The 116,419-nt window shown below is 35.6% G+C and overlaps 4 protein-coding genes across 10 annotated transcripts; all 4 read left to right on the forward strand.

Annotated features, from left to right (window-relative positions):
• The first annotated feature begins 14,115 nt into the window (after positions 1–14,115).
• On the forward strand, positions 14,116–15,658 carry LOC131166125 (uncharacterized). The gene has a single exon (XM_058124430.1). It carries the CDS (start codon positions 14,239–14,241, stop codon positions 15,373–15,375), a length of 1,137 nt encoding a protein of 378 aa, XP_057980413.1. The 5' UTR covers positions 14,116–14,238; the 3' UTR covers positions 15,376–15,658.
• A 9,996-nt stretch (positions 15,659–25,654) lies between these two features.
• LOC131165978 (uncharacterized) lies at positions 25,655–55,861 on the forward strand. 4 transcript variants are annotated; one of them, XM_058124175.1, is made up of 10 exons: positions 25,655–25,880; positions 26,052–26,199; positions 26,918–26,978; positions 27,126–27,258; positions 27,394–27,517; positions 28,220–28,276; positions 28,390–28,486; positions 39,513–39,717; positions 55,183–55,243; positions 55,453–55,861. In XM_058124175.1, the coding sequence occupies exons 1-10, from the start codon at positions 25,792–25,794 to the stop codon at positions 55,519–55,521; spliced, it is 1,044 nt and encodes a 347-aa protein (XP_057980158.1). In that variant the 5' UTR covers positions 25,655–25,791; the 3' UTR covers positions 55,522–55,861. The 4 variants fall into 4 exon arrangements, with proteins under 4 accessions (XP_057980158.1, XP_057980155.1, XP_057980156.1 ...); XM_058124172.1 differs by having other exon boundaries at positions 25,723–25,957; XM_058124173.1 differs by having other exon boundaries at positions 25,723–25,957; positions 39,591–39,717.
• A 4,718-nt stretch (positions 55,862–60,579) lies between these two features.
• On the forward strand, positions 60,580–63,446 carry LOC131165979 (cytochrome P450 76T24-like). Of its 2 annotated transcripts, XM_058124177.1 has the most exons (3): positions 60,580–60,878; positions 60,989–62,015; positions 62,684–63,446. In XM_058124177.1, the coding sequence occupies exons 2-3, from the start codon at positions 60,999–61,001 to the stop codon at positions 63,287–63,289; spliced, it is 1,623 nt and encodes a 540-aa protein (XP_057980160.1). In that variant the 5' UTR covers positions 60,580–60,878; positions 60,989–60,998; the 3' UTR covers positions 63,290–63,446. The 2 variants fall into 2 exon arrangements, with proteins under 2 accessions (XP_057980160.1, XP_057980161.1); XM_058124178.1 differs by having other exon boundaries at positions 60,585–62,015.
• Positions 63,447–85,569: 22,123 nt separating this feature from the next.
• Positions 85,570–88,069, forward strand: LOC131165455 (uncharacterized). Of its 3 annotated transcripts, none has more exons than XM_058123300.1 (2): positions 85,570–86,078; positions 86,758–88,069. In XM_058123300.1, the coding sequence occupies exon 2, from the start codon at positions 86,901–86,903 to the stop codon at positions 87,666–87,668; it is 768 nt and encodes a 255-aa protein (XP_057979283.1). In that variant the 5' UTR covers positions 85,570–86,078; positions 86,758–86,900; the 3' UTR covers positions 87,669–88,069. The 3 variants fall into 3 exon arrangements, with proteins under 3 accessions (XP_057979283.1, XP_057979284.1, XP_057979285.1); XM_058123301.1 differs by having other exon boundaries at positions 85,570–86,067; XM_058123302.1 differs by having other exon boundaries at positions 85,589–86,326.
• Positions 88,070–116,419: the final 28,350 nt, after the last annotated feature.

Consider the following 116,419-nt stretch of genomic DNA (forward strand, 5'->3'; position numbering starts at 1 on the left):
GGTCTTATGGGTCTCGCATAGTATACTCATATTATTATTATTATTATTATGTTAGTCAAAATATTATTTTATATTTATGTACTTATTTATATGTACAAACAGTGTCTATTTGTTTATCTTATGAAATTTCATTTTGACCAAACTGACATTTAGGGAGTGACTGAATCGCAATGGTCTTTGAACACTCACTAAGATAAGACTTTTTTTAGGTATCAAACATGAAATCGGTGATCCTAACAGAGAAACACTTTCGTATTGATATTAACTTAATGAGCATTTTTATTTTTTTATTGTTATTATGCTTTAGTCATATATACATTTTTGGAGTCATTACATTCTCATCTTGATAACTTTTACTTCTTGGATATTTTATTTTTTATCGTCCAACATTCTGATACATATGGTATGACTATCCTAAACTCCCTTTTTAATTTTAATGATATTTTAGTATCACAAAGCACACTTGAAGCATTATTTTATTTTACTTAATCTGTTTTAATTCGATGCATTACATCATCTTCAATTTCTCTTCAACGTGCATAATAGATCTAAGGTATCAAAATTTACAAATGTTATTTATTTTTTCATCATCAAGTTAAACTTTATCTTCAATATTCCTCATACTATTATTGCAATTATACTTCATATATTTTGTCTTATTTCTACTTATCCTAAAGTCTCTTGATTTCAAAGTTTCTCTCCATAATTCTAATTTAGCCTCTACTCCACTCCTAGTTTCAGCAATTAACACAATATCATCTACAAACAACATACATCAACCTTATTTTGAATGTTTTTAATCAATTGGTCTATCACTAAAGTAAAATGATAAGGGCTCAAAGCAATTCATTGATGTATACCTATGGTGATTAGAAATCTCTAGTTTCTCCATTTATAATCCTTACACTAGCCATTACACTATCAAATATATCTTTAATAATATCAATATACCAACTACATACACTCTTCTTTTCTAAAACCCACCATAAAACTTCATTAGGTGTCATATCATATACTTTTTGTAAATTAATAAATATCATATACAATTTCTTTCTCTTTCCCTAAATTTTTCCATTAATTTTCTTAAAAGATATATAACTTTTGTGGTAGATATCTTATGCATAAGACCAAATTAATTTTTTGAAACCTTCATCTCTAACCTTAATCTTTATTCAACTACCATTTCCCACAGTTTCATCATATGACTCATAATTTTAATTCCATGATAGTTAGTACAATTTTAAATATCTCATTTATTTTTGTATATAAGTATTCAAGTATTTTTTCTCAATTCATTTTGTTAATTTAGGTGTAATCCCAAAAGGGGGTGAATTGGGTATTTAAAACAAAAACTTTAAGTTTATTTACCACTTAATTCCTATTTCTATATTTAAAAAATTAATTGTAGGGGTTTGAAACTGATTCAAATTATTATTTCAACAAATTCTATTTTACCCAATTAATTATCAAATTCGTATGGGGTTATTCAACATACACACATGCAAGATAAGTAATGAAATGTGTTGCGAAAATTAAAAAAAGTAAAGGGAAAAAAAAAAAGGTAAACACAGTTTTTACGAGGTTTAGCCAAACCGGCCTACATCCTCGCCTTGAGCAACCCACAAGGATTCCACCAAATCCCTACTCCTTTAACCGGGACGGAACTTCCCTTACATTCGCTGCTTACAAGAAGCATAGCTTCCTCCTCACTCGGTTCACAATCTGAACCGTGATTACAATATAGAATTTAAAATCTGCAAAATAACTCAATATTGCTTCTAACAAAGCTAGTGAGTACAATGGAAAACCTAACACATATCCATATAATGAAACTTGAAATTCAGTATGTATGTAACGATATAATCGTTATATGAATGATATGCTCCACCAAATTTCTCTTTTATTAAATCTCCCAAAATGATTATATAAGTAAATGTTTTGGAGAACTTAGGGTTCTAGTTCAACTTTTCGGATGCACGAATACCAAATGTGATCTTATTAAAAAATTTGTCTTTAATTTATAAAGATCTAGATCAATCAGCTCTATTCCAAATATCCAAAACACAATATGATCTTTGTATATGAATATATATATATGATATTTGTTCCAAAGATCAAAACCTAATATAATATTTTTTCAGAAAATGTCCCACAATAATATATATAGTTATGAGCTATAAGGATATTTAATCAAGTGATTTTGTAATATCGAAAATATCGAGTCTTTAAATGAATACACACTTGAATAAAAAATATTTAATCAATGGCAAAAACTTTTTCAAGTAGTGATCTTGTAAAAAACAATCTATATGTATATAAGTACTCTCAAGATCAATTTCTTAAATAATATGCAATAATAAATTTTGAGATGAAAAACTCTTTGAGAATAAGTAGAGGTGAGCATAATTCGGTGAAAACCGAATTAACCGAATTAACCGGCCGAAATTGACCGGTTCGGTTCGGGTAAAAATCCCGGTTCGGTCGATTCGGTTATAATTATACAAAATTTCGGTTAATCAGTTTCGGTTCGGTTAAGGTAAAAAAAATTTCGGTTAACCGATTAACCGAATTACTAATTAATTAGATTTTAAATATAATTTATGAATATAAATTTTGCTTATGCAAGTGCATTAAGGAGTTTAATTAACCTATTTGGATTCTTTGTTCTATGGTAAAATATTATTTTCATTAATAAAATTAATAAATAAGGTATTTAATTAAGTTGGATTTGGTTTTAAAAAAATTTATAATTGTATTATATTCTAGCAATTAATTTTAAATGATTTCGGTTAAAATCGGTTAACCGAATTACCCGAATGGGCAATTTGGTCTGGGTCGATTTGGTGTCCTTCATCAATTCGGTCGGTTCGGTTAATGGTATTATTTAACCGAATTTTTCGGTTAATTCGGTTAATTACCCGAATTTAACCGAACCGACCATTTGCTCACCCCTAAGAATAAATATTGACAAACAAATCGATTTACCAAACCTCAATACCAAGTTGAATGCACACCAATCACAAGAGTGCCTTTTGAAGATCAATGTAGCCTTAGCTTAGATTTGATGTATAAGCTTTGAAATTCCAAGCAAGAATTCAGCAGTGTGTTCAATGTTCTCCCAAGTTGTGCTAAAACATTCAATACACTTAGTTGTATGCTAAAGGGTTGGGCACTAAGATTTAGATATTGATTATATAGCTAGGCTTGCCCTTAGGATGAGTCCTAACCGTTGGATCAACTTGATTAAAAAAAAGCTCGCGTGTTCTCTCATTAAAAATTAAATTTTTAATCTTTCCGCAGGTTCAGACGGCTGAGGAGTAGAGCTCAGACGACTAAAGTTCTTTAGAGCTTCAAAAAATTAACTTGAATACAGGGTCAGACGTCTAAAGTTTGGGTTCATATTTCTGAAGTTACAAGTTCAGACAACTGAAGTCAGGGTTCAGTCTTCTGGTGTGCTTATGCCTGATTATGTGTTTCTCCAATAATTCTTTAGATGACTTAACTTAATCTTCGATCTTCTCAAGAAATTCTTCTAACAACTAAGCTTAAACTTTGATCTTCTGAAGTTGAATCTTTAGACGACTGAGCGTACATTTCAGTCTTCTGAAGTTGACACTCCAAACTTCTAGGTAGGGAGTTCGGTCTTCTAAACAGAACATTTTTTGGATTTTTCTTTTTAATTTCAAAAATCTGTTTTTGCTCTCTTTCTTTGCTCTTTTATAAAATATTTTACGAGATTTTAAAACATCTCTATGTCCATAAATATCTCCTAAAGATATTCATGAGATGCATGAGTCCTAAGGTCAGTCTAGGGTATATTTTGAGTTTTGAATTAAATCATATAAAATATGTAAATACATTCAATTTAAATACTTATTCACATGACGATCTTGAACTTGCCGCTTGCATCTTCATTCTTCTACTCTTTTAGTTCCATGGATTGTGCCAAGATGTGTATACTTTAATTTTCATGACTTCCATGACTTTCTAGTCTTCCGTGCATGCTAAATATTATTTTTGTTCACAATCTCAATGCACAGATCAAATATCAAGTGATTTGTCAATATCAAAACAACATTGGACTCATAGAGTCAACACATTTGACATTTCCTTAATTTTTATAATTGTGTTAAATAAATTAATTTAACATATAATTTTGTTATCATCTAAGTATTTCCAAACTTCAATTGGGATGCTATTTGATCGTATAACTTTTCCATTTTTCATATTTTTTAGGGCAATCTTAACTTCGTTAACTTTAACTTTGTGAATAAATCTCATATTTTTAGTCTTTTTCTCATTTGTCAATCCTAGGTTTAAGTCTTCTATTTGATTTCATTAAACAACTTACTAAAATAATTTTGTCATCTTTCTTCTATGTCTTCATCCTTAACCAAAATAATATCATCTTCACTTTTTATACATTTTACATTTCCCAAGTCCTTACTCTTCATTTCTCTAACTTTAACAAATTTAAATATATCTCATTTCTCTTTGATTGTATCTAATTTATCATACAAACTATTAAATGATCTTTTTTTAATTTCACAAAAAAAAATTTTTGCATTTTTTTCGTCTCTTTATACTTTTCAAAGTTATATATGTTTTTACATTTTTTGCCATATTTTATACCAAATTCCTTTTTTCTTTATGGTTTTTTGGACATATTTATCCTACCATCAACTTTCTTTACTATTCGAGAATATTCCCATTAATTCACCTAAAATCTCTTTTACTATTTTTTTAATAAAGTTAGTTAATTTATTCCAAATAGTATTTGTATTTGTCCCATCCTCTATAATCTAATTCCCATCTTAAATCATTTTATCTTTAAATTTTATTATATTTTTTTCCTTTTACGTTCCACCATCTAGTTCTCTTACACTAATTTATTTTATTTTTTTTCTTTCATTTTTTAATATATATATATATATATATATATATATATATATATATATATATATATATATATCTAACACTAAAAATCTATGTTGTATGGTTAGATTTTCATCTGGAATAACTTTACAATCCTTGCATGCTAAACGATTTACCCTCCTAGTTAAGAAAAAATCTATTTGACTTTTATTTGTTCACTTTTAAAGGTTATTAAGTGTTATTCTCTCTTCTTAAAACAAGTGTTTATTATAATAAAATCATATGACATAATTAAGTCTAATATTATTTCATCAAAATCATTTTTATCTCCATATCTATATCCTCCATATATCATCTCATAACCATTATCCGTTCAAACGTATTCATTCAAATCTTGTATGAACATTTTCTCAATCCCTTGTATGTCTTGTATAATACTATCAATATCTTCTCAAAATTGTGTCTTGAAAGTTTCTATTAAGCCTACTTGAGGAGCATAGACACTAATGATATTTATTATCTTTTAGTCTAAGATCATCTTGATTTTTATATCAACAACGTTATCTTTTAAGTTTTTGTTTACAATAATTCCTATTTCATTTTTATATTTTTCTTTTCTAGTGTACCATAGTTAAATCCTGATTTATCAATTTCTCTAACTTTCTCTCTCACTCACTTAGTTTCTTGAAAGCAAATTATATTAATTTTTCTTTTAATCATTGTGTTCATAATTTCCATGTTTTTACCTGTAAGTGTTCCTATATTCCAAGCTGCTAATCTAATCACAGTTTCCTAAACTAACTTCTTTACCTACCCATATTCCAAATGATGTAGGAACCCTAACATATTTGACACCGTATCCGAACACCAACACAACATGTTGTTTTAAGGCAACGAGCTAACCCGCCCTTGCCTACTTTTTGTTGCATCAAAGTGGTACAAGTGCAACATCTTGCTCGTAGGGGAAGTCCGAGCAAATATTTAGTAATGATTCATATCATAGTGATTTAACAAATTTTATACTGATTTTCAGCTATCTAATGTAACTCTCATCCTTTAACCGAACTTGGGACTAGCATGTGACAAGAAATTAAGACATTAAATGCATCATAGGCGGAGTTTAATTTTTTATAAATTAATAAAATAATTAAATATTATAATGCATTAAAATAAATTTTGACATTATTCGTTTGCATCATAGTTTAAAATTATGGGCATTGAGCATACTAACATTTATTAAAACATAAAGAATAAAAAATTTTAAAGCTTTTTCCAATGTCAAGGAAGCTAAATTATATGTTTATCTATTTGACAGTTCTGTGTTTCCTTATTTAGTTCTCTCGTGTTGTGAGTTTTCATTTTTGTTCTTTTATTTTATTTTATTTTTTATGAAAGTAGTACTCTGTTCTATTAATCCAATTAATCTTTCTTTATTTATATTTTGAAAAATAAGAAGTTTCCAAACACTTGGAGGATGGAATATAAAATATTTCTATATTTTCATATGCAAAGAAGTTCATCGATGAATTGTTAGAAAATAATTGTTTGGGAGATCTATAATATTTTTGTAGTATTTTAAATTTGAAAAGTATACTTATATCCTGTAGTTTCCTTTTTCTAATCATGAGAGTTTAATTATCTAGTTTAGTATGTTACACATTGAGTGTAAATTTTGGTAAAAAATAAAAAATGTAATTAAACCTCCCTTTGGACTCCCTTTTTTTTTATTACATCGGAACTCCAGTCACCAACGAGCCCTTCTAATCCCTTGGTGCGGTACTAAACCTACGGATCTGTTAGGACCCTGTGAGCATCCAGAAGAAAGTGACACCAAGAAATTTACATGGTTCGGTCAAAAACGACCTATGTCCACGGAGCACACACCAACTATTCAATAACTCACCGAAAAATGTTACAATTCTCTCTCTCTCTCTCTCTCTCTCTCTCTCTCTCTCTCTCTCTCTCTCTCTCTCTCTCTCCCTCCCTCCCTCCCTCCCTCCCTTCTTCCTCTCAGCTCTCTCTGCACTCTCTGTGCTCTCTCTGCACTATGCTGCTGTTGTTGTGCTATTGTGCAATATCACTTTCCATAGCCTCTTTATATAGGCTTGAATTTTACATTATAATTAAATGCGAATCAATACAAATTAATCAAAAATTGGAAGTTTATAATCAAGAGATAAATGGAGAATAAATTCACACATTTTCTGACTCAGCTTAACGCGTCTCCAGCTGTGTTTCTGACTCCATCTCTAACAATCTCCCACTTGGAGACAGAGACACCTCCTCAACCAGAGTATCATGAATAAATGATATGCTCATAATATGTGTCTTCAAGCATGAAGACCAACTGAAATTGAACACAACTTCGGTTCCTCTGTCGCCACCTTCCTGTCTACTCGATTTCTGCGAACTAATCTGATGGCTGTCATCTTCACAACTACTGTAAAAATGTGGTGTAGTCAATCCCTTCCTTCTGCTCAAAGCCTTTGACTACCAACTGAGGCTTGTACCTTCTGGAGCTGTCATGCTCCTCTTCGATTTTGTAGACCCACTTGTTGTGAAGGCCTTTGGGCAACTTCCATATTCTGTTGGAGGTGAGGGACTTCATTTCATCCTTCATCACAAGCTCCCACTTGCTCATATCTGCCACCTGACATGCTTCATCATAATATTCGGGCTCTCCTCCATCTGTAGGAAGTAAGTAATCAATATACCTTCTATCTAGTATATAGGACCAAGTAGATCTCCTAAGCTCCGGAGCTGGAGTAGGAGATGGTGGTGCGACAATTTGCTCCACTGGTTGCTCCACCTGAGGATTCTCGGTATTCTGCTTATGTGTCCCAACACATTCTGAGTGGACTAATTCTAGTCTCTTCTTCTTTGGGGCATGGGTGTTTATCTGAAAACTAACCCTCTTCTATTTATTGACTATATAATCCTCACACATGTCAACCTGTACTGACTATAGACCACTCAAATTTTCTTTTGAGTGTATCACCCTGAGTCCCTTCTTGCTCATGTGACCAAGTCTTTGGTGTCAGATGTTGCTGTCGTCATTTCCTACAGCAACTGAAATAGACATGGAGGCATTGGAGGTTATGAAAAGTGTTCCGCTTTTCTTACCTCGCGCAATCGTTAGTACACCCTTTGAAACTTTCCATTCATTGCCAATAAATTTCGTCGTGTATCCCTCATCTACCAGCTGACCAACTGAGATCAAATCCCTTCTCAGGTCTGGAATATACCTAACATCTTTCAGTTTCCATACTGACCCGTTTATATTGATCTTCACAACTCTTTTACCGGTTATGTCGCAAGGTTGATCGTTGCCAAGGTACACCTTACCAAAATTACCTGGTGTGCACTCCTATAGGCAATCTCTGCAGCATATGGCATGAAATGAGGCTCCAGAGTCTAAGACCCAAGACTCCTGCTTGCTCTCCGAAGAGCAAATCAACATCTCATCATTCTCAGAAGCAATATTTGCTTCTGTCTTTGCCCTCGTCTCGAATTTTTTCTTCTGACTCCTGCACTAGTTTCTATAATGACCAGTCTTTCCACAGTTCTAGCACTCAATAACTTTAGTGCTTTGGGAACCTGTATCCTGAGTACCTCTAGGATTTCCAGATTGAGACCATCTGGGCCTAGATCTACCGCGGTTGTTTGATCGTCCATGCCTGTTTCCTCTACCCCGACTCTCCATGTTGAAGGCTAAACTTGAATTGGAGCTCTGGTTCGACTACATTCTTATTTCCTCCATTAAAATCATGCTGATGACCTCATCGTATACAAGTTTCGATTTTCCTGCGGAGCTACTAATGGCAGTGACGACACCATTCCAATTTTTAGGCAACTGACAGAGAATCAGTTGAGTCCAAATCTCATTATCAAACGTTATCCCGACTGAGGCGAGTTGATCAGACAACTCATTGAAATTATTCAGATGTCTGCTGAAACTCTCACCTGCAGACATGCTCATCGTAAATAGTCTTTTCAAGAGATGTACCTTATTTGCGGCTAAAGGCTGCTCCTACATATTTGAGAGTGCATCCATCAGAGACTTGGTGGATGTTATATGCTTAATATTGAATGCCACAGATTTCGACAATGTCATTCTGATAGCTCCGAGGGCTTTTCGATCAAGCAACTCCCACTCATCCTCGTCCACGGATGTTGGCTTACCCTTCAACGGTAAGTGTAATTCCTTCCCAAACAAATAGTCTTCTATCTGCATCTTCCAGAAACCGAAATTATTCTCGTTGAACATTTTGATTTTTGAGCTCTTTTCATTTGATATCTCGATTTTCTAATTTAGAGATGGAATTAGCTCAAATGGATAACATGGATGGATCCAAAACGATCAAAAACCCTAGAAATGGTTCAAGTCACTTAAAAAAACGGACCCAAAACGACCCCAAAAAGCTCAGTCAAAGTTTTCAGTCAAACTGCTGATGTGGCACCTGCTGACGTGGCACTGGGGGTCCACCTGCTAATGTGGCGCTGACGTGGCAGTGGAACCCACTTGATGACGTGGTGCTTGCTAACGTGGCGGCTCCGGCTGACGTGGCTCTCGCTTGCGTGTCAGCTAACGTGGCCGGTTCTGAGGCGCAGGTCAGATCCGGTTCTTGGATCAAATCTCAGGTTCACCCAGGACTGAGAGTTTTTCGGGTCAAGCCGAGTAGATAACCAGGTTAGGTTGAGGTGGTCGAGCAAGGAAGACGGGTGCGGCGCGTCACCGACGCGTGGAAAGGCATCTTGCTGCAGCGATACGCGTGGGGGCGCATACAGGTTTGTCTAAACTCCGTTCGAGCTCTGGCGGACATGCTTCTCTTCATCTCGACAAGCTGAATGCGATGGTGGCCTCAAAACACAGTTTCGATCTACTGGACAGAGTTCTAAATTTCAAGATCACTTCCAATCTGACTTTTCTGCTCCAACCGAGTTCTGATACCATTTGTTAGGACCCTGTGAGCATCCAGAAGAAAGTGACACCAAGAAATTTACGTGGTTCGGTAAAAAACGACCTACGTCCACGGAGCACACACCAACTATTCAATAACTCGTCGAAATGTTACAATTCTCTCTCTCTCTCTCTCTCTCCCTCCCTTCTTCTTCTCAGCTCTCTCTGCACTCTCTGTGCTCTCTCTGCACTGTGCTGTTGTTGTTGTGCTGCTGTGCAATATCACTTTCCACAACCTCTTTATATAGGTTTGGATTTTACATTATAATTAAATGCGAATCAATACAAATTAATCACAAATTGGAAGTTTATAATCAAAAGATAAATGGAGAATAAATTCACACGTTTTCTGACTCAGCTCAACGCGTCTCCAACTGTATTTCTGGCTCCATCTCTATCAGGATCAACGTCCTCCACCCCCCAGGTCTCGCTGATAAGGACAAAGTCTGGAATGCGGATACGGCTTCCGTGCATCAGTTGGACGTTCAACCAACTCTCGGGACACATCTCCATTACCATCCATGGTCCCCATTGGCTCATAGAGAACTCTCACCATCTACGGTCTCCGCTGGCTCACAGAATAAACTCTCACCATCCACAGGTACCGTTGACTTCGTGAGTGTATCTACTTGGAATTGAACCCCCGATACTCCTTCTTACGTGCTGATGCCTTTCCACCGCGCCATGCCCATGGGGAAGTCAAATGTACTCTTAAGATTATGTTTGATGGTATAAATTTCATGTCTTGAATTTAATTCATAAGATTTGGACAAAATTTAAAGTAACTTTATATTACATTTTGTCCATATAACACAAATACAAATTCAAAACTTCAAATTTAAATTTCCAATGCATAATAGGTCTAATTTGTCTTACTCAACACCGCATATATCATAATATAACGTAGTTATGCCTATAATGGAATTTTTTTATACATATCTGGTTATCTATATATACTTGATTATAAATATGACTATATAATAAAATACATTTATGTTGTATTTAGGAGCATAGTTTCAAATCTTATATTTGAATTTAGGTGAAGTTGGACAAATTTCAAAATAATTTTTATATCATATCTTATTCAAATCCAATACAAATCCAAATTTAAGACCTCTATGAACATAAAGTTATTCTTTATTTGGGAATAAACTTGGACTTGAATTATGTGAATTTAGATAAATATAATACAAAATAAATTGTGGACTTTTAATTCAAGGAAGATGAAAAGATTCATCAAAATTATTAAATAATGCAAAAAAAAAAAAAAAACGTGTGGAAATAAAAAATATTAACAATGAGTATTTTGAGAATGATAAATTTATCATTCTAAGGCTGAGGACTACCAAAAAAAAATAAAAAAAAAACTTTGTGCTTTTAGAAATTGAATAATTAGGGGTGATCTAAGAATAATTTGGGCCTCCAGGCACAAAGCTCTTGAGCCCAATATTCTTCAAATCTAGGTGGGCCAGAATTCAGCAAACCCGAGCCTTTGGGTTTGGATCCCATTGTAGGGTCCCGTGCGGGAGGGACCAGGAGACTCCACCGGGTTTGGGCCACTGAGCACAAGTCTCTTGATCTCAAGAAGTCTCAGATCCAGCGCATTGGGCCTCCAGCCCATTCGCATGGTAGATTATCAAAATGTATTTATTCATATTAACAGTTTTTTTATTCTTATTGTTGGGTTTCAACTGTTTGAGATAAAATTTTAATGCGTAGAAATAGTTTTTTGGATTAAAAATCACTCTTTTATTCATAATTTGCACTAATTAAAAATAATTATATGAATTTAAATATAATTAAAATAAAAATATGCATAAATTCTTTTAAAAAATATATAATTAAATTAAATTAAAAAATATTTTCACTATTTTTCAATCATCATGTAAAATAAGATTGTTATCGTAAAATAACATTTTAAAATATCAAATTAAGCAAAATAATTATAATAATTACTATTTTTATTAGGTATTTTTAATTTGTATTATTTTGCTCTTTAATTATTTTAATCACGTTTTTTTAAATGCTATTTGATTTAAAAACAAAAATGAGATTTTGATAGTAATACCAAACGACCCCGATTTAGAAACAAAAAAAAAAAGGATAATTTTTTTCTCAAGTTTTTTTATTTATTTTAATTTTACAAATATTGGCCAAACGTCATGTTGGTTCTTATTTTTTAGTTTTTATTCCTGATTTTTAATTTTGTTTCTCATTATTTTTTATAATAACACCAAAATTTCTCTTGATGGTGTTTTTGAAATTGTGTGAATGCTTTTCAAACAATTCACCATAATCATGGGTAATAAAAAATAGCTATATTTTTAGAAAAATCTAGTTTTATATATGTATATAATGAAAGGGAAGGAAGAACTATGAAGTGGACAATACTAATGAATAGACATTTATAGAGGAGAGAAACTGTTAGGTTTATAATGACTTCGAATTTAATATATGTATTTAAATCAAAATTTTTTAAAATTAGTCAAAATTTTAATCATTTTATAAGTAAAACATAAATATATGTTTGAGTGCACAGAGTAAAAATGTTGATTCTTAATATTTTTTTAATGTAAAACTAGTGCTATACAAAATTATTATAGCATAATTATAAAATAATTTAAAGCTTAATTGCAAAAACACTAACCTATGAGATTTAATAAAATATGCACGACTCACTCCTAGAATTTAGAAGTTTATTTGCGCATACTATTATAAGATTTCAAAAATTATATTAATCTTCTTGAATATTTAATTTTTAAACTTTTATTAATTCATTGTTAAATCCAATAATAGACTAAATGCAGAACATGATCAAAGGTCCCATGTAGTGTTTAGTTTTTTTTTTTTTTTTTTTAAATTAGAAAAGGCTTATGCCCTATTTCAAAGTTTCAAGGGAATTTCATGAAATTTTAGAAGAGATCGCAATTTTTGTCAATCATAAGGAAGATTAGTGTTTTTTAAATTATTATTATTATTATTAAATATAATCTTAGTTGAAAAAATAAATTTTATTTTCAAATTTAACAGAAAATTTGGAAAAATATTTTAATTATTTTGAAAATTTTAATAAATGTTGAATATATTATGCTTTGAAAAACTAGACAAATAGCTAGAAAGGTTGAGCATTAAGCTAGATGACCAAAATTACAGGCTACGAAGAAGTGAGTTTTTTTTCTTTTTTAATTTTTATTTATAATAAAATATTAAATAATAGTTCGGTGATAATTTTTTTCTCACTTTTGATGCGTCCCAAAACTCGTTGTTGCTGCATAGTTCAACAAGTTTTAATCGATGAGTCGGTACAAAATCTCGTTATATCATCTAGCAAGATTTGCATGAATTTTCTATATATATATATATATATATATATATATATATATGTATGTGTGTGTGTGTGTGTATAATTATTTAAAGAGGAAAATAAAGAAGGGGTGGAGCTGACATGAAATGGCAGGGGCTGTCAGGTCTTTAGGCTTTCAGAAATTTATTGGACTATCTTCTTCTATTTTTTCCTCTGCGCGCGTGTGTGAAAATTGGAGCTATGCATGGTGATTGTTGTGTGCCCAAATTTTTTATTAACAATATTTACATGTTTTCACAATTTGTAACATGAGAATATATGAATGTTATTTTGTAATTTTTTTTTAAGATTTCTTTAGTAGTTAAAGTTAAATGCATATTTAAGGATTATTTAATATTACTATAAAAAAATATCAAATTTAAAATTAAATTATAAATAAAAACTAATAACTTATGTGCTTAATATTTGTAAAGTTAAAATAAAATTTAAATTTAATTAAAATATATTTATTTTTGTATTTAAGTTAAATAATGCTATAAAAATATAATTAAAATTACAAAAGTTCAAAATAATGCAAATTAAAAAATATTATAATAAAAAGATTTATCTCCCTTTTTTGATGGTTAATAGCTGTGCAGAACAGAGGCTGAGTATTTTAAGCAGAGATTTTTTAGTTTTTATTATAACAATTGAGTAAAATAATTATAATAAATTGTATTTTTATTATAATATTTTTAATTTTTAATTTGTATTATAATATCTTTACATATAATAATTTTTACATATAATGCATCCCAGCTGGTTGATTTGTAAATCCTTTTCGTGGACAGAAATCCAGGAGATAATAACAGCCTAATGTCTAGTCTAGTCCCTTTCATCCCACCTAGCAAGTTTTGAATTTTAAAATGCAATTCAACTTTCTAGCCGTTGGGCTTCAGTACACCATTGTCTCTCAGCAACGCCTGTAGAGAAAACAAGTCTCCTCCCCCATCAACCTGTGGTTTTTTCTTTTTCACCCATTTAACCTCAACCACCTCTCTCCGTGCCTCTCAAAATCTTGATTACCCAGTTCAGATTTTGGCAGCTAAATTTGCAAGAGATGAAGGGAATGAAGGTAAAATTGCTGAAAAAACTGAAAACGATTCGGCAAATCGGTTATGTGAAACCAGACCGGGTTCTTCACGCCAATGCATCCGATGGGTTCGTCGATACTTTCACGAACGATAAAGTTCAAACCCATCTATTTCGTAGAGAGCCAGAGAAGAAGCAGATCGATCGGATCGGTGAAGCAGGACAGGAGCTCGACGTTATCGACGTTTCGGAGCTTATGAGAGACCTTGAAGACCAGGAAATGGAGTTCGATGACGATGTGGACAATAAAGAGAACATTGGTCTACCAGCAAACTCGAAAAACTCAATTGGTTCCACGGGCAAGTCAGACATTTTGGCTCCATCCGAGCTCAGATGCCGCCGGAGTGGAGCATCGGATGCCGCCGGATTATCAGAATTGAGAGTCGAAAATTTTATACACAACCCATTATTGGAGATCGACATTTCCTCTTTCAGAAGGCCGGATCTCAACTCCGGCAGCCTCTTCGACCCCAACCTCCTTGCGGCCTTCCAGCAGGCAGTGACAGAGCACAATAGAATTAGCGAAGCAGAGAGGAAAGCTCGAATCGATAAAGCGGATTGCGAAACCCGCAAAGATTCCATCGATGAACCTCCATTGAAGGCTCGTCGGGTTGAGGAGAAAGATGACCCTCTGTCGCATTTCGAAGAGAAGTGCCCGCCGGGCGGAACCGATTCGGTAATTCTTTACACCACGAGTCTCAGAGGGATAAGAAAGACATTTGAAAACTGTAACAGCATTCGGTTCTTGTTAGAAAGCTTCCGGGTACTGTTTTACGAGAGGGATTTGTCGATGCACAAGGAATTTAAGGAGGAAATGTGGACGATGGTGGGTGACAGAGGAGTTCCTCCAAGGCTGTTTATAAAAGGGAGGCACATTGGGGGAGCAGAGGAGGTTCTGGCGCTGCACGAGCAGGGAAAACTCCGGCCGCTACTTCAGGGGATTCCGATCGATCGATCACAGAGTCCGTGCGAAAGTTGTGCCGGAATTCGTTTTGTGCTCTGTTTTAGGTGCAACGGAGGCCGTAAGATTATTTCTGATGACTCGTCGGATAGGTGCCCGGAGTGTAATGAGAATGGATTGCTTATATGCCCAATGTGCTGCTGAATAAAATATATATATATATATATATATATATATATATATATGTGCAGTTCATTCAAATTTTTGTGGGTAATGTTGCGTTATAATTATATATTCTTCAATTTTTTAAAGTTGGGGGGTGTGGCTGAAGAAGTGAAAATGGATTGGATTGAATTTTCTTTGGCTTTGCTAGTTGTTTCATTGTTTGTGAATGGACCATTTCAGATTCACCATGTAAAATTAAAGTAGAATAATTTGAATGGGCTTTAGGAGCTTTCAGAACTCTCTCTCTTTGTTTTAATTAAAATGGCACTCAACCATGAAATTCTCTCTCTCTCTCTCTCTCTCTCTCTCTCTCTCTCTGTTTTTATTTAGGCTAAAATGGGTCATCCGATTGCCCCGGTCATAAGCTCCTAAAGACGGGCAACCGTCTTGGACAAAGGTGAAATATGGAGTTAGAACCCTGTGATTTACCTTATACGACGTCGATCGAGAGCGTCCTTAGCCTGGTCTGTAAACATAGGATAACCAGCGATATCAAAAGAAAAAGAAAAATTCATCCGATTTAACAAATGGGTAGATCCAATTTTCGCAATAAAAAGGACTTATGTCTAAATATGTCGGACCAAGTTTTTACTTTGTAACCTTGTTAACTTGTTTGCTGTCTCTCTGTTTCAGAAAAAAAAAATGCTCACTAAATTTGCTTAGTTAATCTTGCATAAATCCATGAGATATCTTGAGAATTTTCGAAATCTCATGAGCATTGGGAACCCATTTGACATTCAACATTTTCCTGTACAGCTTTAAGATTGTGATATCACAATTTGGTCTTTAGGTATTCCCTTTGTTGATCAAAAAGAAATTTCTTTCAACCCAAACAGGTAAGAATACGAGAGGATCAAATGCAGAATCCTGCGAGGTCTAAGTATTGGCATTATGGAATTTGATTCTTCTCTTCCTTCTGAGTTGTGACGGCTGAATTTATTCTACTTTCTCAACCTTCAATTAAAGAAAGGTATACTTTCAAGGCTATTTCCATCAAACTCTTTCTCATAATTATGCTTTCCTCCCTTCTCCAGGTTGTTGTTTCACACTGTCACCACCGCCAAGCAGATTTAAATTTGATTCTCTGTTTTATAATCATTTCATTGTCCGCCATTTCCTTCCACTTTTTTTTTTTTTTTTTTTTGATGATTCTCATTCCTCACTTTCTTTACTTCACTTTTCCAAAATTTTGTATATTCTTCTGATTGTCGTGCTAGGAATGGAAAGGATTTTCCCCTGTTTGGCATTTTGTACTAGTTTGCGGTGGAAACACAAGTCAATTAGAAAACCTCACTCTAAGAAACTTCTGTAGATTTTTCTGTTTCAATAATGGTAAATTGACCAGTCACTTCCAAATCTAAAACAGAAATTTCTTATGATGAATGTGTGTCTAATATAGCAAGAAATTAAATTTGAAATAATTGAAATGGCAGCTTATGATAAAATTGAAGGATCTTATCAAATTTGATTAAACAAATAACAATATTAGAAAGGATAACATTAAGGACACATGCGTCCGTGCATGTTGCTAGAAAGGAGCACACGCGCGTGTGCATGTAGCAAGTTAATTATTGTTTATATCATGTTTCAAAAATTAGAAAAATTAATCAAGGTTAAATCGGTTCATTTATTTAATTTTTAAATTTTTTAAAAAATAGAAAAAATTATTTGAGTTATTTGAATCGGATAACAAAAAAATGAGAAAATAAAAAATACCAAAAATGAAGGAAAAAAGTTTTTTAAAATCACTAAAAATTTTAGAAAAATTGTTGGAAAATTTTCAAAAAAAATTTCTTTAACAAATTTTGGAAAATTTTGGGAATATTTAAAGACTTTTTTTTTTTATCAAATTTTATGAATTTAATATATATATATATATATTTGTGTGTGGGTCCCAAAGATTAAAGAATGAGTAAAAAAATATTTCAGATTTCACTCATATTAGTTTTGAGTAAGGTTTATCTAATAAGATATCCTTCTTTGGAGGTTTTATTAGACATTCCAAAATTGCACCATATTTTATATTTTATTTTAAAGTTTTAATATTTATTTATTTTTTAAAAAAAAGTTAAATAAAAACCATTAGATTTAGTTTAGAGATAATTTAAGCTTAATTAGATGTCGTTCGTAAAACAGGTGTGTAGGGAGTGCTAGTACTTTCTCCTCACAAAACTGAACTTTTGGCCCAAACTCTAGTAAAAGTGACTAAGATTACTGGTTCTTTGACCCAAGATTTGTCTAAAAACTAATCAACGAGTAGTAATCAGGTGAACTAAGTGCACCTAAGTAAATAATAAGTTAGTAACGACTCCATCAAACTTTTAATATTATTAATTTTCGCCATTCTGAATTTTTTCCAGGACGTTCCGATAATTAGAATAAAAATAATGTCAATACATACTTAGAATAATTTTTATACTTTAGAATAAAAATAATGTCAATACATACTTAGAATAATTTTTATACTATTTTTCTTAATATTTAAAAATATTCTTATAGTAATAATAATGATGGCAATATAATTTGCAACCATAAAAATATTGAAAGGTAATGAGACATTTGATTATGATAAATTTCATTTACTCTGTATTTGGGAAGGTTTTAGATATAGATTTGTATTTGATTTTGATCAGATGTCAAATTTACCATAATTCAAATTTAAGGTTCGAAATTCATGCTCTCAAACAGAACATTATGGATGATCAAATTATTGATTTGATTACTCGCATTATTTGCTCGTAATTTAATGTGAAGTTCAAATATTAAGGGCATTTTTTTTTAATAGTAAGGAAAAAATACTTATCGAAAATACCAATAAATTTTTTACTTGACAATAGGGGTGCGCTTATACGTCCCTTGAGATATACTTCAATTGTAACGTCATGCTTAGATATTCATATAATAAAATCAGAATAAATAAAATAGTAAACCCGAACCCGTGGGTAGTGGGGATACCTGTCATACACAACAAAATCTAGTCAGCAGTAAATGTTAATCACAACCATCAACCAAAAATTCACAATACCAAAGTCTACTATATTCCCAAAAATACTGTATTTATATATACAATCTCCAAAATATTAAGATAAACGTAAGATCTTATAACAAAAATCTCCTAATCTTAAATCAGAACTTACCCCTCTAGTAGGGAAGCTCTACTCACTCAGCGGCGGTCCTGACCCGCCGGTCTTTCCGGGTTTCCGAAAATAATTTAAACTTGGGGTGAGACACCTTTGAGTAAGGGTAGATAAATTAAAATCAGTTGTGTGGCAACATGAATATTTATACTGTAATATATATATCGTACATTTCATATAGCATAAAGCATAAATCGTAATATGGTTAGTTAAACATATAATTTCATACTTCCAAGTAATCATACTAATAATGTATTATCTGATATAATCTATAATACCGAAAACTACCCAAAATGTATAACTAACTGATGTCATGTATTACTCCCCACGACGAGTTGTGCAGCCCGAAGGCGGGATCCGACAATGGCTGGCCGACCATTGCCAAATCAAAAATGTTTGTAAGTACGATGGGTTCGCCACACCCCGGTCCAGACTGCCAGGTGAACGTCTACACTCTACACTGAAAGTCACATCGACTATCCATCTTTCACTCCCTCGTGGGGTGGTAGCACCAATCAGATCATAGATATCTTATCTATAAGTTACGATATCGCGCTTTTGGAACTGAACTAAACTAAACTAATATCCGAGTTCTGATAACATATAGTACATAAACATATACTGTTTATCGTAAACCAAATAATAGCATTTCTGAATCTTATATTAACATTGTAACACCCCGACCCCGAGGGGCTTAGGATATTAACTTTTTACCATTGATTTAAAGCGGAAGCAAATAAACTCAATTATTATTAAATCAGAGCACTAATTATCCATATTACAATCATTTATTTCAAAAGAAAAAAAATTACATAAGCATAAATATCTGGCATCATACTAATATTTCTAAACAATCTTTATTTTTCTATTCCCACCTGCATGCTTGCTAAGCCTGATTTTCGACATGCTCTTCAGAGTTATCTGAAATAAAAATATGATTGGAATAAGACGACGCTCAGTAAGTAAATAAGATTATTATTAGTGTGTGGCAAAAATAAGTTTTTTTTAAAATTTCGTAAAACAATATTTAACATTATAACTTCAAAACTGTCTCTAGAATAAATATAAATTTAAAATTTTTACATAAAATTTTTACCATAACTATAACAGTAAAATTTTATAATCATATATTATAACTGTTAAATTAAACTTTTAACTTTAAAACTGTATAAATATTTAATGATAAATATACATATACTTTTCCTTATACGTTTTCTTTAGATCGTCATTTAAGTACTAAAATGATCATTTTCATGTAAACTCATACTTTTCCTTCAAATCATTAGTAACTTTGTACACATAATTAAATATGTATAAACATATATTGTAAAAACCAACCCTTAAGTTTGCCGTAAGTCATGTTTACCCCCATGATTGGGTTGTGTGATCCGAAGACTGGACTTAGCTGCCTGGCTGACCAAACTAAATCAACGTACTTAAACTTTAAGTGAGATTTTCCTTATTAAGTCCTGGTCCGGAACTAAGTGTGCACTTAGGAGAAATCTACTAACATAAATAACCACTCTGTAAATAGTGTGGGTGCACTCTGATCCGTATAAACTTTAAGTTGCGGTACCGAACATCTGTAACTTTGAGCTTTCGTTGCCATAAGGGGTTTTAAAATCATTTTATTATAATTTATACAATTTAAAATAATATCGTGAAAATCTCATCTTTACTCATATTTTCATAAAAAATGTAACGTAAAAATAAACTCATGCCACACAATTTTTGTATTAAAAATATATATAATTTTATTTTTAAATAAAAATAAATACTGAAAATTTACCCGAGGGGATTAGAACATTTCTTAACCTAAAAATAGATGCAAGTATATTAAAGATATAACTGGTATAATTAAATATGCGTAAAAATAAACTCATGAAAATTTTGTGGAATTAATTAACATAATTGAAATTTACTTATAAAATAAATTCAGGTATGAATTTTAAATAAAAAAAAACTAACATAATCAAAATTTACTTACTTTCTCCCTTACGAACACTTTAACTATCTCTAAGAAATGAGATCGGAAAGAGTGGGTGATTGAGAACTGACTCAAAAATTCTCTCTCCACCACAATTTCTTTCACTCACTAATTCTTCTCTTCCTTGAAAAATTGTTGTGAAAAATGAAAGTTGAAAGCTCCCTATTTATAGGAAAATTTTGGGGAAGAAATTAAATTTATAAAAGTGTGGGGAGATGGGGTGAAATTATAATTTTAAAAATTAAAGAATAGGCAAGGTATGGGTTGAGTATGGGATAGGGATGGAGGTCATGTGGGAGTGCTTGCCACCATTCCCACTAAATAATTTTTTTTTAATTAATTACTTACCTAATTAATTAATCAATTACTTAATTAATTATTTTATTATTTTTTTTTCTAATCATTATTATCATTATTATTATCATTGTTATTAATTTTAAACTACTTTTAGTATTTATTTATTTTATTATTTATTTTTGAACAATAATTAAATTTAAATTTTGAAAACTCATGTGGGCCCCCACATGGTCTTGTGGGCCTCACGTAGTCTTGTGGGCCCCACACAACTTCAAGACCCAAATGGATCGTACGTAACTCCAATAACTCTTATACGATTTTATGCATCCTACATAGTTTTGAGACTCGTGTAAACCTCCATACGGCTTCGGGACTCATGTGGGCCCCACACAGTCTTGTGGGCCCTGCATAGGATACCTATATTATTATTATTTTATCATATATTTTTACAAATTATATCAGTCAAAACATTATTTTATGTACTTATTTACGTATATAAATAGTGTCTTGTGGCTCCGGGACTCAAGTGGACCCCACACAGTCTTGTGGGCCCCACATATGATACCTATATTATTATTATCTTATTATGTATTTTTATAAATTATGTCTGTCAAAATATTATTTTATGTATATATACTTATTTACGTGTACAAACGGTGTCTATCCTATTTATCCTATGAAATTCCATTTTGACCAAGCCGACCTCCAGGGAGCGACTGAGCCACAATGGTCTCTGAGCACTCGCTTAGACAAGGTCTTTCTTAGACATCAAACATGGAATCAAGGATCCTACAGAAAAAACACTTTTGTATTGATATTAACTTAATAACCATTTTTATTATTTTATTATTATTGCGCTTTAATCATATATATATATTTTTGGGTCATCACAAACATAATAATTACGGCCTCGTGCCGAAAACATGAATAAATACGGCCTTGCGCCGAATAATATGAGTAAATATAGCCTTGCGCTAAACATCAATTATGGCCTTGCGCCGAACATATCATTTATTCTGAAATCATAATTTATTGTATTTATCATGTTATTCTCAAAAATATTTGTAAACATGCTTATTTTGTAAATTTGACTAAACATTGTATAATATGTATATATAAAATAATATTCATGCCACACAAATTGAATGAAACCGTATATTCTGTTTTGAAATCACATTTCCTGTACAATTGCAGCATTTTCCCAAACTTACATTTTCTTAATTGTACTCATATATAATCACATGCTTTCTAAAAATTATTCTACGATTAAATAATTGTAATTTCAATAGAAAATAACTATTTTAATTTATCCCCTTACCTGACAACTGAAAAACCCCTCTATAATATTGGTCTTACGCCTGTAAAAAATCCTAAGCAGTACCCTGAAAATGATAATTCCTATAACTAAACTTCAGTATTTATTCAAGTACATCATTTCCTTCAACTGTGGAAATACCAAATCTCAAATAAAAAGTCTTACCTCAACTCAGGGATGAATTTCAAAGGAGTTCCATCGACGATCTGCTCCAGCAGATATGCAGAGAACTTCTCTAGGAGCATCGTGGTGGCTTCAGATTCTCGAACCGGCGGAAATCCGACCCAAAATCGAATAAAGAAAGGTGGAGAACCAAAGGGAGGAGAGAGAGAGGGTTCTACGCCGAAAATTATGCTTAAAAATGAAGTTCGGCCTATTTATACACGGGCCTTCGTTGACGAGCCACGTCACCTCATCGACGAGGTCAAGAAGGCTCATCGTCGACAAATTCTCCCCTTTGTCGACGAAATTCAAAGTTGCCCACAAATCCCTTTCGGTATCTTCTCGTCAATGAAACTCACCCTCATCAACGAATCCCCTATATTCGTCGACGAATCCTTAACCTAAATTCCTAGGTTATTACTCTCAAAGTACAATGTCGTCGATGAAGTCTACTATCTCTTTCTGTTTCTATTTCCATTTCTATCTCTATTTACTATTTAAATACCATTATCATTCGGGTCATTATATTAATAGTTAGAATAAAAGTTGCTCTCAGACATAAGCTCAGATGGTAAGGAGGTTCCCTAGAAAGCTGCTTATAACGGTGGATCTGGGGTTCAAACCATGCCGCTTGTAGCATACATACGAATTTACCTCCTAAGTGTTGGCAGTGGGCATGGCTGACATAAGTGTGAGATTAACCTGATGCGTAAGCCCAAGAAATCCGGCGTACAAAAAAAAAAAAGTTAGAATAAAAGTTTTTGTATTGGACATCTCAATTTTAAATATTGGAATGAGGGAAAATAGTTGGGATGAGAAATGGACCATCTCCAATTATATATGGATAAGAGTTCAATGTTGGTGGCATGTCTTCAATTTTTATTTCAAGAGAATGGGTCACTACAAGTTAAATTTACTTTTGGCCACTAGAAATTTTTTTAAACTAATCACTGTACAGTTAAATAATTGTAATTTCACCCAATATTTTGTCAAATATATTTTACCCTTTTTTTACTTAATGCAATAAAAAGTGGTTGAATGTCATCTAATTCCAAATTTAGCTCCCTAACCTAAATATAACTTGACCTAATTTCTTTTAAATTGCTTTGGATAAAATATTTTATTTGGAAAAAGAAAAGGAAAGGAAAATAAGAAAAAAAAAATTTTTTCACTATATTTTTCTCTGTATACCAAATACCATTAAAAATGAAAAAATTATCAATATGATTAAAGAAAATAAAATATTAACGATGTGTAAAATTAAATATTTGTTTATTGATTTGGCAATTTTTTTATCTTATTTTTCACTTTACTTGATAACTAAACATTAAAAAATGGAATCTCTCATATTTTCATTTCATTTTCCTAATATTTTTCAAGTTCCAATGTGCCATTAAGATTGTGATAAGTTAAATTGAGTCAAGTTTCAAAATAGTAAAGTTTGACTCATTTAATAAACAAACTTCAAAATTGAGGATGAGCTTAAATAATTTTAAATGAGTTGAACCCTGTTATTTTATTTTATTTTATTTAACTTGTTTATTAAATAAACCTATTACTAACACAAATGAGTCAAGTTGAATCTTAAATAATTAAAAATAAGTGATTAAATCATTCAAAGAATCTTAATATATATATATATATATATTGATTTTAATTTGAAATCAAATTTATGGCAAGTTTATAAGTGGAATTCTAAATAAGCTAACAAATGGGTTAAATTTTTGAGCTTATATCCAATCAGTACAAGTCCAACATTGAACTTGTAAGTGAGTAAATCTTTCAACAAATTAAATGAGCTAGTTTACAATCTTAGAGAAATGAAATGATTTAACCTTATGTTTGGATAGCCTTCGAATTTGGATAAGATATAAAATAAATTTATATTAAAATTTATTTAAATCCACGGAAATCAAAATACAATATGTAAAATTTATGCTCCAAAACGCAACATAACTCTAACTTAATTCTTTTAATTGGAAACTTTAAAACTCAATTAAAATTTAGTTATTTTATTGAAGTGAATGAGTTTTGAGCTAATATCAAGTATATTATTGAGTAGCACACGAGGAGATTAGTACATTTAGAACCCTAATTATAAATTCAATTCAAGATTAAGATTTGAATATAGTCCATTTATTGGATTCATTATAATTCAATGACCCCATAAGTCGTTGGATCACTTACTTGTTAAGGTGGAGGTAGATTAGAAAAACATATTTTTAGGTGATTGTGAATGAGGGACATAATGCATGGGTGTGTGCCCCACTCCTATCTTGATTTTTTTTTTTTAAAATAACTTCACATTTGTGTTATACCATTCATATCACACCTGTTAGCATAGATGAGTCCACAAGTGAGTTTGATACATATATGTTAATACTAACTTGATCTAAAAGTTTAAGTCTATTACGTTTTAGTATGTGAGCTTTAATTGCTTTCCTTTGAATAGAATTCGTCTCCCTTATGGTAGTAAGCCTAATTTTCTAATAGTTGCTTAAGTGGGCCTTGTCACTGCACCTTATGTGTCTCGAGTTGCATTTCACATGCCTTTGATTAGTCTTGACCCTATTCGGATCCATCTTCCAAGCCTAGATGATCCTTATTAGTCTCGGTCACATACTTGGTCCTCCAACTGTTGGCATTAGATGAGTCCATGAGTGGGCTTGATACATATAGGTAAACACCAACTTGACCCAAAAGCATAAACATATTGGGTCTTGAGATTAACTATGTATATAAACACTCGTCATTCACTCAAATTTTTCAATGTGAGACAATCTAACAAGTGAAATTCTCAACAACACCCATGCACAATGTCCATATGGTTGATATGTTGATGTCTCTTTCAGAGCTACACTGAGGTATTTCTCAAATATCTTTTCGTGTGTGTGTGTGTGGGACCTCCGTTCCAGGGGGACCTGATACCATTCGAGCTTTGTAAAGAGAAGCCCTCACTATCTCTTTGCCCCTCCAAGTTTTATAGGTCGTCATGGAGCAGCTATGTCTTGTAGTAATTTTTAAATACAAAGTAAATACAAATAATATATATATTTATTTTAGTAAAAAAATATTTATTATATATTTGAGTTCAATTTAATTGATCTATGAGCTTGACATGATTTGAAGATTTTAATTTAAAACTCAACTAAAACTTGATGGACTAAGTTTCACTTTTGCAATAATTGCTTGAATTAAATTTGATTTAATTATAAAATATATAAATACATAAAACTAAATGTATAATATAAAAATAATAAATTATTAAAACTTGATTAATCATATATATGATTCTACAAATTACCAATAATTCGAGTTTTTTAACATAATAAATTTGGCCTTCGAGTGGGAGTTCAAGCCGAGTAGCTCGCGGGTCACTTGACTCGCACGCGAGAGATCAGGCCATTACAGGAAGGACTGGCAGGGTCCCTCGGCGAAAATGGCATTAAACTATATTAATTATTTAATCAACTCAATCTTCCTCTCACGCACTCTCCATGAGCTATCGCCTCCACAGCTTCATCCCCCTACGCTGGAGCGCCATTTGCAAACACCCCTTTACTCTTTCTTCCCGTTTCAATTCCAGGTTCATGACAACCTGCAAACTTATTCACTCACACACACTCATGACATCCATAGATCGACAAACGTAAAGAATTTCCTGTATGGGTCGTTTGCATTTCCATAATCCAAAGAAATTTCCATACCCATCTGAAAGAGGCTAATTTCTTTTCGTGTGTGCGTGTGTTCGTCGTAGGGTTTGGTGTTGCAGTGGCAGAGGCAGACCCGGAGATCACATGGAGGAATTGGATCCCTCCAAGGAGTGTGAAGCTGTAGTGGGTGATCCTCAGTTGCTGCAAAAGAAAATAGCGGCAATTCAAATGGCGGGTCCTGCCAAATTACAGGTTTTACGCTGTATTTACTTGTATGCTATTTTTTTTGTTTTCTTCATTTTTAGTTGCTCTCTCTCCGACTCCGAGATTTATATTTTTAGCATTCTCCATTTTACCAGTGGTAATCGCCTGAGATTAAAAAATTTCACAATAAAAAGAAAGAAATAAAGAAAGGAAGAAAAACCCGGAAAATTTGTTGGGGACCTAGAACTTAAGAGTGTTCCTATATGATAGTCTGCGAACATGGGCGCGCGCGCGCGCACACACACACACACACACACACACACACACACACACACTCATATATATATTAGTTTCTGTTATGCGCATCTAACCATACAATTATGTAATCATTACATTTTTATTTGTCTAATAGACATCAAATTTCTTTTTTTTCCCTCCCTCTTGGAAATTTTGATGGAATCATTACATTTTTTTTTGCGATCAAGGATCAATGATGGGGTCTTAATTCTTCTTGAACCTCTGAAAACATCCTATATTTTTGTTGCCTTAAAGTGCTAATTGTTGTGGCATGTAATGTTTCCAATCTGTTTGTTGGTTGGTTTGTTTGCTTTTAAATTGTTAAGATGCTCGAGTCGCTTGTTTCTGTTCCTTTCTTGAAGAAGGTTACAATATTCATAACACAGTCTTGTTCAAATTTCAAGAGAAATTCTGACACAACACTGACTTTAACAAATCTAAATTGAGTATACTTTTTCCTGAATGTCAGGTAATTGCAGATTTTGATGCCACACTAACACAGTACTGGATCAATGGCAGTCGAGGGCAAAGTAAGTTGGTCGTGCTCGTGATTCTCAAATGATTGTTAACTTTTTCTTCAATTTTGATGTATACATATTTTCTTCAATTTTGTTGCCTTTTTCTTCAATTTTGATATATACATTTTTTCTTCTAAGTTTCTCTAATTAGACTTGTAGGCAGTCATGGCCTTTTGCAACAGGGGAACCCTGTGTATGATGTGAAGAGACAGAAACTATATGATTATTATCATCCTTTAGAATTCTCCCCAACAATTCCAATTGAGGAGAAAGCTAAGCTCATGGAAGAGTGGTATATATTCTAATGATCCTCTATTTCTTTTTGCTTTTTCCTTGCTAAAATCTAAACTAATTGAGCTGCTTCCATCAATAATGCTTTAAGGTAAACGGTGTAATAAAATTGAAGACTCTAATTTCTTTATTGCAGGTGGGGAAAAACCCACTCTCTCCTTATTGAGGGAGGCCTTACTTATGATGCAATTGAGAAGTCTGTGGCTACTGCCAACATTGCTTTTAGGGAAGGTGTAGTTGAACTTTTTGAGTTTTTGGAGGTAAACTCTTTTAACTTGTTCCAGCATTTTGTCGAGCATGATACTGCATGGTTCATTGCGTGCAAGACTAGCAGTGTAATAAGGCTTTGATCATTGATAGCATGAGTTAACTTTGATATAGCAAGTAGTCCATGGTGATCAAAGTTTAGTTTGAGATAATGGTTACTTTTGGTTTGTGAAATCTTTATTCCCGGGAATAGAATGTAATTAAGTGGGATATAATAACTAATAAAAATGGTAAATAGATAACATAATTTGAAAACAGCCTGCAAAAGCTTGCTTTATTCCATGTAATAGGATAGGAATAGACATTCGCATGGCAAAATTTGGGAATAGTTATTCCTTGTTTATTCCATGTCATAAATTAATAAAAATATTTGCGTTGTCATTTGTTTTCTCCTGAAAAAATATTTTCTTTTGTAAGCTATCAAATCCCTATACTATCACCATTCTATTCCTAGAAATAGGTATTCTACACACCAAATGTAACCTAAGACTGCTGGCAAATTTTGTTGATTCAATGTTTCAACTTAATACATTAATTGTCTTAGATTCTTAGTGCCTTTACTGCTTGGTGTTCTCCTTCTAGAGTTCGGAAAATCTTTTAGAATAGAATCTGCAACTAATAAAATTTGAAGTCTAACTGAAGAATTTGCTGGCAGATTGCCACCTCAATTTTATTGTGTTTCCTCTGATGTGCAGGATAGAGATATTCCTGTTCTTATATTTTCTGCTGGGCTTGCAGATATTATTGAGGAGGTTAGTTTAGAAAATTTTCCATTGTTGTAATTTCCCGAACATGCCGAGTTTGTTAATTTCTAGCTTCAATTTCCACCTTTTTACCATGATGCCTCTTCTGCTAATTGTCCCAGGTCCTGAGGCAGAAACTTCATAGATCTTTTAAGAATGTTAAAATTATATCAAATCGGATGTTATTTGACGAGGGTGGCTGCCTTGTGTCTTTTATAGGTATCCTTCTTATCTTGGTCAAGGTTTAAATTTTTATTTCAACTAAAATTTTAAGGCTTCAAAACTACAGAATTTTTTTTGGGAATTTCAATTCCAACTGCAAAAAATGATAAAAACTAGTAGTAAAACATGGAAAATTTTCACGAGATGTTGGAAATTATTTATGGACATGATTTTATATTATTATATGATAGCTTACATATTGTAAATAAGATGTATAAATGACAAGTATAAGGTGTATGATAAAACAATGTGTATGATAGATCTAAATGAAATTCATAAATCAACTACATATTAGTTCATATGCAAATGCAACTGACTTAGCCGTTAAAAGGTTGACTTTTGTTATAGTGATAGCAAAATTTCAAGATACTCGAAGCCATCATTCCTATCCTTATCTTGTAATAATCTTAATTTTGATAAATAGACATTAGAAAGAGGTCACTTTATAAAAAGTGATAAAAACATAAGCCACCAATTTATAGTAAAATCCATAAATAATAAAAGGGCTGCCCTGTTTACCTTGAATTTATACAAGAGATTGTTTCCATGCCTTTAACCGGTGACCTGGTCACATGGCGACAATTCTACTGCTGCGTTAATGCCCCTTCAAAATCCATAAATAATAATTCAACAAACATGTTTTATCTTTTTCCAAGAATTTTGTTTGTTTATTGTGATGCAGCTGTATTAATGCGGTCAGAAAAATCAATTTATTTGATTAATTAATAAATTTATTACTTTGATTATAATTACTCATAATACAGATGATCAATAAAAAAATTATTTATTGAAAAAAATTATAAACAAAGATTGAAAATATATTTATGCACAAATTATTATGAAGAAGGTGAAAAGTTCTGACTCAATATCAGTACCCTGTTAAATGAATCAAAACAGTTTCTCAGAAGATGAATGTCTGTTAAATGAATTAAAACGGTTCCACATAACCTAAAAAACTGAGAACAGGCTCCACTAAAATGCAATTAAAGATTTTTCCAAAGTATTAAAGTTTTGTTCGAATTTCAAACACATGAAATTCCATCCAAATCAGTAGATTTATTAAATGAAATTCTTTGAATTTGTCAAAATTGTGTACATGAATTATAAAACCCTCAAAATTTTCATCACAGTTTTACAAAAGTAGTGCTACATTGAGTTCTAAAATTGGAGGACTTTGAAGTCAAATTTCAATTTGAAAGGAATTTTGTTCCATATAAAAATTTTGACAAATTTTGCTGGAATCTTGAGATTTTTTGTGAATTTTGGATGATTTGTGAAAACTTCGGTGGATGATTTGTAAGGTAGGAATTAGATTCCATTTTTAATTTGAGGGTCATGGAAACTTGGAAAGCAAAAATTTTGATGGAATTTTCAACCATTTCATTGATCCTTGTATAATAATTTTACAATATTCTTGTGTATAAGCGTTTGTATTTGATTGTAATGTATAGCATAAATTTCCCACATATTTCCGTCAATAATTTGAAATGCTTAAGTAGCTTGTAGAGTGGCGGATATTGACCATGAAGCAAGAGGGAAGGGGAAGCCATGCTCAAATCAAATTCATTTATCTTAAACGTACTAAACCTTAATACATCATGATTATTTATTGGAAATAGGAGTTACAACAATTATGATTAAACCCTTAGATTAAGATCCCTAAGACTCTAAAATTAAGAATAACCCCTGTACTAGTAATAATTAATTTGTTAAATATTAATGATCAATAAAATAAAAAATAAAACTAATGGGCTACAGCTCGAGCTTGCTTCTTCAAAGAATGAAGCCTCCTAATAGGCCGAAATTGTCTAAGAAAATAGTTGCCATCAGTCCTACATTGCTTTTTCCTTGTTCAGAAAAAAATTGAACTTGAATTTTGAAGTGCAAAAGCATCAAAAGCAACATTTGACAGACTAGAATTCTATGAAGTCAGATGCTTGGATGGTGCCACAAACGCATTCTGTGCTAGCCAGAAAGAATGAGGCAGGTTCAATGTATTGGTGGCAATAGGAGCTTCTGCTGGGAGGAGAAACTCAATCTGCGGAGTATAGACATGCTTTACTTGCAGGCATCCTTGGCTGTAAGCTCGGTGCCTTTCCTCTCACCTATCTTGGTCTACCATTGGGAGCAAAGTTTAAGGACAAGAGTATTTGGGGTTCCATTGTTGACAGGTTTGAAAAGAAACTCGCTGGTTGGAAAAGGAACTTTTTGTCAAAAGGTTCCAAATTCACTCTCACTAAAAATTCTCTGTCCAATCTGCCGATTTATTTCATGTCTCTTTTCCCTATCCCTAGTGCAGTGGCCAAGAGATTAGAGGGTATCCAAAGAAGATTCTATTGGGGCAACAAGGTGAGTTTTTCAAATATCATCTTGTTAAATGGGGAGTGGTTAAACAACTTTTACAAAAAGGTTGGCCTTAGCCTTAGATCCCTCATCATCTTTAATAGGGTCCTTTAGGGGAAATGGCTTTGGAGATTCATGTCTCAGAAAAATCACCTTTGGAGGGTTGTCATTGCTGTCAATTATGGTATTTATCACATCGTTTGGACTCCTAAAGTTTCAAAGGAAGCTCATGGTACAGGTGTTTGGACATATATCAGAAGGGGATGGGAGAATTTCTTCCCTCTCATCTATTTCCATGTGGGAAAAGGAGCGGATGTTTTCTTCTGGCATGATACTCAGTGTGGTAATTTACAACTGAGCTCCTCTTTCTTTAGACTTGTGAGCAACAAAGATACCCTTATTAGCTGGTGCTTGGAATCCACCAGTCAAGGGATTGTTTGCGATATTCTTTTGAATAGAAATGTTTTTGATTGTGAACTTGATATTTTTACAGATTTTTTCAGCAGTCCCTGTGAGTCTCATTGTCGGGCCAGTTCTTATGAGCCTAAATGGGTTTTAAGAAAATATGGGAACTTCACTGTCAGCTCTTTCTGTAAATGCCTAAGCTCCCCGGCTGGAAGCGGCACTAACTTCCCTTGGAAGCTGATTTGGAAAACGGCAGCCCCCTAAAAGTTTGCCTTTTTCATATGGTTAGCTACTCTTGGGAAAATCCTTACTATATACAATCTTCAGAAAGAAGGTCTCCCTCTTGTCAATAGATGCTTTTTGTGTTTGGAGTAGGAGGAATCAGTTGATCACGTACTCCTGCGTTGTTCTTGAACCAGAAGAAATTGTGAACTTAGCCATGTCCATTGTAAATCAGAAATGGCTCGCTACAGCTACAGTAGGAGGTGAACTATGGGCTTGGAAAGGGTCGGATCTAATAAGGAAAGGAGAAGATCTCTCTCCCTCATCCTCCTTGCTATTTTCTGGGCCGTGCGGAAAGAAAAGAATAAAGAGCCTTTCAAGGAATTCTCTCTCGAATTCAGGCTGTCATTGGCCATTGGATTGCTATATCTCTAGTTTGCATTCTGGGCTAGTTGAAAGGGACCCCTTTGTAATCCTTGATTTTCTTGATACTTTTTAGTAAGGGGTGTTTCTTTCTCGTTGTTTCTTTGTACTTGGGTGGCATCCCCTGAGCCTTGTTATATATGACTTATCTTTGCTGAAAAAAAAAAAAAAATGGAGTGTAGACATGCTTTTCAGATTCAATTGCCATTCTTTGAACCATCTGGTGGGTACAGTTTGCAATCCATTGTACTTGTCATCAACATGGCCAGATAATCCATCACACCCGTTTCTGTGTCACTAGATCCTCCATATGATTATTTTCCTCTTCATAATGAATGCCAGGTACCATTTGTTATGTTAAGGCGGACCACACATTCATTGATAATGGTTTGTGTAACTTGTAATAGTCGAGTTGCGGTTGTTCCTTTTGAAGCATTAATAGTCGAGTTGCATTTGTTCCTTTTGAAGCATTCTTTCCCTTATATGCATGGGAGAATGGAGAATATGATATTGAGAATGGAGCAGGGGAAGGAGAAATCAGTACTCGGCATGTAAGGATGTTAAATCAATTAAACAATGTTGGTAGCAGCCTTCAAATCCTGAAATCTTTCTTATGGAAGTAAACTCATGGGGATATCCACAAATTCCAAAACTTATATGCTTTCTTTGGGGTGGCTATTTGCTTTTTATTTTGGCTCCTTTGAATACTTTTTGGAGTCTGTTATTTCTTTTTGGCAGAAAAAGGAATTTCAAGTGAAAATAAAATAAAATTAAGGAATAATTTAAAAAAAAAAAATACTATTTTGAATCAGTTCAGTCTGATTTGCTTCAGCTGGGTTTAGGCTGGTTCTGTTTGGTCTGGTTCAGCTGGGTTCAAGGTTTGGACCAGTTGGGTTTGGATAGAGACATTTATGCCAACTCAGTATAGGCTTTGGGGATATGCTTATTCTGTTGGCCAAGTTCTTATAGGATTGGATGTGTTTCGTCTCGATCTAAGGTATAGTATAAGGGTACGAGTTAAATTAATTTTTCTTCTTTTTATGCTTTTGCTCTGCTTTTGGTTGAGTTGGCTGGCAGGGGAGAATGATAGTGCAAGAATATGTCGAACATTGTTTTTTCTTGCAATAGATTGAGAAGGGAATAAAGGGAGAATGTGTTGGGAGATAATACACCTAGAGCAACAATCACACACGAAGAAAAATTCAAGCACATCCACACTGGAACACCGGATTTACGTGGTTCGGTCCAAACTGACCTACGTCCACGGGAGCACACACTACTGCATTATAAATTGGAGAATAAATATAAGGAGGAGGAGCCACACTGCTTAACTCTACTCTTTCTCTCTCTCACACCTCAACTCTCTGCACAACACACTTTGCGCTTACAAGACAACACTCAGTTCTCTCTGCAACACACCTCACTGCATACACCAACATAACAATCACAACTCCACACACACGTATATATATACAAGGGGGAGCGGAGAGTTCAAAGAAGGTGGCTGCAGATTTCAACAAAATCTGCAGCGTAGGTGGCGGCCGGTCTTCAGTGTCAAAAGCGGTGGCTGGGTTGGTGCGGCTGTCGGCGACTCCACACCTGCAAATTCAACAATCTCCCACTTGGAGATGGAGATAGCATTTCAACCAGTGTATATGCAAATGTTGTGCTCATGTCTATCTTCAATCATGAAGACCAACTGAAGTTGAGCATAACTTCAGTTTCTCTGTAGTTACCACCTTTGTCAATATGTCAGCTGGATTTCTGCTACCTTGAATCTTTTCAAGTGTCAATACTCCATCCTCTAATAGAGATCTGATGAAGTGATAACGCAATCCGATATGTTTGGTTCTGGAATGAAATGCGGAGTTTTTTGCCAGATGTATTGCACTCTGACTGTCACTGTACAAAATATTCCTCTCCTGCTTTAACCCAAGCTCTGTCAACAAACCCTGAAGTCAAATCATCTCTTTGCTGGCTTCTGTCACTGCTACGTACTTAGCTTCTGTAGTGGATAGGGCAACAATCTTTTGTATCTGCGACATCCAACTAACAGCTGTTGTGCCAACAATGAATACGTATCCGGTGGTGCTCCTGCGGTGATCAATTTCACAAGTAAAATCGGCATCTACATACCCTTTGACTTTCAATTCTCCTTTGCCGAAACATAAGCACTTATCAGTAGTGCCTTTGAGGTACCTGAAGATCCACTTCACTGCTTCCCAGTGAGTCTTTCCTGGATTAGACATGAATCTACTGACTGCTCCCACTGCTTGGCCAATATCCGGTCTAGTACAAACCATAGCGTACATGAGACTTCCAATGACTGAGGCATAAGGTACTTTAGCCATGAAGTCCTTCTCTTCATCAGTCTAGGGAATCTGATCCTTAGAGAGGCGAAAGTGTCCTGCCAAAGGTGTATTTACTGCTTTGGCGTTACTCATGTTAAACCTCTGTAGAACACGGCCAATGTACTCCGACTGAGATAGCTGCAATGTTCCTTGTCGCTTATCTCTGGAGATTCGCATCCCAAGTATCTGCTTCGCTGAGCCTAAGTCTTTCATGTCAAATTTCATTGACAATTGCTGCTTCAATTTCCTGATCTCTTCTATATCTGGTCCTGCGATCAACATGTCATCCACATATAACAACAGAATGATATAGCTATATCGATACCTCTTGAAGTAGCAACAGTGGTCGGCATTACACTTTAGAAAATCATTCCTGTGCATAAAGCCGTCAAATTTTTGGTACCATTGTTTGGGAGCTTGTTTGAGACCGTACAAGCTCTTCTTTAACCAGCACACCAAATTCTCTTTACCTTTCTCTGAGAATCCTTCTGGTTGATACATGTAGATTTCCTCATCAAGATCACCGTGAAGAAATGTTGTCTTCACATCTAACTACTCAAGATGTAAACCCTCTGAGGCAACAATACTCAGAACAGATCTGATGGTTGTCAACTTCACAACTGGTGCAAAAATGTTGGCGTAGTCAATTCCTTCCTTCTGCTCGAAACCTTTAACTACCAACCGAGCCTTGTATCTCCTGGAGCCGTCATGCTCTTCTTTGATTCTGTACACCCACTTGTTGTGAAGAGCCTTCTTACCTTTGGGCAACTCAGCTAGTTCCCACGTTCTCCTGGAGGTGAGGGACTTCATCTTGTCTTTCATTGCAAGCTCCCAGTTGCTCGCATCTCCTGCCTGACATGTTTCATCATAGCATTCGGGCTCTCCTCCATCTGTAAGAAGTAAATAATTTATATACCTTCTGTTTGGTACATGAGGCCGAGTAGATCTCCTAAGCTCCGGAGCTGGAGTAGGAGACGGTGGTGCGACGATCTGCTCCACTGGTTCCTCCACCTGAGGATTCTCGGTATTTTGCTGTTGTGTCCCAACACACTCTGGGACATCATCCATATCTACACAGGTTGATTCTCTCTAAACTGGTTCGGTGGATTCAGCTGTGTGTGCCTATCTTTGTACATCACCTTTTCATCAAAAATCACTGCTCTGCTTCTGATAACCTTTTTGTTTTCATCATCCCAAATGCGGTATCCAAATTCATCTCCGCCATAACTGATGAAAGTACGTTTCCGGGATTTCGGATCCAGCTTATCTCTGACATGATCATTGATATGTACATATGCAATACAACCAAAAACTTTCAAATGTGAAAGTCTTACCTCTTTGTTACTCCAAACTTCTTCTGGAAGGCAATAGTCCAATGGTACTAAAGGACTTTTATTAATCAAATAAGCTGTTGTGTTGATTGCATCTGCCCAAAACATCTTTGGCAAACTTGACTGCATACGCATGCTTTTGGCTTTTTCTGTCAACGTTCTGTTCATCCGTTCGGCTACGCCGTTATGTTGAGGCGTACCTGGCACAGTTCTTTCCATTCTGATACCATGCTCAAAGCAGAATTTCTTGAACTTGGTGTCAACATACTCTCCACCGTTATTTGTTCTCAGCCTTTTGATTTTCAAACCAGTTTCGTTTTCTACCATCGCTTTCCAATTTTTAAAAGCATCAAAAACATCAGATTTAAACTTCAAGAAGTAAACCCATACCTTCTATGAATGATCATCGATAAATGTGACGAAGTAATGCCTTCCTCCTGTAGACGAAATGGTTGTTGGTCTCCATACATCTGAATGGACTAGCTCTAGTCTCTCTTTCTTTGGGGTACTGATATTTGCCTGGAAACTAACTCTCTTCTGTTTCCCAAATATGCAATCCTCACATGTGTCGATCTTCACCGACTATAAATCACTCAACTTACCCTTTGAGTGCATCACCCTGAGACCCTTCTCACTCAGGTGTCCTAGTCGTTGATGCCATAGGTTGCTATCATCATTTCCTGTAGCAACTGTAATAGACATACATGTATCAGGAGTTACATAAAGAGTACCACTTTTCTTACCTCGAGTAATTGTGAATGCACCCTTCGAAATCTTCCATTCATCACCAATGAAAGATGTGTTATAACCTTCATCTGCCAATTGACCGACTGAGATCAAATTCTTCCTTAGGTCTGGAATATACTTGACATCCTTCAGCTTCCATACTGACCCGTTCATTTTGATCTTCACTGTCCCCTTACCGGCAATGTCGCAAGGTTGATCATTGCCCAGATATATTTTACCGAAATTACCTGATGTATACTCCTCCGAGCAATCTCTGCTGCAAGTGGCATGGAATGAAGCTCCAAAGTCTAACACCCAAGACTCCTTTTTGCTCTCCAAAGAGCAAATCAACAAATCGTCAATTTCGGAAGCAATATTTGTCTCTGTCTTTGTCCTCATCTCTTTTCTCTGACTTCTACACTGGTTCTTGTAATGACTAGTCTTTCCACAGTTCCAGCACTCAATAACTTTTCTGCTCTGAGAATCTGTGTCCTGAGTACCTCTGGAATCTCTGGATTTGGACCGCCTAGTCCTGGATCTGCCACGATTGTTAGATCGTCCATGCCCGCTTCCCTTTCCTCGGCTTTCCACATTCGAAGCTGAACTTGAAGTGGAGGCATTGTCCGACTGCATTCTGATCTCCTCCGTCAAAATCATGCTGATAACCTCGTCGTATTTCAGTTTCGATTTTCCTGCAGAGCTACTGATCGCAGTGACAATACCTTTCCAACTCTCAGGTAGCTGACTGAGAATTAGAAGGGTACGAATTTCACTGTCAAATGTAATCCCGACCGAGGCAAGTTGATCGGACAGCTTGTTGAAATTATTCAAATGTTTGCTGAAACTCTCACCTGCAAACATGCTCATCATAAACAATCTCTTCATTAGATGTACCTTATTCGCGGCTGATGGCTGCTCGTACATGTTAGATAGCGCATCCATGAGGGACTTGGTGGTTGTCAAGTGCTTGATGTTGAAGGCAACAGACTTTGCCAATGTCATCCTCACGGCTTCGAGGGCTTTTCGGTTAAGCAATTCCCACTCGCTCTCCTTTATGGATTCTGGTTTCTACATCAGTGGTAAGTGCAACTCCTTACCAAACAAATAGTCATCAATCTGCATTTTCTAGAAACCGAAGTTCGTGCCGTCAAACATCTCGATGTGAGAGCTTTTTTTGTTCGATATCTAGATTCGCTGATCTAGAGATGGAATTAGCTCAATCGGACAGCACGGTTGGATCCGGAACGGCCGAATACCCTAGAAATGGCTTAAGTCGTTTGATAAAGGGACCCAAAATGGCTTCAAAAAATCCGGTCAAATCTGGTCAACCCTGTTGATGTGGGGGCCCACTGCTGACGTGGCACAGTGGGGCCCACACACTGGCGAATGACTGTGGGGCCTATTGCGGGGTCCACTGTTGACGTGGCGGCTGACGTGTTGCTGACACCGCTGCTGACTAGGCGCTTACTCGGCACCACGTGGCGTTGACTGGGCGGCTGACACAGCGCTGTTGTGGCGGGATCTGGCCGACGCGGCGCTGACGTCAGCGTCTTCAACATTTGAAACGCTCGCCGGACTTTTTCTGGCGCGTGGGCGCGCGTGAGGACCTCTCCCGCTCTGTTGCAGGCGTGTGATGGCCCGTGGCAGGGCGGCATTTACGCCAGTTGCGCGTGTGAGCGTGTGCGGCTTCGTCTGAGCTCTGTTTGAGCTTCGGTTACCTTCGTTGGCTTCATCTCGGCGAGAGGAGTTTGATGGCAGCCTCAAAATCAAAATTTGAGCTACTGGACAAAGGCTCAAAATCCAAAATTTTTCTCAATCTGGGGATTTTACTCCAACCAAAGCTCTGATACTAATTGTTGGGAGATAATACACCTGGAGCAACAATCACACACAAAGAAAAATTCAAGCACATCCACACTGGAACACCGGATTTACGTGGTTCGGTCCAAACTGACCTACATCCACGGGAGCACATACCACTGCACTATAAACTGGAGAATAAATATAAGGAGGAGGAGCCACACTGCTCAAATCTACTCTCTCTCTCTCTCACACCTCAACTCTCTGCACAACACACTCTGCGCTTACAAGACAACACTCAGTTCTCTCTGCAACACACCTCACACACCTCATTGCATACACCAACATAACAATCACAACTCCACACACACGTATATATATACAAGGGGGAGCGGAGAGTTCAAAGAAGGTGGCTGCAGATTTCAACAAAATCTGCAGTGTAGGTGGCCGCCGGTCTTCAGTGTCAAAGGCGGTGGCTGGGTTGGTGCGGCTGTCGGCGACTCCACACCTGCAAATTCAACAGAATGGAGAGTGATAAAGGAAGTGAAGAGAATAGGAGGAAGGAAAGATCCTTCAGCTCTAATACCAGATGATGGTGATTGACTGTGATGAATGAGGCTAGAGTAAGACGGTAAGAGAGGGATACGGAAAAGACATGCATGTCAAATTCATTAGTCTCAAGCCTAATGACCCCTCTATTTTTTATCATTATTTAAGGAAAAAAGAATTATGTAATACACAGTTAAACCCGTGCATTAAAATTCCTGAGACAGTTAAACTTGTGCATTAAAATTCTTGAGACAAAGTAACCCCTTCTTGTTAATAATTGAAATATTAACGATAAATAAAATAAGAATTAAAGACTAATGGGCTAAAACTCAAGATTGCTTTTCCGAATTATGCCTCCAAATAGGCCCAAAACAGTCTAACTAAGCGAAGTAGTTGCTGCCTGACCTACGTCACAAAGGATAGACATTTTGCACTTTGTGCCTACTTGATAAAATTGCATGCATAAGGAGATTGGCCCCACATCAATTGTGAACAAACATCTAATTTGAAAATAGTTTCTTTTATGTTTCAACACTAGGAAGAGGAGCATGAGGAAAGTCTGTAGGATATCCTGTTAGGTTGATTTTCTCCATACCTTCATGGCAAGTCCTTTTTGGGGCAACTAGATGGCTGGATTGGACCTATAACTCTCTCTCTGAAAAGAGTTGGCATATTGATTGTACTATGCATTATATGCTCTTTCTCTTGGAAGTTTGTCGGAGTCCTTCATTGCGCCATTTCAAATTGATTGCGTTATTTACATTATATGCTCTCACTCAAAAGAGTTGATGCAGATTTTTTTGTGATATAAAGTTCATCAAGATGTAAGTCTGTGGTGTTCTGTCTTAGCTTTTGTACTAATCCTGATTTCAGGGAAGACAATTCATGTGCTGAATAAGAACGAGCATTCCCTTGATATGGCTGCCCCTACTTATGACCATGGTTATGCAGATGGGCCAAGTGATGACAATTTCTCAGTGAAGAGCAGGACCAATGTGCTGCTGCTTGGTGATCATATTGGAGACTTGGGAATGTCTGATGGTTTGAACTATGAAAATCGAATATCGGTTGGGTTTCTGTAAGTCATTAAGACTTCCTCAATTCTGAGTGTTTATATATTATCTCACCTTGACATCTTATATTAACGCACTTCACTTTATGAGAAGCATTAAATGTTGTAAGTTTAAGTCAACATTGTTTATTTCATACAACAAATGGAACATATTAGGAAACAAACCCCCCCCCCCTCCCACCCCAAAAAAAAAACCAGGGAAAAAAAAAAAAAGAATCTTTGCATGTGGGGATCTTTTATTTTTTATTTTACGAGTTTCAACACAGTTTCAGGTACACAGCCATTTTAGTCTGTTTCAGCCGTTTTTCTCAGTAAGAAAAAAATGTTCTTTTTTTTTCTCTGGTTGTGTTTTTAATGTTTTGTGGGATTTTTTTCCCCTTTAGTAAATTAACACATGAATGCCTTTGAAGTTTCAACTGGAACAAAGCCCAAATGGCATTGTCACCCCCTCTGCTTCACACTAACGTAGAGGCATACATGTTTGGAAGGCTATACCTTCTTTTGTTTTTTCCACTGCCAGAAAGTCCTGAGCTGATCCTGTGTAAAGCCTGACTCCTCTTCACCGAGTTCCACCCTTTGTTTGGAGAAGGAACTTGTTCTTAGTTTTCCTCTTTCATTGGCCACTGGTCCAATCTTGCCTCAAGTCTTCCTTCTCGAATTCAATATGTTGCTGATGCGTATTTGCAAAAATATGCATTCATTTGTTGTAAACTACTGAAAAATCGGAATCCTGTTACTTGGTGCACATATTGTGCCAGATGTCATTTTTGTTTAGAAAACAAAAACTTCATTAATGCAATAAAGAAGAAAAAATTACAGGAAATAGAGGATATGGCATCCTCCTTCAATCCAAAAAGAAAAAGGAAAAAAGAAATAAAGATTACTACAATGCTGCCTTCCAATTAGGGCCGCAAATGAGCCGAGTTGAGCTTTGCCTTGCTCAAGCTTGTTCATTAAATTTTTAACCAAGTTCGAGCTTGAGCTAAGCCTAAACTGAGCTTTAATATACTGGTTCAAGCTTGTTTATTATGCAAATGAACGAGCTCATGAGCCCTTTATGCCTGAGCTATCAATATGCTCACTAACAATTTTGATTATTTGGTAACCACTTATTTTGAGAAACGATAGGTTTTGTTAGGCAAAGAGGTGAGAAGGGGCTCCTCTTACTAATACTGCCTTAAGTTTTTCTCCCCCACCAAGCTAGCCTTTTGGCCTTGAGGATTAGCTTTATAAATATATTAAGGTTATGGAGTTTGAGCTAAATAATCCTATGCATAAATAGGAAACTTTTAAGCCCACTAGAGTCTATCAAGCCTAATTTGACCTTATTAAACTAGCCTATAAATGATTCTAATTCAAACTTATTAAACGAGTCCAAATAGAGCCTATAACTGAGCCTCGCATGAGCCGAAATGAGCCAAGTACATTCATGTTCAGACTTGGCTCGTTTGTTGAACGAGCTGCAAAGTTGGGCTTGGGAATCGCTCATGTATATAATGAATAAGCCTGAACAAGCTATTGCTGCGCTGAGCTTCCGAGCTGCTAGTGAGTGGTTTGGTTCGTTTGTAGCCCTATTTCCAGTTAGGGCTGCAAACAAGCTGAGACGAGCTTCAGCATGCTCAGGCTCCGCTCGGCAGAGTGGGAACTTGGCTTGGGCTTGGGCTCAACTAGGTTTGAACTCAAAAAGTCAGGGTCGAGCTCAGACTCGGCTCTTTGCAAGCTTGGTTTAGGCTCAGACTTGGGCTGAAATTTTATAAATGACTTAATAATAACAGTTTCAATCACCTATTTTGTTTGGACTGGGATTTATGCCTTTCTCCTTGGGCGATTTGGCTAGTATTGGACTCTTGGGATTGGGCTAACTTAACAAGCCTATTAATGAGCTTATTACCGAACACCTTCACGAGCCTAATAAACAAGCCCATTTGAGCTAGTTATCGAGCTACTCATAAGCTGAAATAAGTCGAGCCCAATTATGCTCACACTTGGCTTGTTTACAAAACTGATCCTAAAAATTGGGCTCCAGACTTGCTCATTTAGATTATAAATGAGCTCGAGTAAGCCCATATTAAGAGGAGCTCCCAATCTCTTTAGATATCAAACAATGAAATACCCTTAAATGCCCTAAAAAAATAAGCCAAAAATGATGCTTTCTACCAAATCAAATGCATTGGAATCTTCTTATCTTTTAGTATTTTGACATTCCTTTCAGGCCAAAGAGCCACAATATAGCAAAAACAACACAAAACTATTTTTTTTTTTTTCCCCCTTCTGAAGCCCCAAAATTGTACCAATATGAAATCATAAGTGGTCCTTGGATCCACCCTATCCTTGCCACTACAGGAAAAAAAATTACTCCCAAGCACATTTGCCACCTCACAATCTAGGAATAAATGACAAGTAGTCTCACGTTAGGACTGAGAGCGTTATGAGGCCTCCTAGTTTGAAGCAAGTCATTTGTATTAACCTTGTTGAGAGCCAAAGTCCATGTGAAAGCTCGAATCTTAAAAAGAACAACAACCTTCCACACTACTTTATCGAGATGAGAAGGACTAGGAATAATAGGTTTAAGCAAATGAACAAAAAAAGACTTTGAATAGAAAGAACCCGAAGATTACCCAATCCAAACCCTACAATTCCCCTTGGATTTGGGAATGAAAGAATTTAGAACACTCAATAGGCAAGTGAGCTATTCTATCTCTCTTTCCTGAAAAATGGAAGTCCCAAGACACAAGACCCCTCTAAGAAGAATTAATTCTGAAATAGGAGCATCATGCCCGGATGAAAGTCTTATATAATTGAGACACAAGGTATTCCAACGAAGTCTCACCCACCCAAATATCTTCCTAAAAGCTAACCCTATACCTAACTCCAATAGGAAAACTATGAGAGGAAAGAAATAGCTTGAAACCTGAGAGACAAATTTTCAAGGGCATGCATAAGAACTGAAGAGATATAGGCTGAGAGGTCCTATTTTGGACCTGGCCCAACTAATTGATAAAAAGGGCAGCCCGGTGCACAAAGCCCCTTCGTATGTGGGGTCCGGGAAAGGGGCGGACCACAATGGGTCTATAGTACGTAGCCTTACCTTGCATTTTTGCAAGAGGTTGTTTCCACGCCTCGAACTCGTGACCTCCAGATCACACGATGACAACCTTACCGTTGACCTAACTAATTGATAAGAAAGGTATTTATTTTTTTGTATAAATTGGGCCATTTACTTAAGCAAGCCCAAGACTTTGGTTTATCCATGTTGGGCTCTAATGAGGAGTCTAGGGCGGGTCCTCATTCCTTGGGTTCTATTCAGAAGGTAAATGGCGAAGGTTAGGATGTTGGAGAGGGAAACAAGGACTCAGACAAGTCAGAGCTAGATTTCAATAACGGGAAGGACCAGATTTTCGTCCCTAGAGCTTTGGAAACAAGCATTGGGAAGGAGGAGGTTAATCTTCACATTCATAGCCCATCACTCCAAACTTCAAGTTTGGGCTGATCGAACTCTAGTTCCTACCCAGACTATTAATAGTTCGGAGCTAAAATTAGACTATGATATTAAAAATGTAACAAAGCTAGAAGATTGTTCTAAAATTGGTAAAAATCGAGAAGCAAGTATGGGGGAGATTAATGATATCTTGTGCTCGGATTTTGATAGATTTGAGGGTAGTAAGGTGTGTGCTCACCGGAAGCTAGTTTGCATGGGCGTCGACATGAGGAAGGTGTTTGATAAGAATAGGCAAAATTCTGTTGCAACAGGGAAAAACTTTTAATGAGAGACTCCAGAGGAGAATTTAGCATAGTGGAAAACTCTCTTACAAAGGAGGTTGGTTGTAACAATAGGGAAGGAAAGAGAAGGAGGTTAAGAAATGGGGGGATATTTCGAAATTTAGAAAGTGATGATTTGAATGAGTTTGACTATGGTGGGGGGTTGTTGTTGGATGAGATTTGGAAACAATATGGGTACGCTTCTGATTATTGTTATGAAGTGGGGGATTTATCTTCCTGCCTTGTTGGAAGGTTTGGAAGGGAGTGTCTATTTTTGAAAATGATGGTTTATTCTACATTTCACAGTGTAGGGATGGTATGTTGCCTACTCCTGTGGAAGAAATTCCCAAGGGGGATTTAGAAGCCCAAGATCTTTTAGATAAGTTGGATTTAAGGTTGAGTGATGTTGGAGGAAATGAGGTTCGCTTGGACGGTGGCAAAAGTCATCAATTAAAGGGTCAAAGAGAATTAGCAAGTTTGAAGACTTTGGTAAATCACGATGAAAGGGTCTAAAAAGGGATTATATTGGTTAATTTTATCTAGTTTCATGGTGTGATCTGCGATTTTTTTTTCTTATTTATTTATTTATTTTTTGTTTTTGTTTTTTTGGTGGACTTCTTGTCCCCGCACGTTGTACCTTCTTTTTTCCCTACCTAATATACTTTCTTTTATTATCAAAAAATAAAAAAAATACAGAGTGATCTATTGTGCACCCTTGAAAGTTAAACTCAAGTACTACAGTACTAAAGCAACCAAACCATACCCTCAGAGAGCTTTTAAAAACATATAGTGACTTCTTGAGCTAACACACTAAGCTTCACTCCTCCTAAGCAACAAACTCTAGGTGGTTGCTCCATATAGGAGTCCTACTAAAGATCATCATGTAGGAAAGCATTCTTCACGTAACTAGTGTAGAGACCAGTGATAGGTGGTGGCTAAGGAGATGAACAAACATACTAAGGAAAGTTTGGCTATAGGGGCGAATGTGTCCAAATAGACTAGGCCATACACTTGAGTATATCCCTTAGAAACAAGTCGGGCCTTCAATCGAGCCAGGGAACCATCTGGATTAATCTTCACACTATACACCCAACAACCAACCATAGACTTATCAGGAGGAAGATGTACCAACTTCGACGTATCATTATCTTGTAGAGCATGCATCTCTTCTATCATTGCGTTCCTCCACCTAGAATGGGGCAGAGCTTCAAAAATAGACTTGGGAATAGCAATAGAAGATAGGGTACAAAACAATAGTATGAGGGTGACAAGAAATCATAAGAAACAAAATTAGAGATTGGATGTTGGGTACAAGTGCATTTACCTTTTCAAATAGCAATAGGAGGATCAACCACTTGGTGATGGGGACCATCTGACGTAGGGGTGAGCATTCGGTTAGTTCAGTTAAAAAATTTCATTAACCGAACCGATCAAAATTCCATATTTAACTGAACTCAAAACCAATCAAACCGAATTTCGGTTAAATCGATTAACTAATTTTAACCTATTTAATATTTTAATATATATAAAATATATATTTAATATATATAAATATAAATACTATAAATTATATATATAAAATTTTAATGTATATAATATATAAAAATTAAATAAAGTTTTAGTATATATATAATTTATAAAATATTTTAGTCTATAATATATATAATTATTTATTAATAATTTATACTATTTGGTTAATTCGGTTAACCGAATTAACTGAACCCACAAAGCAAAAACCGAAATTCAATGAAAATGAAAACTTAACTGAACTGAATAAATTTTTAATCGAACCAAACTGACGGAATTTACTCAGTTAATTCGGTTTTAACAGAATTATGCTCACCCCTAATTTGATGAGGTAAGTGGAGGCTTAGAAGTGGAAGCTGGAGGAGGATTTCCTCCCTTGAGTTGTCGTGTGTACACTTGTAGATTGGGATGATCCAAGTGACGAGAAGGATTAAACTGGATGAAGATGCAGGAAGGCTAGACAAAGAAAATAAGTTAGGATTGACATCAAGGTCTACATAACTCAAGGAATCAGAGTAGTATGGTGTAGACTTAAAAAAGGTGACATAATTAGAGACAAAGAATCCATGTTAAGCAGGGATATAACATCAATATCCCCTTTAGGTATAGGAATACCTCCAAAAAAATACATTTGATAGCGCGAGGATCCAACTTATCGGTTCCTAGAGTTAATTGATGGGCAAAAGACGCACACCAAATATACAAGGAGGAAGGGAAAACAAAGGAGCCTTAGAGAAGATAACTGAATACGGGAATATGGTATTTTACCACCAAGGATAGAGGATGATATTTTATTAATGAGAGAGCAAGCGATGAGCACGACATCACTCCAAAAAAACTTTAGGGACATTCATTTGATACAACAGGGTACGAGTGACTTCGAGAATATGTTATTTTTCTATTTTGCAAGTCCATTTCGTCGTGGAGTGTGGGCACAGGATGACTGATGGATCATACCAAAATTAAATTGGTACTTAATTGGGTATTGAAGTGCTCCTAGCACTATCACCATGATGTATCTTGATGATTGGCATATCAAATTGATTCTTTATTTAAGAATAGAAGGCATAAAAGATTTAAATAATTCAGAATGATCTTTTATTAAATACAACCAAGTCATCCTAGAGTAGTCGTTGACAAATGTAACAATGTACTGATATCCTAATTTTGATGTGACATGACTAGAATCCCAAACATCATAATGCATGAGCATGAAAGGAGTATCTGCTCGTTTGTTGACTTGGGAAGCAAAGGGAACATGATGATGTTTTGCCAGCTGACAAGACTCACTCATTACTAGACACAGAACTCAAGGTAGCAATTTATTGTTTTAATTTGTCCAATTGATGGATGAACAAGGCGACAATAGATTTGAAGTGGTGTAGCAGTGTGTCTGCAGGCAATGGGAGAAAAGAACGACTCAAGGTAGTAGAGTCCACGAGCTTCGTATTGTGTGCCAATCGTTTTCCTTGTCTTCAGATCCTGAATAATGACACAATTAGGAAAGAAGGTTACGAAACAATTTATTGCCTTTGTAAGCTTACTAACTGAAATAAGATCAAAAGTGGACTTTAGAATGTATAAAACAGAAAAAAGAGAGATGGAGGGAGTAGGATTTATTGTTCCTATCCCCTTAACTGTAGTTGTGGACACATCAGCAAGAATAACTTGAGGTAAATTTTTAGGATACTAGAGGGTAGAAAAGAAGTTGGTTACACGTATCATATGGTTAATAGCAGCAGAGTTGATAATCCAAGGATTAGTGGAAGAGATACCAGATGACATACAAACTGTAGGATTACCCTTCAAAGCAAAAGATGCAATGTGATGAGGTTCTTGTTGGGATGTTTGATACTGTAGGAACCTTGAATACTCTTCCTTCAAGATGTTATAGTATGCTGTTCACCTGAACAGATGCCTGACGATGGAAACACACTTTTGGGATTTGAGGACGCTGTCCCAACCCTCACACAACCTCGATGCTGCAGCAATCAGAAATACACAGCAAACAAAATGCTCTTGGGATTCCAAAAGTGAACTTCTGATCCTCTGGACCAACCGAAACAACCACAAGTGAACTTCTTGACAAACTTGAACCAAACACAAATGAGTCAACTGCTGATTCAACCATGAATGGGTCACCAACAACTGGACATAGCACTGCCACAAACCTACAAAATCAATGTATAAATGCCGCCACTGCTCCTAGAGACCTAGACACAGCCCCAGGAAACCAACAGACAGCTCAAACAGTACCAATTACCAAACAGCCTCTATACAGTAGAAAAGAAGTACACAGCAAACAACGTCCTGCTGGAATTCCTGGACAATAACCCAACACACAATGTTGGACTACTGGAGCAAACCACAAGCACACAATGAGCAAGAAAGATAAAAACGTATCAAGAACACAGCAATATTACTGTTTCAAGCCTCATTGACCAACAGCTTCAGGCATTAGCAAGCAATCATTGCTGGAACGCCACACATACGTAACTAAAAAGGGTGGTATCTTTGGACAAAAAAGATGACAAACAACTTGGCATTATGGTGTGAGTAAGGATTCAAGACATTTGGGAGGAATTTGGAGCAAATTGGAACAACTTGGCATTATGGTGTGAGTAAGGATTCCTGCGTGTGGCGACCCGTGGAGGCTCCTATGGCTTTCAAATTTTGAGGGCTGGCAGATCAGCAGGTTCTATGGCTTGCTATGTGGTTAGTTTTGCAAAATTTGAGGTATTTCTTGAGGTGTTGAAGGGGACAGCAGTGTCCAGGATTTTTCTGGCGTCTGCAGCTTTTTTTGGCAACTGCTGAACCTGCTCCTGGAATTTGGTGATGCTGATGACCCTTCTACAGCAGCAGGTTGCATGGTTATGATTAGGGTTTGATTTAGCGGTGGTCATGCAATTAGGGTTTAGGTCGGATCTTGCTCTGATACCATATTAAATAATTGGGTAAAATGGAAGACCTTATCACATTGATAGGTCTCTCCCTCTATTTATAATATATGTTGATAGGTCTCTCCCTCTATTTATAATATATGTTGAAGTACATACCAATGATCATAATGCCCTTGCTAAGTCTCACTTGTGAACATATTTGTTGCACATTAACAATGTTAAATGACTAAGATAACAATCAACACGTTTTTCACCATTGCGATTTTTCTTAAATTCCATAGGCCTCTATTCTGTACCTTTTTGAGGAATATATGGAAATTACCATCAATTATCACTTAAATTTCTAAATTCTAGTGCATCTTCTTAAAGTAAATTTTGAGACAACAGGCCTGAGCATTGATATATATACATGTGTTTGCATCTGATTAAAGCTGAAACAGAATGCCATAATGCCCTGTACAGTATATTCCATTTTAATGAAAGAGCCAAAAAGAGACTTTTCAGATTTTTTTTTAGAAATACGGACCTTAAAGTAAGAAAAAATTGTATACCTTTGTTTTAGAAGTTTTTCAAGGTTTGAAAGTGTATCACTTGAAGTCTCTTGCTGTTTCTTTTGCCTACCCAAAAAACTGGAAAAAAAACTTCCTGATTCTTATAATCTCAAATCATGGATGGACTGAAAATAATAGAAGCCTAGTTGGTAATTTTTAATATTTAAAGGCATCTGGATATTTGTCAATGGAAGTAAAATTTTGCAATTTGGTAGTCTTAAGTTAGAACCTGGAAGCTAGTATCTTGTTCAATATAGATGTAAAGCTTATAAAGCTTTTAATATTACAGATTTCTATTTCCAAGTCCTGATCTAATGAATCATAGGTATGCTAATGCACACATACAAGTGTGTCAGTGTGTGTGTGTTCTGTCCTTCCATTTGTTCCAAATTTTTAATATGATGCACAACATTATGATGTGTCATATGAAAATTATATGATTAATGAAAGAAAGAAACAGAGAACACTGAGTGCCCATGGCTCCACTGCCAAGTGGTGGTTGGGCAGGCACTTGGACAATAAGAGGTGCTTTTCGTGATTCCAACCTGCGACCTCAAGGTCTTGATGTAACACACCAGAAGGCCAAGGTGCCCCCTTGATAAAATGAAAACCACAAAAAGTTAATAATCACTGCATGGTTGTTGTCTTCTGGAAGTCCTTGGAGGTGTATTTCTCCAGTATATCCTCTTCTTCTTCCTTTGACAAATTTCCATTTGGGGAAAGGTAATCACATCTTGCAGGAAGATGTTTGGGTTTGAGAGTGGGGGGGGGGGGGGGGGGGGGGGGGGGGGGTGGTGTTTAAGCAAGCATTATCTTCTCCTTTGCTCGGTTAAAGTGCCTTCACATCAAAAAGATGTAATTTCCTCTTTTCTTACTGTCGAGATGGATGTTTTTCTTGGGAATTTCATTTTAGGAGGGGTTTGAATGATAAGGTGGTGGAGGAGCTGTTTTCTTTATTCATTTCACTGTAGGATTGTGAGTTCTCCAACAGGAGTCATGGAAGATTTAGTCTTTGGATTCATTCTTTCTTGTCGTACTAAAATTGGTGTGAATTTTCCTCTCTATTGGGGTGTTGGGGAGGCCAAATTTCCTTCTAAGATAAAACGATTTTTGTTTGGTTGGTGACCCTTCATACTTAATAGAATTAGAACCAGTGTATGATGCAGAGTACGAGGCCCTCTAAAGCTTTGTCTCTTGCGTGTAGAAAGAGTTCAGAGGGTGTGTCTCACTTGTTTGTTCATTTCCATTTTGCTTGGAATTTGCTTGATTCTCTTTTGAAGGTGCTTGGTGAAATATGGGTGTGCCCAAAATCAGCAGAAGATCTGTTTATTATCTCATTTGCTGGTTTTGGGAAAGGGAAGGATACTAAATGGTTGTGGATATGAGCTCTTTGTGTTGTGTTGTGGATATTCTCATTTGGACAAATTTGATGGTTGGCTTCTCTTTAGGCTCATGGTGCTTGCTGTTTTAAGAGGTTCTGTTTTCAAGATATCTCTGGAGATTGGAGTGCTTCATTAAGATGATGATGTTTTGTTTTTTATTTTCTTTTGTAAGAGTACTTCTGGTTCTCCTTTTTTGGCACTTTTTCCTCCTGTTTTTAATAAATTGTTTTAATATAAAAAAAACATGGTTATTGTTGCTGTTATTGTAGTTTTTTGTTGTTGTTGTTGTTGCCGTTATTGTACTTTTGAAAATAAAATACATTGTTTTTCTGATTTTGCACACCATTTTGTGTCTTTTAGTTCCAAATTTTTTGGTATAAATAACTCTCCGGCTCTAAACTTCATTTACCAGACATTTAAAAATTGGTTATGCTGCATGTTGTGGATTTGTTGAACTTACTTTCACGTCATTAACTCTGTAAACTAGGTACTATGCATGCACGCACAACTTTTTTGCTCTTACTAAAGCTTGATGAATTGTTAGCCCTGCAAAGTTACAATTTAATCTTTGTGGTCAAGTGTTAATGTCATAGCTGCTAGGAGTGTCTTGGTTATCTTGGAACAAAAATATAAAGGTGGATAATAAATTTGTATTTGAAAGCAACTTTAAGGTACTATATTTCTGTAATTTTTTTTTTCAAATAAATTTACCCCCCACCATGAACACATTGTTGGTGGCACCTGGTTGATGCAATTATTCTTTAGGATACAAGGAAGCCACTACCAATCTGTGTTTGTGCAAATGAAGATGGCTGCATCAAACACATTTAGAGAATACAAGATTTAAGAAACCAAATGACAGACTCTACTTATGTAATCAGCCACTGTCTTATCTTCTAGTTTCATATTAAATAGTTGCAGATGGACACGCTGCTAGGAGTTAGGAGGTGCAAACTGTTCCTGCATGGCTGGCTCCATCATATCCGATCTCACTGTATCATCTCCCTCTATAGGTCTGTGGTGTTCAATACGCCAAATTCGAGCAATACCCCTCAATTTGGTTTAGCCAAATACAACTTCTAATATTAAAGGGATTTTGAACTCAAAACAAACAAATCAATGAATCGTATTCTTACAATCCATGCTCTTGCCTGTGGGAGTGACTGGGAGAGATTGTGTGAAGTTGTGGCCTAGAGGGAGACAATGGAGAATCTGGTGATTGAGTTTCTTGATCAGATTTCAGATTTTTTATTTTGAATAAAAACTACTTAATTGGCTAAAAAAAAAAAACAAAAGGGTTATCATCATTCTTTATAGTATGTTTAATTTTTTTTGATAGATGGGATAGTGGGTTCTGTTCGTATTTTTTCAGAATTCTCAGGAAGGTGTACATCTTTTATAGTGTTGAATAATCAAGAATTTAAATGGGGGTTGAGTCGGATTGTTTTTTTTCGGTCTGGGCATTGTGGATAAGACAAGAGATCTGGGGGACTGCTCTTGAGGGTCGAAGGAGGTTTCTGAAGCCTGAAACTGCTTGCAAATTTTTGGGGAAGGTTCTTGTTCTTGGAGCATGTTTGAGCAGAGGGACTGGAATCATTCAATTCGTTTTCCAGATGGTGTTAAGGCTTTAGGATGGTGGCTTCTTGAAGGAAATATGTATATGGAGGGAAGAAAGCAAGAAGAAGGAAGATCTGTTTTATCTTTGTGGTGGTGATTGTTGGTTGATGTATTGGAAAAGGTGGTGGAATCAGATTGTTGCGTAGACTTTCGCATGTGTCATATGATGATGCTGTTTGGAAATTTCTGTTGAAAGGCTCAACAATCGAACAGGAACTGTAACTGCTGGGATCTGTCCCCAGATAATCAGGGATTGCTTGGATCTTCTTGATCATGCAGGGAAGTAGAGGATGGGAAAAATATTTTGGCAATGTGGGAGTTTGTTTGAATTTGAAATTAATGATTTAGTAGTATAGTTGGGCCCAATTGCCTTGGGCTGAATTCTATGGGGCTTAAGCCCATGTCGTCTGGTGCTTATTGTATGTGGGTTTTTAATGGGCATCTGGTAGCCTTAGCCCATCCCTAACTAGCCAAAGATACACCTGATGCAGATGGAAGAGGCCCAATTATGATCATGCCTGACAAAGGGGTGAGCCAGGAGCTTTTCTTTACCCAAATGGAGACCAATAAGCATTGGGGGGCCTTGAATCAGGAGGTAAAGTGCATAAGGGAGTAGCTATTTTGTGATAGAGGAAGTATATTCTAGAATCTTTTGATGAGATTTCCATGAATATTAATGGCGAATTAGTGCTAGATGTGGGTGATTTATTGGCCAACCCTGGATGATATTAGAGACTTCTTGTAATTTTGAACTCTCTCACAAGTTATTTGACTAGATATATCTTTTGCAACAAGTGTTATTAACTAGCTTCTTTCTGAGCACATTTCTAGGGGCGTAGCCATTTTTATTTTAAGATAATTCAAAGATGTACCTGGAAGAGATCTCTTATAAGAGGGTCACACTTATGTTTAGGGATATATTGATTCATATTGTGTTGGATCACCTCACCAAGGAAGATCCACAATCTGCTTTAGGTGGTAACTTGGTATCTTGGTAGAGTAAGAAACAAATTGTGGTGGCTTATTCGAGTGGTGAGTGACTTGAGTCAAAGTATTGGGTCATGGCCGGCAGTACATGTCAACTTGTTTGGCTAAAGAACAAGTTGGAAGAACTTGGTTTTCCACATTCTATGTAGAGTATGTGTGTGATAATCAATCTACTATTCATGTTGCCTAAAATCTAGTCTTTCATTAGTGAATGAAACACATTGAAGTTGATCGTGACTTCATTTGAGAGACTTGTGTAGAGGCTCATTATAACCACTAGGCTTGATTTCCAACTTGCTGATTTAATCACTAAATCCCTGGGTGATGCTCGTGTTAAACCCATTTGTAACGAACTAGGAGTATATGATATATATGCTCTAGCTTGAGGGGTCAGTTACTTTGATTATTTAATATTATGGTTCCGTACCTTAGTTTTCTAGTATAATGCTTGTGTGTTATTGTTGTGCTAGTTTGTGTGAGTACTAATTTGAGTTAGTAAGGATATTATGGTCATTGTCATGTACTTGGCATATGCTATAAATAGAGGGAGAGACCTATTATTGTGATTAGGTCTTCTAATTTACACAATACTTCCACAGTACACAAAATAGTGTTTTTTTTTTTTTAATAATAAAAAAGGTATATTAGATAGAGAAAGAGAAGTTACAACTTAAGATGACAAAAATAAAAATTAATAAAATCAAAATAAAATAAAATAAAATGAAGAAAAAAGAGAAAAAAAATTAACAACTAAATGAGGAACCCTCTCTTCAATCCTTTTCTTTCATAGTTCATTGAACTCCTCAAGTTAGCTAACTCCCTTTGGCTGTTTGAAGTCATTCATCCTTCGATATGCTTCATAAATGCATAAAATCTAGCTTTAACAATTAATTTACTACCAAGTTCATTTGGATATAACAATTTTAAAATAAAATATTGTAGCTGAAGTAGGTGATGGCTATGACCTTGCTAAATTACATCCCGCTTTGTTTAATTTATATCCCTCTTCTCTCCAAGTCAAGGTTTTCAGCTATAATTTAAATTTGTTGTTATTTTTTGTGAAAGCATGCACAAAGTACAAACAACTAGTCTACTAATTGATGGAAAAGCATAGTTAGAAATCTTGATTTGTGGTTCATATCTAGAATAGTTATCCATTTAAAGTTTGTAATAGAGAGAAGCTTTGTATGGAGGGTGAGGGGGCCTGCCCAATAGTGCATTTGGGTTTGCCCTCGATATGGCAGGATATGGAATTTTGAGTTAGAGTGTAGTGCCACTATTGTTATATGAGGGTATTTGGGGTTTTCACAGGGGTGCTATATTTATGCTTGTAGCCAAGGTTGAAAACAAAGGCAGTTTTTTGAAGATATAGTTGAGATTTCACAAAGGCTTTGGTAATTAATTTCCTTTGGGTTCTGTAATTAATTTCAATCAAGGTTGAAATTATATTTATTGTACAATTTCACATTTAGAGCCAAGTTTTTGATTTTTTTTTTCAAAATTTTAAAATTTAATTTAATTTCCTTTTTCCTTAATTTAAAATCTATTTCCAAATGTTGCCAAGACCTTCTTTAAGCCTAATTGATCATTTACTTTTTTAAGAAAAAGAAAAATAGAAAAGAGCTTAAACCTTTTTTTTTTTTTCCCGAGGGAAAAGAGCTTAAACTTTGGAAGCATTTGTGCATATGGTTGATAATTTGGCGGATGAAATGAGAAAAGTTGGATGAATTTTGGTGGATGTGCGGGTACACAATGATTTGCACATGTGGCATGTGTTGCACATGCATCTTAAAAAAGCTATAATGTCTTTTTAGTGTGGTAGCCCAAGATGTTGAGTAGTTGACTTTGATAGTTTTTTAACTTATAATTTTGTTCATCTCTTGGAATGCAAATTTTGTAGTTTGTTGCACAAGCTTTTTCCAAGGACACCTCAATTCAGCTAATAGATGAGCGATGGGCCTGCAAACTTGGGGTATTTGATGATGCACCCAAAAAAAAGAAAAAAGAAAATAAAAAATGAATAGCAACTTGTTCCATGAAATGTGGTGTGGATTTGTCACACATTGCTTGGAACCAAAAGATACTCACTCCCATCTCATTAAAGGGGTTTCCCCTCATTGATGCATTGAAGATAAGTCTCCTTAGAGAGTGATACTCAGTTTGAAAATTTCACAAAAAATCTTTAGACTTGTCAAACTCTTGAAATGCAATGACTAAAGTGAGGTCAGCAGGATATTGCCACTCTTTTGAGAAAGCAGTGGAAGCTTTCATAGGCAATATCTGACAGGCAAGTTAGACACTTGGACAATTGCTTGGTTGTGCATCAAAGACTTGTGACAAAGTGAACATTATCCTCCATTTGACTTTCGTTACCAACTTCCAATTAGAATTCAAGGGTGATGATTTGGTATCCATAAAATTTTATTGATTAGCAATGGAAATCATGTGTCACTAATGAATTTTCAAAAAGCTGTTTTTATGTGTATACCCTATTTGACAAAAAATTGTTTGGTACTCTGGAAAAAGGACGTGCTTTCCATTTTTTCCTGCAATGTAATGTTGTCTTGTGGACCTTGGTTAGTTTTTTGATTCTGTGCCTTTTGAGTGATCATCAAGGCTTATTATTCACACATTCTCTTTTGTAATTTGTAATTCTACTTCCTCTTTCTTAGATTCAATGTAATTGCTTGAGTATAATATATAGTTTGAAAATTGATTGTTATTCAACACGATAAACTGCTTTCATAGGAATGACAACATCGAGAAGTCTCTTTCTAGCTATCGCAAAGCCTTTGACATTGTATACCTGGTGAGTGAACTTCCTCGAAACAGGGCATCTTTGATTTCCTTGCTTCTACTTTTTCAGTTCATAGGAACTACCTTTGCCAATATAGCTTTTGGGCACTCTCTGGTGAGCAGAAGCGAGTGCAAATCACCATTTTTTATAATTTAAGTGATTTTTTTTTCCCATCTAGCTTATACCTTCATTTAGAACTTTTACAAAATTGTTGTCCGCAGAATGATGCGCCCATGCTGGGAGTAGTCAAGTTAGTCTCTGGGCTTTGCTCAACTGGCAGAGGGGCTTGAGCTGTGTGCCATGCCAAAATATTCGTAAATATGCTCTCACGATGGTGCTTCTAATTATTATCATACCCAGATGCCATTTTCCTTTTCCAGGCCAGGGATATGCCGGCAGGGTTGTTGCATTTGACAAGCTCTAGCTAATTCAATTGATGTTCGATTATATTAGTCATATTTTTTTGGCCAGTGAATCGATTGATTGATGTCCAAAGAAATGGATTTGTTATATTTTCTATACATGATTTCATTACACTACATTTTTTAACCCAAGATGGATGTAATTTTTGGCTGCTTAATTTTCATGGCCATCCAACTGCAATAATGCTGATGCCCGATCTTGCATGCATATTCAGTACTCAAAGTTACAGCTTTACTTCCTTGGTTAATACGGATGGATGGTTTGCATGGCTGTGATAAATTTTGTTATAGTCCTTGGTTGGCCCAGCACGAGCCGGTTCCTCTTATAATTTCCCGTTGGTTGGTAGTCGCCCATTTCTGTCATTATCATTTTCCTTTTCTAGCTCGGGGTTGTTCCTGATTTGCACAAGGGACTGGGGAGTGACGTGTGGTATGTATGCTATGCTATCTCCATTAATGTGGGGCTCCATTTGTTGTGTGGGTTGCTTCTTCACCACAATTTTCTGAATTAAAATATAAATAAAGAGACAAGTAAAATAAAAAATCAATTTCATTCTATTTTTATATACTAATCTTATAACAAATTTGCCAAAAAAACCATATATCTAGTATTATATATTAATATATATAATCGCTTATGTCATATGCAGCCGTCTCGGTTCAGCTCCTTTATACCACACGAGAGTCGGGAGCCCCAAGACCTTCCTAAGGAAAGCAACCCAATCTTAGACCACATCTCCAACACAGGCCTTCCACACGGCCACTCAACGGAGAACTCGGGTCTTTCAACCAAATGCTTTACCAGAGGAGGTCTTCGGGGACCGTATTACCTTTCTGGTGTGCAGGATCTTCATAGAGGCAAGCACAGAGCATACTCGGCGCCATGATACGATTGTTGCAAGGAACCCATTACAGTTTTGTTAAACCAGAGATTAGCTTAACGCCACTCCTTAGTGACTTGGCAGGTTACGGGTATCCACTGTAAAGATATCCCTCGTAACATCATATAGACATTACAAGTCCATAGAAGTAAGAGAACAGAAGTCCTTCGGGCAGTTAGCCTTTAGGGGAAAGGAGGAGATTAGAAAGCCATGGAGGAAAGCAAACACTAGCTCTGATTTCAATTCAACTTGCTCTGATTCTAATCTAGCTCTGCCTTACAAAAGGGAAGGCAGTCCCTTTATATAGAGGTCTGAGACCCCGAAACTTACATGATACGCAAACAACGAGAGTGACATAAATCAAACTAGACGGAGACATAAAGTTGGACGATGACATAAAGCAAAGTCGGTGAAGACTTTGTGGCATCGACTGACAACTTTGTCAAAAGGACTCAACAACTGACAACTGACATAATAAAGGTGACAGCACATGGGCGGCTGCATTTGTGCGGGAGTGACCCACCACCTTTAATTATGCAAGACTTATTGACGCGTCAAGCCAACAAACTTGGACTTTAAGCAAACTTACAGCACACACAGACATAGGACGGCCCACCATTGTGGACTTTAACACTAATAATACATAAAGTAGACACGGACGTGGCCTGTCATTTTGGACTTCTGCATGATGGTGAGAGATTCAGGTTGACGTAGTCTTCATCCGTTATCTGTCCATGAATCGGATGGTAGAACGTCATTTTCTTGTATGGGTTGTCTTCATCATCTGTGTCCATCGGATCATTTGGAGGGTCTGGTGGCTTTGGAGCAGGAATCTCGTCAGGGATGAGGACGACGAGCTCGGAGCAGGACTTCAGGTCATTCAATTCACAGAGGTGGTTCAGCAGTGAGAACTTGTATCTTGGCCAGGTAGAAAGGTTGTACAGAGTATCCCATTCATAAGCTTGATTCTGGGACCATAACAGTTTTTTTGTAGGATTGTAGAAATACGGTCGATGGAGTATGAAAATACTGTGTACGGCTTTTGCTTCCGCTGGGTCCATCTTTCATAAGTTGTGGTTTCCCATGAGAGCTGTTAGCTTCTTTCTCCATGTAGATAGTGGATCGAACAATTGTAGGAAGGTCCAGAATAGTGATTTCTGGTTAGCTGGATCATGAAGATGGGCATACGTCTCCTGTAGTGGGATGAATACAGCATGTACCTGCAAAACAGAAATATACCAGAGGTACCATAATACATGTGTATGGAAGGCTGTTGGTTTGATGACGTATGGGTTAAGAAATGGGTAGGCTGGAAAGGTTTGGTGATGATCAATGGTCTTGGCATAGTGATAATGGGAGATTCTTGCACAAGATTTGATTTTATCTGGATCAGTGAGGTCAGGGTCCATATCTGGAGGAAAGTGGATATGGGTAGAGGCACTAAGGTAGAGGATATCAGGTGGAGAGGATGGGGACGAAGCCATGAGTATCAATGGTATGGCTTGGTGACTGGTGATGAGGAAGGCTGTTTTCCTTGGGCGAGATAACATGTCTGCGAGAACATTATGGTCACCTTTTATATGCTTCACGGAGAAGTCATATCGGGAAAACCAATCTTTCAATCTGAGTATCTGCGGATCAGGGAGAATCTTATTGTGGAATTCAAGCATCTTCGGGAAGGATGAGTTGTCCATTTCAACAGTGAAGTGCTTCGATCTGACATAAAAGTCAAACTTTTGGATTCCATTTTTCACCGCAATTATCTCCTTGAATACGGTGTGATAATGTTTCTGCGAATCTTTGAATTCTCCGCTTGCATGTCCACAGTAGGTTCTTCTGTTGTCCTTATCTTCAAGTAACAGTGCACCCCAAAAATGATCACTTGCGTCTGACTGGAGGATGAGATTGCCGGTAGATGGAATAGTCAGAGGCGGTGGATTCTTGGCAGCTTTTTTCAAATGTTTGATAGCATTAGTCTGATCAGGGTCCCATGGTGGAGGCTTCTTTTTCAACAGCTGTGACAGGGAGCTGGTGTGATGGCTTGCGTGCGGAATGAAGTCTCTGATATAATTGATTATGCCAAGAAATTGTTGAATTTCTTTGACAGAAAGATTAGTATCTGGAAACTTCAATAATTGCTCTGCGAGATGTGGACCTGGGCAGATGGTGCCGTGGGAGATTTTCATCCCTAGGAAATAAATTTCTTTTTGTCCAATCACGCTTTTCTTTTCTGATAACATGATCCCGTACTGTGATGCCAACTGGTGGAAATGTTCAAGAAGCTGATGATGTTCTGCATGACTTTTTGAAAACAATAATATATCATCGATGTATATCAAGGTACTATGCAGAATAGGATTGAAGATCCTGGTCATCGCTTTTTGAAAAAGTGACGGCGCGATCTTTAAACCGAAGGGTAAAACTGTCCATTGGAATTGTTCATTCGGTATACAGAACGCTGTCTTGTATCTGTCGTCTGGATGAATGCCGAGTTGCCAAAATGCACCTTTAAGATCGAACTTTGAAAATATCTGTGCTTCAGCAAGATGGATGAACTGTGTTCTTGCTTTTGGAATAGGGAACTTGTCATCCCTGATGAACACGTTCAACGGCTTGTAATCAATAACCAATCTCTTTTTTCCTCTGATCTTCTCTGATCTTTTTTCAACATAGAATGCTTGACATGCCCAAGAGGAATTAGTTGGTTCAATGAGACCTTATCTTAATAAAGAATAACATTCTTCTCTGGCAAGCTTAAGGTCTGAAGGAGACATTCCCGGATGTGTAGCCTTAGTTGGACTAACATCTTCATTGAGCTTGAAGGGAATGTGGATGAAGAAATCTGGGTTTTTCCAAAGTGGATGATCATGAATAAACTGATCATGACTTTCAGCACATAACTTCAGGAGTTTGTTTTGGATGGACTGGAAATCTGGACAGGAATACGAAAGAGAATAAATCTTGTTTGTCTGGGTGAAGGGCTTGAATTCTCTTTTGTACTTAATTCCAGTGGGAAGAATCCTTAATGATTTCGAAAGACAATAAACATCCCATCCTAAAAGAACATCCTTTTGAGGGAGTGGACTACCGATTACCTGAGTCCAAATGATGCAATTAGGAAGGAGTTTAATTCCAATTTTGTTTTTGGAAATCAAAGAGGTTGTAAAGATTTGATCATTGACTGCTCTGAAAAACTGAGTGTGGGAAGACCAATAATCTGGTGGTAAGACTTTAGGATTGATCATGGTCTTATGAGATCCTGTATCAATGAATGCAACAGCAGGAATAGGTTTACCATGTTTTTCAGGAAGGAGTTGGATCTGGACATGTGGGCTGATTTGAGGATTTTGAGAAAATAGAACAGGCTGGACTGGTTGAATCTGAAGAGATTCGTCTGTCTGGTAATCATTGTCTGAATCAGAATTTTCTGAATCAGTGAGGACGAGAACTGTTTCTTCTGTCATCTCTTCTTGTTCTGAAAGAATAGATTCTGCGTCTGCATCTAATTCTTCATTTTGTAACTCTTGAGCAAGCTTTGCAGATTTTGTCCTGTTCATTGGGCACTGTTTTGCATAGTGTCCTTTGTTCTTGCAAATGAAACAGCGAGGAGATTTGTCATGTCCTCTTCTGTTCTTGAATTCTCTTTTGTACTTAATTCCAGTGGGAAGAATCCTTAATGATTTCGAAAGACAATAAACATCCCATCCTAAAAGAACATCCTTTTGAGGGAGTGGACTACCGATTACCTGAGTCCAAATGATGTAATTAGGAAGGAGTTTAATACCAATTTTGTTTTTGGAAATCAAAGAGGTTGAAAAGATTTGATCATTGGCTGCTCTGAAAAACTGAGTGTGAAAATACCAACAATCTGGTGGTAAGACTTTGGGATTCATCATGGTCTTATGAGATCTTAAAAGCAAACCTTTGAAAATTCAATTTTGTTTGACTGACCTATAACCCTTAATGTTAGGGCAGTCGAAATTCTTGAGTGGTCGTCTATGTGCCTAACAGTCGAAATTCTTGAGTGGTCGTCTATGTGCCTAACAGTCGAAATTCTTGAGTGGTCGTCTATGTGGCGTAGGAAATCCTAGTTTGAGTGTTTGACCCTTAACCTTATATTTCTCTTCTTGCTCCCACCCAGAAAAAATAAAATAATTAAAAAAGCGTCAGTCCTGTTACAAATTAGAATGGGCCGCCGCCCTTCTCTCTCTCTCTCTCTCTCTCTCTCTCTCTCTCTCTCTCCTGTGGGCACTTGAACACGGTCAAGGACGAGCATGAAGAAGTATGATCTTCTCTTTCTCTCTCTCTCTCTCTGACCGACGACTCCATCTGGGTGTACTCCAGGTGAGAGAGAACCAGTGCAGTGCTTCGACTTAATTTGTTTCATACTGATTCATATCTCTCCTATACCTAATTTGTTTTTTAATTCGAAGTCTTTATCTTGAATGGTTCAGCGTTGGACCCATGGACGATCGACCCATTTCCCAGAAGCCTCAAACTGGCTATAAATTATTAGGGACAGATATATCTTTTTCATTCATTGCGCCAACCAAACTACAGCTACACCCAGCTACCCCCATGGATAACCTCACGGTACTACTACTCGTCGCACTCTCTATTGCTTGGATCTTCATTCATGCCTTCAAATCCTTCCGCCTGAACTCAAACCCGGCAAATCCCCTCCCGCCGGGCCCCCCTCGCCTTCCCCTCCTCGGAAACCTCCCCCACCTCCGCGGCGGATCCCCCTACCAAAACCTCTCCGCTCTCGCCAAAACTTACGGCCCCGTCATGTCCCTCAAGCTCGGAACCCTCACCACCGTCGTCTTCTCCACCGCAGACGCCGCTAGAGAGGCCTTGAGCAAACACGATGCCCTCCTTTCCGATCGAGTCACCCGCCACGTCTCCAAAGTCCTCGACCACAACAAGGTCTCCCTAATACTGTCCCCGGTGTCCGACCGCTGGCGCAACCTCCGCAAGATCTTGACGCTGCAGATGTTCGTGACCCAGCGCCTCAACGCTGGCGAGGACCTCCGCCTGAAGAGGGTGCAGCAACTGCGGGAGCACCTGCAGGAGAGCTGCAGTGGCGGCGCTTCCGTGGACGTCAGCGGGGCCGTATTCACGACGCTGCTGAACATGACGTCGAACGCTCTTTTCTCGGTGGATTTGGCGGGGTACGGTTCGGAGGAGTCGCGGGAGTTTGAGAGGATTATATTTGGAGTAATGGAGGAGAGCGCGAGTCCAAATGTGGCGGATTTTTTTCCTGTGCTGCGGTGGATGGATCCGCACGGCAGGCAGAAGAAGGTGAGGATGCACTTTGAGAAGTTCATGGGGGTGCTTGATGAGATAATAAATCAAAGGAGGGAAGAGAGAGGAAATTCAATGGGAAACAATACGATGAACGACGTGGCGGATGCACTTCTGGATCCCAAGCTGGAGAAGGACTGCGGGATCTCTCTCAATGATATCAGGCATCTGTTTATGGTATGTATGGGCCATCTGCTTCTCTCTTACTGTCACATTCTTGGAAATCAATTAGTGCCAACAATGATCAAAGGTGGTCGTGGGCTCTTCTTCTTCTTCTTCTTCAAATATATATATTGAAGTCCTTAAATTTCTTTGAAATGTGAGATATTTTGTTTCTCAAAGAATTGTTTGAACTCGATTTAATTTTTTTTTTGAGATATCTACCCTTAAAAAATTCTTAAATGTGTCGTTATTTAAGATATCGACACTCATTATTATTTTTTTTTCTAAAAATATGCGTGAACGCATTAAGTAGTTTAAATGTGTAAATTACGGATACTAATAGAAATTAGTGTTTTTTCAATTTATGAGAGACTCATTACATTGGACTTGAGTTATATAACAAGGAGGGGTGTACAACTCATCTCCCATAATTCATACTTCTCCATACTCCTCTCAATACTCTTAACATGAAATATTTGATATGAAATTAAGTTTCAATCTCTAATTATTCAAATATTCCTATTAACCAAAGCTTATTAATCATAATAGCGTATGTGCCATTAGTCATTAATGAGCATTTTCTTATAATTACAAAGCTTTATATATAAAGTTTATTCCTAATTGCTCATGTGCCATTAATGAAGATATCATTATTATTTTTTTATATGACAATGCTTTTTTAGGATGTATTTCTTGCGGGAATCGACACATGCTCGAGTATGTTAGAATGGGCAATGGCAGAATTACTTCACAATCCTGAAAAATTGGCAAAAGCTCGAGCTGAACTCCAAGAAGTGCTTGGCAAGGAGGGGCAAATTCAAGAATCAAACATTTCAAAGCTCCCTTACCTGCAAGCAGTAGTGAAAGAAACCTTGCGACTGCATCCGCCAGGCCCGCTCCTACTTCCTCATAAAGCCAAAGCTAACGTTGAAATATATGGATTTGAAGTTCCCAAGAATGCTCAAATATTAGTAAATGTTTGGGCAATTAACCGAGATCCTAACTCGTGGTCTAATCCAAACTCATTTTCTCCTGAAAGATTCTTAGAGAGCAAGATTGATTATAGAGGACAAAATTTTGAATTTTTGCCTTTTGGTTCCGGAAGGAGGATGTGCCCCGGATTGCCATTGGCTCATCGAATGATGCATATGATTTTAGCTACTTTTCTTTACTTTGATTGGAAGCTTGATGAGGGCATGAAGCCACAGGACATGGACATGAATGAAAGGAATAGAGTGACCTTGCTGAGGAGGGCGCAACGTCTTCGAGCTGTTCCAATCAAAGGTTGACTTCATGCATTACCAATATTTATTTATGTACGAAAGTAATATTATTTTTTTTTTGTTCGTATAAAAATAATTTGTAAAATGTTTAGGGCATGCTTGTTATAGCCCATGTTATATTTATAAAGTTAATTTATAATGAGAAGGTCTAAGATTTTTAAAAGACATGTCAAATAGAGAGTTGGAAAGTCATAAAACAACAAATGAATTCTAAAACACTACAAAATAAAAGATATCAATAACTATAATTAATCACAAGGCAAAGCATGCCAATTAAGATTGAAACTCAAGGGCAACATTCATTTCCATTAGTAGCTTATTTTACATTATATTTAATATCAAAGATAAATACGCGAACTCAACCATTAATGTGATGACCTACTTAATTTCCACATATAACTTTTTTTTTTTTTTATAATATAATAAAACTAATATCACAAAAACTCAGTAGATCATAATCAATCTATACTCGTGGGTAATAAGGATACATCAGAAACACATTACGGAAGCCTATGCAGCAGGAAATATAAATTATAAACACCTCATTATACCATATATCACAATACTAGAGTTACTACAACCATTGTATTTGTATATACACAATACACAACCCAAAAGATGTCTTAGAGCCATTTTCGAAAATACATCTGACCCTATCAAAGTACTTACCTTTCTGGAAGGGCAAAACAACTGTACTATCTCAGCGGAACTTTATCCGCTCTCCTATTAGGAGCTCCTCAAATATTTATAAAGTTCGGGGTGAGACACCTCTCAATAAGGAAAATAAACTAACACTAGTGTGTGGCAACATGAGCATTTCCATGGTATACATATAATCATAAACATAACCAGTAAAACTGTATATATATATATATATATATATATATCATTATTTCTGGGAAAAACATGCGTAATCAAAACATGACACAACATAATGGTTTCCATAGCATAATACATCTCATATAAATAATAATACAAAAACAACCCTGGTAGGTTAGCTGACCGTTGTCATGTATTACCCCCATATGACTGGGTTGTGTGGCTTGAAGGAGGGACCTGACAATGGTTGGCTGACCACTGTCAAGTCAAGAGTACAGTCCGTAAGTCCAATGGGTCTACCAGACCTGGTCCGTACACAAGGGGCGCTTACACTTCTTAAAACCACATCGATCATCCAATTTCACACCATTCTGTACAATGGCATTAACACGAATATCATGATAAATCATGAACACATAGCATTGGTACCGTGCAAGTGTTACCCTAAACCAAGCCAATCAGGTTCTGATAACATATAACATATACTGAAATTGTGATACATGAATATTTCATACCAATAATTACCAAATCAATATCATCATATCGTTTTGCATATATACGTATATCATGAAAATCATCGGCCCATATTCCAGTATTTCACATTTTACCATAGTTCAGCCCGTACGCTGACAAATCATATCCATAGCTTAACCTATACACTGAAAAATCATATCCATAGCTTGGTCCGTACGCTGACAAATCATATACATAGCACGACTCGTACGCCAGCAAACCATATCCATAGCACGACCCGTACGCCGAAAAATTATGTCCATATCATTATCATATTCCCAAAAAATAGTATTTCATCATAAAATCTACTCATGTCACACAAAATGAGTATTTTGTATAATCTAAACATAGTATCGTTTTTAGCAATATTTTCCAACATAATGCATATATATATATATATATATTATATATATATATATATATATATATATATATGAAATCAAATGCTATAAAATCGTACTTATAATTTTCATCAAAACATCTAACTTAGTTTATCCTCTTACCCGAGTCCTGAAAAGTCCCTAAAACAAATAGCCCCGTACCCGCAGGGTTCTCCGTTCAACACCTTGAAAACGATATTTCCCAGAACTAAAGTTCAGTGTTACTACGCGTACTACGCTTTCTACAACTGTCAAATAGGTAAATACTGAGTAGAAAACCTTACCCTAGATTTGAAATGGTTTCTAACTCAGCCCCACCGATGAGCCGCTCCTGCAGACTTGCAGAAAACTTTCCTAAGAGTGTCGTGGTGGCTTCAGATTGTCAATCCGGCAGAAAATCGGCCTGATATCTTAGAGAGAAGGGTAGGGAACTGAAGGATGTGTGTGAGAGAGAGAGAGAGAGAGAGAGAGAGATTCTTGCACACAAATGGGCTGAAAAATCACGTTTAGAGCTATTTATACAGTGAGATTCGTTGATGAGCCACGTCACCTCGTCGACGAGTCCTATAGAAAGTTCGTCGATGACCTTGGACCCTCGTAGATGAATTTTAGACTTCCAAAAGTCCTCTCTCGGTATCTTCTCGTCGACGATACGGAACTTCATCGACGAGATCCTGAAGAACCCTCATCGACAAAGCCCCTTTGTTCGTCGACGAGGCCTGCAAAATTTCTGGAGATTATCCCATCCAAAATGCAACGTCGTTGACGAAGTCGGCTGCCTCATTCTGTTCCTGTTTCCATTTTCCTTTCTTTTTATTATTTAAAAATCATTTTTCATGTCCCCCTTTTGGGCATTGTCACTTTCCTTATAGGCCTTGCGCCCGGGGCAACAACGGGTACCTATTAGAGCACTCACTGAGATTGAGGCATTATGTATCGCCGTCCCTCAATTCAGCAAGCCCCCCGAGCGGAGAGTCTTACTTCGCCACAATCATTCATAAGCGAGAGTTCTCGAGAATCGGGGGTAACTACCCCTTTGCTCTGATACCACAATGTAACGCTCCGAACCCTTAAACCTGGGTCTGACACATTATACCAAATAAAATCACTGATAATCCATAATCAACATATCATGTACGCAGCGGAAAATATAACTATGATCATCAATTATATAATACCAAAGTTTACTATTTTATCTACCAACTATAATAAATTAATCATCCATTTGTATTCCCATATATACACATATCTCCCAAAAATATTTAGTATTCACAATACCAGTATGTTTCACAACCATTCGTAATATCTAGAAGACTTAAAACATAAAACATAAATTTTATACATCCCAAAATTAACATAGAAATATACCCTTTTATTTTTCTATTTCCTAATAATGTTATAAAAACCTCGAGCTCTCAAAGCTCGATCTCTAGAAAATCGTGAAAAAGATAAATTCATATTCGGGTGAGACATATCTCAGTAAGGGAAGAAACAATATATTAAAACAGTGTGTGACCAACATAAGGTGAATAAGTATCATTTTAATAACATTTGCAAATCATTAACTTAATACTGAAATTATTCTCTTAACCTAATCAATCACATGTAGAGATTTAACCCACGAGATTACCTGAGGATAGGGGTGATTATCCGCCCATACAAGTAGCACCCCTCTGCTATGATATTTAGGTAATCCTAAGGTCACTAATAAAGCATACCAGGACACTCACCTTACTCAGTAGGCTCTCAAGTGTTAGATTGATTTCGTACTCGCACCGTTCAACAATAGCTTACTGGCAAAGGCTCCCAAGAATAGGAAAATCTACCCGCCCATATAAGTAGTTTCCCTCTACCCTAGCACGTTATGCAGCCTACTGCTACACCTGATACAACTAGGGCACTTGCCTTTCTCAGTAAGCCCTCAGGCGAAGAGTACGCCTCGCCCCAATCGTAACATGTTTTACTAACATAAATACTACTAATACCACAATACATTATTTTGTTTGCCATTATTCTGCATCTCTCAACTATTCATGTTTTCATTTTTTACTTTTCATTTCATTTCACTTTAGGTGACTCTTTCCCATTTTACATTATTCACATTTCATATTTCACTTCCATTTCATTCATTTTCATTTTCATTTCATTTCATTTAATACCCAGCATCTTTCAGCTGTTTTACCAAACATTTTTCAGCTGTTACACATTTACCCAACGTCTTTTAGCTGTTTTACCCGACATCTTTTAGCTGTTTTACCCAACATTTTTCAACTGTTTACCCAACATTTTTCAGCTATTTACATGGTTACATTAACACACACAAGCAACATAATTCATATAATGTTTTATTCACAATGCATTACTTACTTAACCTGCATCTCATACATTTAACATATATTTGCACAGAATCTCATGCCACACAGTTTAACAATAAAATTCAAATACTGCATGTAAAATAAGCCAACCAACATTTAATGTTTATATATTGAAAATACCTTTCATTTCTTACATAATTATCTTGAAAATATTTTCCCACTTTCATTAGTTCATTTTTGCATATACATATATAATAAATAATTCTAAACTTGAAAAAATATAATTTAAATGGCTGATATTTTACCCATTCCAAAACATATACACGTACATATAATACAATTTATTTTTTCATTAAATTCATAAAAATTCTGGTTTAATATATATTTTTTCTCTTACCTAATTTCTTGAACTACGCCAATAAGGATCCAAAAAAGATGCCTGCGGCGCTCACTTAGACCCTAAAATTAAAAATTCTAGTTCCATGTAATTAATCCTGAATAAAATATTATTTTAATATTTTCTAAATTTATAAATTCTAAATAAATAAATATACTCTTAAAATATAGTCAAATTACCAAATTTCTCAAATCTTACTCTCGCTTTGGAGTGGGGCCTAAAAAACCTCAATTGGAACTTTATTTATGTCAAAATGACGATGATCACGATTAAGACCCCGTGGTTGTAATGCCCCCAACCCTTTAAACCCGGGTCCGGTGCGTTATACCGGATAAAATCCTTGATAATCCATAATTAACCTAACATACGCAACGGAAAACATAATCAAAATCTACATATAACACAATACCAGAGTTTACTAATTTCTATCTATAATCCAAAGTATCCATCCAACACCTGCATTCCCATATATACATACATCTCCAAAAGCATTTCAGTATTTTCATAACCATCCTGTTCTCAACAGGATTAAAACATAAAAACTTAAAACATAAATATTTACATTCCCCCAAAGTATTTTGAAAATATACCCTTTCTCTTTAAGTCCCTCAAAATGCTAAATACCCTCGAGCCCCCTAAGCTCGACCTTGAGGATGTCTTGAAAAAGAAATAATCATATTCAGGTGAAACACATCTCAGTAAGGAAAGCAATATACATATCAAAATAGCATGTGGCCAACATGAGATAGATAGATATCATTTTTATTTCATTTGCAAATCATCATATAGTATTGAAATCGTTTTCTGAACCTACACAATCACATGCAAATATTTAACCCACGAGATTACCCAAGGATAGGGGTGATTACCCGCCCATAGAAGTAGCACCCCTTTGCTCTGATACTTAGGTAACCCTAAGGTCACAATTAAAACATATTAGAGCACTCACCTTACTCAGTAAGCCCTCAAGTGGTAGATTAATCTCGTACTCACACAGTTCAACAATAGTTTACCGGCAAAAGCCCTAAGGATAGGGAATCCTACCCGCCCATACAAGTAGGTTCTCTCTGCCCTAGTGTGTTATGCATCTACTGCCACACCTGAAGCTACTAGTGCACTTACTTTACTTAGCAAGCCCTCAAACGAAGAGTATGCCTTGCCCAATCATAACATGTTGTACATACATACATATTTCTATTATCATAATACATCATTCTGTTCTGTCATTATACATTCATGCACATTCATTCATGTTCATAACTTAACTTTGCATTTCGTTTCACTTTAAGTGACTTTTTCCCATTTACATTATTTGCCTTTGTCATTTCATTTCATTGCCATTTCATCAGTCATTTCATTGCATAACATTTCATTTCATTACTTCATACTACAGCTGGTCTTTAGCCATTATTAATTAGTTTACGTAGAAACGTGCTAAATCTGATAACACAACTCCTTTTAGCTGTCATCAGTTAGTCTACACAGAAGTGTCCTAGATCTGCTAACATGACTCTCTTTCAGCTGTCTTACATTTACATGGTTGCATTTAACATACACAGGCAACACTGTCCATATCATATTTTATTCTCATTGTTTTACTTACTTAGCCTGCATCTCATACATTTAACATATAATTTGCACAGATTCTCATGCCACACAATTTATCAGTAAAATTCATACATATTTCTCTTAAAATAAGCCAACCCACATTTAACATTTACATGCTTAAAATACACTTCATTTCTTACATAATTCCTTAGAAAATTCCTTTCACTTTCGTTTGTTTACTTTCACACATACATAACTATATCGACAATCCTAAGCTTAGAAAACATAAATTTCATGGTTGGCATTTTAAACCCACATAAAAACATATATACATAAATAACACATGTTCATTTTTAATTCATGAAAAACATGATTTAATATATAAATTTCTCCCTTACCTCGTTTCTTGAACTACGCCAACAGGGACCCCGAAAAGATGCCTGTGGCGTTCACCCGGATCCTAAAATTAAATTCCTAGTTCCAATAAATTATTCCTGAATAAAATATTATTTTAATAATTTTTAGGCCCATAAATTCTAAATAATTAAATATATCCTTAAATATAACCAAATTACCAAATTTCTCAAATTAATTAATTCACATCCCCAAAATACTACCCATCTAGCCTTACCTAGGCCCCACACACCTCAAATTAATATTTAAACTAATATTTAATACTCCCACTTAATTTTCTAAATTATGCCTTCGGGGCCTAAAATTACACCCACGGCGCTTACCCGAGCCCTAATTTAAAAATCCTAATTTCATTTAAATTATTTCTAAATAACTCACTATTTAAATATTTTCTAGCATTAAAATTTTTAATTTACAGTTATACCCGCAAATTTAATTAATTTGCCAAATTTCTCAAATCCCACTCTCGCTTTGGAGTAGGGTCTAGAAAATCCCAATTGAAAAATTACCTACGTCAAAATAACGACGACGACGATTAGGATCACGTGATGGTACCCGTTCTCTGATTTAACAGTAGATTTAAAGCAAAATTGAGAAAATGAGGAAAAATTACCTTTTCCCAGTAGCAGTGCTTAAGTCGTTCCCATGACCAATCTGTTCCAGTAGAAATGTTGACAGCAGAACCAGAAATCCAACGACGCCTTCCGTTTTTCGATCCGCTGCAAATCCATCAAGAAATTGAGAGAGAAAGAGAGGAGGAGATGAAGGTGGTTGGATGAGCGCAGAACAGACACTGGCGCAGGAAATGGATTTACAGAGGGGAGGGGGGGTGAATCTGGAGAAGAATTGGATTTCAAATTGAAATCCAATTCATCTAATTCCATCTTTATATTATTTTATATCATATATATATATATATATATATATATATATATATATATATATATATAAACTTATTACTCTAACCATATATATACCCTATCCTTATAATTTACTTAATTAATTCATTTAAATAATATTTAATTAATTTATTAATTCAATTAAATAATATTCAATTAATTAACTAATTTATAATTAATCTAATTTCATTTTATCTCATATACATTTTTATTATTATTATTTTTTTATACTATTTCTTTTTATTTTTTTCATTTATTATTATTATTATTATTATTATTTTTCTAATTATTTTAATCTTTTTTTTTTGGGTCTTTACAGTGGTGGTGCCTGATCATTGATTTAACAGAAAATTTAACGAGAAATTCGCTCAAGTAGAAATGTTGGTGGTGGAATTAGGAACCCAACGACACCTTCCGTTTTTCGATTGACGCTCGTTAAGCCGACAAAATTGAGGAGAAAGAGGAGAATGACGGAGACAGTGAGAGAAGAGAGAGATGACGCTTTTAAATTTACAATCTTACTAAAGCAAAGCTTTAGGAAGTAATCTTATCTATATATATATATATATATAATCTTATACTTATCTATACATATATATACATATATAATCTTATAATATAATATATTATATTATATTATGTTATTTAATTAATAATTATTATTATAGTTTAATTAATTTAATTTTTTTTAAAAATTTAATTTTAATTTTAAATTTTATTTATTTATTTTTTTTATTATTTTTTTACTATTCCTTTTTATTTATTTATTTATTTAATAAATTCAATAATTGTAACATCCAAAAAAATTTCACCATTTTTTTTTTTATAAAAAAAACTACTCTAACAACTACATGTAATGGGCACTCCTATGTAGCGGAAAAACATAAATCACATAACCACACATACATGTATATACAATACCAGAATTTAGTATTTTCAACCATAACTTTATACAGACTAACCCTTCCAACATCATTTACCCAAAAATATACACAACTCTGTTAAAAACTCACCCTATAACCAGGGTAATCAATACTCTCTCTATCCACGAGCCTGATCTGTTCGCCTAACTATTTCACCTGAAAAATGATAATGTAATGGGGTGAGACAACGCTAAGTAAGTGGAAATATGCTATTACTAGTGTATGGCGACCGAGTCATAAAATTATAATAATAGTATTTAAAAATTGCATGATTTGGAAAATCTATAAAACACATGTATAAAAGCTTAAAACATCTGTATCATCTAAGCTTTCTATCATTCATACTGCTATAACATACTATGTACAATGAAAACTATAAATCTACATACGTATATATATAACTGTGTTCTTTCCCTGGGACTCTATCTGTCATGATTTGACCCCTCATGACAGGGTTGTGCGGCCCGTAGGCGGGACTTAACCTGGTCGGCCCTCCAGGTTAGTCATCATACTTTATACTACCTCAGCCCAGCCAAACTGCATCCTCTCCTAAGCGCGGAATTGACTGCTACCTCGTCTAACCGGCCCCCTTTACCCAGTGTACTAGGGAGCTGCATCCTCTCCGAGTACGGTTAGACGGTACCCACACATTATCTGAGATATGTGATTGCACTCTATCTGTATCTAGCAACGGTACCGTGCTCTGTAAACTGTATCTATCTGTAATATTTCCACGGGGATCTGATACTATATAAGTACATCTATATATATATATACCTCTGTTGTCTTCATTATGTTTCCAAAATAACCATAACTCTATAATTCTGTACTGTAAATACTGAAAAAAAATCTGAATAACTGTAGCATCTCGATGCTATGACTGTATAATCTATCTTTATAAACTGTGTGTTATGGTATTTGGGAAAACATAACATTTTGTGAAACTATAATATACTGAATTGAATAAAATCTATATACATCTGTCTGTTAATCATCTGTGAATAACTATATATACATGCTATATATATCATATCTGTGACGACCTTCTTAATTTTCATGTTTTTTTAATTATAAAATCAACAACATAAATCTCAACAGATCATAATCCACTTGGACCCGTGGGTACCAGGGATATATCAGAATATATAGCAGAAGCCTAAACAGCAGGAAATACACAATCATATATATCTCATTATACCATACATCACAATATACCAGAGTTACTACGATCACTGTATCCATATATACACAACACTCAACCCAAAAAGAATATATCTTAGGGTCATTTCCACAAAATACCTCTAACCCTATCAAATTACTCACCCTTTTGGAAGGGCAGATCTACCGTACTAGACCAGCGGGGCTTTACCCGCTCTCCTATCAGGAGATCCTAAAAAGTTTATAAAATTTAGGGGTGAGACACCTCTCAGTAAGGGAAATAAACTAATACTAGTGTGTGGCAAAATGAGTATTCTGTGTTATACATATACCATATAGGCCATAATCAGTAACTGTTATGTCAATCTGGAAAACACACACACACACACACACACACACACACACACACATATATATATATATATATATCATCAAAGCATGACAGATCATATTGCATTTCCATAAACATATCCCATCTCATATAATAATAATACAAAAACATTCCTGGTAGGTTAGCTGGCTGTTGTCATGTATTACCCCCACATGATTAGGTTGTGTGGCCCGAAGGCGGGACCTGACAATGGTTGACCGACCACTGCCAAGTCAAAAGTATAGTCTGTAAGTTCGATGAGTTTGCCTGACCTAGTCCGTACACTAGGGACGCTCACACACTTCTTAAAAATCACATCGACCATCCAATCTCACATCACTCCGTACAGCGGCGTTAACACAAATATCATGATCACGAAGATCATGGACACATAGCAACGGTACCGTACAAGTGCTAGCCTAAACCAAGCCAACCAGGTTCTAATACCATATAACATATATTGAAACTGTGATACATGCATATTTCATATCATTAATTTTCACATCAATCATATCATTTTGCATATATACGTATATCAAGAAAATCATTGACCCATACGCCGGTATTACACATTTTATCATAGCTCGGCCCGTACACCGGTAAAAAATAACACAGCCTGTATGCTGGCAAATCACATCATAGTACGGCTCGTACGCCGGCAAACATATCCATAGCTCAGCTCGTACGCTGGCAAAACATACACATAGTTGGCTCGTACGTTGGCAAATCATAGCACAGCTCGTACACTAGTAGATCATACATATAGCACGGCCCGTACGACTGCAAATTTATGAAAAATCTCGGCCCGTACGTCGATTTTTCATTATAAAAATCCGTATCATAATCACATTTTTAGAAAACAGTATTTCATAACATTTTATACTCATGCCACACCAATAGATTTTTCATATGTTTAATATATCATCACTTTCAACAGCATTTTCTCAAATAATCAATCATATATATGAACATATTTACTTTCCTGAAATCAAATGCTATATATACATACATTTTCATAAAAAGAACTAGCTTAGTTTATCCCTTTACCTGATTCCTGAAAAGTCCTTAAGAAAATCTGTCCCGCACCCGCAGGGCTCCTAACTCAACACCCTGAAAATAACATTCCCCAGAACTAAAATTTAGTATTTTTATGCGTATAACACTTTCCTCAACTGTCAAAAATCCAAATATTGAGTAGAAAGCCTTACCCTGGATTTGGGATGAAATCCAACATCGTTTCCCCAACAGTCCGCTTTGGCAGACTTGTAGAGAACTTTGCCAAAAGTGTCGTGGTAGCCTCAAATCTTTGATTCGGTAAGAAACAGGCCCGAAAAAGAAGAGAGAGAGAGAGAGAGAGATAAGAGAGAGAGAGAGAGAGAAAATAAAAAGTAGAGAGAGAGAGAGAGAGAGAGAGAGAGAGAGAGAGAGAGAGAGAGAGAGGAGAGAGTTTTCTTAAGAGTGAAGTTAAAAATTTGGATTTTTCATATTTATAGAACTGGATTCGTCGACGAGCTACGTCATTCGTCGACGAATCCTTCAATAATTTCGTCGACAAAATTCAGTCCTCGTCGACGAAATTCAGTCAGCTCAAACTCTCTCGATATTTCTTCGTTGACGAAATTCAGTCTTTGTCGACGAATTCTCTTAAGCCCTCATCGACGAATCCCCTGTATTCATCAACGAAGTCGACTTCCTCATGCTGTTCTCGTTTCCATTTTCCTCCCTCTTTATTATATAAACCTCATTATTATTCGGGTCGTTACATTCTTCCCACCTTATAAAATTTCGTCCTCGAAATTCACTACTCACGTAACTCATCATCCCTTAACAAGAAAAAGGGTCTACTTATTTTATTGCTTACCCTCATTTATGGCGGAGGAATACTATGGCTACATTCCAAGTCTTGGAAGATTACATATACACAAGAAAATTCTCCCAAAACTAAAATGCTATACTAACTAAACCATTACAGGTACCTACAAAAGAAATATTACCTAACTATTTACATTTTACATGTCTAGATTTCTTGAAATAGTTGCGGATATTTCTGCTTCATCTACTCCTCGGATTCCCAAGAAGCCTCTTCAACGGTATGATTTCTCCACAACACTTTCACCTGAGGAATCTTCTTGGTACGTAACTCCTGTACTTTCCTATCCAGAATCTGTACTGGTACTTCCTCATACACCAGTGAATCACTAAGCTCTAATTCATCATAACTGATGATATGAAAAGGATCTAAGATATATTTCCTCAACATAGCAATATGGAACACGTTGTGGATTCTAGACAACACTGGTGGTAAAGCTAGCCTGTAGGCTATCGACCCCACTTTATCTAAAATCTCAAATGCACCGATAAACCTAAGACTAAGTTTACCTTTCTTCCCAAATCGCATAACCCCTTTTATCGGAGCTATCTTCAGAAACACATGATTACCCACATCAAATTCCAGATTTCAGCGGCAATTATCAACATAAATTTTTTGTCAGCTGTAACGTCCCTCAATTTCTTAACATAAAATATCACATAATAAATAAAATGGTCAACCCGAACCCGTGGATAGCGGGGACACCTGTCAAACACAGCGAAAAACCTAGTAGCAGTAAACATAAAATCTCAAACATCCAATCATAAAACATAATACTAGAGCTTTCTATAACATCAAAATACTGTTATGATATACAACCTCCAAAAGTCAAAATAACACTAGGATTAAATAACAAAAACTCCTGATCCTAGTTCAATGCTTACCCTTCTAGTAGGGAAGCTCCAATCACTCAATGGCAGCTCTAGCCTGCCGGTCTCACTGGATTTCCTGAAAATTATTTAACGTTCGGGGGTGAGACACTTATCAGTAAGGAAAAATAAACTAAATACAGCTGTGTGGAAACATGAATATTTAATGCATTTATACGTATATAGTACATTTTATAATTCTATAAACATCATCATATCGTACTAAGTAAACATATATTTTCACATCTGTTAATAAATCATAACATACATAAAATTATCTATTATAACTGTAGTACTGAAAACAAACCCAGGATAAATAGCTAGTGTCATGTATTACCCCCCATGACGGGTTGTGCAGCCCGAAGGCGGGACTCGACAATGGCTGGCCGACCACTGCCGAATCAAATATGTTTGTAAGTACGATGAGCCCGCCACACCCTGGTCCGAACTGCCAGGTGGACGTCCACACTCTACTGAAAGCCACATCGACTATCCATCTCCCATCCCCTCGTGGGATGGTTAGCACTAATCTGACGTAGAAATCTGATCTACACATATAGCTACAGTATCGAGCCGCTGAACTGAACTAAACTAACATCCTGGTGGTGATAACATATAATGCATGATCATATATATAACATCATTACGACCTTGTGCCGAAAATATAGTAATTACGGCCTCGTGCCGAAAACATAAATACATGGCTTCGCGCCAATAACATAAATACGGCCTCGTGCCGATAACATAAATACATGGTCTCGCGGCAAAAACATAAATACGGCCTCGTGCCGTTAACATAAATATATGGTCTCGCGCCAAAATTGTTTCAGGTATATATATTCTGAAAATACATCATTTATCATATAATCGTCAAAACCATCACAACATAATTCATTTTTTCATAATACCTGAAAACATGTTTCGTTCGTAAAATTTTTCAAATCATAATACATTCCATGTAAAACAACATTTATGCCACACATGTGCTGTAAAAAAAAAAAAAACCATACTTCATATTCTAAAATCGTGAATTCTTTACATCTCATACATACATATACATTTTAATCATCATAGCAGTATTTTCTCAATTGTACATTTCATTCGTAATACACAATATAACATATGCTTTTCTAAAAATAAATTTACTCATAATCAATAATAATTTGCATGAAAAATAACTGCTTTAGTTTATTCCCGTGTTATGCGCCCGAAATTTAACTCCTACAATTTACATTTTCCCTAGATTAATTAATTTATTTCTTCAAAATAATACTTATCTAGCCTTCCCTAGGCTCCATATATCTCAAATCAATATTTAAACTATTATTTAACATCCTTACTTAATTTTCTAAATTTTGCTTGCGGGTCGCAAAATTACACCCGCGGCGCTCACCCGGGTCCTAAATTTCAGAAATCCTACTTCAGTCCCAGATGCTTAATATTTTAGCATTTCTAAATTAATGCTAATTAATTAAAAATAAGTCCCTTAATAACCGCCGCACCCCAAATTTGGGGTTTTGGCCCGACACCCCCATAAGAATTCTGTCTCATTAGACTTGTAGAGAATCATCCATAGATTTTCGTGGTGGTGTCCGTTTGTCAATTGGACTTATATTTTGTAAGAAATTAAAGAAAAAGGAAAAAATGGCTTACCCCAGGGAATACGCTTACGGCGCTCCTACTATAAATCCGCTTCGGTAGAAATGATGGCAGCAGCGAGTGGAGTCCAGTGGTATTTTCAGATTTTTGATCGGATGAAAATCCATCACGAAATCAAGGAGAGAGGGAGAGAGAATGAGATGAGAGAGAAAGAGAATTCCTGCACGCAGGAAAAGAAAATAACAGAAGAAGAAGAAGAAGAAGAAGAAGAAGAAGAAGAAGAAAAGTAGTAATTGAAACATCCTGAAGCTTCTCAACTTCAGGATGGTTAATAATAATAATAATAATAATATATTTAATTAATATTAATAATAATATATAATTTATTAATAAAATAAAAATAAATTTTAATTAATTATTTTTTTCTTTTAAAATTCGATTAATTAATTAATTAATAATATATATATATATATATATATATGGAAATCAATCTACTAATCTTTTATATCTGTTTTTAGGATTTTTACATCAGTTTTGAGCTGCACTGATCCTGTCTCTAATAAGCCGAACCTTATCACACGCTTGCTGCACAAACTCTGGCCCCACTACTTGCTGCTCATCCACTTCATCCCAAAATAAAGGAGAATGACATCTCCTACCATATAAAGCCTCGAACGGTGTCATGTCAATGCTGGACTGGTAACTATTATTATACGCGAACTCTACCAGCGGCATGAACTGAGTCCAACTACCCCCAAAGTCTAATACACACGCTCGGAGCATATCTTCTAGTATCTGTATTGTCCTCTCAGTCTACCCGTATGACTAAGGATGGAATGTCGTGTTGAAAGATAAATAAGACTCCAGAGCCTCCTGTAAGCTCCTCCAAAATCGTGACATGAATCGCGGGTCTCGATCTGACACAATCAATACTGGCATCCCATGAGAACGAATTATTTCCTGAATGTAAATCTCAGCTAAACGGCTGAGGGAATCGCTGATCTTGATAGGGAGAAAATGGGCGGTCTTAGTCAAACAGTCAACGATCACCCAGATGACATTCTAGCCATGTAATGTCGTCGGCAGTCCTAACACGAAGTCCATGGATATATGATCCCACTTCCACTTTAAGATAAATGATGGCTACAACTGCCCTGTCGGCCTCTAGTGCTCAGCCTTTACCTTCTGACACGTTAAACAATGTTGTACAAACTTTGCTATCTCTTTCTTCATGCCACTCCACCAGAAATAATTACGCAGATCCCTATACATTTTCTTTCCGCCAGGATGAACAGTGTATAGAGATTTGTGTGCCTCCTCTAAAATCGTCCTCCTGATGCTGTCATCTGCAGGCACACACAATCTGACGTGAAATCTCAAAGCCCATCATCAGAGATACTGAATTCCTTTCCCTTACCATCCTGTATTCTGGCAAACACCTCCACTAACTCTAGATCATCTCTCTGAGCAACTTTAACCTTTTCATGTAATGTGGGCTGTACAACCAAACTGGCAATAAGTGCCTGGGGATTATCTCCCACTAATTCCACACCGAGTCTCTCTAAGTCCATCAGAATTGGATACTGAACTACCGCTGCTAACTGTGCTGTATCTCTTGATTTATGGCTCAAAGCATCAGCCACCACATTTGCTTTACCTGGGTGGTAACTGATTGTACAATCGTAATCCTTGATAAGTTCCAACCACCTCCTCTGCCGCATATTCAACTCTTTTTGAGTAAAGAAATACTTGAGGCTCTTATGATCAGAAAATATCTCACACCTCTCACCATAAAGGTAATGCCTCCAGATCTTCAGTGCATGTACAACCACAGCCAATTCCAGATAGTGAGTAGGGTAGTTCTTCTCATATTCTTTCAACTACGTGGACGCATATGCCACTACCCTACCATTCTGCATCAGCACACAACCGAATCCTTTCAAGGACGCGTCACTGTAGATAACATAACCATCACCTCCTGATGGAATTGTCAGTACTGGTGTAGTGATGAGCCTCTGCTTTAATTCTTGGAAGCTCTGCTTGCATTCTTCACCCCACAAAAATCAGGCATTTTTCCTGGTCAACCGCTTGAGAGGACCTGACAAAGCTAAAAACCCCTCAATAAAATGACGGTAATAACCTGCCAGTCCTAAGAAGCTCCTAACTTCCTGCACATTTCTCAGCCTAACCCAATTTACCACCGCGTCAATCTTGCTGGGATCTACTGAAATTCCATCCCCTGAGATCACGTGGCCTAAAAATGCCACCTTCTTGAGCCAGAACTCACACTTGCTAAACTTAGAATAAAGCTTCTCCTCCTTGAGTGCCTGCAACACCTGCCTCAAATGCACCTCGTGCTCCTAAAAACTCCTCGCATACACCAGTATATCATCAATGAAAACTATTACTAACTGATTTAGATACTGGTGAAAAACTCGGTTCATCAAGTCCATAAATACAGCCGGGGCATTCGTCAGTCCAAACGGAATAACGAGAAATTCATAGTGCCTGTACCTGGTCCTGAAGGCTATTTTCATGACGTCCTCCGCTTTTACTCTCACTTGATGATACTCGGATCTGAGGTCAATCTTCGAATACACCCATGTACCCTGGACTTGATCAAACAAATCGTCTATATGGGGTAGAGGATATTTATTCTTAACAGTAACCTTGTTTATCTCCCTGTAATCAATACACATCCTCATAGACCTATCTTTCTTCTTTACGAATAGTACTGGAGCTCCTCATGGCGATACACTGGGTCGTATAAACCCCTTATTCAACAAATCCTGTAACTAGTCCTTGAATTCTCCCAACTTGGTTGGAGCCATACGATACGGGACCTTAGAGATCGGCGCAGTCTCTAGAGGTAAATTTATAGGAAAATCTACCTCGCGCCCAGGAGGCAACCCTGGTAGCTCCTCTGGAAAAACATCTAGAAACTCTCGTACTACTGAGGTATTGCCAATCTTCAGTTCATTTTCAGATACTTCTTTCACAAACGCTGTAAATCCTTGACCTCCATCCAGGAGTAATCTGCTCTCCTGTACAGCTGATATCAACTGTGTTGGAGCACGTACCCATGAACCAATGAATCTGAATTCCTGCTCTCTAGGAGGTCTGAAAATTACTTCTTCCTGAAAACAATCAATGCTAGCGTGATTGGTAGCCAACCAATCCATACCCAGTATAATATCGAACCCACACATATCAAATACAATAAGATCTGTTGGTATTACTTTCCCCTAAATTTCTATCGGATAGCCACTAAGTACCCTCTGACATCTGATCACCGATCTTGATGACATAGCTACCGACAGTGCTATTTCTATTGATTGGCTTTCACTCTCAGATAATTTAACATAAGATGCAGAAATGAAAGAATGAGTAACAGCCGAGTCAAAAAGAATAATGTATGGATGTGATAAAACAGTAAATGTGCCTGTCACCACATCCCTCGCAGCCTCAGAGTGTATACTCTCACTGGGGCCACATTCCTATGCTGGCCACCATGAGGTGCCTGGTATCCTCCCCGAGCTGCCTGATGTCCTCCCTAATAGGGCTTGGGAGCTGGAACTGCATCTGATGGGGTAGGGCAATCTCGCACCATGTGCCCCGATCTACCGCAGCGATAGCATACCACACCACCAACTGCATCTGGTGGGGTAGGGCAATCTTGCACTAGGTGCCCCGATCTACCATAGCGATAGCATACCACACCACTAGCTCGACACTCTCCCCAGTGCCTTCTACCACAAATTTGACAAACTGGAGGACCCTGCCTTGTTTGCACCTCGCGTCCTCCTGCCTCCGTCCTCTGCCATGATTTCCTCTTCTCCACTAACCCGGTCTATGGCCCTGTTGGTAGCCCGTAGATGCAGATCTCTTCCTCTGTCCCTGCTCCTATGCATCGAGATGCTCACCAATATCCACTAAGGCTGCCCTGTCAACCAACTCAGCAAAGTCTTAGATTCGCAACACCACTACCTGCTTGAATATGTTCCGCCTCAAGCCTTTCTCAAACTGCCTCGCCTTCTTCACTTCATCGGGAACAATATACGAGGCGAAACGAGAGAGCTCGATGAAACGTGCTGCATACTGCTGGATGGATAATTGTCTCTACTTTAGACTCAGGAATTCTTCTACCTTAGCCTCCCTGACAGTAGCTGGAAAATATTTATCAAAAAACAACTCTTTAAACTGGTCCCATGTCATGGCTATCAGAGTCACCCTCTGCTGCTCCAATAGTCTCACCGCAGTCCACCACCTCTCGACCTCTCCTGTCAGTCTATAGGTGGCGAAGAGGACTCTCTATTCCTCAGTACACTGTAACATGGCCAAGATTTTCTCAGTCTCCTGCATCCAGTTCTTAGCGGCTGTAGGATCAACTCCACCTGAGAACGTTGGAGGATTCATCTTCGTAAGCTTTTTTATAGTGCACCCATGGCCTGCAAATGGACCATTCTGCTCCCTCGAGCTCCTAGCGATCTCAGCCATAACCTACTGAGCCACGCTACGTAATACCGTGTCAGAGTTGGTCCCAGCTGCACCCGGAGGCCCTGCTCCATCACTGCCACTTGCATGGGCACTATTTCATCCTGGATCCATCCTAAAAAATAGCAGTTGCAACTCAGTAATCTTATCCTCATAATTTACCCACCTATCCTCACCACTTGTCTTAACATTTTTAACTCATCACTAATCCCCAGTCCTACATTCTAGGAACAGAACCCGACAATAGCTTTCTATGGTTTTCTTGAAATCATCACCCTAGGAAAAACATAGAAACTACCACGGAAGTTCTGCCTCTAGACTGTAGAACAAAACCTCAAATCATTCCTAAACTCTGGTATTGTTTCCACTGCATTCTAAAGTCTACAGAACCTAACAACCTAGGCTCTGATACCAAATTGTGACGACCTGCTTAATTTTCATGTTTTTTTTATATTATAAAATCAACAACATAAATCTCAACATATCATAATCCACCTAGACTTGTGGGTACCAAGGATATATCAGAACATATAGCAGAAGCCTAAACAGTAGGAAATACACAATCATATATATCTCATTATACCATACATCACAATATACTAGAGTTACTACAATCACTGTATCCACATATACACAACACTCAACCCAAAAGGAATAAGTCTTAGGGCCATTTCTACAAAATACCTCTAATCCTATCAAATTACTCACCCTTTTGGAAGGGTAGATCTACCGTACTAGACCAGCGGGGCTTTACCCGCTCTCCTATCAGGGGCTCCTGAAAAGTTTATAAAATTTAGGGGTGAGACACCTCTCAGTAAGGGAAATAAACTAATACCAGTGTGTGGCAACATGAGTATTCCATGTTATATATATACCATATAGGCCATAATCAGTAACCGTTATGTCAATCTGAAAACATATATATATCATCAAAGCATGACAGATCATACTGCATTTCCATAAACTTATCTCATCTCATATAATAATAATACAAAAACATTCCTGGTAGGTTAGTTGGCTGTTGTCATGTATTACACCCACATGACTGGGTTGTGTGGCCCGAAGGCAGGACCTGACAATGGTTGGCTGACCACTGCCAAGTCAAAAGTACAGTCTGTAAGTCCGATGGGTATGCTTGACCTGGTCTGTACACTAGGAGCGCTCACACACTTCTTAAAAACCACATCGACCATTTAATCTCACACCACTCTGTATAGCGGTGTTAACACAAATATCATAATCACGTAGACCATGGACAAAGCCTTACCTTGGATTTGGGATTAAATTCAACTTCGTTTCCCTAACAATTCACTCTGGCAGACTTGTAAAGAACTTCGCCAAGAGCGTCGTGGTAGCCTCAAATCTTCGATTCGGCTAGAAACAGGCCCGAAAAAGAAGAGAGTGAGAGAGAGAGAAAATCGAAGAGGAGAGAGTTTGCTTAACAGTGAAGTTAAAAATTCGAATTTTTCATATTTATAGAACTGGATTCGTAGACGAGCCACGTCATTCGTTGACGAATCCTTCAATAATTTCGTCGACGAAATTCAGTCCTTATTAACAAAATTCAGTGGGCTCAAACTCTCTTGGTATTTCTTCGTCGACGAAATTCAGTCTTTGTCGATGAATTCTCTTAAGCCCTCATCAACGAATCCCCTGTATTTGTCGACGAGGCCCTGATGACTCCCTTTGGTTTTTTTTTTTCTTCCAAAATGCAATATCGTCGACGAAGTCGACTTCCTCCTTCCGTTCCTATTTCCATTTGCCTCCCTCTTTATTATATAAACCTCATTATTATTCAGGTCATTACAATATCATGCTGAAGTATTGTACAAATTTTACATTAGATAAATATCTACTCAGGCCACACAATATTAAAACATTCGTTCTGTAAAAACTACATAAAAACTTATATATATGTATCTATGAAAACTCTATTAATATTCTTAAAATTCTAGCATAGCATATTTCCCTTACTTTAACTTTGAAAAGCCCCTGCCAAATTCTGGTTCTATACCTGCAGGGTTCCTAACTCAACATCCTAAAAACATAATCCTTCAAAATAAAATATCAGTATTTTCTTACCTACAACATTTATTATAACTGAGAGAAAGACAAATACTGAACAAAATGCCTTATCTTGAGATTGAGATGAAATCCAACTCAATTTTTCCAACGATCAGTTTCGGCAAACTTGTAAAGAACTTTGCTAAGAGCGTCGTGGTAGCCTTAGATCTTCGATTCGACGAGAAATAGGCTCGAAAAAGAAGAGAGAAGTGAGAGAGAGATGTAGAGAGAGACAGAGAGAGAGAGAGAGAGAGAGAGAGAGAGAGAGCGGCGTGAAAATGTGATAAAAATCCAACTTTTCACTACTTATAAGGCCAGATTTGTCAACGAGACACGTCACCCTGTCGATGAGTCATTCATTAAATTTGTCGACAAAATTCAGAGCAGCTCATTCTTCGCTCGGTAGTTTTTTGCCGACAAAATCTTGTATTTGTCGACGAATTTACTTATGCACTCGTCGACGAACCCCTGTATTCATTGACCAGTCCTGACAATTCTTTAAAATTATTAAGCCTACTGCCTCTTTCTATTCCTGTTTCCATTTTCCTCTTTCTTTACTATTTAAATATCAGTATTTTCCGGGTTGTTACAATAATATTTAATTAATTAATTAATAATTAATTTTAATTTTTTTTTCATACTATTTCTATTTACTTGTTTATTTAATACATTAATTTAATAATATTTAACTAATTAATTGATTAATAATTTTAATTAATTAATTATTTTTTTTCGATTTATTACACTATTATTCTTCAGAGCGTTACAATTAACCCATTCCATGCAAAAGCTGAAACACTAACAATAAGATATACTTATAATATTCAATTCATTGTTTTTTATTTTTTTATAAGAGGCTTATACTAAAGTGATGTGAGATCATATCTTTGGGATCCACATCAAACAATCCAAGCTACACCTTTTATTTGTTTGAATCCAAGCTCCATTTGCAATTAGTTATTTTTGAATCTTCCGCCCCTCATAAATTTTTTTTTTATTTTTTTACACTACATCTATTGTCTATGAAAGTTCCTTACATAATATGAAAGTGTTCTTACATTAACACACATTCATCATCATCATCATCATATCATCAAATACATCAAATATATGTATGTGTGCGTATATATTTTTCTATAGTTAGAGAATTATCAAATTCTAGTTAATTCTACCGAAACTAATATTCAAACTGATAATTAAAGAAGACCATGACATTAATATACTTGAAGGGGTTTTCTATGGATCATTTTAAACAATAATTTATATTTATATTTTGTCTTTCTTTGAAAATTTTTAAATAAAAAGTTAAAACAAATAAAAATTATAAACTAGTTCAACCAATTGAATATTAGATCGATTTAGCTCAACTAGCCGATATTATTTTTGGGATTATCTCTATTATTAAATAAAGGAATTAAGAAATTTTAAAAAATTTCAAAATTTTGATTTTTTTTTTTAAATATCCTTAATTTATAATTTATTTTATAATTACAATATTTATAAACCATAGTAATATAAATAATTTAATAAAAATATTTTTACTTTAAAATTTAAATCTAATTTATTTTTCTAATGTTATTTTTTAAAAAAAATAATAAATTTGATAATGTGACGTTCACGTATTATAAATAGTCCCAACATTGGGACTTCCTCCGAAAACCTCTCAAGCCAAAGCCGTAGCTTCCTTGCAGTCTGTAGAGCACAGTGGATGTTGATATGATGGCTCTGCTGCCACCTCCTGTCGGTCACTACGTTCTTTTCTTTCCTTAACTTTCTGTTCTCTAAAAGTATCTTTAAATCCTCTCTCTCTCTCTCTCTCTCTCTCTCTCTCTCTCTCTCTCCCTGTGGTAACGGTGAATGGCGTTGGATTGCGGGGGTTTCATGGGTTACGTCGCTGTATCACTGAAGAGATTTGGGGTTTGGAGTATTGCGGGGGAGGACTTCAGTGGTTTCTACAAAATTAGAGTCTAGATAGTCGAGAAGTTCGATTTGGCTGGAGACTGACGATGACAGGCTTATCTTAGAACTGGTTGTCGATGTTCATGGCTGCGATGGTGATGAGGATGGCCATGGATTTTCCCGTTGTGAAAGCGCAACTGTGGATCGTTGGATGCTTTGTGGATTGACCTACAAGTGTGATTGACTTGAATAGGTTGGTAAATGGTAAATCTCTTCCTTTCATTCCCTCTGATTCCCTATAAATCCCTAGTATTTGCTTTTTTCTTTTGTAATTCTTCTCATTTATTGTTGAAAATTTACTGGTACTGCGGACTGCGTGGATTTGGGTGTTGATGGTTTTTGGTTATCCGTGGAGTTGGAATTATGTCTTTGTTTACTTTTGTTCTGGACACTGTCTGTGCGTCTCTCTTCTCAATTTACTGCATGCGCGCTCGCTCGCCCTCGCTTATCTGGTATGCTACAGCTGATGCATCAGTGAAATTGTGATTTAGGATTGTGTAAGAATTTTCCTTTTGTTTATGAAAGAATTTGTATGTCCTGGGCCCTCTGAAATGGTCAGAATGTTGCTAAATTGCTTAGCGTGCGTTTGTGGCAAAATTAAGGATGCAGAGCACCGACTGTAATGGGGTAGAAGCATAAAAAATTAGTATGTCTGAACCAAATATGTGTCCCCTTAGCAATTTTCACTCTAATAGGAATTTTCAAACTTGCAAGTGTACAGTCTTATTCTATGAATTATTCTTGTGGATTAGTTGTTTACACTGTGTTTGTATTATGAATGCCTGTTTTATGTAATTCTTATTGTGTGCTTGTGTTTGTATTTATGGTAATTGAGTCATTTAAGTCATGGCGTATGCGATTTATGTAATGCTTGTGCGTGCAGGCTTGATCAAGTGATCTTTGGCTGACTTGCTTGGAGTCCAAAAGAAGTGCCTTGAGAATTCAACAAGTGGAAGCAAGGTTTGATCTGTGAGGACCACCAAGACTGGAAATAATGAGCGTCTTAAGGAACTTCAGGCAAAAGTTATGGAACTCCATACACTTGTGGTGGAGCTTTCCAATGCTGAGGATGTACCAGAGACCACCCATGGGAACACTAGAGGGACTGTGGTGCCACTTGATGCCTTGGAAGGAAGGATTGCTGAACTGGAGACCCTTGTGCCTGAAGTTAAATATTTTTTAGAGAACAGGGTAATGGAGCTTAAGGCCTTTCAGAGCAGTGTTGATCGAGTGGATGCATTTGAGGCAAAAATAAATGAGCTTGAGATGATGATGCCCAGTTTAACTTCTCTTCAGGGACAACTAAAAGAGGTGGAGGTCGCTCAACAAAAGCTTTCTGAAAATTTTGATATGCTTGTTCGTCACGTCAAAGAATCCACAGGCTCCTTCAATGAGAGATTGAATGAAGTTGGTGGACAAATGAATACATTGGCTCAACTCCAAAGCCAAGTGCAGGAGTTGGATTCCAAATTGAACATGACTAAGCAAATGGTTAGCAAGTTGGAGGTGAAAGTTGAGAGGGAGAAGATGAAATTGCCACGGCCACAGGCCTATGGGGGTTCAGGATTTGGCATTGCGTTGGATGATTTTCTCTTTGGCTTGGAAATGTATTTCAAGGCAGCTAGAATCGAAACTGACGAGGCAAGAGTGACACTGGGTTCTATGTACCTCACGGGTGGAGCGATGGCATGGTGGAGGAGGAAATATGAATATATTCAAAACCACCAATGCACTATGCCCACTTGGGAAAAGCTTCAAGGGGGAACTTGTGGCACATTTCTCCTCCGCACGTAGGTCCCTGTTAAATCGTGACTGAATTGTTGGGTGTCTATGTATTTTGAGCAATTGAGCATTGATGGTGGTGAGTGTGAATGTGTTAGAATGAAACTAAATGCATAGAGTAGGCAGTAAACTGAAAGAGGAGGTGAGGGAAGGCACATCTGCCTGTGCATGCCTGATCCCTATGGAGCCTTATTGACTTCTTTTCTTTTTCTTCGTGTCCCAAACATTGCTCAGGGTCATATGAATGTAGAATACTTTCCCACAGTCCCACTATATGTGTCATGCGCTGTAATTCCTTCTATGGTCTTTTTGTGAATTAGGCAACCCTTCCATGGATTAATGTTAACCGATTTTCCATACATTTGCCACATATTTTCCATTTACTTCCAATATATTTCCCCATCTTTCTTTTCTTGCTGTGGTTAGCAATGGAGTATTGCCTGCTAGTTTTAGACATTGGAATTGTGAGGGTAATAATGGAATGAGTGGGGTTTGCCAGGTCCGGTGTTGCTTTCCTGTGGAGCTCCATGGGCAAAACTGGACTATTATTATTATTATTATTATTATTATTATTTTGATGACATAAGAACTCCAACAAGTCCATTCTGATCCCGGGTGCGGCACCAAATTGGATTATTATTTATAGTGTTTGGGTAACTTTTCATGAATGTATTTTTTATAAGTATTTGTGTTAAAAGGTTGTGTTTTGTTTATGTTTAAATAAGTTATTTCTAAAAAGTAGTTTTTAAGTATTTTTTTTAAAGTTAATAAGTATTTTTTAAAAAAAAAATTATTATTCTGAAAAAAATTTTATTTGGAAAATTGTTATAATAAATAATTATAGATTATTTTAGATAAGTATTTTTATATTTTTTTTAAAAAATTACTTATCTAGATTTAAGTGGTTTCAAATGATTTCCGGATTATAGCTTTTTAAGTTGGTAAATAGAATAAAGTTGAATCTCTTTAAAAATTATTAAAATAAAAAAAAAACTTGGATTGATTTTAAAAAACATTTCAATGAATTATTTTTGCCAAAATTTCGTTTAGATAAATGAGATGGCGTTTGCAATTGATTGTTTTTTTAAATTTTTTTTTCATTTTTGCACAATATAAATGTGCAAAAGACACGAAACGTTTTTGTACCTTTTTTTTTTTTTTTTTATGTGCAAAAGTTGGTCATGTGGTCATGTTCCATTGATGCTTGAAATATTTTTAATTAAAAATTTTAAATTTTCTCTAATGAACAAATAAATTATATTTTTTTGTTAGAAATTTATAATTAACATCTTTAATCAAAATTTTAAATAATTTATAATTAAAAAAATAAATAAGAAGAATTTTAATTTAACATTTTAATATTTTATGTTCAATAAAACTATGCATGGTTATATTTTTAATTATAGATCATATTGTTATTAATTTATGTTTATAGTTTTTTAATTTTCATAATATTTTTAAATTTGACATTAATATTTAATTAAAAAATAATCATCATGCCTATAGACCATTAAAATTTATAATTTCACTATTGTCCAAAGTAATCCTTGATTATTATTCTTCAAAAGTATTTATTTTTTATCCAAGAAAATAGTTTACGAAATATTTTTTGTATTAAGTAATTGTTTGCATACACATCCAATAATATTTTTTCAAACGAATATTTATTTTAAGTACTTATTATAGTAAGTACTCATTTTTTAATAATTAAAAATGAGGGTTAAGTTTGATCTTAATTTATTAATGCTTTATTCTTCCTGACCATTGTTCGATTACCCGAATCGAAGTTTTAAAAATGTAATCGAACTAAAATTCTAGTTTGTATTTTTGTGATATAAAACCAATCCAAACGCTTCAACTAATTGATAGTCCCATTATTTGATGGTTTGGTTTGGTTATCCAATTCAAATATTTATTTTGGATGTTGATATAAGTTTGATTCGAGTAATCATTCATCGATGAATATTAAAAAGCAAAATCGCATCAAAACTAAAATTGCAAAACAGATGAATCCGGACCCAACTGGAACAAATGAATTAATTAAAGTTTCAATTTAGGTCAAACTAAAATTTTAAAACCATTAAATTTTTAAAAAATTTTGAACAATGCTAGCTTATAATAATAGGCATAAACATTTGGAAAAAATATTCAGGCTAGGTGGGATCCTCTACGAAGCCCATCATATTTTTCAAAATACAGTTTTGAAACTTTTAGAAGTTGGGTCATTGTTTACCTAAAAAAATTAGATACTTCACAGCCGATTCCTAACCTCACAAGCTGCGAACCAAAGCCCAAGTCAAATTCCCAAATAGCCCATAACCTCATGGACAAGCCCATGCCCACATGTCAAAACACAAACCTTCGTTAGAAATTTTATTTTTGTTATAAACCAAATAGAGAAATGGGTATCGTGTATACATTTTCTATATTGATATAAGATAGACTAAATAAAGAATCTTTAAATCTAGTGAACAAAACAATACTTTTAAGTAAAAAAAATTTTCAAAAATATATTAAATAGAAAAAAATAGATATAATTAAATAGGAATTTTCTTTTTTTTCAATAATTTATTGTTCCAAAAGTAATAAGAGAAAGAATTAAATTTTGTTTTCTTTCTCGATTTATCATTTTTTTAAATATCTATTAAAATAATTTATTTCCCAATTTATTACACAGGAGAATTTATTTCCTGATTTATTATTTTTAATATATATATATATATATATTAAATAATACCTTTTTGGGAAAAATAATTTTCAAAATGACACGTGGCAAATCTTGTTACTCCAAGTAGCGAGACTACGTCAGGGTTGTTCTGAAAATTATTTTCCTAAGAAATGTATTATTTAATATATTTTTTTTAAAAAGATAAATTGGGAAAAAACTCCACTGAAAATGGTGGAACATACGGAAGAGAGTAGGACGTACCAACGAGGGTGGGAACTACAGGAAATAGAGTACACCGATTTGAAAGAGACCGATTTGGCTTATTGTGTGAATAGAGAGAGTTGTGTCACACACCTATCAGTAATGTTCCAAAAATAATTAGTGCATGTAGTGATTTTAAAAAATAAAATAAATAATAATAGTATATTAATTATTGATTATTAATTAATTAATTAATATTAAATTGGACTAATTAATCAAACATTATTCAGTTGATATTCCTATTGGAACAGATTTGTCATGGAAATGGTATAGGCATATTTCTTAGGGTAAGGTCAATTTTCACATTTACCTCAATTTTTTGTAAATCTTAAGTCCAATTGACAATCGGACACCACCACGAGAATTTAGAAATGATTCTCTACAAGTTTAGTGAAGCAGATTTCTCGTGGGATCGTCATAGACATAACTCCAAAATTAAGTTAAGGGGGTTATTAAGGGACTAATTATTATTTAATTATTATAGATTTAGAAATGTTAAATATTGAGCATTCTGAGGTTAAATTAGGGTCATTGAATTCAAGGTTCGGATAAGCACCGCGTGTATAATTTCAGGACCCTGCAGATATAGTTTAGGAAAAATAAGTTAATTTGATTATTTTGAAGTTTAACAATTTATTTATATCATAGGGAGCTTAGGAAATGTTTTATGGAAATTGTATTTGAATTTTGTTGAATGTTCTGAGAAAATGAAAATTGTAAATTTTGTGTTGAAAATGTCACAAGCTCATGATTGAATGTGTGGGCATCTCAGTAAGTCGGATAAGAGGATAAACTAAATTAGTCTTTTTATAAAAATATATTTATTATTTTACAGTATTTAATTTTAGGTAAACATGTATATCATAAAATTATGTTTTGAAAATACTGTTGTGAACAGGAATATGATTTAAATATATTTTATCATGAAATAATAATTAAATATTAAAAATGCTAATTTAATTAATAATGTTATTTTAACATAAATTAATATAATAATCATATGTTATAAATATATATTAAGATTATTATTAATTAAAATAACAATTTATTTTTTTACTAAGTAATATTAATTAAAAATAATAGTTAAAATAATTATTAATTAAATTGTTAGCTAAACATAAATCATATATTATTTTATTACGAATTATAACCTATTAGTTATTAACAAAATATAATTAAATTCTAGAATAAATAAAAAATACTTATAAATTTAAATTAATATTAAATGAATTAAAAATTTTAATTTAGTTATTAATACTATTTTTAACTCAAAATAATATGATAATCATAAGTTATAAATATACATTAGTAACAAGATTATTATTAAGATATGACATCTCTAGATTCAATTGAATTTCATTTGGAGAGGATATTGTTAAAAGATCATCAATTCCTAATGAAATGGATATAGCAATGGTTTGCTGGATTAATAAATAATATTAATTTATTTTTTAATAAAAAATATTTAAATTTTAATTAGAAAAAGAATATAGTTGTTGTTTAATTTTTTAACTATAAAAATATTAATGTTTTTATTTAAAATATATTTTAAAATACATATTAGTTATTATAATTAATTTTGGATCAAACATGAATTATTTTTAAATTTAAATTAACATTAAATAAATTAAAAATTTTAATTTACTTAATGATATTATTTTTTTCATAATTTATTGTGACAGTAATTTGTTATAAATATACATTAATAATAAGATTAATGTTAATTAAAAATAATAATCATATATTATTTTTTAATAGAAAATTTTTTAAATTTTGTTATAAATAATTAAAATAATTATTAATGAATTTTTTAATTAAAATATATTGATACTTATAATTTAAAATATGTTTAAAAATAATCTTATAATACCCTACAATAAAAGTAAGTGTGCAAATACTACTTATTTTAAATACAACCAAATACCATTATAACTTTCAATATTTTTTTAATTCCGTACTTATAATTCATCACTTTTTCTGAAAAGTACTTCTATAGTTCCAAACAATCCCTAAGTTGCTGTGTATAAATTAAAACGCCAATGCCCTTTTGCATGCTCACCTTTCTTTGTTTGTGTGTGTCTTTCTTTTACCACCTCTCTCTCTTCTTTTCCATAATTTTAACATTAAGCTGCTATGTTAATCACATAGTTAACCATGTTATTATCTATCAATTTAAATAATTAAATCTATTATGCTGCTTTGCTAATCACATCATCAACTATGTTATTACCTATCAATTTAAATAATTAAATAGATAAAATTTAATCATTAAACTGTTTTGTTGATCACACTATTAGTTATATAATCATCTGTCAATTCAAATAATCAAATGAACAGGATTTAACCATTAAATTGCTTTGTTGATCACTGCATTAGTTATGTTATCACCTCCCAATTTAAATAATCAAATGGATAAAATTTAACAATTAAGTTGTTTTATTGATGACATTGTTACCTACGTTGTGCCTTTTTCACACACATAACATTTAGAGGAATTACACCATTAACTATGTTAATAAATGCTTATTGCAAAATAATAATAATGATGAAACATATATTAAAAGGTAATATATTATTTTGTTTTGTATTATAAGGTATTAATTATTAATAAAATATAATTTAATTCTAGAATTGAAAATAAAAATTACTTTCTAATTTAAATTAATTTTGAAATTTAAAAATATTAATTTAACTAATAATTTTAGTTTAGCATATATTAATATTATAATAATATGTTATAAATATACATTAAGAAAAAGATTATTATTAACTAAAAAAATTTAAGGATAAATTATTATAAAAATAATAAAAATAACAAAAAAAATTTTTAAAAATAATAACTACAGTGATGATAATCACTATTATAAAAATAATTTAAAAATAACAACCAAAGAAAGAAAACATAAAATAATAATAGTAATTGTTATTATTTTTATAAAACAAAAAAATAAATTATAATTAAAATAACAATAGTAGCAACAAATAATAATATTTATTACTATTAAAGTAATAATAACAATAAGAAAATAATAATAAGACTGCAAAAATAATAATAGTTATATTTTTACACTAATGAAAATCACTTTACACTAATAACAATCACTATTATGAAAATAATAAAAAATAGTAATCAAACGAAAACAACAACAAATAATAATATTAATTGTTATTATATTTATAAAAAAATAGCAACTAATAATAATTACAAGGACAATGGTAAGAACAAATATAATATTTATTACTACTAAAATAACAATAACTGTGAGAACAATAATAATAAAAAATTTAAAAATTATTATTATTGTTATTATTTTAAGGACAATAATTATTCTAAAAATAGTAAAAAATAATAATAGCAACAACTAATAATTACAATGAAAATAATATTTATTACTATAAAAAAATAATAAGAAAAATAAAAATAGTAATAAAAAGGAAAAATAATACTTTAATTACTTTAAAAATAATAAATAATAATTACAACAACTTGTAATACTTGCAATGGTATAATATTTATTACTATAAAAGTAATAATAACAAAAAAAATAACAATAAAAAGGAAACAAATATTATTATTTTAAAGATAATAATTAGCATAAAAAAGAAAAAAAGTAAAAATTACAAAAAAATGATAATAATATTAATACCACTAAAATTATTATTACAAAATAAAAATAAAAAATAAAAAAATTATGTATTGGAAATTTTTATAAAAAATGGTTTAATTTTCATTTCATTATAGAAGTCGAAAAATACCAAATATTAGAAAACAAAAAATTAAAACTGAATTCACATAATCATTCTATTTTATTAATAAACGAAGTAATTATATTATAAAAGTAATTTCATTCCTATTCTTCTTCACTTTCATTCAGCAAATTCAACTAAAATTACTTTATTCATGTGCATATTTTTTTCCACTCATTACAAAAATTCTTATACTTGTGATGTAGTTTTTTAGTAAATGAATTAGGGATGAACAATGAACATGACATAATTTGGAAAATAAATAATAATTGGGAACAAAACCAACAAAAGCATGTGTTATGGAAACGAAAATTCTCGTACTTGCCAGCTTTGTTGTATTATTTTTCAAATCTCGTGGTAGTGTCCATTCGTCAATTGGATTTATAATTTTGCAAGAAATTAAAGAAAAAAAGGGAAATTGGCTTACCCTTAGGAGATACGCCTATGCCGCTCCTACCATCGATTCGTTCCGGTAGAAATGACAACAATGGATAATGGAGTCCCCTTCTTAGTCATCAATTTTTTTGTACCATTTCTTCGAGAGATAGAGGTAGTAGTCATGGACAATGAAGAGGGATAATGAAGTTGTTTTATCTTATTCGATCTTGTTATGCTTTGGGTTGTAATGTTTCAATACTTTTTAATGTATTATAATATATGTTTAAATGAAAGCTCAAACTTACCATGATCTTGCTTAAATTTAAAAGAAAAAAAATTCTTAGATATCTTTCATTTTTCATCATTTATAATTACATATTTATATATAGATATATACTATCTATAAATATCATAATTGACATCATCGATTTGACTACCAGTCCGACCGAGTCGATAACTTTTCAGTATCAACCACTGTTTCAGTTGCCACGCACTCCCCCAGGCCAACTTCACATGCCTCTGCGACTATGAAAGCTCTTTCTTTTTTGTTGGATTATGAACCGGGTTTTCATGTGTCCACTTTACGGTCCACGCAACTAATCCCGCTCCCCTTGAAGCTGACCCCACAACACTATGAAAGCTCTCTTCTCCTCCCTACTCTTGGCAAGATCTTACCTTCTCAGTTCATGCCAAGTGCAATCATCCAGATCTTGTCTTCCCACTTCCTGCCAAGCGCAATCTCAACACCTCCATCTCATGCTCTAATTAAATTAGCTCTCTCTATCTCTCTGGTGCATGTAAATTGTTTACTACTATTAATTAGACCAATTTTGAATTGGTCATAAGGATTTGGAAAATATATCTTTTGAAATTGGCTGTGGCACATAAATTAATTATTAAGAATACATATGGACTAGTTTGTTTCCAAAATTCACATGGAAAAATTGTAAAAAATCTGTCTTTTGTATTCAACTCCTTTTTTCTTTTCTTTTTTTCAGTCGTCTGTCCTTTCTTATATACAAAAAACTTAACTTTGCTATACAGTTTTTCATCTCCTAGACTCAAGCTAACCACCCTGATTTATGAGATGTTACAAATTTCAAATGCCTCAAATCTCTCTTGGTTGTTTACAATGACAACTCACGCCAACACTCCCCCTCAAGTTGATGTATAGAGGTCTCGCATGCCCAATTTGTCAAGTGAGTTGTAGAAGTCCTTGCTAGATACAACTTTTGTAAGGATGTCTGCCAATTGATCTTCGGATTTCACAAACGAAAACCTAATTTTTTTTGTTTCAAGATTCTTTTTGATGAAGTGTCGATCTACCTCCACATGTTTAGTACGATCATGTTGAATAGGATTGTGAGAAATGACAATTGTAGCTTTATTGTCACAAGAGATCCATCTCAGAAGTGGGGGCAAACCTGATTTCAGTGAGTAGCTTTCTTAGCCAAAGGAGTTCACAAAGACCTTTAGTCATTCCCCTAAACTCAGCTTCAGCGCTTCACAAGGCTACCACTTTTTGTTTCTTGCTTCTCCAGGTTACTAGATTTCCTCCAACAAATGTAAAATATCCTGATGTGGACTTTCTGTCAGTGATATTACCTGCCCAATCCGCATCCGTATACCCATAAACCATCGGCTGACTATTATGTTTTGAGAACATAAGTCCTTTGCCTGGGGATGACTTCAAGTATCGAAGTATTCGAATCACTACTTCCATATGACTCTTACTTGGATTATGCATAAATTGACTTACGACACTTACAGCATAGGCAATATCTGGGCGAGTATGGGAGATATAAATGAGTTTACCAACTAACCTTTGGTATCTTCCCTTATTTGTTGGTACTTGGTCTGGGTATTCTCCAAGCTTATGATTCTGAACCATGGGGGTGTTTACAGGCCTACACTCCAACATCCCTACTTCGGTTAGCAAATCTAATATGTATTCCCACTGGGAGAGAAATATGCCTTTCTTAGACTTGGCAACTTCAATTCCCAAGAAGTACTTGAGTCCTCCCAGATTTTTCATCTCAAATTCAGTTGCTAATTGCTTTTGAAGCAGAGAGATTTCGTCTTTATCGTCTCCTATAATACTAATGTCATCTACATAGACTATCAAAGTAGTTACCTTGCCTAACTGATGCTTTAAGAACAAAGTATGGTCAGAGTTAATTTGTTGGAAGCCATATTTCTTCATTGCCAAGCTAAACCTTCCAAACCACACTCGTGGTGATTGCTTCAGTCCGTACAAAGCTCGCTGCAATTTGCACACCACTCCATTCTTTGAAGGTGTTGTATAATTAGGAGGAACATCCATATAAACCTCTTCTTGGAGATCACCGTTGAGAAAAGCATTCTTTACATCAAATTGATGCAAAGGTCAATCAAGATTTGCAGCAAGAGACAATTATACCCTAACTGTATTTAGCTTGGCGATAGGTGAGAAAGTCTCCTGATAATCGACACCATATGTCTGTGTATATCCCTTCGCTACCAGTTGTGCTTTGTACCGTTCAATAGATCCATCTGCTTTGTGTTTAATGGAAAACACCCATTTGCACCCCACAATTCGTTTTCCTTTAGGTAATGGAACAAGAGTCCATGTATCATTTTTTAGTAATGCCTCCATTTTTTCCTCAATTGCTCGAGTCCATCTTGGATTTGCCAATGCCTCATGAACACTGGTAGGAATTTAACATATGGAGAGTTCTTGTGCAAATTTCTTAAGAGGTTCAGAGAGTTTAGCAATAGGATACCTCGACCTTCGTTCCTCAATATCTGGAGAGTATCTATTAGGTGGCTTCCGACGATTATACCTGGGAGGTAAGACATAACCCACAAAAGCATCTATATCATCGGTATGTAAGGGAGTAATAACATTACGTACCTCAGGAATATTCTCAGGAGATGATTCGGCTGGCACTTCAGAGGGAGGGGATATAGGTTCAGTCTTAGATGTTGCATGCTCTGCAGTAGGATATATCTCAGCTTCACAGTTCACAATGCCTAAGTTATCATTCGGCCCATCCTGCCCCTCATGTTCACGTGGCCCCTCATTTGGCGCCAACTAATCAAACTCATTTGGCGCCTCATGTTGGAAGCAATTCAACTCTTCATTATGTATCTCCCCCTGAAGAGGAGAAGCAGGTGCTGAAGAGGAAAAAAACATATCAGTCTCCAAGAATTGGACATCCATAGTCACATAGAGTCTACAGGTGGTAGGATCATAGCACCGGTACCCTTTTTGATGGACGCCATAGCCCAAAAACAAACACCGACATGCACACGGATCAAGTTTAATTCAGTGGTTCTTGTGGAGATAAACATAGACAACACACCCAAAGACGCAAGGAGGAAGCATTACTGCAGTAGGTAGTGACACGTAAGTAGAGAGACATTGGAGTGGTGTCTTAAAGGATAAAACCTTGGAAGGCATTCGGTTAAGAAGATGGATAGCAATTGATACGACATCGGTCCAAAAACGTTTAGGCATATAAGCACCGAGAAGCAAAGCACGGGTAGTCTCAAGAACATGTCTATTCTTCCTCTCGGCAACACCGTTCTGCTGAGATGTTTGTGAGCATGAGGTTTCATGAATTAAACCATGTTGAGTAAAGCACGCTTTAAGGTGCTTATTGACATATTCACCACCATTATCAGAGCGGAGAACCTTCATGGTGGCACCGTACTGAGTACCAACCATAGCATGAAATGTTTCAAACACACTAAGAACCTAATCGTTGTGTTTCATCAAGTAAAGCTATGTCATACGAGTACAATCATCCACAAAAATCACAAACCAACGAAAGCCAGACATATTAGTAACAGGTGAGGGCCCCCATACATTAGAGTGAATTAACGTAAATGGAGTATCACTTTTATTCATGCTTAAAGGATAAGTAGAACAATGGCTCTTAGCCAAAATACAAGTATCACATTTTAAATCAGGAGTCTGTAAATGCTTAAACAAATTAGGAAAAACATGCTTCAAATAAGGAAAAGATGGGTGTCCTAAGCGTCGATGTCACAACCAAAGTAGTGTCTCTTTATCGGCATGCGGATGGTTCATGTGATTGGCCTAACCGATACTGATGTCTTTCACATAATATAATCCCTCCCTCTTAGTACCACGTCCAATTATCTCCTTGGTGAGAATATCCTGAATAAGACAGAAATTGGGAAAAATAAGCACAACACACCCAAGGTCTACAGTAAGCTGACTTACAGACAATAATTTATGGGATAAATACAGAACAAGTAAAGTATTAGATAAATGCAGGGATGGAGATAAAGTCACAGAACCAGCGCCAGTGACTGGTGAGATAACACCATTTGCATTGGCTATGCTGGTGCGTCGCGGAAGAGAGGTATGAGAGAAGTCTGAGGCAGCAAAAGTCATATGGTCAGTGGCCCCCGAGTCAAGAAGCCATGCACTACAGTCTACATCTCGGTGGGAGGTAGGAAGAGCAAGACTAGGGATACATGAGTTCAAATTAGGAGGAGCATCCGTGGACGTTGCAGTTGGTTGTGTAAGGGAGAGATGAGGCTCTGCAGCAGCAATAGCAGCTGTGCCTAAATTTCCATTCGTTCCGATTCCAGCAGGACGTCTATGGGCTTGAAGGTCATGCCACCAATCAGGGTACCCATGCAATTTGAAACAAGTTTCACGTGTGTGCTTCTGGTTAAACAATGAGAACATTTTTTCGAATCAGTGGAATTTCGGGGCTTGGAAGATTTACCAGGGGCAGAGGTGCTTAATGTAAGTGATTTTGAGGCCAAGACAGCCCCCTGGAGCCCATTGGGGTCATGGGTAGTCATAGCCTGCTATCGAATAGCCTCCCGTCTAACATGCGCATACGCTTGTTCGACAGTAGGAAATGGTTTCATCTACAAAACATCAACCCGTATTTTGTCTAGTCGATCATCAAGACCATCCAAAAACACATAAACACGGTCTTCCTGGATGATCCAATTATAGTGCTGAATATCAACAGAGCATTCCATAGGATTTGGCCGGTGGAAATCAATTTCACGCCATAAACCCTGTAACTCAGTATAATATTTTTCCAGTGAGCCAGCGGCTTGCTTCAGCCGTGTCACACGGCGTCGAAGATCATACAGTTGTGATGTATCACTACCATCAAAGAAGGTAGTGGCAATGGAATCCCAAACCGCTTTTTTCGTAGGAAATCGAATAAAATTTCCAATCAAGGACGAATCCATGGAAGAAATTAACCAACCTTTAAAAATGGCGTTATCGGTGCCACTTGCAAAAAGAGGGATCAGTAGATAGCGGCTGGGGAAAGTCGCCATTAATGTACCCCAGTTTATCCTTGCCAAAGATATACATCTCAACAACCTGGGACCACAATGCATAGTTGGAACCATCCAACTTAATGCCGATCGGAGCAGCGGATGTTTCAGAGGTGATGGTCGGGGTCCGAGTGTTGTTCAACACCTCGGTTAACCTTGTAGTCATTTCAAGGATAGAATTAGAGGGATTGGACGTGTTGCTAGAAGAGTTCAGATCATCAGAGTCCGCCATGAATATAGGTATGGTTAGGATGCAATACAGGAAGCCTGAACTCGTTTGGCTCTGATACCATGTAAAAAATCTATCTTTTGTATTCAACTCCTATTTTTTTTTTTTTTTCAGTCGTCTGTCCTTTCTTATATACAAAAAAACTTAACTTTGCTATACAGTTTTTCATCTCCTAGACTCAAGCTAACCACCCTGATTTATGAGATGTTATAAATTTCAAATGCCTCAAATCTCTCTTAGTTGTTTACAATGACAACTCACGCAAACAAAAATCAAATGCAAAATTGAAATTTTAACTCCTAAACATAGAATATGACATGGAGGAAAGTAAAGTGTTAGTATTAATTTAAGTTTGTCAGTGTTTTCTTTTTATTTTTTTTAAAGAAGGGAGCAAAACCAATAGATAGTTTTTTGTTGAATTGGTAACTATTTAGAAGTGACTTATGAGAAGTGCCTATTATGATTTTACACTTATAATTTTTGTAAAACCCTTTTGAATTTATTCTACAATAATCCGTGGATATTATAAGGGGAGATGGGGACATTATCTCCTTCTTGGTTTTTAGTCATTAGACAAAAGCCAATGTGCACAATAAAGCATTAGTTCGTGCATAGCCTGCCTTCGTGTCACGAGTTAAGCTTGTTCAGGACATTATGCTTGTCTGTGACCGCTTGCCTTGTGAGTTTAGGAAGAGTTTCCATCATGTAAAAACTAGTGTACGGTTATTTTCCAGTATCTATTTCATTGTAAGCCAAATAAGGTAGTATGACTCTTCGGTCACTTTGATGTTTCCTAGTGCTAGAGTGAGAATGGTCTAGAAAGCTCTTTAGGGGAGGGTGAGTGTTCATCAATCATTGTAAAACTCACTAGCAATTGTCAACGTGCTTAGCCTACTTGCCTCTCTCGCTAAGTACACAATGTCAACAGAGGATTTGTTAATGAATTACGTTTGCTTCAATGTTTACTGCTTGTTTGCCACGACTTTCATGAATTGATTACTGTTTCCGCTGCTATCTGAATGAATGCTAATGAAAGTGCTTCGTGGATGAATGTTGGTAAACGATAAGCTGGCTAATTAAGCAAGAGTGTTTTAGCAAGCGCCGCACAACCCTTCACAACAGTGTGAAAATAATTGGACTGTGACACTTCGCGTTGAAAGTATGGGGCCTGGTACTAGTAGCCGTTTCCTAAGTAGTTGTCATTTCCTAAAAATAGTGACAACTCGTTTTTGGAGTGCGTCTAAGGGAAACTGCTCCTCTAGCTTGTGCTCTTCAATATTACAAGGTGAGGTTAAAGTGGAAGCAACGAAAATGGAAAGAAGGAGCATGTGGTACCAACCCAAAACGAACCAACCAACCAAATATTTTTAAAATCATATTTTTATATATTAATTTAAAATATTTTTTTTTGTTTAAATTTTTTTTTTGTTTCCTTTTTACTTTCTTCAATAATCAAATATAAAAACTTCATTTTTTTTATTTTTTCTTTTTCCTTTTTAAAGATTTTCTAAGTTTCAGACGAGGCCTAAAAAATGTTTAAATTGAGACCATAAATTGCAATAAAAAAAAATATAATTTTATACTTTCGAGAGATTTATTGATCGAAATACTAGAATCAGGAATTGAATTTTTAAATTTCTCGGATCGATATTTTGACAACCTGAATAAATATGAAATTTAAATAATAAAGAGAAAATGAAATACTTAGAGGACTCGTCGACGAACACAGGGGATTCGTCGACAAGGGTTTAAGAAAATTCGTCGACAAAGACTGAATTTCGTTGGTGAAGAAATACCGAGAGAGGTCCTGGGGCAGCCTGAATTTCGTCGACGAATACAAGGAGTCGTCGACGAATTTATTGAAAGATTCGTCGACGAAGTGATGTGCGTCGTCGACGAATATGGCAGTATAAATAGTGGAAAATCGGGATATTTTGTCATTTTTAGCGCCTCTCTCTCTCTCTCTCTCTCTCTCTCCTATGACTCTCTCTCTCTCTCTCTCTCTCTCTCTCTTCATTTTTGGGCTAGTTTTACGTCGGATCGACAATCCGAAGTCACCACGACACTCTTGGGGAAGTTCTCTCCAAATCTGCTAGAGCGGATCGTTGGTGAAATTAAGTTGGAAATCATCCCTAAGTTAAGGTAAGACTTTTTAAGGCAAATTTGGTCTTATGGTAGTTATAGAAAACGATGTACGTATGAAAATACTAAAATTTAATACTGGAAATTTTCAGTTTCAGGGTATTGAGTAGGAAATCTTACGGGGGTTAGGTTAGGGTATTCTAGGGGCTTTCTTAGTAGTCAGGTAAGGGAATAAACTAAAGCAATCATTTTTTCCATGCAAATTATTATTAATTACGAGTAAATTTATTTTTAGAAAAGCTTATGTTAAATTGGTATATTAGGGATGAAATGAACGTTTTGGGAATATACTGCTATGATGTTAAAATGTATATGTATGTATGAGATGCCAGACATTACGATTTTAGAATATGAAGTATGATTTTGTACAGCACATGTATGACATGAATATTATTTTATGTGAAGAAATATTATGATATGTTAATGATATGAACGTAATATGATTTAAGAAAAAGTATAGAGTACTTTGTGATGTTGAAATGCATGATAAACTGACTATTTTCAGAATGATATGTACGTGTATTCGGCACGAGGCCGTAATTATGTTTTATTCGGCACGAGGCCGTAATTATGCTATATTCAACACAAGGCCGTAATTATGTTATATTCGGAACGAGACCATAGTTATGTTATATTTGGCACAAAGCCGTAATTATGTTATGTTCGGCACGAGGCCATAATTACAATATGTTATCACAACCCGGATGTTACTTTAGTTCAGTTTAGGGGTTCGGTACCGTAGCTTATAGATCAGATGTTTTTTATCAGATTAGTACTAACCATCCCACGAGGGGATGAGAGATGGATAGTCGATGTGGCTTTCAGTATGGTGTGGACGTCCACCTAGTAGTCCGAACCAGAGTGTGGCGGGCTCATCGTACTTACAGACATATTTGATTCGACAGTGGTCGGCTAGCCATTGTCGGGTCCTGCCTTCGGGCTGCACAACCCGTCATGGGGGGTAATACATGACATTAGCTAACTATTCATCCTGGGTATATTTTCAGTATTACAGTTATAATAGATGAATTTATGTATGTTATGATTTATTAACAAATATGAAAGTACATGATTATCTAATATGATATGATGAATATTTATAGAGTTATGAAATGTACTGTATAAACACCTCATTATACCATACATCATAATACCATAGTTACTACAACCACCGTATTTGTATATACACAATACACAACCTAAAAGATGTCTTAAGGCCATTTCCGCAAAATACATCCGACCCTATTAAAATACTTAACCTTCTAGAAGGGCAAAATAGCTGTACTATCTCAGCGGAGTTTTATCCACTCTCCTATCAGGGGCTCCTGAAATGTTTATAAAGTTCGGGGTGAGACACATCTCAGTAAGGGGAATAAACTAACACTAATTTGTGGCAACATGGACATTTCTGTGGTATACATATAATCATAAACATAATTAGTAAAACTTTATATATATCATTTCTAGGAAAAACATGTATAATCAAAACATGTCACAACATAATAGTTTACATAGCATAATACATCTCATATAAATAATAATACCAAAACAACCTTAGTAGGTTAGGTGGCTGTTGTCATGTATTACCCCCATATTACTGGGTTGTGTGGCCCGAAGGCGGTACTTGACAATGGTTGGCTGACCACTGCTAAGTTAAGAGTACAATTTGTAAGTCCAATGGGTCTGCGAGACCTGGTCCATACACTAGGGGCGCTCACATTTCTTAAAACCACATCGACCATCTAATCTCACACCACTCCGTACAGCGGCGTTAACACGAATATCATGATAAATCATGAACATATAGCGTCAGTATCGTGCAAGTGCTAGCCTAAACCAAGCCAATTAGGTTCTGATAACATGTAACATATACTGAAACTGTGATACATGAATATTTCATAACATTAATTACCAAATCAATATCATCATATCGTTTTGCATATATACGTATATCATGAAAATCATTGGCCCATACGCCGGTATTTCACATTTTACCAAAGGTCGGTCCTTACATTGGCAAATCATATCCATAGCTCAGCCCGTACGCTGGCAAATCATATACATGGCTCGGCTCGTACGTTAGAAAATTATATACATAGAACGGCTCGTACGTCGGGAAACCATATCCATAGCATGGCCCGTACGCCGACAAATTATATCCATATCATTATCATATTCCTAGAAAACAGTATTTCATCATAAAATCTACTCATGCCACACAAAATGTGTATTTTGTATAATCTGAACGTAGTATCGTTTTCTATAGTATTTTCCAAGATAATGCATATATATATATATATATATATATATCTCTCTCTCTCTCTCTCTCTCTAATCAAATGCTATAAAATCATACTTATAATTTTCATAAAAACATCTAGCTTAGTTGATCCCCTTACTTGAGTCCTGAAAAGCCCCTAAAACAAATAGCTCCGCACCCGCAGTGTAGCGACCCTTAATAAAATATAACATAAGAAATCAAATGGTCAACTCGAACCCGTGGGTAACGGGGATACCTGTCAAACACAGCGAAATTCTACGCAGCAGTAAATATAAAATCCAAACATCCATCCATAAAGCATAATACCAGAGCTTTCTATAACATTATAAAACTGTACTTCTATACATCCCCCTATACATCAAAATATCTTTAGGGTCAAACTCAAAATAACTCTGATCCTATTACAAAATCTTACCCTCATCACAGGGCAATCTCACTAGCTCAACGGCGGCCTTGACCCGCAGATCTCTCAGGGGCTCCTGAAAAATTAATTAAGTTTGGGGGTGTGACACTTCTCAATAAGGGAAAATAAACTAAACACAGTTGTGTGGCAACATGAACATTTAATGCAGTTATACGAATACAGTACATTTCATATTTCATAAACGCTCATCATATCATACTGAAAAATCACATGCTTTTGTATTTTCTACTAAGTCATATCATACATAAACATCTGTTATACTAATAATATTGAAAACATATACCCAGGATGAATAACTAGCTGGTGTCATGTACTATCCCCCATGATGGGTTGTGCAGCCCGAAGGCGGGACCTGACAATGGCTGGCCGACCACTATCGAGTCAAATATGTCTGTAAGTACGATGGGCCCGCCACACCCTGGTCCAGACTGCTAGGTGGACGTCCACACTCTACTGAAAGTCACATCGACTATCCATCTTCCATCCCCTCGTGGGATGGTTAGTACTAATCTGACGTAGGTATCTGATCTACAATATAGCTACGGTACCAAATTCTTGAACCGAACTAAACAAACATTTGGGTTCTGATAACATATAGTACATAATTTCGCAAATACGACCTCTTGCCAAAAATCGTAAATACGCCCTCGTGCCTATAACATAAATACGGCCTCGTACCAATAACATAAATACGGTCTCGCACCGATAACATAAATATGGCCTCGCGCCAGAATCATTTCAAGTATTTACATTCTGAAAATAACTCATTTATCATATATTGGTCAAATTCATTACAATATAACTCATCTTTTCATAATACCTGAAAACAAGTTTTGTTCGTAAAATCATTCGTATCATGATTCACTTCATATAAAATAATGTTCATGCCACACATGTGCCGTTTAAAGTCATACCTCATATTCTAAAATCATCATTTCTAGCATCTTATACAAACATATACATTTTAATCATAATAGCAGTATTTTCCAAACATACATTTCATGTGATAAACAAATATAACATATCCTTTTTTGAAAATAAATTTACTCATAATTAATAATAATTTGCATGAAAAATAACTGTTTTAGTTTATTCCTTTACCTGACTACTGAGAAAGCCCCTAAAATATCCTAACCTAACCCCCGTAGGATTTCCTGATCAATACCCTGAAACTGAAAACTCACAGTACTAAACTTAGTATTTTCATGCATACATCATTTCCTATAACTACCGTAAGACCAAATTTGGCTTAAAAAACCTTACCTCAACTCAGGGATGATTTCCAACTAGCTTTCACCAGCGATCCGTTCCGGTAGATTCGTAGATAACTTCACCAGGAGCATCGCGGTAGCCTCAAATCTTCGATCCAAGGTAAAACTGGCCCAAAGTCGAAGAGAGAAAGAGAGAGAAGACCGAAAAGGAGAGAGAGACAGCCGAAGCTTGCTTAATAATGAAGTAAAAATTAGATTTTTGATATTTATGATAGGGGATTTCGTCGAAGAGTCGCATCCTTCGTCGACGAATTCTCACTAATTTCGTCGACGAAATTCAGTGTTCGTCGACGAAATTTAGTCGGCACCAAAACCCCTCTCGGTATTTCTTCGTCGACGAATTTTCTTAAGCCTTCATTGACGAATCCCCTATATTCGTCGAAGAAGCCCTGATGCTTCCTTTCTGATTTTTTTTTCCTTCCAAAATGCAATGTCGTTGACGAATGAGGGGCATTTGTTGACAAAGTCTACGGTCTCTTTCTGTTTTTGTTTCTATTTCTCTCCCTTTTATTATTTAAATCTCATTATTATTCAGGTTGTCACACGCAGGGTTCCCCGTTCAACACCTTGAAAACGACATTTCTCAGAACTAAAGTTCAGTATTACTACGCGTACTACGCTTTCTACAACTGTCAAAGAGGCAAATACTAAGTAAAAAACCTTACCCTGGATTTGGAATGGTTTCCAACTCAGCCCCACCGATGATCCGCTACTGCAGACTTATAGAAAACTTTCCCAGGAGCGTCGTGGTGGCCTCAGATCGTCAATCCGATAGAAAATCGGCCTAAGATCTTAAAGAGAAGGGTGGGGAACCGAAGGATGAGAGAGAGAGAGAGAGAGAGAGAGAGAGAGAGAGAGAGAGAGAGATTCTTGCGCACAAATGGGCTGAAAAATCACGTTTATAACTATTTATACTGCGAGATACGTCAACGAGCCACGTCTCCTCGTCGACGAGTCCTGTTGAAAGTTCATCGACGAACCTGAACCCTCGTCGACGAATTTCAGACTTCCAAAAATCCTCTTTCAGTATCTTCTCGTCGACGAGAGGAAACTTCGTCGATGAGATCCTGAAGAACCTTCGTCAACGAAACCCATGTGTTCGTCGACGAAGCCTAAAAAATTTCTTGGGCTTATCCCATCCAAAATGCAACGTCGTCGACGAAGTCGGCTGCCTCCTTCTATTCCTATTTCCATTTTCCTTTCTTTTTTATTATTTAAATATCATTATTTTTTAGATCGTTACAAGTAACCCATTCCATGCAAAAGCTGAAACACCAACAAGAAGATATACTTATAATATTCAATTCATTGTTTTTTTTTGTTTCATTAGAGGCTTATATTAAAGTGTGAGATCATATCATTGGGATCCACATCAAACAATCCAAGCTATACCTTTTATTTGTTTGAATCCAAGTTCTAATGTGACATTTGCAATTAGTTATTTTTGAATCTTCGGCCCCTTATAATTTTTTTTTTAAATTTTTTTACATTACATCTATTGTCTATGAAAGTTCCTTACATAATATGAAAGTGTTGTTCTTACATTAACACACATTCATCATCATCATCATCATCATCAAATACATCAAATATATGTATGTGTGTGTATATATTTTTCTATAGTTAGAGAATTATCAAATTCAAGTTAACTCTACATAAACTAATATTCAAACTGATAATTAAAGAAGACCATGACTATTAATATACTTGAAGGGGTTTTCTATGGATCATTTTAAGCAATAATTTATATTTATATTTTGTCTTTTTTTGAAATTTTTTTAAATAAAAAGTTAAAACAAATAAAAATTATAAATTAGTTTAACAAATCCTCCGTTGACATGTTGTACTTAGCGAGGATTTGTTAATGAATTACGTTTGCTTCAATGTTTACTGCTTGGTTGCCACGACTTTCATGAATTGATTATTATTTCCGCTGCTACCTGATTGAATGTTAATGAAAGTGTTTTATGGATGAATGTTGGTGAACAATAGGCTGGCTAGTTAAACAAGAGTGCTTTAGCTAGCGCCGCACGGCCCCTTCACAATGGTGTGAAAAGAGGCGGACCGTGACATTTGGTATCAGAGCCAAGTCGGTGACACTTGGTGAGAGCCCAAGGTTGAGTTGCGACGTGAATTCGATTGCCTTCGTTGTTGGATTTGGAAAGGGTAAATATGTGTGTACTCGTATTTATTTTTTCCGATTTAATATGGTATCTCTGGGGGTGAGTTTTTGCCGTGAATGTAGGCTAATTTTAGGGCCGAACCACGTAAATGCGTTCTTGTGGATTGTAACTGTGTGATTGACATGTTTATGCTTTGCTGAATATTATTTGGTAAATATATATTTTTCTTGATCAGGCTTAGCACACATGCATCAAAATAAACAGGTTTAATTTTAGGTGTAATTGTAATTGATGCTTGGACAAATTCAGATTATTATTGTGGCTTGCTTATAATTGATTGAAATTTGAAAATTGGAATTAGCAATCAGCTGGTTATACACACAACAACTGGTATTAGAGTCTGGCTATGTGATGGGGACCGCTAGGTTTGAAATAGAAAAATTCATCGGGAAAAATGACTTTGGTTTATGGAGGATTAAGATGCCTGTCATCTTGGTACAGAAGGGGCTTGACGAGGCTCTTCTTGGAGAAAAGAAGGGAGCCTCCACTTCACAAGAGGGGAAACTAGATTTTCCCTCCACTGACAAAGTGAAGCCCGAAATCCCCCAAAGGGCACATAGTGCCATTATCTTGTCCTTAGGAGACAAAGTGCTTAGGGAAGTTGCCAATGAGGATACGGTAGCTGGAGTGTGGTCAAAACTAGAAAGTTTGTACATGATAAAATCACTAGCAAATAGAATCCATAAGAAGACTAGACTTTACACCTTTAGAATGACCCCTGGAACATCGATTGATGAACATTTAGATGAATTTAATAAAATTCTTTTGGATCTTGCTAATATTGATATTAGTATAGATGAAGAAGATCATACAACTCTTTTATTGAGTTCTCTTGATTCCACATATGACCATATTAAAGAAACTATGATGTATGGGAGAGAGAGGCTGACTTTAGAGGATGTGCAAGCCTTTTTGCACTCTAGGGAATTGCACAGTAAGTTTGAGTCTAAATCAGGGTCAAAGGAAGGGTTAAATGGGAGAGGTAGGCCTGAAAAGAGGAACAAGAAAGGAAAAGACAAGAGGTCTAGATCAAAGTCTAAGAGCAAGGCACTAAAATGTTTTGCATGTCACAAGGAAGGACATTTTAGGAGGGACTGCCTTGAGAGGAAAAATGGTGCAAATGCCACCACCTCTGAATCAAAGGGTAAGACAGCTGTAGTTGTAGAGGGGTATGATAGTGCGGAAGTGTTGAATGTATCTGATAGAGATTCAGGAAAAGAATGGATATTAGATTCTGGATGTTCCTTCCACATGTGTCCATTGAAAAACTGCTTTGAGTCCTTTACATGCTTAGAAGGAGGTCATGTTATCCTAGGAAACAATAAGTCATGTAAAATACAGGGTATTAGGACTGTGAGACTTCTAATGCATGATGGGATGGAAAGAGTCCTAAGAGATGTGAGGTATATACCTGAGCTGAAGAGAAACTTGATTTCTCTTGGTAGCTTAGATAAAACAGGGTACACGTTTAAGTCTGAAGGAGGTAGCGTAAGAGTATGTAGAGGTTCACTGGTAGTGATGAAAGGGGTGCTAAATAATGGGCTGTACACCTTGGTAGGAAAGACAGTGATTGGTGAGGCTTCACCTATCAATCACAGGGTAGAAAATCAGGTTTCCTTGTGGCATAGGAGGCTAGGACATGTTAGCCAACTGGGCATAAAGGAGCTGGAGAAACAGGGGCTCCTTGGAGATAGGAAACTTGATGAATTGTCATTTTGTGAGGAGTGTGTCTTGGGTAAGTCTACTAGGGTTAGTTTTAAGAAGTCCACTCATACCATGAAACAGACTCTTGATTACATACATTCAGACTTGTGGGGCCCTGCTACGGTCAGTTCTCATGGTGCTTCTAGGTATTTTCTATCAATTATAGATGACTTTTCTAGGAAAGTATGAGTTTATATTCTAAAACATAAAATTGATACTTTTGAAAAGTTTAAAGAATGGAGAACCTTAGTTGAAAATCAAGTTGACAGAAAAGTTAAAACACTGAGAATAGATAATGGATTAAAATACTTGTCAAATGAATTTTCTAAAATTTTTAAAGCTGAGGGCATAGCTAGACATAGGACTGTTAGGGATACTCCCCAACAGAATGGATTAGTTGAAATAATGAATAAGACTATTTTGGAAAGGGTAAGATGCATGTTAACCACTTCAGGTCTGCCCAAGACGTTTTGGGCAGAGGCGGTGACCACTGCTGTATACATTATTAATAGGTGTCCTTCCACAACTTTACATTATAAAACCCCTCAAGAAATTTGGTCAGGTAAGCCTGCTGATTATCAGGATTTAAAAGTTTCTGGGTGCGTAACCTATGCCCACATTAGAACTGATAAATTAGAGCCTAGGGCTAAAAAATGGATTTTTGTTGGATACCCAGAGGGAGTTAAAGGCTATAAGCTTTGGGTTGTAGAACTTCGAAAAAAAAAATGTATTATTAGCAGGGATGTAGTTTTTAATGAAACTATAATGAGGAAAAATCAGAAAATTCAGATGAAAGTGTTAGGCACTCCAATACCAGTGACCCGCAGCTTGAGGTGGAGCAACCCTCCACTTCTCATAGCCATTTAGAAGCAGATGCTGTAGTTTTTGAGGAGCAAAACTCAGAAACGGAAACCTGTGAATTAAGTAAAACTTACCTTCTAGCACAGGATGGGGAGACGAGGGTCATAAGACCTCCTCAAAGGTATGGGGAAGCTGATATGACAGCTTTTGCTCTTTCTGTTGTTGAAACAGAAATTAAGGTGGTGCCTAGGACTTTTAGGGAGGCCATGGATAGTAAAAAGGCTGAAAAATGGATTCTTGCAATGCAAGAAGAAATGGAGTCTCTAAACAAGAATGAGACATGGTTGATGGTACCTAGACCGGAAAAACAGAAACTCATAGGATCCAAGTAAATCTTTAAGAGGAAAGAGGAAATCTTTGGAGTTGAACCACCTAGATATAAAGTTAGGTTAATAGCTAAGGGATTTACACAAAGGGAAGGGGTAGAGTATAATGAAATTTTCCCCTGTTGTGAGGCATAGTTCTATTAGAATTCTATTATCCTTTGTTGCTATACATGACTTTCATTTGGAACAACTTGATGTTAAAACTGCTTTCTTGCATGGTACTTTAGAAGAAACAATTTATATGCAACCTCCCGAGGGCTTTGATACGGAAATGAATAAAAATCACATATGTTTATTAAAGAAATCTTTATATGGGTTGAAACAATCACCTAGATAATGGTATAAACGATTTGATTCTTATATGATTCAAAATGATTTTTGTAGAAACAATTATGATGGTTGTGTTTATTTTAAATCATGTGATAAATGTTATATATATTTGCTATTATATGTTGATGACATGTTGGTTGCTTGTCAAGACATGGATATGTTAAATCAAGTTAAGTGCATGCTTAAATCTGAATTTGAAATGAAAGACTTAGGACCTGTTAAAAGGATACTTGGTATGGAAATAACTAGAGAAATGAATAAAAAGCTTCTCTACTTGTCTCAAAATTCTTATATTTCAAAGGTATTAAAAAGATTTGGAATGAGTTATGTTAAATCTACTTCTATTTTTGTTGCACAACATGTTAAGTTGTCTAGCAAACAATGTCCTGAAACTGAAAATGAGTCAGTGTTTATGAATAGAATACCTTATGCTAGTATGGTTGGTAGTGTAATGTTTGCTATAGTATGTTCTAGATCGGATCTATTTTATGCTGTAAGTCAAGTGAGTAGATTTATGAGCAAACCTGGAAAACCACATTGGCATGTTTTGAAACAAAATTTTCAATACTTGTCTGGAACAAAACAGTAAGGATTAATATTTGGTAAAAAAGATATGCATTGTGAAATAGGATTAAAAGGATATATAGATTCTGACTATACTGGAAATCTAGATACCAGGAAGTCTTTGTCTGGTATGGTCTTTTGTTTTTTAGGTAGTGCTATTAGTTGGAAATCTCACATGTAGTCGGTGGTAGCCTTGTCTGCCATGAAGGCTGAATATATTGCCATGACTGAAGCCTTTAAGGAGGCTATATGGATAAAAGGACTATGCCTAGAGTTATGAATGTATAGTGGAGGCGTTATAATTTATTATGACAATCAAAACACTATTCATTTGGCTAGGAATCATGTTTATCATGATAGGTCCAAACATATAGATGTTAGGCTGCATTTTGTGAGAGATATTATTTCTAGTGGAGAAATAGAAGTAAGAAAAATTTCAACGGATGATAATCCTTCAGATATGATGACTAAAGCAGTACCTTAATCCAAGTTTGAACATTGTTCGAACTTCGTTAATCTTAGAAGTTTCTAGTGTCTGTTTTGCAGGAACCGCCATATGAGATGCTAAGAAGGTGCAAGGATCACAAGCTTGCCAAGGTGGAGAACTGTTGGAGTGTCAAGGCTTGAAGAATCCTAGTCGTCCATCTGATTAAGGGATCTTGTGGCTACTATTTTTTCTTTGTTTTTAATTATGGAGGGGCATGGATGTAATTTGTTCCTTTTGTCATTGTAAATAAAAGAAACAAAAAGCAGCAGAGGAACGGTAAGAGGGTCTGCGGAATTTCTATTTTGCAGCTTCAGTTGTTTCAGCTTCTTGGAGAAAAGGAAAATAAGAGGGGTAGCGCGCAGGAGGGTTTCTATTCCACTAGCCGCGAGCCTTCACCAGCACGACAGCCACCTGCAGCGAGACTTCTTCTTCCCAGCCGTGAGAGCCTTCCCAGCCGAGAGAGGAGCACCTGCAACTACGAGCCTTCCACCGCCGAGAGATCTTTCTAGCCGCAGCGCACGGGAGAGCGAGATGACGAGAGATGGGTGCGGCGTTGGATATCTCTAACCTCCTGCGGAAGTTCACGCAAGGGTAAGTGAAGGTAATGCACATGTTTAGTTTCTTGGGGAGGATTTCTTATAGGGAAATCAGGGAGGAATATAGGGAGAAACCTAGGGTTCTTCGCAGGTGCGAAAAGTGGAGTTTCTTGGATTATTCTTGGGCTGATTTCCAGAGGAAATTGATAAGAGAAGAAAGGGTAAATATGTGTGTACTCGTATTTATTTTTGCTGATTTAATATAGTATCTGTGGGGGTGAGTTCTGCCGTGGAAGTAGGCTAATTTTAGGGCCCAACCACATAAATGCGTTCTTGTGGATTGCGACTATGTGATTGGCATGTTTATGCTTTGCTGAATATTATTTAGTGAATATATATTTTTCTTGATCAGGCTTAGCACACATGCGTCAAAATAAACAAGTTTAAGTTTAGGTGTAATTGTGGTTGATGCTTGGACAAATTCAGATTATTATTGTGGCTTGCTTATAATTGATTGAAATATGAAAATTAGAATTAGCAATCAGCTGGTTATACACACAACAATAATAAAAAAGAAAGAGAAAATAATAACAAGATATCTATTAATAAATATGTAAGAAAGATGAGAAATGTTTCTTTGGTTGTGTTTTCAAAAGGGCTGGAGGTAGCCTTTTTATAGGCTGCATAAGAAGTAATTTTCAATTAATTATTGCAACAAATTAATGGTATTTGACTGTTCAAATATCACTATTAATATATAGCCGTTGAAGGAAATTAAACAAAATTAAATAGTTAAAAATAACACCAAGAAGAAATTGAAGTCATTAACCACAAAATAAAGAAACAAAAAATTGCTAATATTTGAAACATAACCAATAAAAACCCCATTTAATGGGACAAAGATACATTCTTATTTTGTGGACAAGAACATAGTCGGACCACTAATTCTTGGCAACCTATTTCATTCTCTGTGACTCGAAGTGCGTTGCAGTATAAGCATCCATTTCCTTGACAAAAATGATCAGCAAGCCTCAATAATTGAAGAAACCATTGGTTGCAAGTTGTTGATACTTGATCTTTATTGCAAGGTACACCAACTCTCAAACCATATATGTATATAATTGTGTGTCCATAATGGAGGGAGGAGGCATTAGTTTTTTGGAGATCCATCGAGTATCCAAGAAACTACACTACCAACCCATTCGTGAAATAGTTAAAAAAATAATTTAATTTCTTAAACAAAGTGGGGGGTTCTTGATCACCATAAATTGGTTGGAAGAAAACTAGTCGGAAAAGAAGAAGAAAAAGTACATAGAATACTAAGATGATCCATGCAAGGATGGGAACCAACATAAATAATAGAAATACTAAAGCAATAGCTCCTAAGACGAGAGTGGCGATATTCATAAATTTTTTTAGTAAGTCATAATTTTTTATGTTTTGAATTTGGGATATTAATGTCTTTGCTATTAACACTAAGGTGTAGAGGACAATAAATAAAATGAAAGATGACATTATTAGGTTGTGTTTTTCAAATGGGTTACTATCATTTGATATAGAGATAAAAAATATAATGAAAAATGAGTTTTCTTCATTTTTTTTTCTTTTCCTTTTTTCATAAAAATGTTTTATTAAATTTGACACTCAAACAAAATTTTTATAGCACTAGAGAAATTAATGACCTGACATTATTGCGATCGGTTGACTGGCAACTGACTTCCATCACTCTCTTTGCAGGAAACAATGGGAGAGAAGTAGCTACTGCTTTAGTTGTGTGTCCAATGAAAATGGATTACAAGCTTGCAAGGAAAAAGCTGTTTGCGGGTTGTCTTCAAGAGAGAGAGAGAAAGAGGATTGAGTATTGTTAGCCAATAAAATTAAACAACAGAAGATGATCTTATTTAGGAATGGAGATCAATTAATTAAATTGATTTCAATTTTCAAAAAAATGAAGCGTGAACTGTTTAACATTTTGCATTGAGTTACCTTGTAACAGATCCTCTGCAAGCCTAATTGTAATCGACTAGGTATAAATCCTAAACTATACTTAAAAATTATTCACATCTGAAAACGTACAACATTATGTAAATCGGCCCTATTTTAAGTGAGTGGGTTGGGTGTCTTAAAATGAACAGTGGGCTTGGAGAAGTTTAAAAAAAGCCTGGATACCCTTCCTTTTAAAATGGGCTTCGGTGGGTTTTTAAAACAGGCCCGAGTCTGAATCATCAAACGGAGGAGGGCATGTTCAGGGCACTTTGAAACGAGGTGGGCTTCAGGTTGTGGGTTCGGTTCTGATCTCCTGATCCGGTTTGGGAGTTTGGATCGGGGGATTCAGATCTCAGTGGTTTTTTAAAACGGGCTCGAACGTGAACTAGGATCCGGGTCCGGGGTTCAGGTTTGACACTCAAGAAAGGGGGTACTCTGAATTCAGGTTCCTAGTGGAACCTGAACTTAACGGAAGGGAAAAGGGAATTCCAGCATTCAGGCTTGCAATTCAAACATATATACCATGAATAAGGGGAAGGAGGAGAATTCGGTTACCTCGACTCTCAACTCCTCCAGTCTTTTGGTAAGTCTGTGAGCACCCTGACTTGTTGGTTTCTGCGCTCTGAATTCTGTAGGCTTTCCTTGCTCCCTGCCCCCGCCCCCCGTCTGCCTTTTATTAGGACTTGGGTACCCCACCTTTATGAGGACTTGGGGCGCACACCGTGTCGTTTAGGACTTGGGTTTCTTGCCACGTCAACCCAAGAAAATAGAAAAAATAAAAAAATCATTTTTAATTATTTAAAAAATAAAAAAAGAACTATTTCTACAAAAAAATAGTGTCAAATTTTTTATATTGTTAATTTATTTTAGAAAAAATTTCCAAAAAATGAAAAATTAGCTATTTTCAAATGTTTTTTTAAACTGAAAATAAAAATTAAAAATATTTTCCATAACTAAATAGACCATTAATTTTTTTTTTTAAATCTTCATGATATTTATTTTTACATTTAATTGGTGATTAGAAAGCCATATATGATGACAATTTTTATATTTTGAGGAATATAAAA

This window comes from Malania oleifera, chromosome 10 (assembly GCF_029873635.1).
Source record: "Malania oleifera isolate guangnan ecotype guangnan chromosome 10, ASM2987363v1, whole genome shotgun sequence".
NCBI classification, from domain to species: Eukaryota; Viridiplantae; Streptophyta; class Magnoliopsida; order Santalales; family Ximeniaceae; genus Malania; species Malania oleifera.

Bases quoted from the DNA above. Each gene is read 5' to 3' on its own strand.
- LOC131165455 (XM_058123300.1), top strand. From the start codon at position 86,901: ATGGAACTCCATACACTTGTGGTGGAGCTTTCCAATGCTGAGGATGTA.
- LOC131165979 (XM_058124177.1), top strand. From the start codon at position 60,999: ATGGACGATCGACCCATTTCCCAGAAGCCTCAAACTGGCTATAAATTA. The intron at 62,016-62,683 runs GTATGTATGGGC...ATGCTTTTTTAG, and splicing joins ATATCAGGCATCTGTTTATG to GATGTATTTCTTGCGGGAAT.
- LOC131166125 (XM_058124430.1), top strand. From the start codon at position 14,239: ATGAAGGGAATGAAGGTAAAATTGCTGAAAAAACTGAAAACGATTCGG.
- LOC131165978 (XM_058124172.1), top strand. From the start codon at position 25,734: ATGGCATTAAACTATATTAATTATTTAATCAACTCAATCTTCCTCTCA. The intron at 25,958-26,051 runs GTATGGGTCGTT...TGTTCGTCGTAG, and splicing joins ACAAACGTAAAGAATTTCCT to GGTTTGGTGTTGCAGTGGCA. The intron at 39,718-55,182 runs GTAAGTCATTAA...CTGCTTTCATAG, and splicing joins CGAATATCGGTTGGGTTTCT to GAATGACAACATCGAGAAGT.